A 144,179-nucleotide genomic window follows, 5' to 3' on the forward strand; every position below is an offset into this window, starting at 1 on the left:
TTTCAAATAGATAGTTATTACCAGTTTAGATAATGTTCTTAATAATTATGATTAGTCTTTCTCACAATGAGTTGCAAGAATCCTTCCTATCACCAAGTTCACTGGGAAATCTAATCAGGTAAAGCTCTATTCCTAATAGTATATTTATGAAAACTAAAAATGAATCAATCTATTCACTGAAGGATCACACTTTTGAAAGTCTGTAACAAAGATGTAACCACACTCAACTAAACATGGTAAAATTATATAACTAGGAACCTTGAGACTGCCTTCAACACCAGGCTTCTCCAACAGATAATCAGACTGAAGATAGAAGGGGGGGGGAGGAATCAGAACAAATCTCTGCTATCCTTCAAAAATGTCCATTTATTTAAATCTAAATATGTTTCATAAGAAATGGGAAAGTTAGATTAGCATCAAATATTTAGTTTAGCTGAGGAAACTGCTGTTACAGTTATTTCCAATAAAAATGGCTTTAGATTATTCAGTTATTCTCATTTTTCTACTTTTTCCAGATTATAATAAACAGAAGGAAAAAAATCTATCAACACTTTCTCACATTACATTTGAACAAACTTTTATTCATATTACTAAAAAGAATTCATTAAATCAAGCAACCTGGGGAAAGAAAAATATTGGTGTGCTCATTCTAAATTCTAGGTCTTTTAAACATGCTGGCAATATGTATGAAATCAAAATGTAAATGATACATTCTTCGTAGGCATCATAGTTCTTATAAGATTGAGGTTTTGCCAAGGCAACCAGGAATCTGTCCTCTCTTTTTGCATGACAATAACAAAATCAATAGTAATGGTCTGGAACAAGTCTAATCAGTTGAGACTCAATGTAAAGAGAGTATTTTATGGATGGTTCTTTTTTCCAATTCATTTTACCTGTTGTATTCATTTTTCCCCAGAAAAGACGTATTCTCTCTATAGGGTCAAGTTCACTTTTCAAATTTGTTTTTCATTATACTCCTGGATTTAATATCTCAACTGTCCAGTTGTCACTAACTGATTATCTATCTAAACAGATACATATTTTGAAGTGATTTATGCTCTAGAAGTCTACTTGGATTACTGAAGTCCCTTTGGTAGGAAAATGAATTTGAAATATCCATGGCAGAATTTTTTAACATTCACTTACAATGTCCATCAAACAATGCTTTCTCTAGTATCCTAATAAATCTTAATGAACTCTTAACTGTACCCTTCATATCTTGAGAGCATATAGAGAATGCATTATACTAAGAATCAAGAATCTACAACCAAACTGAAAAACTACCAAATAATAGTCTATGTATGTTAAAAGTAATAATTAATTTCCCAACCTTCCCTGTCCCTTTGAATGCCATTAACATTGGTTACTTTTGCTTCTTATTTAAGGTCCTTTCATGATTCATTAAAGGAGAATACATTTAATAAACTGAGGCTGAGAAAAAAGTTACATAGTTATGTTTTGCAATTTCATTAAATATTATTGAACTCTTTGTCCAGAGTGATTTGACTTTTTATTTTATTTTGTTAACCACACATTGAATAGATTATAGTTCCCTTTCTCTCAGATACAGAAGGTGTGGAGACTTCTGAAATAGATAATTAATCTCTTTTGCTATCTATAGTTTCATAGTTAACACTGTCTTGGTTGAAGTGTAAAAACACATTCGCACTTTAAAAAACGGTTGATTAGTTAATCAAATGACAATATGAATGGTAGACAAATACAAAAATGACTGCAAGGTGGAGCTATTTATGAGCAGCCACATTTTGTCCATGGGAAATGTATTCATTGTTATTTATAAATTTCAATTTCTTGTACTTTGGTGGCTTTATATTCAATATGATTCAGCTTCATCATTATGGTCCTGCACCAGTTTAATCTAGCAATCTCTTTCTTCCTTTGGCCATGTTCACTGAAACAGTGAACTGTAATGACTAGGGCAGGGGTAGGCAACCTTGGCTCAGGAATTCTGGGAGTTGAAGCCCAGGAATCATAAAAGAGTCAAGGTTGCCTACTCCTGGACTAGGGCAAGGATTTCTGTAACGTGTCATATTTTTTCTGGAACCTATATTTAAATTTATAAGTAAATTAAAACATATTTTGGAATTATCTGGTGAGAATTAAATGTTTATATTTTGCCTAAAAAGCCATATTTTGACTTTTTAAGTGTTATGTCATATTTTTGCTTAATTTGGTAACAAATGTCATATTTTGATCATATTTTTGTCCTTGGCAACCCTTCTGTAAGCCAGCAAGTTTAAGCAGCAAAGAAAGTTGAGAATTTGCCTCTTAGTTTCCCAACTCAGAGAGCAGTGTGTGTGTGTGTGTGTGTGTGTGTGTGTGTGTGTGTGTGTGTCTGTGTGTGTGTGTGTGAGTGAGAGAGAGAGAGAGAGAGAGAGAGAGAGAGAGAGAGAGAGAGAGAGAGAGAGAGAGAGAGAAAACAAAGGTTTCTCATCTGAACAGGCTTGGAAAAAAGTAGAGAAATTTGCTTGTTTTACTTTTTTATTTGTTCCACAACTCAGGTGTGTGTATGTTTGAGATGGTGGTCACATGAAAGTTGCCATCTGATTTCACCATGCCTAAAAATAGATATTCAGCCAGTGTAAAATTACAGCGTCTTATTTAAGAATTTGGGGAGATTTTCAGTAGTGATGGTGATGTTTTGTTTTGTAAATTGTGTGAAGTTAAGGTATTGGCTCATAATAATTTTACTATTCAACATTGTGAAACCACAAAATACAAGAGTTGTTTAATGAAATTTACTTTCACTGAAAATAGGCAACGCCTATTTTTTTGAGAGCTTTTTCTACAACTGCAGGTTGATCAAATACCCTGTTAGAATTTTGTACAATGTACAAGGATCTCTGTACAATGATGGTTCTTCAAATATCTTTTTAGGAAATTGGGAAATTTTGAGAAGTATACTAGCCACTTGATTCCAAATGAATCAGCTCCAAGGAAAAATTACATCTCTGCCTGCTATGACTATGTATTAGGAAAAATAAGATCTGCTGATGACAACAATAAAATATGGGTTTCAATAGATGAAATATGTAAGTAGAATGATATGTAGCCAGTGTTATTATTGGCACTCTGAAATGTGATAAGTCCTGGTGAAGTATTTTGTCTAACATGTGAATTTCTACAAAAAATAAACAATTCCACTAATGCTATCCTCTTTGATGATTTTATGAAACTGCTGCTCTTTGATGATTTTATGAAACTGGTGTAAAAAGGCGAAATATCCTTCTCTTTGTAACAGATGCTGCTCCAAAAATGACTAAAATAGCCAAGGGACTTAAACGTCTCTATTTTGAAATGGGGAAAAAAGTTTATTAACAAGTATTTTATGCAGATATGCCTTCTATCCATCATACTTCCTTTTACCATTGCCTTCTGTCCTCCCACACAGAACAATGGGTTATATGTGTACATATATATGTGTATGTATGTACACATGTATGAATGGGTATGTATATATACACACACATATATACATACACACCCACATGCACACCCATCCTGAATATGTTTGTAGATTGTATATTGTTCTTACCTGGTGGGATGCAGGCAACAGTATGTTAGTTTTTGCCCAGCCTTCAAAGGTAAACAGGGTCAACAAACAGGAGTTGCTAAGAAATATTGGAATTTACTTTAGGGCTATATTCATACCTGATTAGAGTATATAATAGACTTTTGTCCCGTTATAACCCCTCTCTACTTCTACATAAACCTAATACAAGACATGTTGCCACACATTAAATAGAAATAGATGCCTTTTTGGAACTTCTCTGCTGTTTCCATCATTCATTAGATGATAGATAATACTATCTTAAATGCCCTACCATTTCTGAATCCAGTTTGCACATCTGGGCTTCCTCATTCCATGTATTGTTTATTCATAGTTACAAAGACCTGAGTGTTATCTTAACTGGTGAGGTAAGCGCAACTCTTTGATTCTCTGAGCATTTTTTATACTATCTTTTTTGATATTACAATACAACATGGAAAACTTGAATGTAACTTGAAAAAAAGTTTTTTTTCCTAATCCCTCATCTATGATTGTTTTTTTCTAATGCATATTTACAAACTATATGAAGCACATTAATTACATTACTTCATAAGATTTTAAACAGTTACTTATATTTTATCAACTTCTAAAGCCCTATTGTTAGTAATGTTTTCTAGGGGACATGTATCTTCATTCCACAATATGAGGCTTTTTGTTGATTAAATAAAGTTCCTCTAAGTTTTCATTCAAAGTATGTAGTCTATTTGATTTCCATGGAGATCTGAGTCATCTAGGCCATGGTTGTTCAATAGTGCTTTTTCAAAACTCAACTTGATTTTTTTTTTCTTTGAAGACATTTTGCTTCTCATCCAAGAAGCTTCTTCACTCAGAAAAAAACATCTTTGGGACTTCCATTTGGTTTCATAGATATCCATGTGATGATCTCTTTATGTAAAGTTATTTTTTAGGTTATCAGAAGTATTTTCAAGAGAAATCTCATTACTATATCTTGGCAGAACATTGCTAGTCTATCACATACTTTGTTTCATATACAAAATCACTATTTTTCTGTTATTCCAGATGATTATTTACTACCAATTTTAGCATTACATGTAATTAACATTAAGCTTTTTTGTACTGTACTGATATTATGTTGCAAATTAGCATAGAATTATTTAGTATTGGCTTCCTTAATATTTGTGGTTAGAACATAGATTGGGATTAACATCATATTGGCAAATATGCCTTGAATTGAGAATAATTCTTTAAAACAAGAATGTGTGACATCCCCTGGCTGCTTAATGTATCTGCAGATAAATGCAAAACAAATGTTGTGGTGCCTGTGAAAGTGTGTAGATGGTATGAATATATGTGTACTTTTTAGGCAGAAGGTACTGTGCTGTTGACTGAGACCTGATATTTACAGGGATGCAGTAAGATACAAAAAAAATTAATGCTGCAAAGATACTGTATTGCATAAGGAATATTGTACTAAAATTAATCTTTCAAAGATGCAATAGTTGTGTTTCACAGAAAGGAAATAGTGCAGAATATACAGGAATGGCAAAAAACAAGAGCAAGTAAATTATTTTCTGTATTATGTTGTCTCTTGTAAGGAAACTAAGAAAGGTAAGAATTAAGAATAAATAGGTATTGAATGAATATGTACTGAACAGAAAAGTGACTGTCAATGCTAAATAGATTCATCTGGTTTGGCAATACAGAGAATTAAGTCTGAATTGCAAAACAAATATATGAAATGAATTGAACAGAAGAGATAACAAAGAAATTCATTTGTTGAACCCTTCAATTTGCTGAAATTGATAATCCTGAAAAATTATATATATATTTTTCGTAGACTATGAAAACTGATCTCAAAAAAAAACTAAGCAAAGTCAGGCTATAAAGTGCCACCACGAACTCTTAGTCTTGTAAGTTAAGTTGGGAAGTCAATAAACTATCCAGAAGACAATGACAACTCTTTGCATAAGAAACTGCATGGATTTGTCCTTGAACTATTCCCTCGAAAGTTGTTAATGCCAATTTCTCTCAGTCTTTCAATTGACACAGACACCCGGGAATTTTTCCTGAAAAGGGAGAAGATACCACATTGATTCTTGAAACTCTTCTTGTTCTCTCTCTCTCTCTCTCTCTCTCTCTCTCTCTCTCTCTCTCTCTCTTTCTTTCTTTTTTTTTAGAAACACAACGAAAGAGCCCGGAGAGGCTCCAGTTACAGCGCTGGCTCTCTCAGGTCAATACCCTCCGATGCTTAGGGGCCGCTGCTTCGCACTTTCTGTGGGACCGCTCCTTCTGTAGTCGCCGCAGAAACTCTTTGACGCAGGCGCCGTACGACCTCAGGAGGATGTTTTTGTCTGGTGACGTAGAGGACGAACGCTGTAGAGGTCGCGCGGCGTTTACACCGGGCGTTTCCGGGGCTGTGAAATTGCGTATGGGTTGTTTCCTGCTTCGAGTAGTAACTGCTCCTTATGGCAAACAAGCTGCCGATGGAGTCTGTCTGTAGTACTGCAGGTAGGGGCAGTTGTTTCCCCTGCTATTTTATGCACATGAATCACAACGTTGTGGAGGGCTTCTACAATCAGCAGCACCTGTCCTTTCCCTCTCATATATTGTAATTCTGCTTTTATTTTTCTCTGTCTTTACACTGGGGTTTTCCAGATAGGCTGGGGTTACGGTTCCCAGCTAGCAAGGAATAAAGACCACGCTGGGTGGAAATTCTGAGGGGCATAATCGTCTCACTGCACCTGGAGATGACTTTTAGAGGGAGAGAATACTGAGATTATCAAAGCAATGCTTTAACGTTCGATGCTTTTCCTAGTAAGCAGATTTCCAGATTCATTGTACCATTCTTGAAACTATGGATTATTGTTATTAAAGATTGAAGTTATATTAAAGAAGCAGTGTTGCTTTTTGACTCTAGATTTGTGAGTGGTTTTAGTGCCCCCACATATTTCACTTTCTAATGGACAAAAATGGTGCCGAAGAATGTTGATCAAGGAATCTTATTCTCATTTAAATAAAATCAAAATGCAGTAGTTTTAAACTGCTCCCAAATAATCAGATACTTACATGTATTACTTAATTGTTCTCTTTAAACAATGTAGCAACTTAACATAAAAATATGAAAGGAACTGTCCTAACCTTAGTGGGAAGAGAAATAATCTAAAACTATGTTAAAACATCATTTTTATTAGGAGTCTCCAGATTTATAGAATACTGTGCAACTTTTGAATTTCTAAGGGAATGATCGTCATCAGGTTAGGGTTGGCTGTGGGTAATGGAGTGCATTGTGACTGAAAGTAATGGTTACTCAGAGATAATAGATTTCTAAGGGAGAGAATGATAGATACATGTCTTAAACAAATAACTTTCCGATTTGTATGATAGCTTCTATGCTACAAATGCCTCTCAATATTTATAAATTGTATGATGCTGTGATAACATTGAACATGTTACATAGTTGGCGACTGCTTTTGCTCTCCCCCCCCCCCAAGTTGTTGCTAAGGTTTTATTTATATGTTTTACTTGACTTCCATGGTGTTTTGTTTTTTTTTCTCCAATCTAGAATGCCATTGCTAAAGGAAATCCTGTGCAAAGCGAGCTTGGCAATCAGACAAATATATATAAGTAGTGCTATAACCTGTGCATACTTACACATTGTTCTAAGTTAATGTTTTCCAAACTTGGCAACTTTAAGAGTTCTACTCCTAACTGCATTTTACACATGTTAAAGTTGCCACATTTGAAAAACATTGTTTTAAGCATAATTTGTTTATGTTGACTACTGTACATTGTATTACAGTATAGTGCAATGTGTGAATAATGTAGTTCTCCATTTAATCTAATCTTCTTTGTTCTAACAGTGGCTTGTTGGGTTGTCAGCCAGAAGTCTTAGCTCCCTATTACTTGATCTTTTAACCAAACATACATAAAATGAACCAGGGATATTTTGCATTCAGAATGATTACAAATCTGTTGTCCTATCTAGGTTCACAGTGGTTCTATTTGAAATGGTAACATAGTTAGACCATTTTAATTCAAAATATAATAATCTTAAGCCTTATAATAATGGCTTTTTTGAGCGCTTTATTTTTCTGCTTCAGATGTGTTGAGATAACTGCTGTATATATTTGGAAGCTGCTTTCCCATTCCATAGTAACAGAAACTTTTGGAGGATGGACAAGGCCATATATGCAGTCCTCATTCAGTGACCACAAATGTGACTGGTGACTCAGGCATTAAGCAAAACAATCACTAAGTTCTTCTTCTTCCATATCTAGATCAAAGTTTAAACTGCCAGAATGAAGCCACCTTCTTGGCTTTGTCATTGACCAAAAATAAGTTATTATCAGTGCATGTTTCTAGTAGTAGCAACATACCAGCAGATGTGTTGGTCTCTGTCTCTCCGCATTCACATAGCATGTTGTTATTTGCTAAGAGCCTCCAGTTGAGCACATTGGCTTTACATTTAGGCACTCCAACTCTCAACCTATTCAGGACCCTCCAAGTAGTATAAGGGAAGTCAGATCCTTCAGCCAAATCCTTTAATGTGATTCCTTGTTTGGTGATCTTCCTCCGTCTTTTAATTTGATTTTATTCTTGTGTATCCTCAAGAATGCTTGTTCTTGCCATAAAGCTGTCCCTAGATCTCAGTTGACAGGCTTGGGCATATGTCCATTCAGAGGATATCATTCTCTTGCTTAGTTCTCTCAGCATCTGCTGCTACCTTTCTCCTGATCTTAGGTGGCACAATGCCAGTGAGATAATGTAGGTTTGAGACAACCTGCCACTAAGTGTACTGCTTCATTGACACTAATATCAAATTGTTTCACGTGTGCAGATGTGCCCCACATTGGAGCAGATACTGTATTGCAGAGATGCTCAAGGCCAAACTTCTGTGCACAATGTATATGATTAAACTCCCCATTTGTAGTTTATCAGTTTCTGCATCTAATATAGTCTTTGCTCAGTGACTGCTTTGGAAAGTGATGAAAAAGTAACTTTACAATCAATGACCACATTTGTGACCTTTGCAGCATCTCTTAATCAAGTGTTTGCCTGTCAGTTAATTTTGCCTGTCCTGTGCAAAATCATAGGCATACTTGCGGTCGTGTGATTTTTTTTCATTTAGTGATTGAGGATAGAAAGAAAGCTAATTATTAGAGTGGCTTCTATCGGTCTAACTGCAGCATATGACACTGTTAACCATATTACTACACAATTTTCTTCACCTTTCAAAGCAGTCACTTTCCAAAGCAGTCACTGAGCAAAGACTATATTAGATGCATTTGAGATTATCAGAGGGCAACATAAAATACAAAGTAAACCGAGCCATGTTAAATGGATAGGTGGAGAATGGATTTTCATTCCCCCTCTCAATTCATGATTATAAATATCAAAATGTTATGCTTGGTTCATGCTACTTTAGGATTGTGGAACTGGTTGTGGAATTGCTTGGCTTTTGACAATTATGGTTGCAGGGAGTGCCAAGTGTTGAAAGAAAAGTGGCAGGAGGTTTAGGCCATAGGAGCTGTCAAAACAGAAGGGGGGGTTGACCTACACCAGGGGTGTCAAATTCAACTTTACTGAGGGCAGCATCAGCATTGCGGTTGCCCTGGGGGGGGCCGGGTGTGTGTGGCCAGAATGGGTGCAGCCTACTGGGTGGGCGTGGCCAGTTCTACATCATTCACGTCAACGGTGCCTATGGGGGGTCTGGGCAGGAGTGAGGCAGATCTGAGGGTCTCTGGCAGAAGGGGATGGGACCAGGGAAAGTGCCAAGGCATGGTCCACTGAGGCAAGTACCAAGATGGCCACCACAAAATTGTACATTGGCTCCTGGCTGGCCTGGGCCAAGGCAGCGGGGCCATTCCCTCACTGTTTCCAGGATAGCTTCGCGGGCCACATGAAACTACTTTGCAGGCTGCATCCGGCCCCCGGGCCTTGTGTTTGACATGTCTGGCATACACCTATCCAGGAGTTAACTCCCCCCCCCTTACCTGGCCTTTTATACACATAAACCAACCTTTTGTTAGTATATGTATGTATAAGATTCTGAATTGGCTTGAATTTTTGTATGTAGCACGAAGCATTGAATATTAGCTATATGATGCATATTCCACATTCCACATTAACAATTGTTAGTCAAACAAAAGATGACACAAATATGTTCTTCTGGAGCAAACCTGAAAATAGTTGAATTAAAAATACAAATACATTCTTTTGGAACAAAGTGAAAAAAATTGTTGAACTGAAAATCAAATTTACTGATACTTTTTGGGCTGCATTTACACCTACCGTATATGTTTCGCTTGTAAATTATTTTATTTGTATTTATATACATCCTGTAACAAGTTGTAAGGGATGGAGATGGGTTTAAATCTTTGCTTAAAATATTCTCCCAGGTTTTTATGGCTGGTTTAGACATTCTTCCACTTACATAACATAAAACAAATTATCTTATAGTTTCATAAATGCTAATGCCGATTTTACATTGTGTATCAGTGCTTATTAAAAGAGAAAATTGGAACAAAGTTCCAAAGCTTATCAAATAGCTTTAGTTCACATTAACGAATTTAATATTAACCAAATAAAAGCAATTAGCATACTTTTTTTTTAAAAAAATGTAAAGATGTGGGATGAAAAAAAGTTTAATTATGTTCTTATGTAAAAAGTCTCCTGGAAGTAGCTATTTATGTAGCAAGGAAAGATTCCATTATTATTAGTAGAAATATGCTGTGCTATGCGAACAGCAGCTTCACAAGTTGATTTCTATCAGGGTCATATGGAAAAGATATTTTTTCTTGTCTCATTGTAACTTTGGTTGCTGTTTAAATACTAAAAAGTACTGCACATTAATTGAATGCATGCAGTTCACAAGTCTGGCTTATTAAGCAGTAGGATACAAGAAAGATCTGTATGGGAAAAACATGGATTTACTACAGTTATATTTTTAAAATACTCCATTTTAGGTCTCCAATACTACCTTGATAGATACCTCATCCTTCCCAGTTATTTTGGGAACCAACGTCTTCCTACTTCTATACTTTTTCCCATTTTGTTCTGAGTCCAATTTACAGAAGCAAAAAAACATTTATATTTATCCTGTCTAAAATAAAAATAATTCAACCTAAACTTGGCTTGAATGATGAAAAACAGATGAAAAGCAAACTGATTAGCATTAAATTTAGAGGAAATCCATACTAGTTCTAAACTGACTTGAACCATACATCCCTAACTGTTGAACTTGTTGATTTCATCTCTCTTTTTCCCATGCTGATTCCAGAAGCATGTTTCATTAACTCACATGTTTATGTTGATTTTCCCTACTGCAACAGTGGCAGATATAAAGGTTCTGTCTCATATTTTCACTTCCATTTTTGTGGAGTTCTTGATACCAAGTTCTGTTGAGGAGCATTCTCACTTGTGGGGCACTCTTTTATATGTGCCTCTTACATATAGAAATTTTTTTTGGGAAAATGTTAGCGAATTCAGCAATCTGAGCATTTCCTGTAATTTGCTTACTCATCTGAATAAAAGCCTCAAAAGTTGAGGGTATTCAGCTTCTCCCCCTCCCCATGTTTCTTTGCTACTTCAGGAACTTATGATTTCCTTAAATAGTATTTTTTTCAATTTTGCTTGATTAGCATGTTATATTACTTCTCAACTGGTCTGTATAGTTAATACTATAGAAGTGTACAAAACATGGTCAAAACATTTCATGGTCAAAACATTTCATGGCTACCAGAAGTGGTCTGACTTTGGAATGACTATTTTGATCTTGAAATAAAGTGTGGTAGCTGTTTTGAAATTGAACCACTTCTGGAACAAGCAGAATAGTCAATTCAGAGCTCAGATTAGGACAGTGAGGGCGAACCTTTTTGAGACCGAGTGCCCAAAAACTGGCCCTGCCCCCTCCATCCCCTGCCCCCACTCTGAGTGCCACCTCTGGCACATGTGCCATAGGTTTGCCACCACTGGATTAGGACATTGCAATCCTTTGACTACAAAATATTTTATATACATGCTGCATTAATTGTAATTATATATTATACTGAATTCTTCAATTGACTCGTAGGAAAATAGTTTTGTAAAATTTAATAATGAGAAATATAATTATAGATAACTTATTACTAATACTAATTTTGCTTCTAAGTCTCTCTACCCCCCCCCCACTTTATTTTTGTAGAGCTAAAATAGTGGAAAGATGTTCTTTGGAAGTTCCTCTTCTGATGGTACATATTAAAACAGCTATGAAGTCCAGGTCCCTCTTTTCTAACTTGGAACCTTCTAGTTTTGTTAAGTTAAACAACTATTCCCAGTGAATAAGATTATGACAGATATAATCCAGCATCTTTTAAAGATAACTGCCTTGGGGAATCACCTATATCCTAATAGTGTGTTTGTTCTGTAATTGTGGAATTTTGCATTTCTATAATTAGATTCATGTATATGCTCAGAGATGCATACATTACCTTGGGAATGGCTAAGGATTATGATAAGAGGTACCATATTTGATGTTTGTATAGCATTTTGGAAAGTTGAGAAAGGGGAATGAAGTAATATAGTTATGTATAAGGCATATTTGAGAAGCTCAAGTTCTGAACAAAAGTATTTTAATCTGAAACATAAGTATGGTTGTTATTAAACTAAATTAAGCTTATTTAAATCCTAGAGATTTTGATAGATTTAGTTTAAATTCAGATGCACTAAGTGATATTTTCCTACACAGGAATAATATGCAGAAAATTAACTTATCACCTCTGTGATTGGAAGCCAGTTGACCTATTACTTTACATGGAGTGTATGTAATGCTTTTTAACTAATACTGAACACAAGGAGAATTTACCTCAAAGTTGCAGCATGCAAGGAAGTTTAATTCTTTCCTTGCTAGCTGTGATCCCCAAAATTTCACTTGTGTCCCTGCATTCTAGTTATTGTAGTTTCCTTTAGTTTCAAAGGTTTGACTGATCTCTCATTTCTTGTTGAAAGTACTGTATTGGCCAAAGTAAGAATTAATGGTTGATGTATTTATTTTTATTTTGATCTTATTCACTTTTATATTTGTGTTATTGAACCCGTGCCACTGATTTGCTTGTATAGTTGCTCTCAATCTCTATACGTATTTTATATTTATTTCACCAATTGTCATAGAATTATTTGAGAATCTGATTTTCTACCTTCAAGAATATAAGCATTGTGACTTTTTTTTTTTAGCAAACATGCTTGTCAGAATTCTCATAATCCAGTACCGCTATATTGCAAGAACACATGAGCCCCAAAGCAAAATGTAAGATAACAGATTCAGCCAGTGAAAAAGGTGAAAATTGACTTCAAGGTGATGATAGCATAGTGAGAAGTTAAAGCTTTGAATTTTTTTCTTCTGGTAGTGTCATCCTTACTCCCTCTCTTAATTTAAATTGATGCAAATGTAAAGTAATAAAATCTCAAAATTTAAAAGTTAAGGATAATAGAAATATATGCAATTTTCTGAAGAATTTTAAGCTATAAAATGAAATAAACTTGTGTTCTGTTATCTTCTTGCATTTGGAAATCTTACCTAATTTAGTAAACTCACTCCCAAGCAATTTTGAATATGGTACTATAGAAACTTCAATAGCCTGTTTATAGTAAGGTGTAATACCCAATTAAAAGAAAATGTTAGTGGAAAAGAAAGGGGAATTATCATTAATTTCATATAAGTATATGCGCTTCTTGAGCAGCAGGTTGGACTAGAAGAACTTCCAATTCTATTATTCTGTTATATTATCTCACTTTATTATTCATTTAGTATATGATGACAACAAGATAAAGATTAATAAGCATATATATACAATCCACATAATTGTATACAAAACTTCTACAGAGGTACAGCAGTGGCAGTCCAGTTCAGCTATCCAGGCAATCGCCTCTGGTGTTGCTTCATGCAGATCTTCTAAGGAACCAGAAAACGTACATTGTGGGCAGTCTTGCACAATATATTTAATAGTTTGCATGTTATCCCTACAGTTGCAACAGGGGAATCATTCCAGCTCCATTGATACAGGGCAGAGGCACTTCTTCCAGTGTCACATCTAATTCTGTTGGGTTTCATCCAGACAGAGCGAGGAAGATTTAAAATCCGGTAGTTTGGTAGAGAGAAATCACTACTAGTCAGACCACAAGAGGCAGTCTGACCATTTCTCTCTCTAGGCCAGGGTAGGCAACCTTGGCTCTTTTATGACTCATGGACTTCAACTCCCAGAATTCCTGAGCTCAGGAATTCTGGGAGTTGAAGTCCACGAGTCATAAAAGAGCCAGGTTGTCTACCCCTGCTCTAGGCATTCTCAGGGTTAACCTGGGTAGATGTGAACAGCTGTTTTCCATTGATGGCCTACTTTTATCTCACTGTGATAACTTTTCCATCTTTTTAAAATGTTCCAAAGCAAGTGAAGACTTCTTTTCAATTTTCAGAAGTGAGTCAAAATTCCTACTTTATTCAAATGCAGCTGATATAATCTAAATGAAAAATGCATTGGGCTGAAAGAGGAGGAAACAAAGTATTATCATACAACAGATTTTTTTTTCTAAAAAGTACTATAATATATATTTCTTATAAAATAGTTTAAAATGAGTCTGACTTGAAATTCTGTAGGCACTGATCCAAAATTATCACTTCCCGCCTCATTCTTATATGATCAGTTGATTTTTTTAAAATAAAGATATAGAAATAATGTTTTACATAGTTTATCTTTTCATTTCTCCCAGTGAATCATAAACTGTGATTTGCATTATATTGTGTTTGTTTGAAAGAGGCAGTCATCAGCTCTAAAGCTGAGGAAATGTTTACATGTTGGAGATAGCTTTAAAGTCTTCCTGTTGCTGTGGTCTTCAATTAAAGAAACATAGCAGGTAATGTGATAGATTTCTCTCTGGAAAATTACTCTAAGTCAGGAATAATCTGTCTTTCATAATTCAATGCTCAACTGATGTTGACATTTTGATCTGATATGAGAGAGCCTTTAAGACTGCTTTCATCAAGTGATGTCTTCCATATAGTAAGGAACTTCAGTTCCTAGATTTTGAAGCAGCCAAAGATAAACTAGTGGTTGTCAAAAGAAGTTTTTCTGATCTCCTGCACTATAGGTTTGGAAACTAAAAGAGAGTTGTGGCTGCTGTTGCGCTCCTTATTTCATTTTTTCCATCCTTCCCTTCAGTAATAGCTTCAGATGTTATAAGACATTTTTCTGCCTGTATCATATTAGCTAAAATAATGGAAACAGCCTGAGTAATGCTTTGCTTTGTACTTAAATATATTAAAATAGTTATTTTTATATCATCATTTTACCATAACGTTTATTCAGCTATTGTTCTGAAAACCCTATTGTATGTTAATAGTCATGAATTTAAGTGATATACTGATTAATGTATTGTAGTAGAATTTCACTGGCAAGATCAGAGTTCAGATATTGCTTGCTGGTTAGATATAGTGAAACCAGGAATTGTGTGAAGATAAAATGGGATTATTCTAGCCAGTAGCCTTCTTGGATATATTATTTAAAAATATAGTGAGTAGTAAAAACTCAGTGAAACTTCTGAATTGCTGAATCAAAGTCATGATAAATTAAAACTAGTTTAAAATAGAAATTATATTTATTCCTTGTTCAGAATTTTGGACTTCACATGTTGCATCTTATTTTTTTAATCCAGCTGTGACTTTTATTTAAGGTTGGAAATATTATGTATATTTTTTTCTTGCAGGGGAGCCAAAGCTCAGACATGTAGAAAAGGATATTTTGATTCCAAAAATAATGAAAGACAAAGCCAAGGAGCTGTGTTCTGAACAAGTGAAAGGTGAGAGTGAAATTCAACTATATATCAAATCAAAGAATTTATGTGACCTGAATTTTAATTTTCTAAGGTTTTCTTTTCTGGCCAGATTGCCACGGTAGCAAGCAATCTATTATATTCCAAATTCATTATTATGTAGGATGATTATAAATTTATATAATTTGTCAAAATAATTTGCTTAGTTGTAACTAAGATTAGTGAATTCTTCAAAGTTTTAATTTTCTAACCAAAACTGCATACTGGAATTTCTATTTGAGGATCAACTGTCTAATTAAAAAATGCACCTATATTTTTATGCATGTTTCTATTGCATTACATGTACACAATGTATTTTATTTAGGAGATGGATTGTTAGTGTATGTGCTTATAATATATGTATGGGTATCTAGGTATGGATTGGGAGTTATGAACAGCGTTCTATGAAATGCATATTTCAGCATCTGTTCCAGTTGATATATTGGTCTGACCATGGAACACATTTCTTCATGGGGATGTTAATTGGGATGTCACATTGAAGAATGAAGTCTGGTAGACATTATGGGAAAAGATAATACAGGATCCATTTGCCTTCATTCATGCAAGTAATACAAAATAATAATTGTGATATTTAGTAGATTAAAGAAACTATCTTTATGTTTATGACTTTGTAAATTGCAGCTAAAACTAGAGATTCATATTGTAACAAGAACTTATGACAAAATAAACTTCTGTTGGTTCCCTTTATTATCAGAATGCAGCCATAATCTTAATCTTTTACCAATTCTTCCAGCCTCCAGTAAGTTAAGGAAAAGAAAAAACTTGAAACCTTCTCAAGTTGTGGGGTAAAGTATTGTAAGGTAGAGGAAGAAAATAGCTGCTTTCTCTCCCCCATTTTAGGTGCTGTGAATAACTAGATGAGAGTGGTACTAGAAGTCAGATTTCTTTTCTATATAATCAAATCGTGCCTTGCCTGGCAGTATTTCTTTAAAGCCTAATTACCATCTTAGATGGGCCTATCCATTATTCTCTATTCATTCTTCCTCTTTTGAAACCTAGCCCCTTTTTTTAAGCCATACACTTGTTTTCTTTGGAATTATTAAGATATCCTAATTATTATTTTAAGCTCACAACTGTAGTTGTAATATTTGTGTTGAGGGATTGTAAACTAATCATTGCCTCCAAAGCCTTAAGCCTCTCTCCAGATTTATTGTCGGATCTTGATGCAAGGTACATTTTTATTTCTCCATCAGTGAAAGGGAGAAAACATTTTTCTTCTTTTGGTCTTGTTTTTGAACCATCATTGGTGGGAAGAAAATCAGATGTTGGCAGCAGATACACCTCTTCCTGATTGGATGGGGCAAATTCAAATGACAAAATGTCCTGTACTTACACTGGACAGTTATACTCAGTTATATATTGTCACTGGGAATCTGTGGGGGCAGTCTTCTTTACTTGTTAGATGATGATTTTTGGAAGTTGGGAAATGCAGTCATTGGTTTAGAATAACGAACCTAAAATACAGTGATCCCTGTTCTGACATACATTAATGGACAAATGCGGTAGAAAAAGAATAAAAAATAGCATTAGTTTCAGTTTAGGTGAAATGATTCTGGAAATAGTATTGCGTTCTACATTAAAACAGGACACAGATGGACATAGTGTAGGACTGTGAAAATTAGTCTTGCATGCTTTAATAATTAGAGAAGGATAAAATTTCTATTGCAGCTACAACATATGCTTCCTTGCAGAAGGCAAAGGAAAAATCTGCTTTAGGTCAGATGTTTTATTTGTTTTTATTTATTTTGTAAGGTACAGAGTATGCTAATGGCTTATAAAATACCACTATTAGAATTCTAAATTGAATTCTCCTTTATTGCCTTGAATTAGTAGTGTAGGTTTGTCTTCTTTTTAGTCTTCCATATACTTAATATTGTACAATGGTTACTGAATAAAAATAAATTAAAAATTATTAAATAATTATCTATAACAGCTGAGGGAATGAGAGCACTTTAAAAATGGCACAAGACTCCCATTTCTGTCTTTTGCTAAACTCTCATTATGTAGAGCAACTCCCCATATGTTTTGGAGTTTAGTGTAAAGGAAGTATGATGTTGTGAAAATTACAAATTTACCTAAGTCGCGTGAACAGGAGAGAAGTAGAAAAGCTGAAAGCATTCACTCAAGGAAAGAAGCTCCAGTTGCTGAAGTAATTCCTTAATTGAAAGGTTGTCTTAAGATTAGCTTAGATGTGCAGATCAGTATAACAGTACAATTAGTGCTTTATATACAATAAAATATATATTATTTAAATGTTAGACAATTCATAATGTAAGTATATAGCTGTAGAATTGTAAAAGTGCAAAAAAATCATAGTGCTTTAATATGTGATCTGACAGAAAATATCCATGTTCATGAACATAGCCATGGAACACAGTAATAGGAAGAAAAAGGCAGTGATAACATTTTAGAGTAGGGTATTCTTTATAATAGAAAGCAAAAGCAAATTGTATTATCTATTAGAAATATAGATTTAGGACCACGTTGTACTTCTTTGGCCTGTTTTATAACTACTGTATTGTTAACTACAGTAGTGGTTCTTTTCCTGTCACAATAAATATTGCCAGTGTAAGAAGAAGAGGCTAATCTACTTCTAATAGGTGCTTCACAGATGATTTGGCAGACCTCTATTCATGCAAACAAATTTAACAAGAAGGAGTTTTATCTCCAAAAAACTTAAATACTACAAAACTCCCTCTATAATGAAAGGTTGCTTTAGTCACTACTTGAAATAGTCTGTGGATATATCTTAGCAAAGTTATGATCTAAGACAGACATGTCAAACACAAGGCCCGGGGGCTGGATGCAACCTACGAAGCGGTTTCATGTGGCCCGTGAAGCCATCCTGAAAACAGCGAGAGAATGGCCCCTGATGCCTTGGCCCTGGCCCAGGCCGGCCGGGAGCCAATGTACAATTTTGTGGTGGCCATCTATGCTGAAACACATTCAGTCTTAGCTCCACAAGGCCGTTTAGAAACAGTGAGGAACCAGCCCCTGCTGTGTCGGCCCCGCCCCCTGGGTGCATGCTGGGGAGGTGTCACCCTTTGTGAGGAATGAAGAAATGGACCATACCTTGGCACTTGCCCCGGTCCCACCACCTTCTTCCAGAGACCCTCAGATCTATCCCACTCCTGCCCAGACCCCCATAGGCACCCTTGACACGAACGATATAGAGCTGACCATGCCCACCCAGTAGGCCACACCTACTCCATTCACACCCACCCAGTAGGCCGCACCCACCCTGGCCATACCTACCCAGCCCCTCGACGGCAACCGCAATGCTGATGCGGCCCTCAGTGAAATTGAGTTTGACACCCCTGATCTAAGACAAATTCTAGAAAGGCTCATGAAAAATTGGGGTATAATTAGTAACAAAATGATTAAAATATTTAAATATCCACAGTTAAGAGCACACAAAGTTTTAGTTCAGAAGGTTTAGAATACAATCATGATATACGCTATATTATTATAGTAGAAGAAATGTTAGGCCTTAGCGAGCTTTTTCAATTAACACAAATGCTTTTGCTTACTTATAAAAATTATGCATCACTTCTGAAAGGACTTTGATTGAATTGTTAATCAGTGGCACAACTGTGCATGGTATAAATATTTCAATTTAATTGCAAATACTATAAAATTATCTTTAAGCAATTGATTTTCCTAGTTTTCCCAGCATAGAGTACCACCTTGATAATTTCTAAAATCTCTTTCTGAAAATTAAAGGGAAACACCCAGAGGATGATATGGGACAGCTTTATTTCATGTGGCCAGAATTGCCCTCATACATACAGCTTTTTGTCTCTTATACTGGTTTTATCCTTATATTAAAAAGTTGCATTCCCAGCTGCACTGAAATCTGTTACGAAAGCTATGGAATATTGAATACAGGTGTTCCCATAATTGTGATACATTGTAAAAGCCACAGTATTCAAGTTTACACTTTCACATATGTATTGTGATCATGTTGTTTAGGTGTGAATAAAACACAAACAAAGAGAATTCTCTTTCCATACATTTCTATTAATCTGATTGCTTTGATACAGAGTTTTTATTTTCTCCGCAACATCAGAGAGAATTTTCAATACTGACACATATATCTGAATGCATATTGTCATCATTATCATTGGTGTGTGTGTGTGTGTGTGTGTGTAATCCATATGGCTTACATGATTGTACTTATTTTTTTTAAAAAATGCTGTTCTTTATTTATAAGCATTAGCATTCTACTGAGATTTATCCTATATAGCATATTAATAAATTATTACACATTTCATCTTACAGTGAGCCATGTTTATATTCACTAACATGACATTTAATTTAACATATTTTTGTTGAATCAGAACCATCAATTTTCAATCCTCCTGTGGCAACCACCTTTCTTGGACTTCAACTTCCAAATTCAACCATCCAACATTATTTTTCAGAATTCAGTGAATTAAACGCAGCATTCTGAAAAATACTTGTATTGACTATGGGTATTTTATAGCATGGAGATCAGACAACTGAAATGTAGCTTGTAATGAGGTTGTCATTAAAAAACTTTAAAAAAATAAAAAAATGAAAAGAAAAAACAGAAGAGAAAAGAAAAAAATAGGAAAAAATAAAAACCATGAAAAAATAAGAATATAGTAATACACATACGTACACTGTGTACACAATTATTAAGCAAGTTGTATTTTGAAGGATTAATTTTCTTATTGAACAACCACAGTGTTCTTGGTCAGTCCAAAACATTAATAAACCTCAAACCCAAATATTTAAGAAAGTAAAAGTGAGGTTTTGGCTTTCTTAGGAGAATATATATGCACGATAATTGGGCAGAATTATTGTACAACTAAATGAAAAATGAAAATTTGCCAATTTCATTTATTTGCATGTATTAAAGTGGGAATAATAAACAAACAACTCAAAATGTACAAATAAACATTTCAACAAAAAAAAATCAGTGACCAATATAGCTACCCTTCTTTTCAATAAGAGTCATAAGCCTTCCATTAATGGAATTTTTCTTGATGTATTAACAATAAATGTTTTGTGCAGCAGCAACCACAGCCTCCCAGACACTGTTGAGAGGGGTATACTATTTTCCTTCACCGTAAATCTCCCATTTAAGACGTTCTCAATAAGGTTTAGGTCAGTTGAGGGAGGGGGTCATGTCATTATTCATTCATCGTTGAGGCCTTTACTGGCTAGCCATGCAGTGGAGTACTTCGATGCATACGATTGAGCATTGTCCTGCATAGAAATCATGGTCTTCTTGAAAGATCAGACTTTTTCCTATACCATGGCTTGAAGAAAGTGTCTTCTAAAAACTGGCAGTAGGCTTGGGAGTTGATTTTGAGTCCATCTTCAACCCGAAAACTCCAACATGCTCATCTTTAATAGTACCAGCCCATACCAGTACCTCACCTCCACCTTGCTGTTGTCTGACTCAAAGTGAAGCTCTGTGCCCGTTACTGATCCATGTTCCTCTTCCATAACTTCTTTTAAGCACAGGCTGTCTATAGAGGTAGATACACTTAAAATTAATTCTGGGTCGAATGTTCAAAAATATCCTTCAGCATATCTAGTAGTAAAATATTTTGTTTCATTCTGTATTTGTAAGTCAAAATTATATCTTCTTCTCCTTTAATTGTAATTTTTAGTTCTTGATTATTCCATCTAGTGTCCAATCTTCAAAGTCCCACACTGCTTTCTTGAAAAGATTTCAAAATAAAAGATTTTTCCATGCGAAGATATTTATATTTAATTTAAAAATCTTATTTCAAATCCATCTAAACATTTAATCCATTTGTAACTTTCCAGAATCAAAGTTCTAATTACCCTTTTGCTCTTTATTCTCCCTCCACCCAAAGTTATGTTTTTAAAATCCTTAAATTTGCATTTAAAATTTCTTTCACTAAAGATTGAAGGAAGCTTACCTGGGGTTTTCATCTTTATTGATCCAAAGATTCTCGATGTCTGAAAAGTAGTTAACAAACAATTTTTGAAAGTAATTATAAAGTGTCTCTATGTCCTTTTAAAGTCACCAGTGTTTGAGCATTGTGTTTATTCACTCATCTCCTGGAGATGTAAACCTGCCAGAGACCTCTGTCTTGTGTCTTTGAATAGTAGCATTCTTAGTAGTGCTTTTTTTTTGTTCCCAGTTTTTTCTCTGAAGATTTGTGTGATCTTTGAACTGGACATATATTTATTTGAAAAAGGGAGTATTGGTATGAATTGTGTTTTTTCCCATATTAATATTTTTGAAAAAAGAGAATGGAGTTTATCAGATGTTGAAAGCTTAAGAATTCCTCTTGATTATACTTAAGTCAGATAAAATAGTGTGGGAAACCTAAGCTTTAATATACAGACGCTTTCTCTAAGATTAATTTGTTATACTTTGGTTTTTGAATTTGGAAAGAAATTATTAAAAATAACAGAAGAAAAAGATCAAGTTAGGTAGATAACTTTATTCAATGTCTCTGCATTCCCCTCCCCTTCCCCAAAAGATGGGTATGTTTTTAAGTTGTGATATTTTGATTTTTCTTAATGAAGTTTTAAATAGTGAATATCATAAATATTTTTATAGATTGAAAAGCTATCTGACTCCAGATAGGAAAACAGTAAACAAGAACTGTGTTTCCAGACATAGTACTACTGTAATCATGCAGGAAGCCAAAAACACTTTCCTGCAAGTCCTTGTAGAAAGCTAGGTTTTTAATAATTTGCATATCATTTAAAATTGTGCTAATGTTTTCAGTTAAGGAGTGCTGAAAGAAATATTTTCAAATGCATCACAAATAAATAGCTTTTCTTTGAATTATTAAAACATCAATTTTTTTGCCAAGCTCCTGCAGCTGCTTTAGAAATTGCTACAGCATTCTCTGTATACATGTTACATGTAGAAGCTCAGCCATTTTGTTTTGAAGGATTTAGTTACTAAATACAGTAGATAAAAAACATTTACACACCCCTGTTAAAATACCAAGCTTTTGAGATGTAAACAAATCAGACCAAGATAAATCACCTCAGAATGTTTCCACCTTTAATAAAGCACATTAACTGAACAATTCAATTGAAAAACTGATTTTTTTTGAGGGGGGGGGAAATAACAAAGAACTAAAATAATATGGCTGTATAAGTGTGCACATCTCTTATAAGAAGGTATGTGGCTGGGTTCAGAATTAACCAGTTATGTTCAAGCCAATGTTAAATAGTCAATTCACACCTGTCATCAATTAAAGTAATTCTAATCAAGCCCATATAAAGTTCTGCTGTTCTAGTAGGATTTTTTTGACATTTACTCAGTTATTACTTATAGGAAAAATCATGGTTCACAAAGAGCTTAGAAAGCCTCAAAGGGATCTCATTGTTGGAAGTTATCAGTGAGGAGAAGGAAGAGAAGGAAGAAGAAAATTTCCAGGCATTGGATATATTATGGAATACAATGAAGTCAGTCATCAACAAATAGTAAAAATATGGCACAACAGTGACATTAACAAAGAATTGGATGTCCCTTCAAAACTGCTGAAAAAATAAGAAAACCACTAGAAGCCACCAAGAGGCCTATCGAAACATTAAAGGAGCAGCACGAATTTCTGGCAAGTTTTGGTTGTGTACTGCATGTGACAACAATCTCCTGTATTCTTCATATGTCTGGTCTATGGGGCAAGGTGGCAAAACAGAAGCCTTTTCTTACAAAGAAAAACCTCCAAGCCTGGCTATATTTTGCAAAACCGGCACCAAGTCTCACAAAAGCATGTGAGAAAATGTGTTATAATCTGATGAGACTAACTTTTTGGCTACAATTCCAAAATTGTAGTTGTAGTATATCACCAAAAGGATACCATACCCATAGTGAAGCATGGAAGTGGTAGCATTATGTTTTGGAGGTCTTTTTATTTAGCTGAAACTGGGCTTTAGTCAAGGAATTATGAACAGTTCCAAATAAGTCAGTTTTGGCCCCAAACCTTCAAACTTGTGCTAAAATGCTGAAGATGGAGTGGTATTTCACCCTTCAATATGGTATTAAAATGGTTTCAGTAGAAGAAGATCAAAGTTTTGGAATGTCCCAGCCAGAACCTGGACCTGACTCCATTTGAAAATCTGTGAAAGTAAGTCAGTGCACAGGAGATGCCCTTGCAATCTTGACAGATTTGAGTGCTTTTGTAAGGAAGGTTGGTCAAAGATTGTAAAGGTAAGATATGCCATGATGATAGCCTCCCACCCTAAAAGACTGAATGCTGTCAATGAAATCAAAAGGTGTTTCAACGAAGTATTAGTTTTAAGAGTGTGCACACTTATGCAACCACATTATTGTACATGTTTTCTTGCTACTTTTTCAGTTTGTTTTTAAACTGAATTGTACAGCTTGTATATTATATTAAATATGGGAAAAAATTCTGAAGTGATTCATCTTGGACTGATTTTTTTTTTTACATCTTAAAACCTGGCATTTTAATGGTTGTATAAACTTTTTATATCCACCATATCCAAATAGATATATTTGCCACCTTGAAATTGTTTATAAAAATAATAAAGATGGGATATAAATTAAATATGTAAATAATTTTCTGCTTTCACTTGATTGACTTCTAAAGTAGATAGTTTTATCATTGTGGGTAATAGTTGTTTAAATGAAGAATCAATGATAGAATTTTATTCAGGTATAGTACAGTACCTTTAATGAAGAACATAATTATTACGAATTGGTATTTATGTTTGATTAATCCCATGTAATTCTAAATATTTGGTGAACTATGCAGATAGAATTGAAAGTGTTGTGACAAAGATCTTTTCCAAATACCATCCTTCTTTCTCTCCCCAGGGACTACATTGATACTTACTAAACATGATAGAATGAAACACCACTTCAGGCTTCTTTAGTAAAATAAGGCCAATGTCAACCATAGTTTAAATATTATCTAGTTAATCAACAGTCCTATAGCTGGGATCATATGTGTCGCTCTAGGGGCTACCTGCACTAGAGTATGACCCTTGCACCTGACATATCAAGTTCCGAAGAAAAAAAAAGCAGTTTCAAAGCTTGAACAAATGTTGACACTCTTTATTTAAGTACCCAAAGGCATCTTAAGTAAGACTTTATAAATGTTTTAAGTTCTTTCATCAGAAATGTAGATTAAGAGGAAGTGTGAAATACTTAAGAGTCTCATGCTATGATTTATGGCCATCTTTTGTGCTTTCATACAGTACAAGAGTCTATTAACTGACTATAGTGTATTCCACAATCTTATGACAAAGCCAATGTCTTAGCATAAGAAATTAGAGTAGTAAATGATTGGGCATAAGGACTTGCAGTTCTAAGAGCCTGAGATATTAAGCATGTTAGCTAGCAGTATTTTTTAAAACATACATTTTCATAATTAAAATGATATTCGTTGCTCCTGTTTAAGAGAAAAGTATAAAGCTATGTCATTCTTAGCCAGCCAATTTTTCAGATTCTGTATTTGATTTATATTGCAAGGCTGGGCTTTAATTTGGATCATACATGACAGAATTACCATTTTTCAATTTCATGTAGTTACAAATTTTTGTTTAAGAATGGGAGAAAGAGTGATTTTAACTGAAAAGATCTCCCAAATGGAATAAATGTAATAAAATGGGCTTTATGAAGACCATCACATCACGAGACTATATTTATTAATTAAAAAACTGGTATTTGAATGAAGAAGAAGCAGTCATTGTTATTCTATTTTTTGCTTCATTTCCCTTTGTGCATGTAGAAATGTGGTATTTTAGAAGAGTATAAAGCCATTAACAACTGAATCCACATAGTGTGAAGAACCATGTATGCTGTATAATTATGTTTTTGTTAATCATGATCAGTCTTGGGTCTTAAAAAAAAATACATATAGTTTACTCTTGTGCCATAACACAGGAATTAAAAAAATGGCTAAATCTTGCTTTAATCCATTTCAAGCAATAACTAAAATAGTTTAAAACTGTTTAATTGAAATAATCTTAATTACTGTTACCACAATGACTAAATGAAGTTTCTTGATTTCTTCAAAACAAGCTGCAAATATGTGGAAGCAAATTTTTCCAAGCTCTGAGTCCTGTCCTTGAAATACGTGAATGGGGATAGAATGGAATTGCTAGTTTTGTTCCAATCACAGTAAACTATAGTCTAAGTGTAATCATATTTCTAGTAAACTATGTTCTAAATGTAGCCACTATTCCTGTCATAGTAAACTATGGTGTAAATGTAAACATTGTAATCATACAGGATTATCTATAATTGTCTAGTTTATTGAGTTACAGAAAAATACTAATTTTTTTAAAAAGGCACATAGTGTATTTGTTTATTGTTTGGAGACTGGATTTGATTAACATTTCCATATTGTGGATATGGACATTCAAAATGCTAAAATTGTTTTGATTGCTTGAATGTATGCCCTTATGTGATATTGTATAAGAATCCATGTTTCTATTTCATTTATTTATTTGTTTAAAAAATTACTGTCCTAACTTCTTGCAAGACTTATACATTAGATGTAGATATATGTATGTTAAAAATAGTATCTTGTATGTTGGAAGATTTGGATCATTCATAAAACACGTGTTGTGTAGGACTGTTAGTACATCTTTTAATTGATTAAAAACGTAGCCTAGTTCCTATTTTATTATGAATAAACATAGCAATAGCACTTGGACTTATATAACACTTTATAGTGCTTTGCAGCCCTCTGGGTTACAGAGTCAGCATATTGCCCCCAACAATCTGAATCCTCATTTTACCAACCTCAAAAGGATGGAAGGCTGAGCCAGTCAGGATCAAATGGCTGGCAGGGAGCTGAGTTAGACTGCAACGCTGCATTCTAACCACTGCACCACCACAGCTCTTGGTAAATCATTCATTTTTCATTCTACCTAATGAACTGTAAAACTTGAATCTGTTTAAGTCTGAAATTTCTTCATTTATTACAGCATGAATGGACAATCATGGATAACACGCAGCATCCATGGCCTTATTTTTCTGTTACCACAGATACTCGTCCCTTCTTTCCCATGACAGCCATACTTATAGAACAGCTGACATCCATTTATGGAATACAGGTAGTCCTCAACTTACAATTACAATTGGGATTCAAATTTTTATTATAAACAAGGCAGTTGTTGAGTTGGCCCTAATTTTATGACCTTTTTTGGCCACAGTTGTTAAGTAAATTACTTCACATAACCGTGTTATGTGAATCACATGGTTGTTAAGCAAGTCCAGATTCCTGCACTGACATTACTTGTTGGAAGCAAAGAGTTGGTAAGGTTGCAAATGGCAATTATGTAACCCTGGGATGGTACAATCATCACAAATACATGCTGGCTGCCAAGCGCCCAAATTTTGATCATGTGACCATGGGGTTGTTATAATGGTATGGATCAGTTGTAAGTCACTTTTTTCAATGCCATAGTAACTTCGAAGAATCACTAAACAAATAGTAAGTTAAGGACTACCTATAACGGGAAGTATTTTTACAACACTAGAGTCAGTAATAGAGGGCTTTCAAACAGACTATGCTGTTCCAACTTCAACTCATAGGACTCTCTTAGAACACATGCTAGCCAGGTAGCTAATAGTGGCAGTGAGAATAGATAAGGCGAAAAGAGAGATTGTTGTTTCATCGTTGCTGCTAATAGAAAATTGCAAACATAAATACTACTATTGATAATTAATACTTCTCTGATGTTCTTTTAATTCATACGTGTGGATCGGAGTGTAGTCCTAGAATCAAATAATTATCTACAATAATTATTAAGCTACAATAAACTATATGAGAAATACACAAAATGTGTTACATGCATCTAGATCATATAACTAGCTATATGAGTTCAACATCATTGTTGAATTCAGAGAGCATGCATTGTAGTATATGCCTAATGGAAGAAACAAATATTGTTGCGTACGTCACTGGGTATGCAAGAATCTATGCTGAAGCTTCAGTATCTTTTAGTCTCTTACCATGTGTGAGGAATCTCCATTTTTTACATTAAAATTGTGTTTCAGAGATAAAGGTTTTTTATACAGTTGCTTCCTTTTCCTGTGGATATTGCCGTCCATAATAACTAAACAGTTAGATTCCGCAACAATTCATTTAAATATTCAGTGATGAAAAAAACTTGATATTCAAAAGCCAGCATCAGGGCTTCAAACAAGGAAACTTGTTTGAAACATAATATGAGTATGAAGAGACTTATCCTTCTTGTTTTTTTCCATGTCATTTCATTCCAGCTGATCACAAGAAATGGGTCAGGCAGCTAACATCCTTATTGAAACTACTTAAAAAAAAAAAAGGAATGGAACAGCTTTTGTGAGGACAAAGAGAAATGAAATCACTTTCAGTGAAAGAAAGAGACCTCATTATAGCCACCAACAGCAGTTATTGACAGCTACACTTCCTATTAACAAGGAGCATTTAAGAGTTTGGCTGTTGGATCTTTGGACTTGATCTAATTTGCTAGCATTAATTAGTTTCTTTTGAGCACAGACACTTGGTGCTCACAGCTATAGATTTAGATGACTAATTAGGACAGAAAATTGAACAGAATAGGGTAAAAGCATTAACCTTCAACCGTTACCAGCTGGGGCTCTTATAAAGACTACCAAGTCCAAATGGTTCCTATTCATACAAGGAATACCCTAATGAATATCAATTTAAGCCAGGTTGCTCTATTACAATTAGTTCTACCTTAAATTTTATATTACCTTTAATAGCGTTTGTAACTGCATCTTTCCTATTCTCCAGTGTCGTGCCTAAAAGTGGCATACATAATGAAGATTTACTTACATTTTTCAACTTTCATTTTAATTCTTTGAACAATTGACTTTAGTCTTGAGCTTTAGCTAAGATTCAGCATTTTGTATAATTTGAGGTCAGTATGTCATTATTATTTTAATAACTGTAATATAGGTAGTTAAGCCATTGAGTTAAAGCTGCCATTAACTGAGAGGTGTTTAATCCTGATGTGTACCCTGAATATATTTGCATTAATATATAAATGAAGAACTCTCATACAGCCAATTCCTGAGGCTTAAACAGTAGCTTGTTAATTAAGCACATCTTTATCATTAAATATTCTGATGATATGCGAGCAATGTGGTGATGTGTTAACATGGGTATCTAGGTTCAGAGCAGAATATTCTTGAGGGCTATAAAATTATGAAGCTTGATCACATGTTTCTTGGAAAGCAACCTATTGTTTTCAGTGGGATGTTATTGCTGGCTGAATATTTATAACACTAAGCTTTAATAAAACAAGAATTTATCCAAAAAAGGACAACTGTATGTTCCAAAAGTATTAATCAGTTGTTTAATTTTCATAATTCTTCCCATTGATGAGAAGTAGAGTATTAACAGTAGCATTGATTTTAGCTCACATTTCTAGAATGAAAAGCTTTAGAAAATGTTAGCATTCTTATTTTAAACTATTGTTAATTCATGTCTTTTCTGAACTGATGACATGTTCCCTCTGGAGAATTCAACAGAAGATCTGAAGTTCCCTGGAAAACTATTTGTTTTTAATAATGCTGAGCTTGTTCAGGAGAATTCTGTCTCTGGGGAGACAGACGTCTTCCATCATGTCTTTTGGGGAAGGGGAGAATGGAGATTCTATCTCTGATCCCGGGGGGGGGGATGTGTCCTCTCTTGATTGTAAGGATGTCAATATCAAAAAGATTGTGTCTAGAAATTCAGGTTTAAAGAGATAAAAGCAAAATTTCTTTGTGGAAAGGCATTCTGCAAAAACCTCAGTGATGGCTCGCAGTTGAATTTTGGTGAGGTTTTGCTGCTGTTATTGTTCTAGAATTTGCGTACTTTTATCTTTGGAATTTTATCCTTAGGGCTATGCTGCTGATAATTGTTATACCACTGATATCATTCTGGATTCTTGTGCTGTTGTTGCCTGTTGGAGATTAGGTTTGCAATATTCAAGCAGTTAGTTATAATGAAAACATCACAATTTTATCCTACCCAATATTATTTTGTTATTATGGCCCAGATTGTTCCAGCAATAGAGAAGCAATAATATTTTAGATCAGAGAACATTAGCTTCATTTAATTACAGGTAATCCTCAAGGTACGACCGAAATGGAGTCTATCCATTTCAGTTGTGGGATTCAGCCAGTTTGCACCACTTTGGCAGAACCAGTAGCTAATTTTTTGTTGCACAGGCCCAAAATGGACTTCCGGAAGCGGCATCCACACAGAGAACCAGTTATTGCATAGTTGAATCCCACCACTGGCCATAACATTAACTGAATAATATTAAATGAACAAGCCCCATCCCTCCTCTCCCAATGCATTTGTTAATCGAATGTGTGGATTGTTAAGTGCACACGGGGTTCCTCAGGAATGGCAAGACCATGGGATACCTAGTGCAGGAACAAGATCACTTGCATCCAGCCACCCAAAGCCTGAACCTTTGTCTTAGGTCTACAATTTTGTTAATACAGCTGCACTAGAATAGAATAGAATAGAATAGAATAGAATAGAATAGAATAGAATAGAATAGAATAGAATAGAATAGAATAGAATAGAATATCTTTATTGTCATTGTGTAACTCACAATGAAATTAAGCACTGTTACAGTGCACACTACATATAAGTAAAAACCACAAATAAGAACAGACATTATATACACATCCTTCACATTCTATTCACCATTGTGCTGCCCCTAATATTGCACTTCAATGTTGCACTATACAGTGGTATTTAATATGATTACAGCTCTGGGATAAAAACTACTTTTCAGCCTATCTGTCTTTGTTTTTATTATCTTATACCATCTGCCAGATGGTAATAGTTTCAAAAAAAGAATGTTGGGGATAACCTCGAACCAGACATCCTAGAATGTGAAGTGAAATGGGCCTTAGAAAATCTGAGCAACAACAAAGCTAGTGGAGGTGACAGTATTCTAGCTGAGCTATTCAAAATCTTAAAAGATGATGTAGTAAAAGTGCTACACTCAATTTGCCAGCAAATTTGGAAAACTCAACAGTGGCCACAGGATTGGAAAAGGTCAGTTTACATTCCAATTCTAAAGAAAGGCAATGCCAAAGAATGTTCAAACTATCGCACCATTGCTCTCATTTCACATGCTAGTAAAGTTATGCTTAAAATCCTACAAGCTAGACTCTAGCAGTATGTGGATCGAGAACTACCAGAAGTACAGGCAGGATTTCGAAGAGGCAGAGGAACTAGAGATCAAATTGTCAACATATGCTGGATCATGGAGAAAGCTAGGGAGTTCCAGAAAAACTTCTACTTCTGCTTCATTGACTATGCAAAAGCCTTTGATTGTGTGGATCACAACAAATTGTGGCAAGTTTTTAAAGAGATGGCAGTACCAGACCATCTCATTTGTCTCTTGAGAAACCTATATGCGGGTCAAGAAGCAACAGTGAGAACTGGACACGGAACCACTGATTGGTTCAAAATTGGAAAAGGAGTCTGGCAAGGCTGTATACTGTCGCCCTGCCTATTTAACTTATATACACATCATGAGAAAGGCAGGGCTAGATGAATCAAAAGTTGGAATTAAGATTGCCGGGAGAAATATCAACAACCTAAGATATGCAGATGATATCACTCTAATGGCAGAAAGTGAAGAGGAACTAAAGAGCCTCTTGATGCGGATGAAGAAGGAGAGTGCAAAAGTTGGCTTGAAACTCAACATTAAGAAAACCAAAATCATGGCATACGGCCCTCTCAATTCCTGGCAAATAGAGGGGGAAGAAATGGAGGTAGTGACAGATTTTATTTTTCTGGGCTCCAAGATCACCTCAGATGGGGACTGCAGCCAAGAAATTAAAAGACGCTTGCTCCTGGGGAGGAAAGCTATGGCAAATCTAGACAGCATTCTAAAAAGCAGAGACATCACCCTGCCAACAAAAGTGAGTATAGTCCAGGCCATGGTTTTCCCAGTTGCAATGTATGGCTGTGAAAGTTGGACCATAAGAAAGGCTGAGCGCAAAAGAATTGAGGCCTTTGAACTATGATGCTGGAGAAGACTCCTGCGAGTCCCCTGGACTGCAAGGCGTTCAAACCGGTCAGTCCTAGAAGAGATCAACCCCGACTGCTCCTTAGAAGGCCAGATCCTGAAGTTGAAACTCAAATACTTTGGCCACCTAATGAGAAGGAAGGACTCACTGGAGAAGGGCCTAATGCTGAGAAAGATTGAGGGCAATAGAAGAAGGGGACGACAGAGAATGAGATGGCTGGATGGAGTCACTGAAGCAGTAGGTGTGAACTTAAATGGACTCCAGAAGATGCTAGAGGACAGGAAGACCTGGAGGAACGTTTTCCATGGGGTCGCAATAGGTTGGACACGACTTCGCAATTAACAACAACAAAAAGACAACGGGAATTGTACAGTTCATTCGGGGGGGGGGAGAGGGCAGCCAATAAGCCTCTGGGCGATGGTAATGACCCTCTGGAGCGCTTTCCTATCTGCTACTGTGCAGCAAGCAAACTACACACAAATGCAATAGGTTAGAATGCTCTCTATGGAGCAGTGGTAGAAGGTCACCGGCAGTTTTTCATTCAGTTGTTGTTTCCTGAGAAGTCTCAAGAAATATAATCTCTGCTGGATTTTCTTAACCAATGCTATAACATGAGCACTCCAGGTCAGGTCCTCCTTTATGGTAACACCCAGAAACCTAAAGCTGGCCACCCTCTCCACACAGTCTCCGCTGATGATCAGGGGCTGAATGTCTGATCTATTCCTCCTGTAATCTACTATAAGCTCCTTGGTCTTAGTTGTGTTGTGTTAAAAGTTTCCCTTGCTGTCATGACTACTCAAGGGGGCAGTATTCATTTCTGATTCTCAATTGTGGGAATCTGCACTGTCTGACAAACATTTCCATCATAATGTGACCAGCATAAAAATGCAGAAAGTAACTTTTCCCACTGAAGCAGTACCTATCTGTCTATTTGCATTTGCATGCTTTTGAACTTCTAAGTTGGCAGGAGCGAGGGCAAATAACAGAAGCTCATCCCATCACATGGTGTTTGGGTCTTGAACCCAAGCTGTCGGCTTTCCAGCTAATAAGCTCAGTGTCTTAATCACTGAGTCAGAGCACTGCGTCACAGTTTATAATACTTATTATTAAATTTTCAAGAAAAAAGGAACTGAGTGAAGTGACTGATATTTGATATTTGTAATGGTGATGATGGCTCTATTACAACTATGGACTGTGTTCAAATGTATCAAAGAGATGGCAGCACTAAATCTAAGATAGCCATGTTTTCATGTATCACCTAGTCATCATGTCTGAACGGGGGACAAATATTGAGAGAGTTTTAGCTTACCATGTTGAAAAATATTTCTGTTGTATGAAAATATATTATGTCAATGTTCTCAAGTCTTACCCTATCCAAATTATGAAAATCCTGGCTTTGGTAATTACCAAGCTCACAATTATTAGAATACGTCAGCTGTTCTTAGTTCTACTCTCTGTAGCATTACATGGTTTTAAGAAAATGTTACTGCTGCTGCACATTTAAAATTTTGCCTCCTCATTAACAGTGTTGATTTTTCCTGTTGTTAGTCTTTATATTTTCCCTTAGCTGTCATAACCATAAGAAAAGGTATAAAACCTGGAATATTGTATATATCAAGCAAGTTCTTTATCATTGAATTGCAGTCATTTTTCATTGCAAGCAAAATGTCAATGAGTTTTTGTAATAACCCTAAATTTGTCCATAAAGAATTTGGTTTTTTAGAGATGATATTTATTGATTTTTGTACTTCTCCCCATCCCTACATAGTATTTGTTTACTTGTTTACACTGTCTGTTTTTGTTGCTTGTTTGAGGACCTGGTTTTGTCTGTGAGCAATTAATATTGTACATGTAACTGAGAATAGAAATATAGGCAAATGCTGTGGTATATGCCACTTCACTATTCTAAAAATTACATAGCAGGAATATGTTGTCATAATAGTGGCAGTAAGTAAACATATCAATAATTTTTTGCAAAGAAATAAAAATCAGAAAATGAGGGCATTTGCTATAAATCAGCTACTATGAAAACAATTATTAGTGCTTTACTGTATTCTAAATCATTAGGCTCCTCTTTTCATGTTATAAACCAAGGTTAATTTGGTTAATATTTGGATAATATATTTTACTAAAATATCTAAGTATATAGATGATGTAGTGATGTATATAGAATATTTATATGGAATGTACATTGTTAAACAAGGTTATTTTTGCAGTAGGAATAAATTATTTTTTATTACAGTTGTCTCCTTATATCTTTCCTGGAAATTGTTTATTTGAGAGATGAAGAATAGCTTCTTTAGTAATTCAAAAGAGATGTCTGCTTAAGTAAGACTGACTACACATTTTAAAAGTACTGTATCAACTATCAGTCAATTTGTTTCTGAATCACACTCTTAACTGCACAAAAGCTCAAAATGATATACAATAGATAGAATACCATAAAAAAGAATAACATGTATATTTTGCAGAGAGAAAATAATTCAATCAGCCTTGATCAAAACTTGGTTAAATAGTATAATTTTTCAACAGTCATCTAAAAGTACATAAAAAGGCAATCAAACTAAATTCTAATAATTCTGAAAAGGGAATTCCTCAATCAGGTCACAGAGAGGGATTTGTTTCAAGTCTCCAAATTCACGTTCCCAAGAAATGGAATAATAACAAAATATTTCTTTGGTAGCTTTCAAACAAAAGTTAGTACATCTCATGAAGCAGTGTTTTTTCAGTAGCCACAGTAATATTCCTGTTTTAATTTTTATAAGTGAAATGAAGATACATAGTGTATTTATCAATTTCTGATTCCTTATTGTCACTTGTATTATGCTGTTTTTGAAATTACTTCTATATTCCTTATTTACTTGCTCACCAAGAACAGGGATAGTAGAATTAGGTGTAACATGCCAATTACTTAGGTCTATCTCTGCTCAAGCACCATATTTTAAAATAGAACACATAGAATTCTGTTGTATGGAATATTCATGTATTAATACAAAAATAATATGTTTATAATAAATACTAAAGTACAACATGATTAAGTTATTTTTAATTTATCAGATATATAAACCCAGTAATAGTATTATGTATAATCTGGCAACAATAAATTGTTCAGCAAACCATCATACATTTCTATATATATTTGTACATAACCAGTTTAGTTGTATATGAAGCAAGCAATTTAACAATATAAACTCCTGAGCAAATTTTATATAGTCCAAAAGAAAAGAATAATTCTCCCTTGAGTCAAGCTCAGTGCCAGGTGAGTGCATGGCATGGACTTTTGCCTTTCTTGCCAACAATATGGAAGCGGATTGTCTTTTTCTTTTTCTAGGATGCTTTTCTATCCTTCCACCAATAGTCCTAAGATTTTCTGAAGTCTTATTATCCAAAAGTGATAAGTAGAAATTAGCCAAAGAGTCCGTCCCCCCTGTCCCAAATATATGTGCATAATGCCAGCTTCTATACATTGTCCTTTGATTAATAACTCTAATTGAAAACAAACCTGAAGATTGTTTTCAAATAAATGTGTGTATGTGATACACTTATATATTTGTACATAATTGCCTAGAAATTGCACTCCAGGAAAACAATAGGTAAAGTGAAGAATCCAGTGGCAATTGAATTAGTAGCTATTGGTTAAAATGACTTCTCAGAAAATGAAGCACCATTTATAGACTTAATTCATCTCCTTTCTGCATTTGCTGCACAAGTAACTGTCAGACCTCATTTCCTCAGAGATACAAAACCACACACACACACACACACACACACACAAACACACTAGATTTAACAAAAGAAAAGAATGAGCAGGATAGCAAGAGGGAAAGGAGAAGAGATAAGTGCTGGAAAGGAAGGGGACAGAAATGGAGGAACAAAAGTGAAGATGAGTAGAAAAGATAATTAGAGGAGAAAAGGAGAAAAGAAAGTATTTGCCTTCCATATGTAAATGAGAAGGGTCTGCATTGAGCCAGGAGATGGGCAAAGCCAGTTGCCATTTCTTTTGCCTTCTTTCAAAGAACTCCAGAAAAATGAGGTCTATTTGGATTAAAAGAAGCTCACTATACAAATTACATCTGCATTCTTCTGATTTACTGACAGTGAAGCAAAACCAGTTTCTTTCATAAGGTATACTGTGGATGCAGCCAGAATATAGGAATAGTTGCTGCTATAGTATTTATTTTGCAAGTCTTCCTGCTTATAAAACCTTGAGCTCTCTCCTTTATAAATAAGGAGCTGTTCAGCCCTCGCTGTAATGATTAGGAAGGAAAAGAGTGGCAGGCAAAGTGGTTCTTTAATCATTCTTCATTGGCATTGTGAGAAGAAAACAAGGCTGAACTTGTTTGAAAGCAGAATGGTAACCAACAGGTAGTTGTTATCTTCTTCAGTGAATAGCCAACAAACCCTTATCTTTTCCATTACAATATGCTACATCTCATCTTGCTGCCTAATTACTTGGAATAGTCTATTGAAGCATGAAATCCCCCCCCCCCTCGAGATTTAAGATGCTCTCAATATGAACTTCACATACACACTCAAATAGGGATTGCTACATAGCCCTAATAAAGACCATCAAAAAGTTATTTTAGTGCCCTAGCTTCCAATTTATCTGGTCCTGGGATTTAATTAATTCAAAGTAAATAGGCATTTCATAAGCAGGTTTCTATTAATCTGACAGTTTAATCCTGCAGTTTAATCCTGCTCCTCATGATTTTCTGGCAGGACATGTACTGTATTCTTAGGCAATATGCTTGACCATATTCTACAGATAAAGGATTTTCAATATTTAAATAACTAGTCATTTGTATTAAATAGGATATCCTTTAGGTATGTTGAATTTCTATGATCTTCTAAAATATATTTGTGAAAGTTAATTCTCATATAGCCAAAAGTAAACATCCAATATTGAGCCATTACTTGGACAAAAAACAGGTGAAAATTATATCTCTCTTACACACACCAAATTATTTGTTATGCAAAGTAAGCAGGAGAAAATGATGTAATAAATTTTAACATTGTAATTTTTAATAGTGTTTAAAATTTACTACTTATTCAATACTTATTGAACTACTAAAGTGCTAATCTAGATATCAGAAATTCCTTAATTCTTGTTTACTTCATTCTTTTAGGTCCAGCCTGATACAAAAAATATGACAGCACATGTGTTAAACTAAATAGGTTCCCAAAACTTATTTCTGCCTAGAATGAAAAACTGAGTGATGTGGGGAATGCAGATGCAGGTAAACATAATGATTAAACCTGAATAATTTTCTCTGCTGTTTTTACAGTTAGAGGAAACCAGATAGAAGTTTAATGAGAATAACTTTCGTTATGGATTTTCTTTTTGTAGTTTAAACCAAAAAAACATGCACAATTCTTCCCAAAATATAGATACTCTCTTCACAAAGAGTGCTCATGGTAAAACTGAACTAATGTATTCCCACTGTGTTGATGAAATTCTGCCATTATCAGTCCAATTTCAATTAGTTGTGAGTTCCCACAGTTGCTTGAGATGGGCAGCCATATAAAACTTTTAAATCAATAAATTTTGGAAAGGCTGTTTTGTTATTTATGCTTAAAAGCTAAGAAATTAAATTATAATATTTCTGATAGAATATGGTCATGGATCTTGACTCCACATCACATAATCTCTAAAGACTTTCTTCAACTTCATGTGCTGAACAAAGCATTTAGATGTGTTGCTCTTTCAAGTCAATCTTGGTTTGGGGGATGTGTCGTGGATAGACATTGAAAAAGTATATTATCTCACTTCTCCAACACTGGAAGTTTTTAAAAAGAGACTGGACAACCATTTGTCTGAAATGGTATAGGGTTTCCTGCCGGAGCAGGGGTTGGATTAGAAGACCTCCAAGGTCCCTTCCAACTATTATTATTGATCATCGCACAGTCAGCCAGATGTTCAGACTGGATTTGGCATTTTGTCTACCTATCAAGTCCTTACCCAGGACCTGGGATAGGCAGATGTGGATGTTTGATGGTATTACAGATATCATTGCAGGATGGAAGCAGTTCTTAGTAAGGCCGCCTTTTGCAATTAACTAATCGCGAATTTCTCAATGCCAATTGTGTTCAAGTGGTGCTCCAGTTGTTTTGGGATTGCACCCAAGGAGCATTACCAGGTGGTCCACTGTTTCTTCAGTTTCTTTGCATAGGCGGCACTTACTGTCTGTTGCTGTCTTCTCAATTTTGACTTTATATGCATTTGTCCTTAAGGCTTGGTCTTGTGTAGCCAGAATTAGTCCCTCGGTCTATTATTATTATTATTATTATTTTGGATCATCGCACAGTCAGCCAGATGTTCAGACTGGATTTGGTATTTTGTCTACCTATCGAGTCCTTACCCAGGACCTGGGATAGGCAGATGTGGATGTTTGATGGTATTACAGATATCGTCGCAGGATGGAAGCAGTTAGTAAGGCCGCCTTTTGAAATTGACTAATAGTGAATTTGTCAATGCCAATGGTGTTCAAGGCTTGGTCTTGTGCAGCCAGAATTAGTCCCTCGGTCTCTTTCTTCAATTTTCCTGCTCTTAGCCATTGCCAGGTTTTATTATTATCTGCTTTCCCAGCTATTTTTTTCATGTATTGGCCATGTAGTGCTTTGTCTTCCCATGCCTCTATTCTGTTCTTCATTTGGTCTTTCTTGTAGGCTAGTTTGGTCTCTCCAGTAGTTAGTAAGGCTTCCTGATATACTAATTTCAGTGCATCTTCATCATTGTTCTTCAGATATTCTTCCAAAGCCATTTCTTCTTCTTCAACCATCTGATGTACTTGTAGCATTCCACGTCCACCTATTTGCCTTGGTAGATAAAGTCTATCAATGTCACTGTGTGGATGAAGGGCATGATTCATTGTCATTATTTTTCTGGTCTGCCTATCCATTGCTTTTAGTTCTGCTTGAGTCCAGTCCACTATTCCAGCTGTGTACCTAATGACTGGAATTGCCCAGGTGTTGATTGCCTTTATAGTATTTCCTCCATTGAGTTTGGACTTTAAGATCTTCTTCACTCTCTTGATGTATTCACCTCTAATCTTTTTTCTTGACTTCAGTGTGCTTGATGTTGTCAGCTTGAAGGATACCCAAGTATTTGTAGTACTCTTCCTCATCCAGACTCTTAATGTTATTTTCGTGGGGCATCTTGATTCCTTCAGTTTTCATTATTTTTCCTTGTTTGATAGTAAGTGTGGCACATTTGTCCAAGCCAAACTCCATTACATATCTTGGCTATATATACGGACAGTGTTGAGCAGCGATTCTATTTCAGATGATGTTTTTCCATACAGCTTCAGATCATCCATGTAAAGGATATGGGATAGTCTGGTAGATGTTTTTGATGTTTGATAGCCATGTCCTGAGTTATTCAGTATTGTTGACAGAGGAAATAGTGCAATAACAAATAGTAATGGTGATAATGAATCTCCTTGAAATATTCCTCTCTTGATATTAACCTCTCCCAGTCTCTCACCCTTGATCTGCAACTGTGTCTTCCATTGTGCCATCGATCTTTGCACAAATTTTCTGAGGTTTCTACTGACTCCTGTTATTTCTAGGCACTTTATTATCCAATCATGTGGCAGAGAGTCAAATGCCTTTTTGTAGTCAATCCATGCCACATTCAGGTTGGTCTTCCTTCTCTTGCAGTTTTCCAAGATCATTTTGTCTATTCGGAGTTGATCTTTTGTTCCTCTGCTATTGGGGCGGTTTCCTTTCTGCTCAGGTGGAAAGAGATTGTTTTCAACTAAATGCTGTTGTACTGCATCAGCTACCACACCAGTTAATAATTTGAAAGTTGTTGGTAAGTAGGTAATTGGCCTGTAGTTGCCTGGTGTTGCCCCTTTTGCTGGATTTTTCATTATTTGGTAGGTTTTCCCAGTTGTTAGCCACTTTTCAATTTCTCCTCCTTGTAGTATATTGTTGAACTGCTTGGCAATGAGTGGGTGTATAACAGTTAGATGTTTCAACCAAACCCATGCAGTTCATCTTCACCTGGTGCTGACCAATTTTTGATTTTCTTTGCTCTTTTTTCTACCATTTTTGTTGTTATTACTAGTTCTTTCATTTCAACTTCTGTTTTATTTGCATCCACCTCTTTTAACCAAGCCGCATCCTTGTTGTATTTCTTTGGGTTATCCCATATCTGCTTCCAGAACTGCACTGTTTCTTCCTTGTCAGGTACTGACTGATTCCTTGCAGTTTCTCCATTGATGGATTGGTAGAAACGTTTCTGATTGGATTGAAATTGGAGGTTCTGCCTATAGTTTGCAATTCGAGCTTCATATCTACTGATTTTCCTGGCTATAGCTGTTATTTGTTGCTTTATTATTTCCAGTGCTTCCTTGAACTGATCTAGTTTGCTTGCATGTGATCTTAACCTGCTGATCTTATTTTCTAGTCTTACCTTCCATTTTTCTGGTGCACTGTTTGTTTATTTTTCTTCTTTGTTGATTTTGCATCCCAGGTATTCGGTTATAACTGCAGCTGTGCTGTACATTAGTTGGTTTGTTTCTTGCAGTGAATTGGTGCTTATACTTGATATTGCAGTATTTACATCTTTTAATGCTTGTGCTAGCTGTTTCTTTGGAACAAGCTTCAATGCAGGCAGCCTTATTCTGTTGTTTTTCGTGCTGTTCTAGATGCTCAGTTATTCTTTGTTTCAATTTTTTTATTTCTTTAGTTAGAGGGTTTTGTTTTTCTTGAGGAAGTGGTGCCTGGTTTCCAAATGAGAACAGTTGTATACCTCTGCTGGATTCCTTCACTGCCAACTCCCCCTGGTTTTCCTCTACATTCTGAATTACTTCTGGTAAGGCTTTGATTTCTTTGCCCTGGGTAAACCTTTGCAGTTCGTCCAATTCTGTTTCTGTGAATACTTTATTTCGTGTTATAAATCGGCGTTGATCTGCTAGTCTCTGTTCTGTTATTTCTGATTCTGGATGTTGTTCTTTCCAGAACTGGTGCATTCGTTTTAGATATCCTCTTCTTGTTGGACTTGATCTGTAGTAACAGATCATTATTTCTTTGTTTTCAATCACTGTGTATCTGCGACGGGTAAACACCTTTTCTTCCAGTAGTTCTGCAGCTGCTGGCCCTGGTTGCTCAGCCAACAGTCCTGAGTCCTGTAACCCATTTTTCACCAGATATCTAGGAACTCCAATATCTAGCGCGGACCTTGTTAACCCGGGCGACATCCGAGCCGGTATGGCATTCTGTAATTTACGTCTCACCATATTTTTTATGGGAGAGACACTCTTTGTCTGACTCCTCTGATGAGACCTGTCCAGTATGGTTGAACCTCTGGCATAGCTCTCATCTTCCTCAGAGTACACAAGCCCCACAACCACGTCAATGCAGTGCCTCACTGGGAGTTGTTGTTGTTGTTGTTGTTATTATTATTTAGAATTGGCCTGATGGAATTATATCTAATCTATGTGTACATAAGCACAGTTTTTCCATAATCTGATCTATTACAATAGCACGATTAAATATCTAGCATGTCCTCAATCCATCCACAGTCCTTTCCTACAGATAAGACTTAACTTGGATATCCATATCAATCTTATGAGATTGAACAAACTACAGATTATATGACGTAGAGTAAGACATCTTAGTGACTACCATTTCCCAGATTTCCTGAAGCATGAGTAAATATTGGAATAATTTATATGTTTTATATTAAATGTATGGACACTCTGGAGGATTTATATGTACAGTCAATCATACTTTCATACTTTATTTATGAATTTAAATTACATGCTTGCCTTTTGGGTGATTCCTGATCCAGTTCAAAAACTTGCGAAAGTTTTTTTTTAAAAAAAAATCACAGAAGGCCTATTAGGCATAGGCCTGCTGTCTATTTCAGCTAAGTGAGAAGATGAATGGAATGCCTTTCATCTTTTTATTTGAGCAGAAAATATGTGTTCATGGAAAAAAGATGAGAATTAATGAAATGTAGAGTTCTTTGCTCGGTCCAAAATGATAGTTTGGGCAGAACTTTGAAGCAAAAAAAATCTTAAAAGCAGATGCAACAACAAAGTTTAATCTCCTTTATCCCCATCTTGTGGTGAAAAGAAGTAAATTTGTCACCAAATATACATTTTTTAAAACCTGATATACCAACACTTAAATTTTCTGAAGACTGGATTTTATTTTATTCTGTTAGCATGGGCAATTCCTGTATCCTACTGCAATGAACTGTCTGTATTTTAGTCTCTGTATCATGTCTGTCATTGTCTAGTTACTTTTTTCTAAGGGGAATTGTTTATCTTAAAGGATATGAGAAAAATATCTGTATCATTGTGCTGGAATTTGACATAGGTTAATGCAGGGGTAGGCAACCTTGGCTCTTTTATGACTCGTGGACTTCAACTCCCCGAATTCCTGAGCCAGCCTGGCTCAGGAATTCTGGGAGTTGAAGTCCATGTGTCATAAAAGAGCCAAGATTGCCTACCCCTGGGTTAATGTAACAATAAGGTGCTGAGTTGTTCTTTTCAAAAAAGCAAGACTGAATGTAACTAAAAGGTCTAGATTTGTCACATAACTTAAATTTGTTCCATGACAAAGTCTTTTTTGTTACAGGTGATGGGATCTGAGGAAATAGAGTCTGTAAGATGATGTATTTGAGAACAATATCTCCAGTAGGTCTGGTTAGCCTAAAAAGAAAGATATGAAGGGAAGGTATACATTGTGTATCCTCTGGAAATTGTCAGAAAAGCAAGTGAAGTAAGCTACAGTAGGAACATTTCCAAGACAAGTTTTGGTAAGTTTTCAGTTGACTGAATTTTCAGCTCAAAAAGAAATGAGATTCTTGGAATTATACATCACCCAGTATTTTATATCATACTTGCCACCTTGTGGTGGAGAACAGAGGTGCCAAACCCCTTATATATTTAAGATTTAGCTGGGTATAATTTGTGAGAGTTTTTTTTTTTTTTTTTTGAAAAAAAATGGCAAAATTGCAAAAAGTGCAATTATTTGAACTCTCAGAAAAATCTTCGAAGTTTTCTTTAATAAAACTAAAATAAGATCTGGCCAAAGGAAATCAAGAAAATCAGTTATGCATGTTCATAGTGCAATAGTGCTGTTAGGACCAGACTTAGACTCTCATCTTTTGTCATAGAAGCCTATGAAAAAATGCCAGTACTTGCAAGTAATCTTGTAAGATTTTGTATATATACAAAAGATGTACATAAGAACCTACTAAATTTTTCTTGTTGTGTTATTTGAATAGACAAAAGATTTGTACATATCAGATTTTAATTAATTCTGGAATCCTGTAGATGGTCTATGACAGTGGTTCTCAACTTTTTTAATGCCGCGACCCCCAACCGGTCATAAGTCGAGGACTACTCAACCGGTCGTAAGTCGAGGACTACTCAACTGGTGCAGCACCGTTTGCAGAATGGGACTTTTGGCGGGCTCAGCAGGGCAGAGACAGCCTGGACAATTCCTATTGGCTTTTGAAAGCCAATAGAATTAGACTCTATTCAAGAGAGTCTATTCTATTGGCTTTCAAAAGCCAATAGAATAAAAGGGAGTAGCACAGCTAAGGAAAAGGGGGAAAAAATGGCGGACTGCATTGTTTGGCAACCCCCGTGAAATGGTCGTTCAACCCCAAATGGGGTCCCGACCCACAGGTTGAGAACCACTGGTCTATGAGGTGTATAGTTGTTATTATTGCAGACTTAGATATTGTGTGTTCTGTTATATCCTGTTATCACTTCTTGTTGTTTTTACCATTCAATCATGTCCAACACTTTGCAACTTTATAGGCAAGTGTCATCCATGCCACTTTGTCAAGCACAGTTTCTTTCAGTTATTGATGTTCGTATCAGATTTGATATCAAGCCAGTATGTTCTTTGCTTGCAAACCCTTCTTCTTGTTCTACTAGCATTCTTGCCTTCTGCAATGAATTTGCAATTGCTATAATGACCTAACTGAATATTTGAGACATTAAAGTTTTTATCTTGCATAAAAAGTGACCTACAACAAATTTTATTTTATTTATTTATTTAATTTTATTTATATGCCGCCCAATCCCAAAGGACTCAGGGCGGCATACAAAATTAAACAATCATCTAACAATAAAACAATAAAATAATACAATCATACTGCAAGTCCGATCATATACCAGCCCCACCCGGAGACATCAGCCCCAGGCCTGTTGGAACAGGAGAGTTTTAACGGCTTTCTTAAAGGCCGGCAGGGTGGGAGTTGTTCGAACCTCGGGGGGAAGTTGATTCCACCAGATCGGAGCCACCACAGAAAAGGCCTTTCCCCGAGGGCCCGCCAGCCGACATTGTCTGGCCGACGGGACCTGAAGGAGGCCCAATCTATGGGACCTCACCGGTCTCTGGGAACTGTGCGGCAGTATGCTGGTCCTGTAAGTAACCTGGCCCTATGCCATGAAGGGCTTTAAAGGTGATAACCAACACCTTGAATTGCGTCCGGAGACCCACAGGAAGCCAGTGCAGCTCGCGGAGGATAGGTGACACGTGGGCGTACCTTGGCGCGCCCACAATCGCTCTCGCAGCTGCATTCTGAACCAACTGCAGCCTCCGAACGCTCTTCAAGGGTAGCCCCATGTAGAGCGCATTACAGTAATCCAGTCTTGAGGTGACAAGGGCATGAATGACCGTGAGTAAAGCCTCTCGGTCCAAATAAGGCCACAACTGGTGCACCAGGCGAACCTGGGCAAAGGTCCCCCTGGCCACAGCCGATAGATGTTGTTCCAAATTTAGCTGTGAGTCCAGGAGGACACCCAAGTTGCATGCCTGCAGTGAGGGAGGTAAATTTGCCTCCCCCAGGACTAATGATGGACCATCCAGTTGACCTTTGGGAGGCAAGACCCAGAGCCACTCGATCTTGTCAGGGTTGAGTCTAAGCCTGTTCACCCCCATCCAGACCCTCACATCTTCCAGGCACCGGCACATCACGTCGACTGCTTCATTGAAAGGACACGGGGTGGAGATATATAATTGGGTATCATCTGCGTACTGATGATACCTCACCCCGTGTCGCCGAATGATCTCACCCAGCGGTTTCATGTAGATGTTAAAAAGGAGTGGGGACAGGACCGAGCCCTGAGACACCCCATGATCGAGGCGCCTAGGGGTCGATTTCTGTCCGCCCGCCAACACCGACTGCGACCTGTCAGAGAGGTAGGAGGAGAACCACCGCAATACGGTACCGCCCACCCCCACCTCTCCGAGACGACGCAGAAGGATACCATGGTCGATGGTATTGAAAGCTGCTGAGAGCTTGGGCTCGCCAGAGGTCATCGGTCAGTGTGACCAAAGCAGTCTCAGTGCTGTAGCCGGGCCTGAAACCAGATTGAAAAGGGTCCAGATAATTAGTTTCATCCAAGGATCGCAAGAGTTGGGACGCCACCACCTTCTCTACAACCTTCCCCACAAAGGGGAGGTTGGAGACAGGATGAAAGTTCTTCAAAACAGCTGGGTCCAGGGAAGGCTTCTTGAGGGGCCTGACCATCGCTTCTTTTAAAGGTTGCGGGAAAGACCCCTCCATCAAGGAGGCATTGATTATTGCCTGGAGCCAGCCTCGTGTCACCTCCCTACTGGCAGAAACCAGCCAGGAGGGGCACGGGTCCAATAAACAGGTGGCGGCATTCATTGCCCTCACGGCCTTGTCCATTTCATCAGGGGTCACAGGCTCAAACTCGCTCCAGATAATATGACTAAGACCAGCCCCCGGCAACTCGGCTGGCACTGCCCAGTGTGAGTCCAGGTCTCTCTGAATCTGAGCGATTTTGTCCGAAAGAAACTGAACAAACTCCTCAGCTCTCCCCTGCAAGGGTTCCTCTGCCTCCTCCACTTTAAGAAGGGAGCGGGTCACCCTAAACAAGGCGGCCGGGCGAGATTCTGTGGACGCAATAAGTGCGGAAAAGTGAACACGCTTTGCCGCCCTTATCGCCACTAAATAAGTCCTAAGATAGGCTCTTAATAGTGATCGGTCAGATTCAGAGTTACTGGCCCTCCAACGTCGCTCTAGATGTCTCTTGTGGCACTTCATCTCCCGGAGCTCCTCAGTAAACCAAGGCGCCCTCCGGGGACCACCACCACAGAGAGGTCGCAAAGGCGCAATTCGATCCAGGGCCCCGGACGCCGCCTCATTCCAGGCCGCAACCAGGGACCCGGACAAGTTGTGGACAAGGGAGTCAGGTATTTCCCCAAGCTCCTCCTGGAACCGATCTGGGTCCATTAGGCGCCTGGGGCGGAACCACCTAGTCAGCTCCCTCTCCCTGCGATGGGGGAGTGATGCTCTGAAGTCCAGCTTCAATAGGAAATGATCTGTCCATGACAAGAGCGAGATCTCTATTCCCCTTAATTCCAGATCATGTCTCCATTGCCCTGAGAGAAACACAAGGTCGAGTGTGTGACCACCCCTATGAGTCAGATCCTGGATTACCTGGGTCAGGTCCATGGTTGCCATGGAAGCCATGAACTCCTGCGCCGCCTCTGAGCGCTCGCCGAGTGATGGTAGGTTAAAGTCCCCCAGTACCATAAGTCTGGGGAACTCCGCCGCCAACCCGGCTACTGACTCCAGCAACGCAGGCAGGGCTGTTGCAACGCAGCTGGGAGGTAGGTACGTCAGCAGCAAGCCCAACTGAATCTTGTCTCTTAACAACTGTTACAGCATTCTCACAGTTGTGTGATCAGAATTCTGGTGCTTGGCAACAGGCATGTAATTATGAGAATTGCAGTATCTCAGGATCCTATAATCGCCATTTGAAACCTTCCTGGCTGGCTTCCAACCAACAAAGTCAATGGGGGAAGCTGGATTTACTTAATAGCCACATGGTTCACTTAACAACTGCAAAGATCCACCTAACAACTGTGGCAAAAATGTTGTAAAATCAGATGGGACTCTTTTAGAAACCACCTTGCTTAGTAATGAGAATTGTGCTCATAAGTTGAGGACTGCCTAAAATTGCAAGTCACTTGGTGTTTCAAAGATGCAACTTTTGACATCCTGTATTTTAAAGGCAGCCTGGGATTTCTCAGACTACTTTAGTTCCGGTGAGATAACTGAATTATATGTCCTGAGAAAGGATAACCTGCAACCTACTCAATTTTCTCATTGTGTTGTTTGAATGGTGAACTCTCTTTTATATGATGCTGTAGTACAGGGGTCCCCAACCTGTGGACCGTGGCCCACTACTGGGCTGTGGTCTGCTGGCCAGCAAGCTGCGGAACAGGCTGGCCAGTGCGCACACGTGTGTGCGCACACTCACCCCTACTCGCACTAGTACCAAGTGGCAAAAACTTTGAATGAGTATGTTAAAATAAATGTATTCAATTTGCTACAGAGATCTTATGAAGAAATGTTCATTTTGTAGTACACAATTATTAGCACAAAATGGGAGATATGATTGTGAATGCAAATATATGATCAGATATATGAAAAATTAAGTATATTTTTAGAGTATAAGACTTTATGCTATATCAGTCTTTTGCTGGCCTCATAATTACTTCTTTCTACTTTGCCATATTTAGATTGATTTTGCTTTACTATATGTTCCTGCTCAAATTAGAATAATTCTTTAATCAGCTCTGTTATGCATGCCATTGTGGGCCAGGCTAGGAAAGCCATTCCTGGCACACTGATGATGTGTATATTTTATTTGTTGCTATAATTTAAAAGTAAAATAAGAAATATTGATTTCTACTTGACTGGAGACCTGATTTAGTTTGAATATCAGTCTGATCCTAATCAGGTGAGAATTAATTGAGTTGGAGGTATTAGATATTCAGTGATGTTAACTGAACCATGATCAATCTACAGAGAAGCCGCCTTTTGTACTGTGTCAGAAATATCAAATAGCTTATGCACTAAAATGTGGAACAATCTTTTCATGTTTGCTGTACTTTCAATTTGTATCATTAAGTATATCCATAAATATATTACTTCTAAATATATAGTACTCAAACAACCTAATAGTTACAATGTATTAAAATATCTTTTTAAAAAGAGCATGTTTATTTTTTTTAAAATTTCAGTATCTTCTAGATGTCTTCCCAATCAGATGATTCAAATAACCAACATATTGTGCAATTCCTAATTATTTTTCAATGCCTGTGACTCTATTGAATAGTAGCATTAAAAAAAATCTTCAAGAATATATGTACATATGCGTTCGTATGTGACAGAGAAAAAAAGAGATATACTGTAATAGTTAAGCTACTTGGCTAGAAATAGGGAGATCTGGTACTCTTAAGCACAGAAACTGGCTAGGCGAATTTGGTCAGCCCTAGCTTTTCAGCCCTAGAATGGGAAGTCGAGAAGTATTAATCTGCCAGATGATATTGGATCAGTGTGGTAGATTACAGTCCATAACTTTCAGTGATGAGAATTTCATCCTGCAATGGATTGATTCAGGCTGGTAATAATATTATTTACACACACACACACACACACACACACACACACACACACACACACCATGTCACAGTGGGAGAATATAACTTTAAGCTTGTTCTGGTTCATGGTAGATGTTTTCCTATTTTAAGAGTGTGATAGCAATATCATAAGTGTTGAAGAAAATATAAATGGTGAGATAACACCTTCATAGGACCAGTTCTTAAGTAGTAAAATTGTAAACCCTTTATATAAACTGCAGAGCACATTCTAAGATTATTATCAGTGATGCTTTGATTATAAATAATGATTGGATTTTATTGAATGTATAAGAATACATACATACAATGATATTTTGGAGTGTCACATGTTCAACATTTTAGTTTAATGTACGGCTTATTTTGATGTTTGACAAGCTAGAAGTGTAAATATAGATATTGGAAAATTAATCCATTCATGGCATTAATTTTGACTGAATTGATTGTTGAATGATAAATTGTAAAATATAGTTAAAACTATAATGTCTATTTGTGTCATGCCATAGATTGATTAATTCTCAGAATGCACATGTTTACAAATTGAACAACGGAAAACCTGTTTTTGTGGTTTCAATTTTAAAAATATTTTTATGTCATTTTAAAAATGTAAGGATAGACAAAGAACTGTGCTTTGGAAGAGGGGAAGTGACCTTGATTTGCAGAAGGTGGAGGTAGTGACATGATGATGTTGGCAAATGAAAAGAATTTGGTTTCTATGTTGTTCTTTTCTTAAAGTCTACTTGATGGCTTTCACATACATACTATTGTTTATGTCTTCAGGTTTTTCTCACTCCAGTTTAACATATACCCAAGATAGATACCCATCTGCATTTGAGTACTCACAGATCTATTTGGACACCAAGAAATGTGCCAGTGATGTCTGTTTATTTTTGATCTAAAGTTTGAGAATAGCTATCATCCAATCAGTTTTTGTCTGGCCAGTAAGTAAATACAAAGCACTGTCGGCCAACTAGTACTCATATGCTATAGATTCAACGTTGTCAGTAGCTCCATTCAGCTAACTTCTGATTCTTGAATCTGTTTCCCTTTACAAAATAAAATAATTTACTAGCATTTTCCTTTTCCCGTGCTATATGATACCAGATTATTGTAGATATGATGGCATAATAGTAGCAAATTATTCTGAAATAGTTTGTCTGCTAAGCACAGTATAAATGCTTTCTACTAAGCAATCTATAGTTAATATTAGATTCCCTCTTTTAAAATAGCTCCTTTCCACATAAGCTAATTTTTATAAGGCATAAATTGGACAAATTAATGTATGAAGAAACAGTGATGTGTGTTGGATCTTATGGAAACATTCTTCCTATTCTAACATGGTCCTCTGCCAAATATGTCAAAACAAGGAGAGTTCTTTTAAGTTGAATCTGTAGATACTGTGTTCCTGGATGAATGTTGAACTCACATATGCATATTCTTCTCATTTTGTTCAGTCCTCGAATGAATGAAAAGGAGAGTTGGGCAATAGGTTGATATCTGGAAGGAAAAGTTTTAAATAATCTAAAAGTACTGTCATAATCTAATCCAGAAAAAGTAAGGCTGGATATGATTGTGTGAGCTTATTTGAATTATATATATAGATAGTCCTCAGTTTACATCCATTTGTTCAGTGAACATTCAAAGTTGCTGGAGGTTTTGACTATTGCAGCACCCCCTTGATCGCATGGTTGTGATCTAAATCAGGGGTCTCCAACCTTTCTGGTTTGGCGGCCCAGTGGGAGAGGGAGGGGCAGGTGCCTTATGCATGCATGCACAAACCTGAATGTGGCCACACATGTGCGCATGCACACAAACAGGCTGCGAGCATGCACAACAAGCAAACGGCTGCAAGCATGCGCTCAAGGCTCTCAGCAATGCCGGCGCTTTGTGAGGCTTGTAGCTCCACCGCCGCTAGGCTCACAGCAATGCTACCACCAGTGCGGGGATCATGCCGTTCCCCCACAAGACTTGCACCACAGCCTGTAATGATAACGTCAACGGCACGAGGATCACGCTGCTGCCTCTGCATGAGGCTCGTGTCATGGCCTGCCTGCTCCTTGCAGTGTTGCCACTGCCCGCACAAAGTTTGTGGCAATGCCGCTACCTGTGTGTAGCATGCTGCCACCCACCTGTCACTCGCTATGCTACCGCCACCCATGCAAAGTTCATTGCAACACCACCACCCACATATTAATGGTCCTGCTGCTGGCCGCAACGGTGGAACAAGGGCAGGTGAGCATGCATGCGTGCACTGCCCAACTACTCACATGGCCTGATGGCCAAGAGGCATAGCCATAGTCCCCATAGGTTGGGGACCTCTGATCTAGATGCTTGAGGACCTGGATCACAATTATGACACAGTAATGGTGGACATGTGATCACCACGTGTCTTTCCCTACCAGCTTCCTGCAGAGTCAAAGGAGAACTGCCAGGGAAGGTTGCAAGTCACTCCAGAAAGTTGATCCCATCACCTTTTTCTCTTGAGTCCAGGAATCTCATACTCCATAATACTTACTTTCAGCAGCTTCCCACCCTTATGCAGCCTTGGCTTCCTCATATGCAACCTCTGCCTGCTCTCCCCAGATCTCTAACAAGCCATGTGCAGCACCCATCAACATACCTATGCTCTGTAGCTTCTGCCCTTGGCTCTTTGCCTGGGATTCCTACCTCTTCCCATGTAATGGCACACACAGTCCTGAGTTTACAGCAGCATCGTGGACCAGGATTTCCATCACTATGATTTGGGCATGTGATAACACATTTTACGACTACATTGTTTAGCAACAGTCCCGGTCTCAATAGCCTTTGTGACTCAAGGACTATCTTATTAAAAACTGGGGCAGCATAAAGCAACTAAGTTTTTTTTGCTAAAGATTATATTGAGTGAATGTTGAAATATGTCATGCAGACTTTATTATAAACTAATCTTGGCATAAGAGAAAAACTGTAGTTTGAAAATACAAGAAATTTAATGTTTTATATTCAAGATGTGCAATGGCTAGTTGAGAAGCTTTTTAGTTTGTTGAATATTTGAAAAGTATTTTTTAAAATATATGGCCAGCATCTGGATGGATTGATGCTATCTGTCTGTTTGTAATACATTAAATAGATGCAGGTAATCCCTCTTTCGCGACTGACTCATTTAGAAATTGTTCACAGTTGCAACAATGATGAAAAAGTAACTTTGTGCCCAGCCCTCGCATTTACAACATTTGCATGTCAGAAAGGCAAAAGAAAGGTGAAAGTAACATTGTAAGCACAGTCATAGTTTCACTGAGCAACCACTTTGTTTAATGTCTGGGTTGTCACTAAATGAGGACTACTCAGTTTCACTAAATGAAGAAACTGTTAATGCAGTTCCCAGAACTACAAGTTAAAGCCAATATGTTGCTGGCTGATCCAATATGAAAGAAATATATTAATTAAAAGAATGCAATTTGTTTTGTTCTCCAGCATTTAAGAATGGAGAATTCACGAATGGGTTAAATGTGTCCTCCAGCCCTAATTAAACCAAATCAATCAAGTTGCCATGCCCCCGCTGGGCTGGATCCTGCCCCAGTTTCGATTTGTCTCAGCCTAGACGGACGGGCAACCTGGCTCCCAGATCAAAACTTTTGAAAGCAGGTTGTACACACTTTTACTCCTTTCATGGATTGTTCCATTCCCCAGCCATCTGGTCAGCGCTGGGATCAGTGCTACTCCAAATTGGCTAATACGATCCCAAAATAGCAGTCTGCGAAAGCTCTGAGCTATTTCAGCAATCCCAGGCTCAGCTGATTGTCGCGGCTGCCGTTTTGAGCACTGCGCAGCGATCGGCTTTGTCCCAATTCAGCCATTTCTCTCTGACCGGGAGGCGAAGGAGGCTTCCCCTTGTGAGATTGCCAGCCCTCGTTCCCAGGATCAATCTGCGGCTGCCGCGGCCATCATTTTGGAGCGCCATACGGCCAACGGTTGCATCAAGGGCCTTAGAAGCATCCGCACTTGCAATCTTTTTTCCTTTGCGATCTCTACCGGAGGCTTCAGGAAGAGCAGATAGGTTCTTCTCAAGCCTCATTGCGAGGAACTGTGTCCCTTTAGACACAGTCCATGTGCCTCGGTCGTTGAGATATCTTTTCAAAGTGGCCGCCATTTTAGACCGTGTCATAGCTAGCCAAGGCTCCCGACAGAGTACCAGGCCAGATAATCCCTTTCCATTTCTCCAAGCAAGAGTAAGGACACTGCTTGCCACATCCTGCGCATATTTAGGCAGGGCCTCGAATCCATTAGAATTACCAAAATACATTACCTTCTCAATCGATACTTATTGCTCATTGGGCCTCTCCTAATATAGCCTGTTTGCCACAGTCTGCATCTAGTGGAACGGCTGATACTGTTGGAGCCACCACTAAGTGAGGCACATAGGATCCTATCCATAGATGATATTTGCAGGGTGGCGACGTGGTCCTCGCCTTCCCCTTTTGTGCAGCATTACAAGCTTGATAAGTTTGCTTCTGCGGAGGCATCTTTTGGCCGCCGAGTGTTACAGCAGATTGTGCCTGCAATGGCGGCTCTGGACCAGTCTGTTTCCCACCCACAGGGACTAGGGGGCTTTGGTAAGTCCCATTCGTGGATTCTCTATTCTTACATGCTGGAGAAGGGGTGTTGTCTTACCTGAATGCCTTTTCTCAGCATGAAGAATGGAGAATCCACCCCTATCCCTTAAATACGGAGTCAGGTCCAATGTCAGGGATCTGGGAGCCGACACGTCATACAATCATTAGCTTCGCCCTATTCGAAACTGGAGCAGGATCAGCCCAGCGGGGGCATGGCAACTTGATTGATTTGGTCTAATTAGGGCTGGAGGACACACTTAACCCATTCGTGGATTCTCCTTTCTTCATGCTGAGAAAAGGCGTTCAGATAAGACAACGCCCCTTCTGAACGTCTTGGAATTTTCATTTGTGTTTTTTTTATTTCTTCCCATCGCTGTTACTATCATTACTAGTACTATACATTTGAATGTAATTTGTTGCTATAAAAGTGAGAAATGTAATTACATTTAAAAGAAAAATGGCCCCAGACTTTTGAATGGTGACTTAAAACTATAGAAATATAGCCTCACAGACATTTTTCTCATTTGCATTACAGTAATTATTTAACCATAGTAAATTGGTTTTATTATTTTTTGCTACAAGTCAAGTAATTATTTTTTTAAAGCAGGCTCAAATTAATTAACAATGGATTCTTATATGGTTTGTTTTTCCTTTCTTTGAGTGTGAGACTGGATTTGAAGGCCAACAGTTCCTCGCTTAACATTTTGATTATTCAGCCTGATTGTTAGATGTGTTGTGCCTTGCAATTATTATTTGAATTTTTGCATTATAAATAACACTGTGAAAACATTAAACACATTGTTTATCTTTAGGCTATCTTCCTGAAGCTTGCTTTTATTAGTACAGCTAGTTTTTGACCATGCTCAATATAGAAATAAGTACAAAAGAAACCAGAGGGAAGAAAGAGTCTATTCTCTTCAAGTTAGGTTTTGTGGAATTGAGTCTTTTTTAATAAGGTTGGGCAGAGATCCAGATTCAAATGATGACATGTGATATTACTTGTTGGGAACACCTTGAAGCAGCTATATCTTTTTCTGGGCTTGCACATCTGCCACAAGTATTGGGAAAGGAAGTGCTTGGCTTTAGGGTTCTTCACAGGTGTTACATGCACACCCAAGTATGTGTCAACTCCCATTTTGCTCTTCAATTCCATATGTCAGTATTTCCCTTTTTAAAAATTAACCGAGAAGCTGTTCTGGGGGCAGATATCCAGGATGGGGGAAGACGATTTCTTGAATGATCAAAACTGTTTAATAAAAATGAGCACTACTGTGTTTTTCATATTCCTTGACAGCTTCTAGTAAACATTTGAAAATGGTCTGAATTAGAGTCTGTTCTAGCAGAGAGAGAGAAAGATGCAAAGATTGAGGTTACAGAAGCTCATAGTAATTATATAGTGTTACATATGTCCCTTGGTGGGATTCTAATATTCTTGAGCCTGCTCCTTTCCTCTTCCTTTTTCATTTTTATTTAGCATTAAAAACATAAAGCTTTGTATCTGGAAGCATTTTTTATCACATTGTGATAATTCTTCCTGTGGCCCATCCACTGCAGTGTGCAGTGGGTCTTTTGGGGTTATGCTCCCTCTGTAGTCAGTTAAGTCTTTGTTCACTAGGCTATCACACCTTTAATCAGCTGAAGTTGGTAACTTAACAAGTGAGAGAGACCTCCCATTGTCTCAGGCTTTTATTTTATTTTGCTTGGGTGTGCACACATGTGTTTTTGCTTCACAGCTTTCAGGATGAATGATTACAAAAGAAAGAAAAACTGTATCAAGGCTATTGCGCTACTTAAACAATCACCAATGGGAAGCAGAAATCCAATTGCTCTCTGGACCAAATGTTAAGCTTAAGAATGCCAACAACATTTTTCTGCTAATTATAGCCAGCATGTTCATTTGAAATGATGAAAACATCTGTGTTTGTGATCCACCAAAACTCTATATGTTTTTGCCGAGAATGCTTGGATAGTTCCAAGCTAGTTGGGCTGTATATTTTTAAGAGGTTATAGAAGATGGGATATGCCTGACTTTAAACTATTAGATACCATGTGTCTAAGGTATATCTCCTCAAAATAGATTTTAAATTTAAATTTGTAGTTCTGTCTTTTGTACATAAAATAGGATTGCTGATGGAGAATATTAATCATTAATATTTGATTTGTTTTATTAATGAATTTGCATATATTTATAGAGATTAAAGGAGCCATATCTGTTTAAACCACATGCTTTGGGAGAAGTGAATATGTCTGTGTATATATAAGTGAAGTCCCTGAGCTTGGCTGTTTATATTTCAGCAGTTTGGCCTGTCATTGTTGATGGGACTGTTCTTGTATTATGTTTTATCCCCACAACAACAACCCCACAAGATAATTTGGGTTACAAGATTGTATTCATATTGTGGTACCCAGTGGGTCTCCATGGCTAAGGGTAGATTAAAACCTGGGTCTTCCTGATATAATTTCAGCCTTGCTGAATTCTAGGTCCCATCAGTTTCACCAACTGTAAGCAAGGAAGGCAGATCTAGTAATATTATGAGGTATTTTTGTGGTTATGATTATGTAAAATAATAAAGAGGGTTGTCCCTTAAAATGTCTGCAGTGTGTAGTCTATTGCTGTTAGCCTTGAGTCTATGAAATAAGCACTTCTGTTAATTGACCTAAATTAATTAATCTAGCCAATTAAATATACTACCCATAATTATACAGTGATTCTTTTTTTAGTATGAATACAATTGTCATAGGAGGTTGGCATATGCAATTTATTCTTTAAGAAATTTAAGAATAAAAGAAGAATATAACCTAATGTATAATGAGATGCTTCTAGCATACATCAGCATAACAGCAACTCTGGTGTGTCTGCTATATGAGAGCCATTCATTTTCAGGATTTTGTCAAAGAGTATTTATATGTGTGACAAGATATATGTTGTATTTGCTGCACAGTGTGAAGTTTCACTGGCTTTCTGACTGCAGAAGAAATAGACTGCATGATTCTGGGCATCAGAAACAGCAATGCAGAATACTATGCAAAGGCCAATAGTGTTATCACACGGAGTGTGAGTTGTTGAAAGCAGTATGAAAAGGAGAAAGTTTTCACTCTTGAATTTGTTAGAAAGGAATACAGTTTCATAAATAGTTCGATAATATTGAAAAGAAAGTCAACTATGAGCTGTGTTAATTTGTTACATAGTGTGATAAGAAAATCCTAATTAAAACCCTGTTGTTAAACAAGCGAGAAAGACCTTACAAAAGCTTGAGGCAGCAGGCCAGGAGAGGCTAAGCTTGCAGATCAGACTGCATCATTAAATGAGAAAATGAAATACTTCCTCCACTAGGAGTCATTTTCTGGGTCTATGCAAATGAGCTCCACTATGACTCAAATTGGAAATTCAGAATTGAACAGAATATAATTCAGTCTGGATCCATGATTTTGGAACTTTGAGATTTTTTAAAAAAAACTGTGGTAAGCAATTGTAGGAAAGCATTAAAATACCTGCACTGTTTGTGGTTGTTGTTGTTGGCAAAATATGTTGAAATAGCAAGATGGTTGACATTTTAAAAAACTTTAATTCCTTTTGGAATTTTCATAATTTGTTCAAATCAAATGTAATATTCTCCTCATACCAAAGATATGAAAATATTCCAGATCTCTTCTGCTAGGGATGGAAGGGGTGAGTAGATAAGTCATTATTCTTTCCTTCAAGATGACTAAGTTAAGAGCCGAGGTGGCGCAGCAGTTAGAGTGCAGTACTGCAGGCCACTTTAGCTGACTGTGTTCAGCAGGTCAGCGGTTCAAATCTCACCGGCTCAAGGTTGACTCAGCCTTCCATCCTTCTGAAGTGGGTAAAATGAGGACCCAGATTGTTGGGGGCAATGTAAATATATATATACATTGCTTACTGGTGTACACCGCTTAGAGAGTGCTTGCACTTAAAGCGGTATATAAGTCTCATAAATAAATAAATAAATAAAATAAAGATGCTTAATTCAGGAAATTTGAGAACATTGTAAGAATTAAATACTATGTCTTCAGGTTTTAAAATGCTATCAGTAGCTTTTGTAAAGAATGGTTTTGCTATTGTTGTACTTCTCAACAGAAAACAGCACAAAAACATTAAGGTTTACTTACATTTGGTTTGTGATTTGTATTTTTCTATAGTAATTCTGTTTTTACATTAAGCCTTTTATTCATAAAAGAGAAGTTGGTTCCTTTTTATGAAATAAACTGCATAGGCAGATTTATATTCTTGGATAAATAATATTTTTAATTGGTAGGAAGAAAGTTGGTCTGTGGGAAATTCCATAACTTCATTACTGAAATTAATGAAGCTATGGATTTTTTGTTTGAGTATCTTTTTAGTAGACCTTGGTCAATTCAGGCTGATGCAAAAAATATAGCTTAAAATAATTTTGTTTTAATGTTTCTGTGTGGTTATGCATGCTTCACTAAGAAGCTGTTGTAAACATTTTATGCTATAGTAATAACAACAACAACAACAACAACCCAAATGAAGAACAGAATAGAGGCATGGGAAGACAAAGCACTACATGGCCAATACGTGAAAAAAATAGCTGGGAAAGCAGATAATAATAAGACCTGGCAGGAAAATTGAAGAAAGAGACTAATTCTGGTTGCACAAGACCAAGCCTTGTGCAACCAGAGGTGAGATGGCGCAGCAGTTAGAGTGCAGTACTGCAGGCCACTTTAGCTGACTGGGTTCAGCAGGACAGCGGTTCAAATCTCACCGGCTCAAGGTTGACTCAGCCTTCCATCCTTCTGGGGTAGGTAAAATGAGGACCCAGATTGTTGGGGGCAATGTAAATATATATATACATTGCTTACTGGTGTACACCGCTTAGAGAGTGCTTGCACTTAAAGCGGTATATAAATCTCATAAATAAATAAATAAAGCCTTAAGGACAAATGCATACAAAGTCAAAATTGAGAAGACAGCAACAGTAAGTGCCGCCTATGCAAAGAAGCTGAAAAAATAGTGGACCACTTGGTAAGCTGTTGCAAGAAGATTGCACAGACTGACTACAAGCAGCGGCATGACAAAGTAGCAACAATGGTGCATTGGAAGATCAGCAAAAAATATCATTTGCCTGTAAGCAAAAACTGGTGGGATCATAAAATAGAGAAAGTCATGGAAAATGATAAAATTAAACTGCTCTGGGACTTCAGAATTTAAACTGACAAGCAAGCACCTGCAACATAACACCCCAGACTTAACAATAGTCGATAAGAAAGACAAAAAAGTCTGGATAGTGGACGTGGCAGTGCCTGGAGACAGCAGAATAGACGAGAAAGAACTGGAGAAGATAACAAAATACAAAGACCTACAAATAGAAATAGAAAGACTGTGGCAAAAGCAAGCAAGGGTAGTACCAACAGTAATAGGCTCCTTGGGTGCAATCCTAGAACAACTGGAGCACCACTTGAACACAATTGGCATTGACAAATTCGCGATTAGTCAATTGCAAAAGGCGGCATTACTAGGAAATGCTTCCATCCTGCGACGATATCTGTAATACCATCAAACATCCACATCTGCCTACCCCAGGTCCTGGGTAAGGACTCGATAGGTAGACAAAATGCCAAATCCAGTCTGAACATCTGGCTGACTGTGCGATGATCCAAAATAATAATAATAATAATAACAGTTCAACAATATACTACAAGGAGGAGAAATTGAAAAGTGGCTAATAACTGGGAAAACATACCTAAAAATGAAAAATCCAGCAAAAGGGGCAACACCAGGCAATTACAGGCCAATTACCTGCTTACCAACAACTTTCAAATTACTAACTGGTGTGGTAGCTGATGCAGTACAACAGCATCTAGTTGAAAATAATCTCTTTCCACCTGAGCACAAAGGAAACCGCCCCAATAGCAGAGGAACAAAAGATCAACTCCTAATAGACAAAATGATCTTGGAAAACTGCAAGAAAAGGAAGACCAACCTGAATGTGGCATGGATTGACTACAAAAAGGCATTTGACTATCTGCCACATGACTGGATAATCAAGTGCCTAGAAATAACAGGAGTCAGTAGAAACATCAGAAAATTTGTGCAAAGATCAATGGCACAATGGAAGACACAGTTGCTGATCAATGGTGAGAGACTGGGAGAGGTTAATATCAAGAGAGGAATATTTCAAGGAGATTCATTATCACCATTACTATTTGTTATTGCACTATTTCCTTTGTCAACAATACTGAATAACTCAGGACATGGCTATCAAACATCAAAAACATCTACCAGACTATCCCATATCCTTTACATGGATGATCTGAAGCTGTATGGAAAAACATCATCTGAAATAGAATCGCTGCTCAACATTGTCCGTATATAGAGCCAAGATATTGTAATGGAGTTTGGCTTGGACAAATGTGCCACACTTACTATCAAATAAGGAAAAATAGTGAAAACTGAAGGAATCAAGATGCCCCATGAAAATAACATTAAGAGCCTGGATGGGGAAGATTACTACAAATACTTGGGTATCCTTCAAGCTGACAACATCAAGCACACTGAAGTCAAGAAAAAGATTAGAGGTGAATACATCAAGAGAGTGAAGAAGATCTTAAAGTCCAAAGTCAATGGAGGAAATACCATAAAGGCAATCAACACCTGGGCAATCCCAGTCATTACATACACAGCTGGAATAGTGGACTGGACTCAAGCAGAACTAAAAGCAATGGATAGGCAGACCAGAAAAATAATGACAATGAATCATGCCCTTCATCCATGCAGTGACATTGACAGACTTATCTACCAAGGCAAATAGGTGGGCGTGGAATGCTACAAGTACATCAGATGGTTGAAGAAGAAAAAATGGCTTTGGAAGAATATCTGAAGAACAATGATGAAGATGCACTGAAATTAGGATATCAGGAAGGCTTACTGACTACTGGAGAGACCAAACTGGCCTACAAGAAAGACCAAATGAAGAACAGAATAGAGGCCTGGGAAGACAAAGCACTACATGGCCAATACATGAAAAAAATAGCTGGGAAAGCAGATAATAATAAAACCTGGCAATGGCTAAGAGCAGGAAAATTGAAGAAAGAGACCGAGGGACTAATTCTGGCTGCACAAGACAAAGCATTAAGGACAAATGCATACAAAGTCAAAATTGAGAAGACAGCAACAGACAGTAAGTGCCGCCTATGCAAAGAAGCTGAAGAAACAGTGGACCACTTGGTAAGCTGTTGCAAGAAGATTGCAAAGACTGACTACAAGCAGCGGCATGACAAAGTAGCAACAATGGTGCATTGGAAGATCTGCAAAAAATATCATTTGCCTGTAAGCAAAAACTGGTGGGATCACAAAATAGAGACAGTCATAGAAAATGATAAAATTAAACTGCTCTGGGACTTCAGAATTCAAACAGACAAGCACCTGCAACATAACACCCCAGACTTAACAATAGTCGATAAGAAAGACAAAAAAGTCTGGATAGTGGACGTGGCAGTGCCTGGAGACAGCAGAATAGACGAGAAAGAACTGGAGAAGATAACAAAATACAAAGACCTACAAATAGAAAGAGAAAGACTGTGGCAAAAGCAAACAAGGGTAGTACCAATAGTAATAGGCTCCTTGGGTGCAATCCCAGAACAACTGGAGCACCATTTGAATACCATTGGCATTGACAAATTCGCTATTAGTCAATTGCAAAAGGTGGCCTTACTAGAAACTGCTTCCATCCTGCAACGATATCTGTAATACCATCAAACATCCACATCTGCCTATCCCAGGTCCTGGGTAAGGACTCAATAGGTAGACAAAATGCCAAATCCAGTCTGAACATCCGGCTGACTGTGCGATAATCCATAATAATAATAATAATTCCATCACTTCTGAAGGCCAGTAGATTTGGGAAGATTTGCCTAACTAGTAAATAATATAGCAGGGCCATGCAAATTTTGGATTTAGTATCCCCCAAATACTATAGCGTGCATTGATTTGCGACTCTCTAAAATAAAGCAGCCCCAATGGTGACATTTGTATGGAAACACAAGTCTGCTTTAAAGAGTTGCAGACACTTGTTGTGTTGCTGTAAACTATTCAGAGTTGTACTCTAAAATGGGTAGCTATACAAATCTTTTAAATAAATAAATATCCACCTTCCTGTATATTTCTAAGGCTTTCAGAATTTAATCCAAAGCATTGTGCACTCTGGTATGCCATGTGTCATACTTTATACCTTCAGGAATAACTCAAGAGCATTCTTCCTTGTCTACCCAGATTGATTGAGGGAAAAAAAGTCTGTTCTATAACCTTTTGCATCTTACAAAGATGAATATAGCGACGAGATAGTCCATCCTCTCAAGCTTACAATCTAAAAGATAGGACCCCAAAAGGAATAGGATAGAAGACCGGGAACAGATAATAGTTCTTAGATTCAAGATGACCCTGCTGCTTTTTTAAAAAAATATTATTTGTTCTCCTAAAGCACCAAATTTAAAAACAAACGAACATGGATATCAGTTGTAAAAGACAAGCAAGTGATTGTAGTTCAAAGAAAATTAGAATTACATCATATACATTCAGTAATGGGTTCTCTCTTTTGCATGAAGTATTTTTATTTATCATATTTATATAGCCTCCTATTTCACATGGTGACTCTGGGCAGCATACATAACAAAACAATCCAAATATATAAAAACATTAAAATTCAACCCAAAATGGTAAAAATAGGATGGTGAAAAAATATGCAAGAAAGTGTACTTCTATTAATTATCTTACAACCATCTAGCAGGGTCCATTCAATGATGGGGTCCCCAATTCAGTGGATGAAACCTCATTTTATCTTTAGGCCTGCCATTTCACCATATTCACCCAGTACTTCCATTAGCCTTATCCCTGATTGTAGTGGCTCTTCGATTATAAAAACAAAATAGTCAGCAAAGGCTTGCAATTTGAAAATTTCTCTCTTGATCTCTAAACCTTTAATCTGCTTATCTTTCTGAATTATTCTGTTTAGTACCTCCAGGGATAATATAAACAATAATGGCGATAACGGACCACTTTGCCTTGTACCTTTTTGGATTTGAAAGCTTTTAGTAGTTTCTCCATTAATTATCACTTTAGTTACCTGTTTGGAATAAATTGCTTTGAACATGTTTATGAAGTTCTCCCAAAAATCTATTCCAATTGGTTAAACATAAAATCCCATTTCACATTGTCAATGCTTTTTGTGCATCAAAAAGATTAGTCCCATCTGTTTTTCATTGTGAGCCTCATAATATTCTAATACGTCCAATATGATCCTGACATTATTTCTTTTGGATAGAAAACCATTTTGATCCGTATGTATGAATTTTACTAAGAATCTTTCAAGATGTTTAACCATTATGGCCATGAAAATTTTATAGTCCGAATTTAATAATGAAATGGGTCTATAGTTTTTAATGAACGCCAAATCTGAATTATCCTTGGGAATCAAAGTGATAGTCGCTTCTTCCCATGAGGTCGGAATTTTCGCATTCTTCAGAACCTTGTTGAATAGATTTATTAATATTGGACTAGAAGTTCTTGCATAATTTTGTATATTTCTATTGGTAAACCGTCCGGACCTGGGGCTTTATTGTTTTTTTGGATGAAACCTCATTTTAAGGGTTTCTAGAAGGTCAACAGAGCCAGCCTCACCTTGGGGGGACTTATATTTCACAGGTTGGGGCCATTGGTCCCACATACAGCAAAATTCCCTGGCTGATATGGCATGTCTGTCCTGGTAGGATGGGTAGATGTAACCAGGAACATATAGTCCCTCAAATAATTTTGCAGCTAGGATTTTAAAACTCATAACTAGCACTTTGAATTAGATCCCAAAAGAAGATGGCAAAGTTAAGCAAAATTCTCTGGCTGATGAGACATGGCATATCTGTCCTGGTAGGATGGGTAGATGTAACCAGGAACATGCAGTCCCTCAAATAACTTTGCAGCTAGATTTTAAAACTCATAACCAGCACCTTGAATTAGATCCCAAAAGAAGATGGCAAAGTGCAGTTTGCAAAGCAGAGATGTAATGGGTGCAGTCCTTGGAGCACACATAAATACCTGTGCTGCTGCATTTTGCACTGGTTGAAGCTTCTGGATATTCTTCAGAGGAAACTATATAGAGCACATTACAGTAATCCATTTGGGAGGTGACTAGAACATGAAGTTGAGCTTCCTGACCCAGCAATGGGTATAATTGGTGCACAACACAAAGCTGTGCCAAGGTCATCCTGGCCACATCTGCCACTTGCTCTGTGAGCAGGAATCATGAGTAGAGAAGAACTTCCAGTTGCAGCTATGTTTGGTGTACTACAACCTCATCCAGCACCAAAGATGGTAAATGCAGAGATACAGGAAATCCCAAAAACCAAAGTGACTCAATCTTGCCAGGCTTTAGCTGAACCTAAGTGTTCTCTCTCCAGATCCTCACTGCTTCCAGGCACCAAGAAAGGATATCAACAACAGCACTTACCTGATGCTGAGGAAGAAATATATAACTGACACCAATACAAGAGAGTATTTGTAGTTCAGAGTTGAAATGAGGTACTCTCTGAGCTTGCTTATTTTCTTGCAGATGTTTCATTACCCAACTAAGTAACATCATCAGGGCTAGCAGAGAGCACCAAGGATGCACTATTCCAATTCTGCTCTTTCAGAAGTCATCCAAAAGCACAACCCATACCATTTTTCCATCCCGTTTCATGGCCTGAATTCTGACTGAAAGGGAGCAACATAATCTATTTTATCCAACTACTTTCTTTACAATGTTCCCTAAAATGGAAAAGTTGAACATTAAAGGAACATTGACCAGTATGGTGATATCCAGCAGTGGCTTTTTGAGGAGAGAGCTGAACCAAGGCTTCTTTACAACATTAGACTCCAATTTCTTAATTGATAAAAGCTCTAGAATCAGTTTTTGATTTACCTTTTGGCTCTGCTCAAACATTACTCTAAGCCAGCACAAACAACAGATAAATTCATGCATAATGTTAAACCAGGGTTTTTCAACCACCAGTGGTACGCGAACACCTGGCTGGTACTACGCATAGGACAGGTTGAAAAAAAATGTAAAAAATGTAAAAAAAATGTAAAAAGGTGTAAAAGTGGATGAGGTGAAGTGGCAGCAGCACCGCACAGGCTTATGGCAAAGTCAGCTGGAATTGCACGCTGCCTGGGTTCTATTGAGAACCCAGGATCAAAGGGCGCAGTTCCAGTTGAGTGGCGGCGGCCTTGGGGATAGCAGGCAGCCTCAAGCAGTCTACAGTGGAGATTCCGCTGGAGCTGCGCGATGCATTGCCTGGGTACCCCCCGCCCCCACCAGATGCCCTCACCTCCCCCAAGCATTTTTTTACTCACCTGCTTTCAGCAGCATTCCCTTTCTCCTGTCCTTCTCAACCTTCGTGTGTTTGTGAGACAAACACGAGAAGTTAGAAAGTCTCATGGAACTTTTTTTTCTTTTTTACCCACAAACACGTGGTGAAGGCAGAGAAGCAAAAGGAGAAAGGGAGTGCAGTTGAAAGATGAGTAAAAATGCTTGGGGAAGGCGAGGGCATCTGGGCGGGGTGCCAACCTTACCCTGCATGGTGGCGGGAGGGTTAATAGCAGGTGCGGGGACCCAGAAGGAACTGCACCAAGCAGGTAGAGGGGAGGCCGGGCAGATTGTGGGCGCCGGCAACAAGCGAGATGGGCAGGGGTGCAAATCGGCGTGTGCTCAGAAACGCCAATTTCGTGCTCCTGCTCATCTCACTAGCTTGCAGAAATCTGTAAAGTTTACAGCACCGCCTTTTGGGAGGGGGAAATAAGAATGGGCAAACTGAGCAGGGCAGAATTGGCAGCTGCGCGTTGTCGCTCTGACCACCGTTAGAGGGCGTGGGGTGGCCCTCCCCGTCAAGGCTCTGCCTGCTCTTCCCGCCGCTCTCATGGCTGCCCTCTGGTCACTGGCTCAGCTCTCATCTGAAGAGCAAGGTCCCTTTTTGCCCACAGGTCAGTGCAGCGATAGGGCTGGAACCCGAAAAGTGCCTCTTTGCATCCAGGGAAGGGGCTGGAGCTACTGCATTTCGGCTCGGCACTGAGGAGCTTCCCAGGGTCCAGCCTGGTGCTGAGGCTCCACTATGCCCATAAAAGAAATGCCCGGGGCTGTCCAGGCTGTGGGTGCAGCAATGAATGAGCTGCTTCCTCGCTCGCTGCTTTTCTCCGGCTGTGGCCACGCGCAATGCACCAGAGGGAGCCCAGCACCTGCGGCTCTTTCCCCATCCCCGTGTGATCCTCTGCTGCTTGCGCTCTCCTCCCCCTGCAGAACAGCGGCTGTGTTGGATTCCTGGCTGCACTGTGCGCGACCGTCACTTCTTTTCAGAGGAAGCAGCCAAGGAGAAGCAGCAGGCAGGAACCGCAGCAACCACCATCGCGCAGCTGTCTGACTGAGCAACAGTGGCGGTAGTGGTGGCCAAACTCCAATTGCCTTCTCCAGGCTCTTTTATGCTCTCCCCATTCCTGTAGTGCTGGACAATGGGAGGGAGGGAAGGAAAGGATAAAGAGAGGAAGAAGGAAAGGAAGGGAGGGAGGGACAATGGAAGGGAAGGAGGAAGGAACAAAGAGGGAGGGAAGGAAGAAAGGAAGGAAAGAAGGAAGAAAGGGACAATGGGAGGGAGAGAGGGAGGAAAGGAAGATGCCCATGCCTGTCCCATCCCCCTCCACCAGAGACTCACAGATCCCCCCACATCCTTGCCCGCACCCCCCCAAAGGCACCCCACAACTTGAGTGATGAGCTGGCCACAGCCCCTAGCCATTGACTTCGCTTGTCAAAAAGTTGCAAAAGGTGATCACATGACCCTGGGACACTGTGACCGTCATAAGTATAAATCAGTTGCCAAGCATCCAAAAGTAAATCACATGACCCTGAGGATGCTGCAACAGCATTAAGTGTGAAAAAATTGTTTTTTTCAGTGCCATAGTAACTTTGAACAGTCACTAAGTGAATTGTTGTAAGTCAAGGACTACCTGTACTTTATCATTTTTTTCCTCTCTTTTTTTTGGTCAAGTTTTTGACACCTTGCTGGGCGACTGGCCTTATCCTAAAAGTGGTACAATGAGTGAAAATGTTGAAAAGCCCTGCGTTAAACCAGATGCTTTCTATTTAGTAAAAGGAAATGCTTTCTATTTAGTAAAAGGAAATAAGTTTATGATCAGTGTAAAGTATGCACCCAGCCTATGTTATTTCCAGGGTCAGAAATAATATGCCTACCATCAGTTTCCAGTAGTGGGAGGAGCAGATTGCAGAAAGTTGGAGTTTTAATCAGATCTAATCTTCTATGTGAATCATTGAATTGTACATTTTCTACTTTGTTTATATGACTGACCAAAGGGGAAACTGGCAGGCTTCAGTTACTGGTGGGTGATAGGATAAAGGAAGCCCATGTTTGCTTTTTATGATTGTAGATGAAAGATGCTAATAGTGCCAATATTAAGGGTTTTTTTAGCCCAATAGTTTCTTTAACAATAACCACTAAAGTACCATGAAAACAGGGCTGACAACTGTTTTGTAGCCATGATTTACTTGTCTCTTCTTTCTTTCCTTCCATGTAAGTAATTTTAGTGCCCAGTGCCAGAAAAGGATTGAACTACGTATCATGACATCATATCAATGGGCAGGGATAATTCCAATAAAACAGGTTGCATTGGAGGACTCTGAACTCTGGTTTAGTTTAAAAAAACCCAACATACCTAATTATTTTACTGCTAGAACGTGGCAGAAACTTCCAATTATACCTTGTTTGCCTTTAGCTTCAGCATTTAAGAGATTCTATGCAAATATAAAACTTTACTATAATACTTTTTTAAAATGAGTAACATTTTTATAGTTAAACTTTTTGGAAACCAAATTGCCTACTCTGAATGAATACTTTTTTCTAATAACTTTTATTAATAGATTTTATATAGATAATAAAATACATTCAAAGAATTAAAAAAGATTTATTTATTTATTAAATTTCTATGCCACTCATCTTGCCAAGGCAATTCTAGGCAGTTTACAGTCATATATAAAATGTGCTATACAGTCATGTAAAATACACAGAAAAAGTGTGAAAAAGAAAAGAAAAAAATGGAAAAAGTAAAACAAAAAACAAAGTCAGAAAGCTTGAAAAAGTTTGTACACACACACATACACATACATACATACACACACACATACATACATACATATTCCAATATCACAGCAATTATGCATATAACTAGTGGTAGAATTCAAATACTTGAACAACCGGTTCTCTTATTCGATGCAGGCCTGGGCTTCAAGGCCTAGAACATACTTCCAGAAGTGGTATCCACTCACTTCTAGCAGGCTGTTCTAGGCCTGGGAGGCTGGACTGGACTTCTGGAAGACAGCCAGTTCTCCAAATGCAGCAAAATGTAGCTACCAGTTCTACTGAATCAATGCGAACTGGCTGAATCCCATCACTGCATACAACACTAGTCAAACCACTTTTTCTAATTACATCATAACCCTCCTCTTTTTATAACTTACTCTTTCTAATTATCAAAACTGTAAATCACAAAATTCTTATCTTTCTCACACAAAAGACCCATACATAATTTTCAGTTAGTGATGAATGTTAGCAATGACCCTTTTCTCTCAAAGAAGTCCATTTGTCCATATCGCAAATTTCACCAAGCATTCCTCCACAATCAGTAATGCCAAACATTTCCATCTTAGTGCATATAGTAATCTCATCACAGTAATTATAAATTGAAATAATCTTATAAGCCTTTTTTCTGTTTACCCATCAATACTAAAAGAAAAAGTTCCAGCTTCAATTAATTATTCATTTAAAACTCTCTGTATCAATACATATAGTTGAATCCATTTTTTAAAGCTTTTTTTACATGTCTACCAAACATAATGGACCTTGTTCACATTTTGAGCATACATTTGAAATGCCTTTCTACTTTCTGGATAATTTCTTTGATGTCATGTACCAACAATTCATCATTTTATAAGAATTCATTTTAATATAACATAATATAAATTTAAATCTCCTAATAACATATTTTCCATTGATTCATCTATATAGTATAACAAAAATTCTTAGCCCACTTTATTATACATCCTTTAACCTGTTCTTCTGTGAATGAATAATTTAAGCACCAGTCAAAAGTAAAGTTCATCTTCATGAGGATATATGAACCTGTTCCTTTGTTGAAGCTTAACCACTTTGCATCTATTTGTTTTTTGTTTTTTTTTCAGACTTTACCAAATGTTGCAAAGACACAGGTTTTCTTATGGTGGTAAAGTGCCAAAAGGAAAATAAACTCCTGAAAGAATGTCTCACTGGCTAGTAAGTATAAAGGCACTGAATGGGAAGCCCTCACCTTTCAAAGCATCCATTGCTGTTTTATTTTGAAAAATGGCATGATACAGATCTTGTTTTAATTCTTTGATATCAGCAGTGTATTGGCCATCAGTTTGACTGACTGATTAATCTGAGAAGGCACTAAATTGGGAAAATCTATAATATCAGAACACTGAGATAACTTGCACTGGTTTTTATTTATTTGTTCCTTGTCAGTTGACTTTTCCTCCTTTTGTTCTTTTGTTGTCATCAGTGTAGCAGATTCTTCATAAAAGAATACAACTCTTCATGGTGGACATTTTGAGGAGGAATATCTATACCCAGCCATTCTCCAGTTATGTTAAACTATAACTCTCAGTATTTCCAGCCAACTGGGCTATGGTGGTCTATGATAATGGGAGCTGTTGGCCAAACACACTGGGGAGACAAAGTGTTGTGTTGTACTTCATTATCTAAGATCAGAATCACTTATGTATTGCCATATATTTGAAAGCTGTAGAATTGCTAGAGTTATTCAGAAAGTTCATGATATATGAAAGATACTTATATGTAGTCTCTCTATTTTTAAAATGATTTGATTTGTAGCAACAATACTGAGCATTAAGGGAATGTTAAACAAAACCAAACAGATAACTTAAAACAAACCCAAAAATAAAAAATCCTATGTTGTAAGGAAAATTTAAAAAATACATAAATAAGATTTAGTCTTGGGGAAAAATACTATTTTGGATAGGAATTCTTCCATTTATTTTTTTAAAAAATTCCAAAGTTAAAAAACTTTCAAAATGTTTTTTTTTAATTACATTAAGATAGCCAATATGGAGGGATCTGAAATGTTCTGTACTACTATGGAGTATTAAGTTAGGTGTCACAGCAAAAAAGGAAAAGGTGGGGCTAGGACAAAATGTAAATTTAATTACATGTATCAGGTTCTGTAGTTCGAAACTTCAGAATACTGTTTACCAGAAATGTCAGAGAATAGTTACAGGCAAGTATCTGGTTAAATAAATAAGAATTCTATTTAGAATACAGGTAGTCTTCGCTTAATAGTGGTAATTAGGACCAACAACTAAGGGTTAATGAATGTAAAGCAACAACTTTTGACAGTGGTTGTGATCCTTCCAATTGCCATCATTAAGTGGATTTTGCATGGCTACATCCTGTGGGTATGTGATGACTATTTGCAATCTCCTGCCAGCTTTCCCCATTGATTTTGCCAGCAATAAAAGTCACAAATGGCTGTGACGTAACTATAGGATCACTGCAGCTATCATAATTATGAATCAGTTGCCAACATTCTAATCACAATGAAATCACTGTGGAGATGCTGTGATGGCTATAACTATGGGGACCTGTCATAGGTTCCCTTTCATAACTTTGGTCACTGAAATAGTTGGTAAGTAAGTGAAGACTACCTGTATTCTTTCTCTTCCCTGTGGGGAAGTTTATTCTTCTATTACTGAAATTGCACCTGCTGGGTTATATGCTTTTGTTTTCATAGACAAAAATTGTTTACTTGTGCCTATGAATTCTCCATATTACGGCTTTTCAAAGCATTTCACAAGGTCCAACATTAATCCCCCTTCCATGGTTTATTGTGACATCTACATCCTCCAGAAGGTTCAATGTAACAGTAGCTGCTTTGAGAGTTTCCCCAGGGGCTTTCCCATTCATGTTTGTGTACAAGGACTTGGTTTCCAGTCCAAAGGAAAATGTTTGTGCATGCAAAGAATACCTGTAAAGTATCCAGGACTGCCTAATAGAGCCTTCAATAGGACATGGGTGCAGGGTTACATCATACATTTTTATAATTCCATGTATTGTTTTTCCTAAGTATTTTTCATTTCATATACACCTCATATTTATGTGTTTAAGTAGACAATGAAGACACAGAATTCTGAAAATTAATGTCCCTCATAGAGAATTATTTTTGAGGTATTTTGCCATAGCAGATAGGTTCTCATTTAAACATTTAAGGCTGAAGTGATTTGCATTTCTATAAAATACCGTGTTTCCCGAAAATAAGACCAAATCTTATATTAATTTTTGCTCCAAAAGACACTTTAGGGCTTATTTTCCGGTTATGTCTTATTTTGGGGGAAATACGGAACAAAATGCGGACGATCTTAATTGGGGCTTATTTTGGGGGTAGAGTTTATATTACGAGCATCCTGAAAAATCATGCAAAGGTTTATTTTCCGGTTAGGTCTTATTTTCAGGGAAACAGGGTATATACTTTAATTGGTATTAGAGGGTTCCCAGCACTATTCTTCTTGCTCTATACATTTTCTATGTAATTGAGTGAAGAAATTAATGCACATATTTTGCCTATTTTTTTAGCTATAGTGATCCAGCATTTTATGAAGAATGCAAGGCTGAGTATTTGAAAGCCAGGGAAGAATACAGGGCAGCACAAGATGTTCCTCATCAGAAACATTCTACTAGCACCTAGGCAAGTTGTATGGCTGACATTTTAAACCTGAACTTATATAAGCAGTCTAAATCTCTCAAAATAAAATGAAACTAAAATACAAAAATCCTAAAGAAGCTAATCAACTCTGGGTATTCAGTTTGGTACATCAGTAGTAATTCCTCAGTTCATTTAAACATGCAGCTCTGCCACAACACTGTTAAATCACTGTTTATACCTATTTTTCAGGACACCTCAAAATAAATCTCCATCTTTTATTCTTATTTATTTGGACAATACAAATTTAACAATATTTAAAATATGATAGAACGTAGTTCTTTGGGAAGGAAAGTGTGTGCTGATTTCCAGTGGTTATTTTTTAATGTTAATGGCATTCCACTTTTGTCTACAACAAGTGAACTATTTGATTGCACAATTAATATCTGCAAGTAACAAAGGAGAGGCTCTTTGCAAGATTTCTTCCCTCTCAAACCCTCATAGGGTTTGGTTTGCCAAGTGAATGTCCTCCAGAGGATGATATATCTGAACTGAATGCCGATCTTTCAGATCCTCACTTTAGGAGAAATTCCACACAAAATTTTTAAAATAGAATTGCTTAAGAAAAGTTCCTATAGATTGCCACCTGATGGATGTTAGATATATGAAGAATATAATCCTCATTTTGAAATCCCAACCCATCTAATAATCACTGAATTTGAGAAGGCTGCTGTAAAGCTTTTAGGAAGGGAAATGAATGGTTCAAAAAAAAGTGAATACAGGTAGTCCCTGATGTAACAAGTTAGTTTAGTGACCGTTAAAAATCGTAACAGCACTAAAAAGTGACTTATGAATGTTTTTCATACTTACTACCATTGCAGCATCTCCATGGTTACATAATCAAAATTCATATCCTTGGCAACTGACTCCTATTTATGACAATTGTGGTGTCCCAGTGTCATGTGATCACCTTTTGCAAACTTCTGACAAGTAGTAAATGGGGAAGTCAAATTCATTTAACAACCATGTTACTAACTTAACAACTATAGTGATTCACTTAACAACTGTGACAAGAAAGGTAGTAAAATAGAGCAAAACTCACTTAAAAACTGTCTCACTTAGCAACATAACGTTTGGGCTCAATTGTTGCCATACATTGAGGACTACGATACAAATTGTTAAAGATGAAAAATAAGCCGTTCTGCTAATCTTTCTGTTATATGTATCAGTAAATTATATCTCTTAAGAAGAAAACATGTACTATTGTACAGGAATAATACAATTCAGTCTGTATCCTTACTGTGATTGTAAGTGTATAGTGCCTTTGACTGATTAGTGTAAGTTACACATGGAATAATGGGCTGTTGAATACCAAACTGTGTTTTGCTTTTAAGGCTGTACTGCTTTTATTATTGAGACATTTTTGTACATGGAAAACAGATTTCTCATTGACTTTTGCAGTGGGGATTGTTACTTTATCTTCTAATCCCTGGTTGGTTAAACCGTAACAAGAAACCTGGGCTTGTATTTTTGTTACTTTGCATAAAGATTCTAAAATATTATTCCAAGCAACACTCCTGTTTCAAAAAAGTAGAGGTAGAACCCTAGACTACAGTCTTCCTTATATTCAGAATTTCAGTACATTCTGAATAAGGACTTTTTTTCCAGACTGCTCTATCATTAGATACTTTTCAGTAGTTTTATTCCCATGGTTTTTTTTTTCATTTCAATCAGAACAAGTGCTCATTTTCAAAAGAAAAAAATAATTGTGGAAGAATCCTATGACACTCCAGGTATTGTTAGACTATAACTTCCGTTATTCCTGACCACTATGCTAGGGAAAATAATTTCCTTAGAGAAATGATGTAAAAATAAATAATAAAAGAAAATAGAGAGCTAAAAATCCACTATTTCTGGTTATAAATGCTGGAAATTTCAGAAGATGTAATGTTATCTTTGCATTTAATCAAACAATTACTAAGAATTCATATATTAGTCATATATTATAATTTATTGTTTGTGCAATATTTCCCATTGTTGTTTTTGTGGTACAGTTATATTTAGGGAAATAAATTTTGGTCCATTTGCAGAGCGTGGATTTGTGAGAAGATTTAAAATCCGACATTTGAAGAGTGAAGACAGTGTCAACATCATTTTACATCTGATATTCATCAATTCTACCTTCAAATTGTACAGTATTATGGTGTTAGGATATTATTTTTTTGAGATGCAAAGAAATAGAACTGAATATCCTGTCAAAGAATAGATAAAGATTATAAAATAGGTGATGTGGAAAGCTGAGACAAAAGCGGGTAACAGAATTATGCTCACAGGTTGAGCTTTATAATGTGGGGCTATTCTAATGGCATCAAATAAAAAAAAAATGTTTCTCTATTTAACTGCGTATGCAACTCGTTTCAAATACATGGTTAAAATGATTCTCAGGGAATTTACTCTCATCCAATATATATGAAAATAAAGCTTCATGAATTTTAGCATTTTGCTTTTCCCCCCTAACGTGAAGAACATATCACAAAATATATTGTATCACTTATGTCATATTAAATAAGTGGTATGTAATGACTCATCTCAAAATTAACTGAAATTTAACTGATTTTTCATTTTTTGTATTTTTTCCTCATTTCATTTGCAGAGAAATATATTGCACACTACAGAATATTTCCAGCTTTCACATTATTTTATAATGATCAGCTGATTGAGTTTCTATATATAAAATAGATGGTCCCTTTTTTTTCATGATATCTGAAATAAAGAGCTAGGGCAGCAAATGATTAATCAGTAAAGAATATTGAGGTGTAAAATGTTATGATTTTGGAACGTGCTCTCTTAACTACTCTTTGAGTTTGGTGTCCATGAAAAACAAAACACAATCCCATTCTGAGTCCTACAGTTAGGCTTTTATGACTTCTGATTTGGCTGCTTTTTTCACTTTTCTAACCAGTGCAACAGAGGTAAGTCAAGTCCCTGTTGCTATCAGTTTTAGCCAGGATGAATATGGCAGTGAAGTGTTGAAAGAATATTTACCGTAAACAACATGGTCAGACAAAAGTCTGCCTGGAAAATTGCCTTTCTCTGAATTTTGCTATGGGAAAGTCCATGATTGGGTAGATTCCATGAATATTGTACTGCAGTTTACTTTGCAAGCAGTTTTGGGTGTGTATACACACGCATGTGCATTTGCTGAAGATATAAAGAGTGCTAATCTTTGATTGACCTGCTGAACATTTTGATGTGCATGTGCAGTCTGTTAGTTCCAGAGTTCTGCTATAATTTCATGCAATTAAGCATCAGCAGGTTATAAGTAAAAAAAATTAGACAGCTTACAGAAATTGAGCCACAGGGCTTTAAAAACAAGGAAAAAATTCTGGTCTCCTTTTAATGCTAATGCAGTCATTTAGATCAGGAGTCTCCATCCTTGGGCCGCATTCCACTATCAGGCTGTGTTGTGATCAAACCAGGCTATGCAAGTGGGTGAGCGAGCACACACACAGCTCCACTTGCACAAGTGGTGGGTGCTCATGCTCATGCATGAAGCTCCATTTGTGTGAGCAGTGGGTGTTTGTGCTTGTGAATGAAGCTCACCCTTGTAAGTGCAAATGGAGTTGCACATGCTCATGTGTGCACTTGCTGCTCACATGGAACTATCACCTCTCCCCCATCCATCAGTCCAAGCCGGAAAGGTTGGGACCGCTGTTTTAAATCATATCATATGGTGTTCTAAGTAGATTTTTAGTAGAAGACCTAAAAGAACTATCCTGTTGTTTCATACAACAATTTTTAACAATTTTTAAAATAAGTGTTCTGCAGTTTGGGTTGTAACATTTAACACAGTGTATCCCCAACCTACCTTTGTAGCTACGGAATAAAAAATAAGGGAATAACTGATCTTTAATTCCAATTATTACTTATGGCAGAAACACTAGAAACTCTCATTCCAAGAGCATATTGGCAGCTCAAAATAGTTTTTAAATGGTGCTATTTGCATGAAGCTTGAAAGAAAACGTATTATTTTCATTAGCACGAGTAAGAATAATAGATTTAAGAAGCAAACTCTGATTAAATCTACCTATAAGCACTTCAGATTCACAATTTCATGAATGCTTCATTATATACACCCTTCATGACTTTGAACTCAGTTTTTAACGATGGTAGCAAGAATCAAAAAGTGACTATTTCTCAGATCAAAAACATGTTTATTTTCTATGAATTAGCCATCTAGAATTAGCCATCATTTAAGAAAATACATTAATATAGGCTTTCAAGGGTTCTGCTTCAAGGAGTTTAAGAGATTAAAACATTATTTCAGTGTATCAGAGCAGCTCATAAAACACAACAGCCCTGATTAGAAATGGTTCACCCAGTCTCTGATATTTAATACTGAAGTTATATTTGCTTTTTTTCCACTTCCTTTTCTAATGTATTCTACTTTGATCTCTTTAAAAATATAAATTTTAAGTAAGATTATATTATTTTAAATATATAAATCAAATAATCAAATATTAGCGTCAACTTAAAGCCTTTCTACCCCAAGAATATCTTGATTTGAAAGGGAAAGAGAATGCTATATTCCTAAACTGAAGGAAGTTTATACATTTCTAATTATAACAATGAAACCTACTCCAGGATTTGTTTTCTACTCATTTACAGAATTTGGCCAGAATCAGAATTTGCTCTAATTTAGGATTCTAATTAGTATAGGTGAATATACAGCTCAGAGCATTCAATTTTTTTTAAAAAAAAGTTTCTACCAATTTGCACACAATTGTTTCAAACAAAAATAACTTATTTAAAAACATGGCTGTATCCTCAATGCATTGTTAAAAACATGAAGCAGCTTGGCATGTTGAATAATGGTAACTTATTCAAGGATCTGTAATCCAAAAAAGCAGTCCTGAAAACATCAGAGCTATGCAGCCACATGAGAAATGGTTGCTGCTACTTTGTTATTACACAGGTAGTTGGTTCTATCAGCTGAGATCAGTGGGTTAGATTTATTATATGCATATTGGGGCTTGTTCTATTACTCTACAAGAGGATTGTACTCCCTTGAGTCAGTTATGTTCATTGGTCAAAATAAATTCCTGCATCTGACACCATTTCTATTAATCACAGACAAGGTAGGATATGTGAACAAGACGAGACTTTAAAAAAATCTCATGAACATTATTTAGGTATGCCATTCATTAATGCAGGAAAAAAACTCCACACTTTCATTTCCCTCCACAGATTATATTCTCTTTAGTAATGACAAGGAAGAAAGCATCAGTACTGAATTATACAAAATGCAATGCAAAGAAAGGGAAGGGAAGGGAAGATAACGCTGATATGGTTGTGCTGCTCATCTGCACAACCACATGGGAAGTTTTTATCTTTCAGAAACATACAATTATTTCTTCCACTATAGATTTTACTTTTCTCTATTCATGTTTCAAATACACATTCAGAAACAAATGGGAACTGGCAGTATACATGAATTTGTACATGTGGAAATGACCAGATGAGATTTGAGCAATGAAGTAAACAAAACTTGCAGCTGGTCCATCATTATATTGTTAGATCCTTCCCCCCCCCCCTGCATCTTAAATACCAGATACATAAAACTACTGTTGGAGATCTAACCAATGATATGCTAATAAAAACATCTCTACTGATTTGAGGGTTTAAGAGTTCAACTGAGATTTACTGCTAATAAAATGAGATAGAAAGGATGTAAAATTATTTCAATACATCTTCTTCAGTATAGAATATCAAAAATGTAGAATCACAGAAAGATTACATTATTTGGAATGTTACAGTTCTTCCTGGCTGTATTAAGAAGCCTGGATATTTCACCTCAAAACAATTATTGCATTTTGGACAGGAAATCCTCAATACAGGAAGCAATAAGTATATGATATTATTTGTGAAGTGATGAAATATTTTACTGCAGCATTTAGAAACTTCCATTTTACACTATTTCAATTTTTTTCACTATAGGGTAACGATAAGTTGATAAATTGAAAAAAGGAATGAAAATAATTTCTACACAATTCATTTGCTCCTTTTCCGCATATCATCCATTAATAAAAAACCAGAGACTGCTTCAGAATTGAATATATTAATTACCTGAGCTTAAATCAGAACTTATCCAAAAACTAAGTCCTTCTCATATCTGTCAAAATGTTTGAATGTAACGTACTTTGGAGCAATATTATTCATACCACGTTGCTTCTGTTTTATTTCACAATTTAATACTTTAGAAATCTGCCAATGTGCAATCAGAATATTGAGGATATAACAGATCATTCACCATATTCTTTTGAATTCATTGTTTTTCAAGTTTAGATAACAGGGAAAATCTCATCCAACTTGAAAGTTCATTTTACACCTCCCCATTACTTATTTTCTATTAACAAATACAAGACGATATTCAGGACTACTTTCAAGTTCCTCCTACTGTTCTTAGCTCTTATGCAAGCAGTTTTGGTTATACTGATCCAAGTTGTTTCCTGGAAAGTTTAAGTGAGTCACTCTGTTTTTCATTTCCCAAAATACTGTTTCACTAGGTTTTGGAGGGCTTGGAAATACCCAAGAATTATCTTCCAGAGAATTTTTTCCATATGAGTTATGTTCCAGAAATGGAGAGTCACATACAGAGCTAAATTTCTCATTAGTACATGGTGAGGAAGATGCAAGATTACTGAAAACATCATCACTTGTTTGAAGTAATCTATTTTTGCATATTGCTCCAGAAGCATCTAAGTGGAGGTTGTTAGTGTCCCTTTCAAGATCTTCAACACACTGAACAGAGGTATAGGATGGCACTGTGGAAAGAATCAAGTTTGTGAATCATTTACACTTAATACAGTTCACATGCTATTAACAGTATCTACTAAATATCTGTTCCTCTAATTGCAGATTTATCTCTTGCTGCTATGAGACTGTAGGAAGCTTGTTCTTCCTTTGATTAGCTCTCATATTTATTCTTACTCAACCTGTACTATATGGGCTAATCCAGCAGGGATGGCCTTTTTAACTTTTAACACACCAGGGGAGTAACATGAGCTAACTCTTTCCCCAAACTTTTAACACTAAGCCCTGTGCTTCCTTAAAACAAGCAATCAGAGAGAATCTTTCAACAAAGTATATGAGATAATACAGGCAGCAGACTGGTTTTGGCCCTGTACATTTCCTTAAATTCATTTTTAAGTGCAACTTTCATTTTCACCTTATGACCACATCAGCGTGGACCAATTAAACATACATATTTGATTTGGCTTCCATTCACGCAAAAACAGATGACAATTTGTATTCAAGTGCTTTTCAATGTTGGAAAAAAGATTGTGACTTAAGGATTTTGAGGATACAAAAAATTTCCTGAGCAGTCAAGTATTTTCCATTTAAAAACAAGCTTGGAATCACACTTTCTCTGTAGAAATATTGTCTATAAAATGAAGCTTAAGATTAACAAATTACCATAGTAAAAATGCAATACATAATAGATTTTTCTTTTTATATTCTTAAAAAGTTAGTATTTGTGTAAAAGTACATTTGAAAACTGAAGAGTTTAAAAATATAAAATAGTTGCAATAAAAGGTCAAATATAACTCACACCTCAGCCTTGTACAATTAACATCTTATTGAGGGGGGGAAAGTGACAAGAGAATACAGCATAAAAGGAAAGGCTCATCAGCAATACATTTATATGTGAAGTTAACCAGTTAGAGAAAGAAAGTAGATTGGAATTACAATAAAAAATTAGGCTTATCAGCCTAAATTGATGCAATTGAGTTAAGATGTAGTAAGAAGCTGCATTTTAAAATGATGTAGTATTGTTCTACATTTTCTTTTCAGATTTTTGATTGTGCAAACCTAAACTTGCCTTTCTTAGTTGTAGATGGAATCAGTTTCTTTAGCATCTCAGCTTGCACTTCAGTCACCAGATGCAAATTAGACATCTCCCTCTTCAGTTCCCTGTATACCTGCTGAACACGTTCACTAAAACACATTTTAAAAGTTTAAAACAGATAAACTTTCACAACAAAAGTAATGATTCAAAGAACAAAAGGAAAGCTGCAATAGAGCTTGCTATAAAAGACTAAGTTCTAACTCCTGAATTTATACAAAATATACTTTTGATTAATTGGTTCAACAAAAATACTGCTGTGAGGCAAGAGATGAAGAGAAAATTACAGCTGATTGAATCAGACAGCTTCAGCATATGAATGCAAAAAAAATGTTCATGTAATTCTTAGTTTATAAATATTTATTCAGTGACCATTCAATATTGCAACAGTGCTGAACAAATCATACTTAAGACTTGTCCTCAAGAGTTCCAGTCATTGCAGCATCCCCATGGTTGCATGACTGCAATTCAGGTATCCAGCTCACAATTACAACATTGTAGCAAGCCATGGTCACATGGTCACAATTTCCAACCAGCTTTGCACAAATAAAGTCAATGGAGAAGCTAGCAGAAATTCAAAAGTCACATGAGGTCCTTACTTAGCAGCAGCAATCAGGCCTACTGGAATTACTAAACAATAGCAACTTGGGTGCAATTGCCACTGTAAGCCAAAGACTATCTATATTAATAATGGCTCCCTACCAGTGCTTATCCGCATCTTTTTAATGTATTTTAATTCTGTCTTTGGCGCTGATAGCCTTCGCTCAACAATCTCATTTTAAGATACATATGCACACTTATTTGCTCATCCTGAACCAACCCAAATGGCTTCATTGGGCAATCTCTAGTTCTAAATTTATAGAAAAAAATAATAATTTGCTACTTACCACCCTCTATCACTGATCTCTTATATCCTGAGAATGACCTATAAAATATAAGACTTTTTCCTCTCTTTTTTTTTACTGACTCAGATCTGACTTCTGGTGACTAAATAAATAAGTCTATGCAGTTTTCTAGGCCCCGTTTATAGAAGTGGTTTGCCACTGCATTGTTGCAAGGACTGAAGGGAATGACTGGCCCCAAGTCACCCACTTGACTTCCAAACATAAGCAGGTCACATGTCCATGTTCCTAGTCCAGTGGTGGCAAACCTATGGCACGCATGTCAAAGGCAGCACTCAGAGCCCTTTCCGTGGGCACGCGCGCTGTTGCCCCAGCAGAGTTCGCCAGAGTAGTGAGCATGTGGCATTTGGAAGCGACAGGGCAGGAAGTGAGCGAGCAAGCAATGTTGGCCCCCCAGGAGTGCCCCAGAGATGGTGAAGGACTGGCCCCCACTACCCTGGCCCCAGCCACGCTCACTCAGTCTGCCATGACCACTGCAGCCACGTCCACCCAGTGAGTCACACCCTCCGCCCCCCCCCCCCAAAGGCACCACCATCCTGATGCAGCTCTGGCACTTTGCGATAAACAAGTGGGTTTTGGGTTGCAGTTTGGGCACTCAGTCTCTAAAAGGTTCTCCATCACTGTCCTAGTCCAATACTTAACCTCTAGAAAAAAAATATACAAATGTATTTCTAATTACTCTCATCTCAACTAAGCATCAGGATTCTTAAATATTTTTTTAGTCTTTCCCTAATAACTGTGGCTTAGCCAAAATTGACTAGCTTTAAGCATCATACAGTCCTTCCTCAAAATTGTGACCTAGCATGTGTAGATAGCTAGTAAAAGAATTAAAAAATGTGGCTAGCTGAAAAGAGTATTGGAGTTTATAGCAATGGTCATGGAGAAAAAACAGACTATGAGTTTAAATTCTAAATTGCAGTTATGGAAGGATGATTCAATCTCCATAAATGCCTATTTCTTGCTATGCAACCACACATGCTTAACTTTTATGTTCCTAGCCTTGTAAGGCAGTAATTCCAGTATCTTCATAGATAATAAAAAACATTAGAGGGCTCTCATTCCAAGCTGATTGAATCCCTGAACAGGAATAATTTCTCTTAAAGCATGGAAATACACCTGAAAATGCCATAATGTTACTTTGAGTGAAAAAAAATGTTTTTATCTCATCTTTACTATTTTTATAAATAACTCAAAGTGGTGAACATACTCCTTCCTCCCATTTTTCTACAATAACAATTAGTTGGTCTTAGAGAAAGTGACTGGCTGAAAATTATCCAACAAGCTTTCATGCCTAAAATGAGATAAGAACTCAATCTTCTGGTTTCTAATCTGTTGCTTTAACCACTAACTTATCCAGAAATTAAGGAATACTAATTCTTGTATTTCTAATGGGAATGATTGTATCTGCCTATCATATCTGAAGAGTCTCTGCATCTCAGAAAACATCTGGTCAACTCATCACTGGGAACTACTTTTGGCAAACATGCTCCTATTCTGTTGCTGTGAAGGATTACACAGATTAAGCAAGCAGTTTGTAGACAAAGAGCAAGTACTGTATACTTTTCATTTAAAAAAAAATTCCTACTAGAGTAGCATTTAGTGCACTGAACTAGTAGTTTTTATAACTTTAAAGATCTACCTTTTTTAAATTAAAGGAATAGACAATGTTTTGCCAAAAGCTGTAGACAGATTTAAGAGCAGAGTTTGGGTAATATAACAAAATACGTGCCACTGCAATCACAAAACAGCCATTTATCAAAACCTAACATCTGTATGAAAGGTAAAAAGCCTTTATTGTTTTTAACAACACCTCTTACTATACACAAAAGCAATGTCACATACTTCGTTAATCACATCAAAATTAATTATTTTGAACCACACAATGTATATGTATCTACTACACAAACATGTATAAAAATGTTAAAATTAAACATTCATAGTTGATCACATACTTTCCTATTACTGAGAAGTGACAAAGATTTTACAAGAATATTAGCAGTTAAATATTGACATCCATATTAAATCAAAGGATACTTGCTGAAACAAACATTTCAAACAAGTTCCTTTAGGTGTGAAAAAAGCTGTAGACTTGTTTTCACAGGTGATATGAATTACAGCTGGTTTTACAATACAAAATGTGTACATCTAATTTGCATAAAAGATTAATACAGAAAAGATGTTTTAAAAAGAAAACTCTAATAATGGATTGATAGCATCACATATCAAATACCTGTTTGGTAAAGAGAAGAGAAAAGCAAAAACATTGGCTAACTAGTTAAATAGCCAAGATTAAGGGACAAACTGAGATAGCAATAGAATGGAAACCAAATATATTTTTACACATCCACTTCCATTTTTTCTGACGCAAGTCACAAATAAAATAACTTCTTGTAATCAAGTCCTATTCCTCCCTCAAGTGGAAAACAAGGAAAATGCATTTGTGAGAACTGAAAATATTAATTCATTGGTTACATTTCTGATGTCTTTTTTTTTATATTTATAGCACTAACTTCTAAAAAAACTGTATAAACAATGTTTTGAAGAAAGGACTAGCAACTGAATTCCAACCTGCAATAACTACCCCCATAATGTTCCTTATTTAGAAAAATATACTAGCACTAGAACAGGTTTACTTTGTCACCATGCCAATTTTTTGTTGTGGATTCATTCATAGTCTTGCAATGAATATTACACAAGCAGCTACTAATGCTAAGAAGTAACTACTGTCAAGAAACAATTTCCTACAGCTTTCTGAAAAAGGCAGTGGTTGAATAAAATGCAACATTAGGCTGTATCTGCATCAAAATGCATTATTTTTTCAAATTTTGGAGCATCTTATATCTTCAACTGCCAGAAACAAAAACAGTACTATAATTGCTAAATAGAGAATGAGTAATGTTGGCTTTATACATATGCGTAAGATATATTTTACTAATTTTAATGGGTGTTTTTTAACACATTTATTATTAAATTTGTATGCTACGCAATTCCGATTTTGGACAACTCATAATAAAAACATTTTTTTAAAAAAATATTCTATCAGAAACAAAAATAAGAATAAAATAATTCCACGCCCCACTCTAATTCCAATATTAAAATCTTATATAGGTAGCTTAGTCATTCAGCAGAGGTAATATCTATGAGAACAATTGTTCATATTATTCATATGGAATACCATCTTAAATAGGATTCTGTTAGGTCAGAAAAAGAGGAAAAGAAAGCACATTTCTTTAGCCTTTCCCTAAAAGCCATTCATCACACTATAGGAGAATTTGCCCTCTATCTCCAGCTAACACGATTACCAGTGTCAGCAGCAAACTCTCATGATATCAAAATGACATATGTACAGTGATGTCATCACACAAATACATAAGTTGTGACATTTTCATGACACTGCCTCATGATTTATTATTCACTATGTTTCTAACAGGGCTGCAACATCCACCTGCAGTAATGATGTTAAGAAGATGTATAATTGCCAACTATGATAAGATCTATATAAAAGTTGAGTGTTATTTTTTTAAGTGACGTCTCAGCAGTAAAGCCAAAAGTAGCGATTATCTTTTTTTAATCACCTGAGAATCACTTTCTAACTAAAACATAAACGATAAGCATTTTAAATACAGTAAATACATTCCTTCAATATGTCTCAAGTAGACACAATTACTATTTGCTATCTGAATTATGGGCTTTTTAAAAAGCTGGCTCTAAAAGCTAGATCACAGGAAAAGATTGGCTTAGATGAAGGGTGTCAAAATTCACAAAACGTCACGTGACGTATCATGACTATTGCGATTTTTTCCATTGCTAGCAATGGGGTAGGTGCAGTTTTGTCAAGACGCATCCGGCCCATGGGCCGGCAGTTTGACACCCCTGGCTTAGATGAAGAAGATGCTAATTGATAACAACTTTCTAAAATATACTTTTCTTCAGCTTGAAATTCTGTATTTTCATCCCAGGATATAACTACCTACATATACTTACATCTTTTTATCTATTCAAAAATACTTCTACTTCAGTTTTTCATTTACAGAACCAAAGCACTGTGTCAGATGCAAGTTTGGTCATATTTAGAATTAACAAGTGAAATCAAGAAGTGGTGCAATTAAATTCTAAATGTAAGTCTAGATCAATCTATTCCAATATTCCAAAATAGCACCCATGGCACCAGTGAATAAAGAGCCAAGTAACTTACGGAAGCCTAACAGTTAAGACATTAGAAATTATTTTGCTTTGCTAGCAAAGAATTTTGCATATTATTTAGATAAATATTTCTCAAGCTATTTACATGTAATATTGGACTGCAATTATCAAAATTCCCAACCACTGTAGCCAAGGAAATGTGCCCAACATACCATATTTCCCCCCAAATAACACCCAGTCTTATATTTTTTTTTGCCTCTAAGAGGCACCAGTTCTTATTTTGGGGGGATGTCTTAAGCACTTACCTTAGAACTGCTGCAGTCAGGCCTCCCACGCTCTGATACCTGTTGAACCACTGCCTGAGTTCTTCTGCGAATGCTTGTGGATGCATGTCTGCTGGCACATCACACTGGTGCCATCACTTGTGGCAGGAGGCGCATGCCTCATCACGCTGATTGCACCAGTGTTGCTGCTCACAGCAGGAGGCCGCATGGCGCATAGTGCCGGTGCCATTGCTCTTGGCAAGAAGCCATGTGGCGTGCAGTGCCAATTGCACTGGTGCCGCTTATCACAGCAGGAGGCTGCATGGTGCATTGTGCATGCAAATGGTGCATGTGAGTGGCGGTACCAGTGCAATAAACCATGCAGCCTGCTGCAAGCAGCAGCATTGCCGCGATCAGTGCAACAAACCATGCGGCCTTCTGCTGGAGCGGCAGCACTGTTGCAATGCACCATGTAGTGTGTGGCTGCAAATGGCCACAGAAGAACTTGGGCAGCAGCGTGACAGATCTCGGGGTGTGGGAGGCCTGGCTGCAGCAGTCCTAATGTAAGTGTATACAGGCGCATGGGGCAGCTCCACCCCCTCACCTTGCCCTAGTTTTATTTTAACACTTGAGCCTCACCGCAAAACTAGGGCTTATATTGGGGCTAAGGCTTATATTAGCCGCATGCGTAAAAATCAAGATTGGGCTTATTTAAGGATCTTATTTTCGGGGAAACACGGTATTAGAAAACCAAAGTTGAGAAAAGCTAATTTTAAAAATGGAGTAAAAAATACCTTCAGAAGAAAGATCTGTCCTATCCTTCATAATAATTTACCAAAATTTCTGAGAGAAGAAAAAGTTACTTATTACAAGATCACTAATAACTGGCCAATTTGAACAGATGGATTGATGATAAGACAATATTTAAAATTGCTCTGTTCCATACAGAAATCAAAATCAACACCTGAAAACCAAAAATGACTGAGTATCAGAGTACAGTGTCTTATATAGCCTGCTCTGCATTTTTGACCAATTATCAAAGACAGCAATGTGTTATGTAAATGTGAGATGCATTACTTGAGTGACATAATTCTTATCCAAAATAATTAATTTTCTTGGACTTCAATAAGCTAGTCAAAGGGGCTTAACTGAAATGCATTAAAAATAAATAAAAGCATACCTATGGATATTTTGCTGTTGGATAAACTCTCCATTTATTAAACTTCCTTGGGATTCAACCTGGAAGGAAGCCAAAACAAAGAGATCCTATTGGCTTTTTAAAGATGTGCCTCACTTGTACAAAGAAAAAAAATAAACCTTTTCCAGACATACCCAAAATGCTTAGTTAATAAAATGTTTTGATTTTTTTTTAATTTGCAGTTGCATTTAACTTCCCTTTCAGAATACAAATCCTATAAAAGTGTCTTATAAATACTATAAACAATTATAAATGCAATAGAATTTTTAAAAAAGAGTAAGCGTGCAAATCCAACCCACATAATAGGAACAGACTTCTGGGCTTTGGATATTCTCAATGAATTGGGATTTAATTTATTAATTTATCATATTTGATTCTTCCATTTGACATATTGAGCTCACAATGCCAAATTAATTATATATTACATATTGTATAAGCATCCAATGCCTAAGAATAGTAGATACGTTGTTTGGATAAGGAAAAGAAAACAGGAAACCACAATTAAAATTGCAATGTTATATTCAGTGATTCGAAAGTAACTTCTAGAAACAAACATTTGAACACTCATGAACTCTAGTGTACTGAAAATTTTTTAAGTTAGATAGAAAAATACTTAATATGTTTTAAATAATTGTTTTTACTGGAATATTGATAAATATTTTGAGACATAATAACTGAATAATGTTTTCTTATCCTATGTAAGTATTAATGAATTATCTGAAAGCATACCATTTTAAATATGCTTTTGTATTTCAGATCCACATGAGGGATATTTGCCTGACCACATTATTCATTATGCATTTTTTAAAAACAGTTCTTCCTGCAGAAAAACAATATTTTAAGAAAATAAATCTTTCCATTTTTTTCTATAGCACAAGTTAATATCTCTAATTCTAATTCAAATGGTCCCAAGTACATTTCCCTAAAACCATATTATTTTGATCATATTAAAACATGCCAGTTCAGACTATGGCTAAATTCACATTTCACGTTAGCCTAGGATTTTTTAACAATCGTTTCTTGAACAAGAAAACAGTTTTGTAGTTCATTCATACTGTTAAGTCAAATTGGATAGAATCACACATTATGTTAAGCCAACCCTCCCCCCTAAATCACAGTATGATTTAGTGAAATTATTTCATTTCTAATCTTTCCAATAACTGGAATCCTCTGGCTTACTTAAATCAATTTTAAAACATGTATGTGGAACCTTGGCTTTAAATATCAAAGTATTTAGAAAAAATACTACTTACTACTAAATTATTACTCCTTCCATTAGCAACTTAAATAAACATCATTGTACAATCAAGATTGCTTATGATACAAGTTAAGATTTAAATTTTAGTTTGATATAATCATTGGGATTCTATGTATGTCATACTCTAGTTCTTCAGTCACAGATAATTTTAGAACTAAGAGTTTATTGAAAAGGATGAGCATGATAAAAATCCGCACTAAAAATGAAACTTAGATTTTCTGAGAAACAACTGGAATAAAAGTTGAAATGAATAGTCCTACTGTAATTAATAGATTCACAAATAAGTGTCATTAATTACATAGTTCAGCAAATTTTAGGCAACAGATTGGAAAATATTTTCTTCCTAAGAGAATTATTAAGCTACTTTTGGCATCTTGCTTTTATCACCATCTAGTGGAGTTCTCAAAATATGCAGTCTAATTTCACCTGGGCAAGAGTAAATTAAAGTACATTTTTAGACCTATCAAAATAATAGTAATTCTAATCATCTTATTACCTAATGCACTAAAATGAACTAAAGATATAAAGAGACAAAGCCTGTTTTTGAGATTATTTAGAAATGTTACCAAAAGTCACATTTTGAAAAACAAAAAATTAGAAGTCTCAAAAAGCATTCATGTACAGTAGTTTACCAAAACCTAGCCATGTAGATTCTATTAAACTCAAAGGCAGAAATTGTACATATCAACATTTAATGTTACCCCTTTATGTACCCTCCTCATAACAGAAATCATAATTCAGAAGTATTTTCCTTACAGATTTTTGCAATTCCTTCCTAAGATGGTTGCATTCTTCTCTCTCTTTTTCCAAATCCAGTTCCAAATTCTGCATTTTCAGCTCACTGTTCAGTCTGTCTATTTCCCAGTTAGATGGGTTAGAATTGAAACTCTTCATCACTGAAAGAAAACAAGACCTTTATTTTGTCAGAATAATCAAATTAGATAATAAAATGGAGCTAAAACTCATTTCTCATATATCTTTCTGTGAGTAGTGATAAATTTGAATCCAATCTTACTTTTTAAGTGTAAAGTTTTTGACCAATCAAGTGAATGTGTTAATAACCTTTAGCAAAGGAATATTCATAGAAATATACTGTAATTGTATATGTTCTCTGATATTAATCTCTAAATAGACACAAAATCTTCAAGTTTGCCCATATATTACCAGTTCAATTTTTTTTAAAAAAAAACTGAATATATTACTTAATAACAAAGTGCATATATTTTACAATATAAAAATCATTGAATCCTCAATAACAATCTCAATCAGTGAATTTTTAATTGGGACTTTGAAAAAGAACAGACTGACATAGCAAATCTACGGAATTATCTAAGGCAGTGGTTCTCAACCTTTCTAATGCCGCGACCCCATAATACAGTTTCCCATGTTGTGGTGACCCCCAACCACTTATACATCACCGGGTGCCAGGGGCGTGACCAAAGAAAAGGGGGAAAAAATGGCGGACAGCCTTGTTTGGCGACCCCTGTGAAATGGTCTTTCGACCCCAAATGGGGTCCCGACCCACAGGTTGAGAACCACTGATCTAAGAGAACAGTTATTTAGTATTAATGAAGGGGTTTTATTTGTTGAGGCTTGAAACTAACATATCAACTGGATAATGATAAGAATTTATTTTATTTATTTTAATCATTTATTTTTACAGGGTGTATAGGCTGTTCTAATAAGCTGACTGATTCTGGGTGACATGCAACTCCCCAATATATATTTGGGATTAAACAAGTGAATCAAAACAACATATTGTAATAGCATAAAACTGAAAGAAATACAAAATCAGTTCAGATTTAGGAGTAATAATTAGAGCAAACCACCCCCATGGCTTGGTAAAACAGGCAAATCTGAATGTCAGGGAGATATTATTCCATGGAAAGGAAGTTAACAACTAAGTATCTGTGGTTCCATGGTCCATGAAGACTGCCATCTCTAACCGATGAAACATATAAACAGCCTGCCATACTAGATCTTATCAAACAGGCAAATATTGCTGGGATAAGAATGAAGCTTTTCAGCATACTTTTAATGTATCACTCCTCCTTATTTATTTTTGGATGTTCTGGGTATTTGAATACTACAGTCTCTTTTTTCTCTTTTCTAATTAATGATTGCAATAATGTTATTTGAATTTCAAATACTGCTGGGAGAAGAGTCCTGTAGATACTAGGCTCGTACCACATTCATCCAGGTATTCAACAACTTCACTTAGTCAGGAGTCAAGATGTAAAGTTGGGTATTATCAGCATACTATTATATGCGTGTTTATTATTATATCAGCAGTAAGATTTTTCAGCTAAGTCTAGAAAAAAATATAGTTCCTTGAAGGGGACTAACCTCATCTACCTTAAGAGAAAAAAATATAATTATTACTGAAAAAGTGTTTTTTCCCCCCACAAAACTTTTCATCAGCCAGATTTGGTTTCTAAGGCATAGTGTTTGAATTAGTAGTTTCTTCTAAAACTTCAAATACTATAGTATAAACAAGAATTAAGCAATATTTAGGTCTGACACTGGCTCTGTTCTAATCAAGAAAACAAGGTATGATTTCCAGAAGTGTTAGTAGCTTTTGGAAGTGGGATAGTCTTCAGCATAGGATCTCTAGCTTGGGTACTGGAGATGTGCTTAGCTAATTAAATTATTATTTTGACAGCCAAGTTCAGAAAAGGTGCTGGGTAAACAGTGACTTCATTGCCTGAAATCACTTTAATTTGTCTTCTTCTGAGTTTCTGATGTCAACATATTTTTGGATGAAGCTATCAAAACGTCTGGGGTGAGGCATCATAAAGTAGAGAAGCGCAAAATGTTTCAAGATCAAAACAACATTGTTTAGACATTGGAGTAGTCTACAACAAAATCAGAATAGAATATATTGGGTGAAATATTTCATAATTTTATCAGCTATATATGGGTATCACCTAATTGTATATTTCCATGATACATGTAAAGTTATGGTAGCATTAAGTGATGCAGAGATGCAACAATGGAATTTTCCTGGTGAATAAGCAGAATCTCAATCCAAGAAACAAAGGCTAGAATAAATGGTTCTTTTGATCAAATTAACAGAGTCATACTGTGCTTGAGAAGACTATACTCCCCCACACAAATCTCAATAAGAAGTCTGCAATATTAGGATGTCACTGATCCAAGCCAAGGCTGTCATAAAAAAAAATTAAGCTGTCTCTGAAGCATGAATAGATGTCCTAGCCTCAGTTCATCTGATGAGAAAGAACGAGTTCAGTGAGCCACACTGAGATTATTACTGAATTATATTGCTCCTAATTTTGAATCTGCCTTTATAGATGATTCAGCAACTACAATTAGATCAAAATATAACCATAAGATTGCAGAACTGGGATATATCATCATTAACATCTTGCTTGCTTGTTGCCAACTGTAAAATTAACCCAATTTATTTCCAGGCTCAACTCAAAAGTCCTTGTTTTGATTAATAAAACAAAGTGGCTTAGAGATGTAGTATCTCAAGTTTCCTTATCTTTACATAGGTACAGAAAGAATAAGTCCAATTCTTTATGTATAGATGGCCTACTTAGAATTGGTTCTTGTTTACAGAATTCTCTCTCCAGTGAGATGGGCACATACCAGCTAGGATGTTACTCTTGGACTAACTCTAAGACTTGTTTCTAAGTTTTTATAACAAAAGAAATGTTTTGCACTAAATTCTTACATGTTCTGAAATTGCTCCAAGATGCATACTTTGTTATTATTTGTTGGATTTATATCCTGTGAGTTTTCATTGCTGATGTTTGAAGTTGGGTCTCTTAAGTCTTAATCAATATCTTTCAATATCTTAATCACTACTGAACATTATACTACACCAGAAATAACAATGCCTTAGTTACATAAAAAAATATATTAATTAAAAAAAAAGATTTCAGGTCACAGCACTTGGCATATATGGATACTGTTATATACTCAGACAAAGTGCACCTTGTTGAGTTTCCACTTCGGTTCTTAGCTGTAAGAGTTCTACTTCTTTAGACTGCAACTGCTCATTCAAGATTTTCACATATTCTGTATTCTCTTTCATCTAATTTGAGAAATATAGAAATTGTCAGGACTTTATCATTATTCTAGTTGAAGTCTGAGTCTAAAGATCAGTTGGTACTTCATAAAAATCTGGCCAAATTACTGCGCTACTTTTACTGTTTCAAAAGCCCTACCAATTGAAAGAAATAGCATGTGAGTACTTTTTATGCACCCTGAAAATATTGTTTTGCTTTTAGAGAGCAGAAGAAAAATCTTGTTAATTGCTAATTAATAATCAATTAATTAAATAATACATCAAACTCAACTTAGCTAGCTGGCATGGTTTCCAAACTGATCACCAGCTTTTCATTCAATCTATTTTTCATCCTACAAAGTTTCTGCACTCCACTTAATTTTTAAAAAACATATATAAAGTAGTCCTCAACTTACCACCACAATTTCTGTTACTAGATGAGATATTTGTGAGTTTTGCCCCATTTTATGACCTTTCTTGCTATAGTTGTTAAGTGAATCACTGCAGTTGTTAGTAACATGATTGTTAAGTGAATCTGGCTTCCCCATTGACTTTACTTGTTAGAAGGTGACAAGAGGTGATCACCTGACCCCAGGACATTGCAATTGTCAGAAATATGAGTCAGATGCCAAGCATCTAAATTTTGATCACGTGACCATGGGGATGCTGCAATAGTTGTCATAAATCACTTTTGTCAGTGCCATTGAAACTTCAAACGGTCACTAATTGAACTGTTGTAAATCGAGGACTACCTATAGTCATTTGTACTGAATCACTGGAGCTTTGACAACTATGCTTTTATGTGAATTTCACTTTCATTCATTCAAACAGCAAATTCAGACATTTAATAACAGAACAAGGAAACAAATGGGATCACTGAAAAAAAGAGAAAATATCAATAAAACTGGATGCAGAAATTCAATATTTTTAAAAATCCAGCAATGATTTAAGCCACACATTAGTATTCCTTAATTGTTCTTTTGATATTAAAAAAGGATATACACTCATTTTAAACCCATACATAGAGATGAAGTTAGTGCGTATCTTTCCTAAATCATATTCAATGTCTTCAGTAATCCAAACTTAATTTTCTCCATAATGTTAAAATATTTTTTTACATGAGGTTCATGCAACATTCTTATTTTCTTTTATGCTACTCCAAAACATACCGTTTTATCCAGCTGACTTTTTAGATTATCTCGTTCAATACAAGATTCCCGATATGCTTGATAAGCCTTGTTAACTTGTTCACGACCCACAGAACTTGTTGCTTCTTCCAAATGGGATTCAAGAAGCTAAAAGATTACAAGATGTGCCTTAATTATTATTTAAACACTTTCAAATATTTGTTTAATGTTAAACCAAGTGAATTACCTTAGACTCAGCCATAAGTATTGGGTAATGACTGCCAAGTACTGAATGAATCTGTTTCACATGTGCTTAATTACTTTACACATTACTTAAAATAAAAGCTAGTTTTTTAAAAAAAAAACATAAGTTACTAATGTTAATAATGTTGAAAGATATAATCTTGAAAGAAAGCATATATTGCTAAAAATACTTGCCTTTTCTTCTAACAATCTTACTCTTTTCTTTAAGAAAGAATTTTCTCTTTCTGTCTCTTTCAGACGCTTTTTAATATCTTCATAAGCAGTGACAAGGGCAAAATGTGAAGCAACTGATTCTTCTCCTGAAAACACTGGAATAGGAAATTGTCCATCTTGTCTGTAATGAGTGTCTGCTTTTTCATGGTTCAAGATATCAATGTCATCCTCAGCTAGTTCTTCCATGATAGCTAAATAAAAATAATCATAACATTGTTAACCATCCAATATGCACATATATACATACGTACATGGCATTTGTTGGATTTTTGCAATTCTGACAAAATATTGGGCTATATCCAGTCATGTTTGAATTGTTTTCCATAGAACAACACAAATTCCTCTTAATCTTCTATCCTTCCTGCTACTCACACTTCTACCATCTGTTTTTGCAGGCCTTCCAACATACTGGAGAAGAATTAGAAAGGGCTGAGGTTCATCTGTTCTTTGCTTCCATGCCATTCTTTTAAAGTACAGATGTAGCTGAACCTAAGCAACTTTCCAAAAAGGTGCTTTTTCCTAAAATTTCTTCTTAAAGATGGCTATTTTGGAAAGAAAGAGCACACCTTGGGATGTCAATGTTCTGTTGAATTTTCATTTTAAGATAATATGTTTATTTATCATCTCATTTTACATTTCAGTATTGCAAAGTATTTGCAAAGTATATAACCAGAACAAGTGAAGTAAAATATCTATTCAACAAAAAAAATCCACTTAAAAGCTAGCCCCACTAAAAAGTATCATTACAAAAGTAACCAAAATAGAGCTGTTTCAGTCAGCTTTAGCTGGAGTATTGGATAAAGGCATTTCATCCAAAAGTTTCAAGCAGAGATTTACAGAAGTTGCTGACATTTTCCCCTTTGAATAAGTTATATCAATTTTAGTTTAGCATCAGTTCTTGTCTTAAATTTTAGATATATTGTTTGCTTTCAGATATTAATTGAGATAGCTGGTGAGGACTCAGACTTTGTGAAGAGCATTTATAAAAAGGAATATTATAGGTACCTAAAAGTGGTCCTTTCAGACAAAAGATACAAATCAAAGAGTTATATTTGAAAATACATTTTTAGGAAGAGGATTCTACATAATGAAACATTTAAACTTGCATTGTAACAGGAAGGGCAAGTACCAGACAGGTAGGTGGGAGAAGAACCGGTATCTTCAAATTTTTATAGAAAAATATAAACTTGTTAGAAGATAATTTGTCTTTATGTAATCCCAGAGTGTAAATCAAATCTTGAATATATTCATCTATTTCTAATTGTTTAACTTTCAAATAAGTTTTTCCATTTCTCCAGCCTCAAATCTTTTTCAACAAATATAATACATTAATTATTTTTAAAGTTGTTCTTCTCATTATTTCAATGAAAAGGGGTTTCCAGTTTGCCATCGGCGCCTGCGGATGCATGGAGGTGAACTCAGTCTTAAGCGTCCGATTTCATCCCACTGAGGGACCCTGGAAAGGATTGAAAGTCACCCTGTAGAGTGACGAGTGAGGAGGGGATCCCCGCTTGATTGCGGAAGGGCAGCAGGCCTTCCACTTGATCCAGAGCAGCTCTCCAAACTGACAGGGGAAAGACCGGCCATAGTAATATGGCTCATCATTAAGCTGTTGACAGCCGAAATCAAAATTACTACCAAGCACCTTTAAAATAATGCGGATGAAACTGGGTGAGATCTGATCTTCTCTTTAAGACTCTAAATTTCTTTCCTGCAAAAGCTGCCCTAAGTACAGTATTTGTCCCCATAAAGAGAGAGGGAAGGGAATTCCTGCCTCACCCTCTAACAGCAGCGGCGACAGACTACCCAGGGGAAACAAAGCAATTATAAAAACAACTTTAATCTAATTGGATGCATATACTTTTGAAATTTGGGGATTTAAAAGTTTTCTTATTCCTATTTCTACTGGATATGCTGATTTTTATCTAAAAACAAAAGAAATAAACTTTGAAAAACTAATATAAAAATGGGGACTTAAAACGTTTTAAATGGATCGGTGACATCTTGTGGCGAAGTATGGTATTATAACTTGTTATTGACTAAAAGAGACTTGGTTTGAAGCCTAGAATTTAGAAAAAACTCTTTGACCTTGTCATATACCACCTGTGAAAAACTCAGCTGCAAAGAAGGAACTGCAGGGTGGCATATCTGGGCTGTTTGAACTATGAAGATAAACCTTTACTGATTTTCAGAGCTGTATGTGGGAAATTGTTTTCCTATTTCCTTACATGAAAAGCATCTGTTATTATACAAGATGATGGAATACTTTGGACTATAAATTCTTACTTGGCAAACAATTTCCACTATAAAGACTACCTACAACACATTCCGTACCTAGATATAATAAACAAAAAACTATTTTTAACGTTTGATTTTAAAATTTTCAACTTAATACAACATCAAGAGAATATGGATGAAGATCAGGAAAAAGTCCTTTTTATGCTGAAATCAATACACGAAACCATTCTTTCAGCGTGTAACAAAATAAGAGGCAACATAAAGAAACAAGATGGCAGCTTAGATATACAAACCCAGATCTTGACTACAACCAAAGAACTAACAATGCAGCAAGTAAGAGGATAAGTAGAACAACTAAATACTAAGATAGAAGATCCAACTGACCAACAGATCCAGCCAACGGGAAAATTAGAAAAGAGAGTGACAACACTGAAAATGGAAAAGACTTTTTATATAAATCAGAAGAAATTTGAGGAAAAGGAAGAAGAAAAGATTGAATTGAAGATAAATTTACCAGGACAATTATGGGAAACTGGAGTAATAGGGAGGAGATTAAATGAATATAATTGGGCTAGTCCTTCCAAAAAAACTGTAATTAAATGGTCTTTCTTATTTCAAATAATACATATAATAATAGAGAGAGAACTGTTTGAGGATTCAGAAGTACTGACATGGAAAGTTAGTTGGCAAAAGAAAAAAGCCAGAGTAAGGCTGAAAGAAACTAGGGCAGTGATGGCGAACCTATGGCAAGGGTGCCAGAGGCGGCACTCAGAGCCCTCTCTGTGGGCACGCGCGCCATCGTCCCAGTCCTAGGCCTTCAGCTGGGTTTTATAAAACCTTTTCGCTTTAGGCCTCCATCGCCGTGTGCAAAAAAAAAAAAAAGGTTCAATCAATCAGTCAATTTAAACTTCTCGCGGGGAAAAAAAGATCTTGCAAAGTTGGAATTGATTGAACATTTTAGTCCCACCCAGTCTGCCATTACCACCGCAGCCACGCCCACCCACCAGGCAACACCCACCCAATGGACCACACCCACCCAGCACCCGACGATGCATAAGTGGGTTTTGGGTTGCAGTTTGGGCACTCGGTCTCTAAAAGGTTCGCCATCACTGAACTAGGGTTTTGATCTAGTAGAGGGGATTTTATATTATTGATTAGTGGATTGAATATGGTGGAAAATAGATAATTTTTAGAAAATGAAGTAACATTATAATTGAATAGGTAAGATGTGTAATAAAATTAATAGACTTTTGGTTTAATATGGTGAAAAATAGATAACTTTTAGAAAATAGAATAAGATTATATGCAAATAGACAAGATGTGTATTTAGAATTTTAGATTTTGTTATAAAAAGGGAAAAATGTAGAATTGAGAAGGGAAACTCTGGTCGCCTAAAGCTTGGAAATTATAATATACCAAATGTTAATTTGAATATTGAGGGGAAATTAAAGCTGAGAAAAAACAGTAACAGGACTTTAATAGTATATAAGGATTGAATGCAAACACAATTAAGATATGTATAAGCTAAAAACTATTGATAAATGTAACAAAAGTGGTTTTACTTAGTTGATAACAGTAAGAACTATATTAGCTCAATATGAGATAGTAGATATTAAGGGGAAAAGTGAGGAAATATTTGATGTTGTAATATTTGATTTGTGCTAAAGATTTATGTATGATATTGAATTATTAACTACCCAGCCACCATGTTGTTTTTTAAATATTTAATTGTAAAATTAGAAAACTAATATTATATAAAAAAGAAACCCAAGGAGGCATAGAAGAGCATATGGAATATACAAACTAAAAAAGCATCTTAGTAACTCCTGAGTCTTCCTATGTAACAGTGGAACTTAAAAGAACTAGGGTGGATAATAATCGATTATTTTTTTATTTTAAAAAATCAGAATTTTTTATTTAAATCAGATATTTTTTATTTTTATCAAATTTATTTTAATAAAATACTTTTGGATTAAAATCTATCTAAATATAGTTTTTTTTATTTAGGATATATTAATAATTTAGTTTATTCAGCATGGAGCTTAGTTATGTAGCATGGAGCTTAGCTATGTAGCATGAGGCTGTATAGTCCGCAATATTTATATTTTTGATAAATTTATTCAATCAATCCAAGCTCTGCAAGCTGAGATAACATGCACTGCATTAATGCATTCACACAATTTCACAATAACCATGAGATAAATCATAAAATAAAGTTCAGGAATATTCCTTTATCCCATTGTTTTGCAAATCTATGTAAAATACAAACTCTATGATTGTTTGAAGAGAAAGCATCTGTACCAGACTCTAAGTGTTTTAATTAAATAAAAGTTCTGATATCACTGTTTTACTAACCTGACAGCTTATTATTCTAAATAGGAAACCTTTATTTTGTTTGCAAATAGTTAATATTAAAGATTCTAACTACCAGCAAGAATGAGTCCTTACATTTAAAGAGCATCTGTCATTTCAGATCCATCATGGCAGTGCCTGTTAACGGGCATCCACTCACCTGCTGCCCGTTATGTCACTCATCTTGTTGTGTCACTGCCTTATCACCAGCCATCCCATTAAAGTGAGTGGGATGTCACCTGTGGGTCAGAGGAAAATCCGCTGTGGGACAGATGACAGTTGCTCTTTAAAAATTATGATTTAAATCAAGTTAATTTAAATTAAGCCTTTTTACTAGTGATTTAAATCAAATCCATCCTGAAAAGAACCAAAGTTAGATTTAAAATATTTAAAAAATAATTAGGGCAGGAGTCAATTAAATTGTCTTAACTCATTAAAAGATCAAATTTCAGAACAACACATATGTTGAAGCATTTAGATCAGCGGTTCTCAACCTGTGGGTTGCGACCCCATTTGGGGTCGAACGACCATTTCACGGGGGTCGCCAAACAACGCAGTCCGCCATTTTTTCCCCTTTTCCTTAGCTGTGCTACAACCTTTTATTCTATTGGCTTTTGAAAGCCAATAGAATAGACTCTCTGAATAGAGTCTAATTGTATTGGCTTTCAAAAGCCAATAGGAATTGTCCAGGGTGTCTCTGCCTTGCTGAGCCCAAAAGTCCCATTCTGCAAACGGTGCTGCAAGTTGTCTGCAGCGAAGGCGAGCTGTCTGAAAGTTTCCAGCCCTCCCTGCTGAGCAACTACTAAAAATGTAAGTAAAAGAGGCCAAGGGTGGGAGGTGGAAGGCCGGCGGACGCAGGGAGGGTTGCTGGCGTGCATGGGGCCCGGTGGGTGCCTTACCTCCCTTGGACTGGGCCAGCTGGTGGCCCAGCCGGTGGTCGGCCTGCTCCGTCTCTGCTGCTTGCCAGCTATGCCTCGGCCGGCGCAGGGGGCGGCACCACGCATGCATGGCACTCCCGGGCAGGGAAAGTCCTTGACCTACGACTGGTTGGGTAGTCCTCAACTTACAACCGGTTGGGGTCACAGCATTAAAAAGGTTGAGAACCACTGATTTAGATGTAGTACTTACAATAAGGCAGCAACTCTTTAAAGCAACTCTTTAAAATTAAGCTTTAGATGTTCACACATCTCTAGCTTTCAATTCCACTCTTAGTTACCATATATTCTCACTTATTCTAACTTCCTTCATATCAAAGGTGAAAGGGCAGAAAGCCTTTGCCCAATTCTTTTGTCAAATACAGGTAGTTTTTGACTACAATTGGGCCGGGCAGCTCAATTGCTAAGCAAAGCAGTCGCAAGTGAAATCACAACTGTGTTTAAGACCTTACTTCACCTTTCATTTGCTTTACAGACTTGCGAAGGTCATAAATGTGAGGATTGGTTGCAAAGTTAATTTTTCATCACCATTGTAACTGCAAACAGTCACTAAACAAGACCATTACTAAGTGAGGTATATCTGTATTCAAAAATGAGTCTTATCCCAACCTACAATTTATTCTGCAAAGCTTAACTATGCCCATTCATAAGCAACACTGACAGTTTCTTGCAACTTTCATTTGAAATGTACATCACTATTGGCCATGTTTTAGAAATCAAACAAAATAACATGTTATCTGGTCTGATTATCCCTGATAATTTCCATAAATGAAGAGCATCCTTCCTTTCTGAAATGCTGTCAGATATTTTTCATTCTATATTTCTCCTTATTCTTTTATTAACAATCAAATTCAAGTAACAAAGGTTCAGTTCTAAGCATATACAATGAAAGGATTCTGGTGACCTCTGCACACCATTTCAAAACTGAAAGTTCTAGACATTCACAGAGGTGTTTCAAGGAAAAGTTTATAAATCACATTTATAGATTCCTCAACTCATAACAATCTTAGGTAGCTATAAATGTGATTTATAAATAAAAGTTTTGGAGAACTTGAATTCTCATAAATAGAAGGAAAAAGAATATATGCTTGGTCTTTAGTATTTTGTGTATCAGAGTAACAGTCCACAAACCAATTCTCTCATTTCTGGAAAAAAGTTATTTGATAGTCAAGCAATTATTTTCCACAAAAAGAAAAACTGCAATCCTATGCACGCATATAATGCAACAAAACTTGTTAAACACAGTAGGACTCAGTTCTTGTAATATTTTTAATTAGATGAAAACCCCACAGAGGAATTTGCACAAAATGCCAAGGTTGGTTATGTCGACCTTGCTGTATCTTATTCGCATATATAGATCTCATGGTCAGTTTGTGGTTCAATAAATTCTACAAAACTAATCAATGGGTTAATTCAGTAACCAGTACTGGAAACAAAGCACTGGCCAGTGCTGAGCTACCCCATCCCAAGTTGGGGCCCCTATTTTGCGTGTGAGGAACAGGCCACGAGACCCTGGGGTTTTGCTTGAAAACTTGATTGACACCCCTAGATTGGCGGGCCAGGGAAGAGACGCCAACAAGAGTTACCTGCAACCAGCAAGCTCGCGGAAGAAGTGGGCGGGACCCTTTCGTGTTCGTTCGCACCAGTTAACAGGACAGGGTCGCTGCGGGGAGAACAAGAAGGGGAGGCCACTTTAGCTTGGACTTCTCATCTTTTCCTCGCAGCCTAGGAGCAGCTATAACTTCAGACAGAGTCCCCGGCAGCCGCACGATGCCTTTCTTTCTCTTTCTTCCTTTCACTCCCTCAGACTCACCAGGAATCTCTTGACTTCCATCATCTCACATGATAGTAACGTGTACAGGCAATACCCTTCCATTTCAGTGGGGGAAATGGGTGTCAGCAGCGAGGCATGCCGGGATTCGTAGTCTCCACACTGATTTTGCGAGGCTGTAGAACCAAACCCGCCCTGGCAATTCTCTTCTCGGGCAGTTCTGTTCCCGGCATGCAATTGGAGGGGGAGGGGATTTGAGAGAAGGGAATTGTAGTCCGTCCCTACCGGCAGATTTGTCGGAATGGTACGGATCTACCTCACGTACTGAGGTATGGCCTTTATTTCTCCTCAGAAGAGAAAAAGCTGGCCATCTATTACGTTTTCTCATTGTGAAATGAGATGATCTGCTGATCTATTTATTTGTTCATTTCATATGCATGAATTGTACAGAACTGTAATAACAGTGTTGTCGGTGCAATGAACAAAAGAAAATGAAACCAATCGGATGAAGCACCAGCATGGACACGTGAAAAAGTCCCTCCACAACTGCAATCTAGTGATTGATCTAAAAAACAATGCAACTGAATTGACTTGAAAAGGCCAAAATAATAAAAAAAAAATTCTGAGGCAATATTATTATTAAAAATTATATATTTTGTATGTATTTTTAAGACTGATAACATTTGGACATTTGAGAGATTGCAATTGACCATCTAGCCCAGGGGTTCTCAACCTTGTCAGGCTGAGGAATTCTGGGAGTTGAAGTCCACAAGTCTTAAAATTGCCAAGGTTGAGAACCCCTGATCTAGCCTATAAGGTTTTGGCTTAAGACTGATCATCAGTACAACTTTTAGATTAGAGGAATTGTATATGGTTGGAATTAAAATGTTACAAAGATAAACTTTTACATGTTTGGGGAAACATTTCATAATTGAAGCAGTGTCAAACACTTTCCAATTGAGAAGGCAATTGGAGAAGAGAAGTATCTGTTGAAGATGTTAAATTATAAAAAAAAACTGCATATGGACAAACAATTTATTTAATTTAATCTGTAGGCTTCATTTTAGAATTAAATGTTCCCAGATCAATTTAAAACATATAAAACAATATGCATCAACATTTTGTACATATATTACACATGGAAATATATTTCAGAAGAATAGAATAGAATAGAATAGAATAGAATAGAATAGAATAGAATAGAATAGAATAGAATAGAATAGAATAGAATAATAGAGCTGGAAGGGACCTTGGAGGTCTTCTAGTCCAGCCCCTGCTCAAGAAGGAGAACCTATACCATTAAAGACAAGTGATTGTTTAGTCTCTTCTTTAAAACCTCCAGTGATGGAGCACCCACGACTACTGAAGGTTAGCTGTTCCATAGATTAATGTCTTCACTGTTAAGAAGTTTCTCCTTAATTCCAGGTTGCTTCTCTCTTTGGTCAGTTTCCAATCACTGTTTCTTGTCTTGCCTCTGCTGCTTTGGAGAATAGTTTGATGTCCTCTTCTTTGTGGCAACCCCTCAAATACTGGAATACTACTACAATGTCACCCCGTTTCTTCTTTTCTTTAGAGTAGCCAAACCCAAGTCCTGCAGCCGTTCTTCATATGTTTTAGTCTCCAGGCTTTTGATCATTTAGTTGCTCTTCTCTGAGCTTTTCCCAAAGTTTCAATATCTTTTTTGTAGTATGGTGATCAAAACTGGTTGCAATATTCCAGGTGTGGTCTTACTAGGGCAGTGATGGCGAATCTTTTTAGAGACCAAGTGCCCAAACTGCACCTCAAAACCCACGGATCTATTGCTGGGTGCCAGGTGGGCGTGACCCACTGCGTGGACATGGCTGCAATATTTGAGTACCACCAGTCGTCTAGCAAGGTGTCAAAAACTTGACCCCCCAAAAAAGGGAAAAAAGTGATAAAGGACAGGTAGTCCTCGACTTACAACAATTCACTTAGTGACTGTTCAAAGTTACAAAAGCACTGAAAAAAGTGATCATTTTTCACACTTATGACTGTTGCAGCATCCCCAGGGTCATGTGATTTACATTTGGATGCCTGGCAACTGATTCATACTTATGACTGTCAGTGTCCCAGGGTCATGTGATCACCTTTTGCAACTTTTTAACAAGTGAAGTCAATGGGCAGGGGAGGGGCAGGGCCAGCTCAACGTCATTCAGGTTGTGGGGTGCCTCTGGGGGTGAGGGCGGGTTTGTGGGGAGGTTCCTTGGGTCTCTGGTGGGGATTGGACTGCGGTAGGTGCCTTCCCTCCCTCACATTGTCCCTCCCTCCCTCCCTCCCTTCCTTCCTTCCCTCTCATTGTCCCTTCCTTCTCTCCCTCCCTCTTTGTCCCTTCCTTCCCTCCCTCCCTTTGTTCAAGTTTGTCAAGATCTATTTGGATCCTGAGTTTGTCTTCTGGGATGTTGGCTATTCCTGCCAGTTTAGTGTTATCTGTAAATTTGATGAGTTCCCCTTCTATTCCCTCATTTAAGTCATTTATGAAGATATTAAAGAGTACTGGGCTTAAGAGGAAGCTTTGTGATATCTCACTGCTTACTTCTCTCCATGTGGATGTAATACCATTGAGGATTGCTCACTGAGTACGGTTTGTCAGACAAGTACAGATCCATTTGGTGATGATGTTGTCTATCCCACCTTTTTCTAGCTTACTAAGCAGTAGATTGTGGTCTACTTTGTCAAATAGTGTAATGTAACCTAATGTATATGACATTCTGAGATATGTCATGTAAGAATGACATAATACACATACTTACATGCATTCATACATGTATCCATATATAAATGCCATTCTTTTATCACTGAGCCTTCAGAGGCTGATACTAATTGCAATAAGAAACCTAAGGTCAAAATAATTATAGAGGAATTTTGTACATTGTTCATTTCAGTGGGACATGTTTAAAGCTCTCATTAAAATAATTAAGGGACGTGTATGTGATTTTGTCAGAAAGCAACTGAATTATTACTAATATAGTAAAATGCCATGTTATATCCACTTCCACCTTTATAATTAATTTGAGGCAATTTTACCTACAGAAATGACCTATCTTGACCATACCCCTAAAATAAAATTTGTATTTATTAAATGCTAGTGACAAGCTCAAGAATCACAATACTTCTTTATTTTCCTCCTCTTTTGTGTAACTCACTCTAATTTACATGTGATTTAGTAGTTCTCTCATATTTTAGTTTTGTTTATTTCCTGATGCATTATAACAGGGGTCCCCAACCTATGGTCCACAGCCTGGGACTGGGCCGTGGGCTCTTGGCCAGTGGGCCGTAGAAAAGACTGGCTGGTGTGCGCACACGTGGGCGCACATTTCCCCCCCACCCTCGCACTAGCACCTGCGGCCCTGTTTGCGCCTGTGCGTGTGCATGAACAGGAATGTTAGCACGAGATGGGAGTCCGCAGCCCGTTTGCACATGCACTGCTAGCCCGGGTGGTTTGCACAGCCCATTTTCTTGTACAGAAGGTTAGTCTATTAAACTCCAATAATCTAAGTTTTCAAGTTCCCATTTATTTTGTTCTCTTGTGTGAAGATTGTTCTCATTATAGGACTTGAAACAGCTCAGGATAATATAGTGAACTTCATTTATTCTTTTTTTATGATTAAGACTATAATGGATCATTAAATTGTTCTTGAGAAATTCAGTTAATAATGAAGCCATGGTAATATGGAAATGCCCTTAAATCTAGGTTGAAAAGCAAAAACTATTTGGGTTCAATGTTATCTTTAAAGAGCTGTTGAAATGCTGCATTAAATACTGAAGTGATGATAACCCTTATTGTTTCAGACTCTTTAAATCTGACTTTATAAGCTACTCTGTGTGAGGTAGGATATTTGCTGTTTTACAAGTATGCCAAACATCTCATATCAGCTATCTTTTTGGAAAACTATTTTTGCTTGTTTTAAGCCACATATCAAGGATCTGTTAATAGGGCTAAATGAGCTTCACAATTAATTAGCAAGAAAAATTCATGGAAGCATAATCACAGAAGCAGTTTGCTTTTCATAAAAGTAGTCACTTGACCTGATTTCAATCACCATATACATTACCCTGCACAGTCATGTGATCGCATTTTGGGAACTTGGCAATCAGCTCATCTTTAGAGCCATTTGCAGCACAGTCAAGTGACTATGCTTTTGACAGTTTTTGATGGCTTCCACTGTTTGCCTCTGGTTTCTAGTGAAAACCAGACATTGGATAAAATAGATTTGCTTAATGATAATAGCATATGCCATAGGAAAGAGGGTAAAATTAACTGCAGTCACAAGGTGACCAGCTTAATGATTGCAACAACTTACAACCATAATTTTGGGTTGTAAGTTATGGTTGAGAATTACTTACAGTATATGAGAACTACCTGTACTACCTATAGCTCAGTTATAATTGAGAACTACCTGTACACGTTTTCATAAGTTAAGTACAGTGGTGGGATTCTAATACCTGAACAACTGGTTCTCATATTAGATGCAGGCCTGGGCCTCCAATGCCTAGAACAGACTTCCGGAAGTGGCATCCACACACTTCCGGTGGGCTGTTCTAGGCCGGGGAGGCGTCCTCCAGGCCTCCAATGCCTCCTCCAGGCCTCTGAGGCCTAAAACAGACTTCTGGAAGTGGTATCCATGCACTTCCGATGGACAGTTCTAGGCCTTGGAGGTCGCCTTGGAGACCTCCAAGGCCTAGACTGGACTTCTGGAAGTCAGCCAGTTTTCCGAATTCAGGTAAATTTAGCTACCTGTTCTCCTGAACCGGTGCGAACCGACTGAATCCCACCACTGGTTAACTATAATTTCTACCCACATAGCCACTGTATTTTCTCAAGCTGCAGAAGTTAATTATCACTTACTTTTGAGAGTAATTAGAGTTTTATTATTAACAGAGTTTTCAGGGAAATACAATTTTCATGGGAATGATTTATGTTTAATATTGTTCTTTATGTTTCAGAGGGAACAAATATTCTACAGACTATAAGAGTGAAGACCTGTTATATGGATTCTGTAAAAGAAAATAATTTTTACATAGGTAAAGGATGGATACAATGTGAGAACAGGGACTGTTTAAAATGGAGACTGTTACAGCAAGATGATATAGAAAATATTGATTCTAATACACCATGGTACTGCTATATGAATATTGATCCAAAGTTTAATAAATGTTCTGTTGCTGAAGAATATTTTCCCAAGGAATCTCAATTTCAAAAACATGGATTAAAATATATTTATTCAAAGTTTCCATTAGGAAGCTTGGTTCTGGCAAAAATGAAAACATGGCCAAGGTAAGGTTTTAAGAAATTAAGCATTAATTAGGGATAATTTAGGTTAATTGCAACATTAAAAAACAATGTTGTAATAAAGATTATATATGTTCTTAAACCTTAAGGGACATAATGATTTTCTATTTAGCTTCCATTATAGTTCTCCAACAATTCCCAAGTATAAACTATGGTGGCACAGTGATTAGATTGCAGACTAACTCATTGCTCACTGCTAGGAGTTTGATTCTGACTGGTTCAACGTTGACTCAGCCTTCCATCCTTCCAAGGTCGATAAAATGAGGACCCAAATTGTTGGGGGCAATATGCTGACTCTATAAACCGCTTAGAGAGGGCTGTAAAGCACTATGAAGTGGTTATATAAGTCTGCTATTGCTATAAATATGTCAGAACAATATATTTATGAAGAATTGTGATTAATATAAGAAAATATATTTTTTAAATTTGTGGAAGAAACATGGGAAATAGAGGAAATATTTATAGCATTTTGGGATTTATGTCAAGAGGTCAAATTAACAGGACAGTCTTAATATGCAAATTCATAGGGTGGATGTAATTCAGAGAGTCCATCACAGAAGTCCTTGAGAAACCCATGAAAGTGGAGCACAAGATACAAGAAGTGCCATTCTTTAGCAAGGTTTTAAAATACAGGCTGGTCTATCTTTCATTTCCTATACCTTCTAACTGCTTATTTCCTCTCCCTTACAATTGCTCTACTGGTTATTTAATAAGTCTGTTGCTGATATATCTCCAAACATGTTTCTTTCTAGATATAGCATAAACCTATGCATTTAATTTTTCTCTGAACTTATTTTTGAAAACATTTTGTTTTAAGATGGCCTGGCATTCTTTCTCCTGATCCTGTTGATGGACAGTATGTGAAATATGATTTTAATGGAGATGTTGAAAGTCATCATGTAGAGTTTCTGGGGAATCCCCATTCCAGGAGTTGGACTGCCATAAAATACATTGATCTTTATCCCAATTCATTTAAGGTAGGATTATTTTTTTTAAAACAAAACTCTAGTTAAACATTAAATTAAATTATTTAAATTCATAGGGCCATACGCTGTCACTTATCTGCAGATAAAATGCAGATTTTTTTTTTAAGCCACACTATTGATGTACCAGCAAGCTATGAAACATCAGTTTGGTTTTGTGTGTATGTGTGTGTCATTTACTAAAAATTGATAATAAATTAATGTTAGTAGTTTGAGTCCCAAGGAATCTTGACTGACCAATAAATTAAAGCTATTCTTCATGTGCTAGATGAATAATAATGCAGATTAGAATCCTACATGAAAGAGTTGTGTCATATATTCAGGCTGGTTTTAGAAAAGGGCCAAATAGCATTATTGCTGATACATGCTGGATAATTAAGAAATGATACTAAAAAGATTAAAAAAGGCCTTCAATTATACTATCAAGTAGTGTGATGTGCTTAGGAAAAATAGGAAACTCAGAACATCTCATTGTCCTTATGAAAAATCTATACACAAGATATGAAACCACAGGTTGGAAGGAAAATGATGAAATAGATTGCCTCCAGGTTGGGAAAAGAATGAGACAAAATTATATACTCTTTCCTTATTCAATTTATATAATATATATATATATATATATATATATATATATATATATATATATATATGTGTGTGTGTGTGTGTGTGTGTGTGTGTGTGTGTGTGTGTGTGTGTTTTCTGAGGTTTTCGCAGGTGTTTGTATGTAGGTCTTTGGTTGTTCGGGTTTTCTCCCACGTAAAATTGGAAGTGTCTTGGCGACGTTTCGACAAAGTCCCATTCGTCATCTTCAGGCTGGTGTTTTCAGTTTCGTGCTACGAAGCTGAAAACACCAGCCTGAAGATGACGAATGGGACTTCGTCGAAACGTCGCCAAGACACTTCCAATTTTACGTGGGAGAAAACCCGAACAACCAAAGACCTATATATATATATATATATATATATATATATATATATATATATATATATATATATATATATATATTGAGTAGGAAGCTCTATTGGAAATTATGATGGTGGTCTGATTATGACAAGGAAATTACTAGGCCCAAGAATCATAAAAGACACATGGGATTACTTCTGAAAAATTTCCTTTATTGTTCTTCATTTGTAGAAAGAAATTTTGCCAAAGTAAAGCCACTATTTGCATCATTGTAGGTATAATCTGGGAACTGCTACAGAAGATCCTTCTTAACTCTCCTTCTCCCAACCAAACTATTTAAGCTTTGCTGCCCTTTTGCCCTCTGGATTTCAGCCCCTTCCTCCTGGGAATCCAGACTACAATCCGTCATAGGAATGATGTTAACTTTCTCCCAAATCTGGACAAAAACCAGATTTAGTGAGTAATTTCCATTGCAGGTTGGAGCTTTAATAAATTAGGTCAGATCAACAATTGTCATGGTGCCCATGAATTTCAAGCCACCTCTGAGCCCAGGTTCAATGAAACCAGTTTGAAGTCTCTCAGGACCATAAGCCTGGGGAACTCCATCAACAAATTTATTTATTTATCTATCTATCACATTTTTAAACAGCCCATCTCCCTCACAGATGGATTCTTGGTAGTGTTCAATTGTCACACTGACCACAGATTCAAGGTACTCTGGCAGGGATGGCTGTATGCTATAGAAAGGAAGGTAAACAAATAGTAGAGTATGGCCCAATGATGGCGAACCTTTTAGAGACCGAATGCCCAAAGTGCAACCCAAAACCCACTTATTTATTGCTGGGTGCCAGGTGGGCATGGCCTACTGGATGGGCATGGCTGTGGTGGTCATGGCAGATTGGGTGGGTGTGGTCAAGGTGGGCGTGATCACCTCAATGTTGCTCGTGGGGAGGGATGTGGGGGCCGGGCAGGATTGGGGGAGATCCAGGAGGTCTCTGGCAGGTGGGATGGTGGGCAGGAGGCTCGTCCTGGGGGGGGTGAGATGAGGCAAGGCAAGGCAGGGTGGGGGTGTCATTGTCAAAGGCAAAGCAAGACAGGGGCCAGGGCGGGGGCTGCCTGACACCATCAGCCCCTTCACACATAGGCCAGCGAGCGCATGGGTGCTGGGATGCATCCAGCCCTGTGGGACCTTGGTGAGTTAAATGGGCGGCTGGTTGAAGAGGGATGGTTGCCATCTACGGGGCATGGCGCGCATGTCCACAGAAGAGGCTCTGAGTGCCGCTTCTGGCACGTGTGCCATAGATTCGTCACCACTGCTATGGCCTATGGCCAATCTCACAAAGGGAATTTTACATCCATTTATGAATTACAGTATGTCTTGCACAATGTCCCTAAAGGCCACCAGAGACTCATTGTAATTACATGTAGGAATTACAAGGGAAATTACAAGATTAAACAACAGTCAGACAAACAGCAGTGAGAATGTGGGATAAAAACATCTGAAAAGAGACCCTCCCTAGTTTCTTGGACTGTAAAGGTGAAGAGTATTTTCTGACATGCAATATTCTGTTAATGTCAACTTACAATAAATTTAGAGCAAGTATTTCTGGATGTGCTTCTTGTCTGGACCTTCCACAGTTGAAATTTATGGATAACAACAGCCATATTTTTGCCCTAAAGTCATGACTGGTACCATATCTAAAAATCAGAGTGGTACTTTTCAGAAATGGAGACCCCCCCATTCTGTGCCCAACCAGCTTTTGATAATGGAAAAGAGGTCAGCCTTCTCATCCAAATATGAGATGGAAAACCATATAAATTGAAGTAAATAAATAAAGTATTTAAAATAAATATTTGAATAAAAGTGCTAATTTGGTAATATTTGACTAGATCAATTATAACTTGTTCTTTGGAGATTGTTTCTTACATAAATGGAATGTCAAAGTCGATATGGTTCTGAAGAATATGGTTTTTTGAATTTAAACCTTCATAATCCTAATTTATATAGGTAGTTGCATGACCTCTGAGAACATTTTGACTAGAGCTTCTCTCCAATATCTTTTGAGAAAGCAGAGTATTGGTATGAAGTTAGTTGCATGCTACTTATGTTGAGTAGTTGAACTGTAATGCTCTTTCATCTCTTTAATATTCAGCATTCAGAAGCAGTTTTTAAAGAGTGAATGTCAAGTTCCATAACCTTTTCTAAGTTATCAAAATTGAGTGTTAGTTTTGGTGGCATAGAAAAGCTGCTTAAATCTTTAATGCTTTTTCCCCTTTAGTTCAGTAAAGGTTTTTCCTTTTATTGGATTATCTTTTCTATAGCAAAAATTCCTGCCAATCACTTAGTCATTTGATAAAGTGTCCTTAAATCTCCTCTTATTTCTGCCATTTCTACTTCAAATGTCTGCCTATCAATACATGGTTTTCTGTTCTCTCTGATCTTTTGAAAATGTCATCTTTTATTCTTTCTTTCCTTTTTTTCTTAGTCTTATTTTCTTGTTATATAACATTGCATTTACCAAATTCAAGGCCAATAGTTATAGGTTACAGCAGTGATGGCGAACCTTTTAGAGACCGAATGCCCAAACTGCAACCCAAAACCCACTTATTGTTGAGTGCCAGGTGGGCGTGGCCACTGGGTGGTCATGACTGCAGTATTTGAGTACCACCAGTCACCTAGCAAGGTGTCAAAAACCTGATCCCAAAAAAAAGGAAAAAAGTGATAAAGTACAGGTAGTCCTCGATTTACAACAATTCACTTAGTGACTGTTCGAAGTTACAACAGCACTGAAAAAGTGACTTATGATCATTTTTCACACTTATGACCGTTACAGCATCCCCAGGGTCATGTGATTTACATTCGGATGCTTGGCAATTGATTCATACTTATGACGGTCAGTGTCCCAGGGTCATGTGATCACTTTTTGCAACTTTTTGACAAGCAAAGTCAATGGCCGGGGAGGACATGGCCAGCTCAACATCACTCAAGTTGCGGGGTGCCTCTGGGAGGTGCGGGTGGGCTGTGGGAGGGATCCGTGGGTCTCTGGTAGAGGGGGTGGGACTGTGGTGGGCAGTCCCTCCCTCCCATTGTCCCTGCCTTCCTCCCTTCTTTCCTTCCTTCCTTTCCTTCCTTCCCTCTCATTGTCCCTTCCCTCCCATTCTCTGTTCCTTCCTTCCTTCTTTCCTTTCCTTCCTTCCCTCTCACTGTCCCTTCCTTCCTTCTCTCCCTCCTTCCCATTGTCCTTTTCTTCCTTCCTTCCTTCCTTCTTTCCTTCCTTCCTTCCTTCCTCCCTCCCTTCCTCCCTCCCTCCCTCCCTCCCTGCCCAGGAAGGGACAAGGGAGGGTACAGGCTGCCAGCACAGCTGGTGGCCGTGCTGCCAGTGGCGATGGCTTGAAAGGCCACTGTAAATTGCTGGACAACAGCCGCACACCCATGAGAACAGAGTGGCAGGAAGATATTTGTAATGAGGAAGGGAGAAAAACAGGCATCCCCTGAAGGAAATCAGCAAATGGTTCTCACCCACTTCTCACACCTGTGGACTCTGGGGGAGGGGATGCCGCGAGCAGCATGAGAGTCCATGTTACCTGCGCTATGCTGCCCAGACCCCAGCAGGCAGCGGTGCATTCTCCTCACTGCATGGAGCGGCTGGGCTGGGTGAAGTGAACCGGCGACATGCCAAACCTGCCTGGGCGGTGGTAACAGTGAGCGAATGCACCTGGCGCCTGGCGTCCTAGGTGAAATGGAAGCACTCAGAATGCGGTCAGCCTGTGTGGCAAAACAATCACCTGGGACGCCAGGTGCCAGGTGCATGTGCTTGCCACCGCCTCTGTGCATGCCCAGGCAGGTTCAGCATGTCGCCGGTTCGCCTTGCCCAGCCCAGCCACTCCATGCAGTGAGGAGAACGCACCATTGCCTGCTGAAACCTGGCTCGGGTCTGGGCAGTGTAGCACAGTTAATGTGGACTCTTATGCCACTCGTGGCATCCCCTCCCCCAGAGTCCACGGGTGTGTAAAGGGCCATTTGTGGATCTCCTTTCTCCAAATGCTTTCTGCTTCGCTTATTCACCCTTCTCTCGCATTTTCTCTAAATGCTTTCTGCTTTGCTCATTCACACTTCTCTCACTATTTCTCCAAAGTCCAAACTCCCGCTGCTTCCCTTGCTCACCCTGCTCACTTTCCCAAAGTCCAAACTCACTTGTGATACTTCCCTCACTCGGCCTGGTTGCCTTCCCAAAGTCCAAACTCCCGCTGCTTTCCTTGCTTGCCTTCCCAAAGTCCAAACATGTGCATACTACTTTCCTTGCTTGCCCTGCTTGCCCTTTCTCCAAAGTCCAAACTCACATTGCTTCACTAGCTCGCTCACCCTTTCTCCAAACTCACGCTACTCGCTCACTATTCCAACTGCACCATCGCTTTCAAAGGCCAAGTGCTCTCTCTCTCCCTCCCCCCCTCTCTCTCCCCTGCCAATACCTGCTCCTTTTATAGGTTCTCCTCTCCCCGCCCAGCTCTCACAGCTGCTTCCAGACTTCCGGTGCAGAGAGAGAAAGAGACCAAGAGTGCTGCTGGATTTGGTTTCCCTGCCCTCTCCAGCTCCCACTAGTCAGGCGCTCATGAAGAGGGGGAGGGGAACAGCCCCACCCCGCATCCCTCTGGGGTGATGGCGTGCATGTCCACAGAAAGGGCTCTGTGTGCCATCTGTGGCACGCATGCCATAGGTTTGCCACATGGGGTTACAGAATTGATTTCTCAGCCACTTTCCATTTTATTAATGGAAATACAGAAAAATATTCAAATTGATTTACGAAATATACTTTTTTATTTATTGTTGTCTCTTCCACATACTAGAATCTTGTTCAATTTTCAGAATGTATGGGAAAAAAATGATTTAGCTCAGTGATGGCAAACCTTTTAGAGACTGAGTGCCCAAACTGCAACCCAAAACCCACTTATTTATCGCCGGGTGCCAGGTGGGCATGGCCTACTGGATGGGCATGGCTGTGGTGGTCATGGCAGATTGGGTGGGTGTGGTCAATGTTGCTCGTGGGGAGGGATGCCTGTGGGGGCCGGGCAGGATTGGGGGAGATCCAAGGGGTCTCTGGCAGGTGGGATAGTGGGCAGGAGGCTCGTCTTGTGGGGTGAGGCAAGGCAAGGCAAGGCAGGATGGGGGTGTCATTGTCACAGGGCAAGGCAAGGCAAGGGCCAGGGCGGCAGCTGCCTGACACCAGTGGCCCCTGCACACATAGGCCAGCGACCGCATGGGTGCTGGGATGCATCTAGCCATGTGGGACCTCGGCGAGTTAGCGGGCGGCTAGTTGAAGAGGGATGGTTGCCATCTTTGGGGCATGGCGTGCATGCCCACAGAGAAGGCTCTGAGTGCCGCCTCTGGCACATGTGCCATAGGTTCGCCATCACTGATTTAGCTTCACAGTACCAGCTTAATTGAACTCCACAGGTCGCCAGTCATGAATATAATAAATATGTGACTTTTTCAGGAGAAACTTTAAAATAGAAATAGCCAACTTCTAAAGCTTCAGGTTCAGATATAGTTGAAAAAGGTCTTCCTATCTTATTGTTATAGCAGCTAGATACCATAGTGTTTATAAAGCTGCATTTGATGTGGGAGACTGGGGTTCAAATTCCAGCTGATACTTACCTTATCAGTAGGAGTCTTTGGGCAAAGACCCTCAAGTGCTTTATCTGCCTACCGCAAAATATGAGACATGAATTAGAAGAGTCATGATGGCTCAGATATCACCCAGATTAATAAGGTCTGTGTTAATGTTGAGGAACCAGAACAATCTGATGATAAGTGGGCCACTGGAACAAACCATACATAGACGAGACAAGAAAATCTAAAACTGATAGAATGCTACTATAATAGCAAACCTAATGAGAGGGGATATAAGAAGCATATGAGGTCATAAGCGGAAGCAGATTCAGAAACGTAGAGAACTTGAAGATGAAATCAAATCAAAAGAAAGGGCCTTGATTCTAAATCCTTCTGATGAAAGTATCAAAGAATCTGTAAAGTTACTAAGGTCACAATTTAATATGTTGATAGCAGATCAAGCGGCAACCAATTTATTGTTTATGAAACAAAATACATTTTGTAATGCTAATAAGCCTGGGAGATGGTTGGCTTATCAATTAAGAAAGAAACAGAGACAGAGAATAATTGAGAAAATAAATTACAAGGGTAAATTAGTTTCTCAGAAGGAATTGATTAAAAAATCTTTTTTGGATTATTATCAAAAGTTATACAAATCTACTAATGTGCAACTGCTAGATATAAATAAATATCTAGCTGAGGCAAGTTTTCCTAAATTGACTGAGGATCAGAAACATGAAATTAATGGCTTAATTACTAAGGAGGAAATTGCCTCAGCAATTCAACAATTGAAACTAGGGAAAGCACCGGGTACGGATGGGTTAACAGCTGTTTATTATAAAGCTTTAATGGAGGAGATGATCCAACCATTAAATGATCTTTTTAATGGTATCTTACAGGGTTTAGAGATTCCTCCTTCATGGCATAGTGCTTTTATATCATTGATTCCAAAGGAGGATCAAGATCTTACTTTACCAAAAAATTATAGGCCTATATCTCTTTTAAATGTGGATTATAAGATATTTGTAAAAATCTTGGTAAATAGGCTTATGAGGGTGGCGCATCATCTTGTGCATAAAGATCAATCAGGGTTTATAACAGGAAGGTATATGAAAAATAATGTTAGACAAATTATTAATCTATTAGAATATTTAGACAAGAACAACCAAGTTCCTGCAGGGCTCATATTTTTAGATGCTGAAAAAGCATTTGATCAATTGAATTGGCATTTTATGCTAAGAGTAATGGAAGAAATGAATTTTGGCGAAAAGATATTACAAGCTCTTACGGTAATATATCAAAAACAAATGGCACAACTTATTGTTAATGGAGGTTTGTCGGAGGTTTTTACAATAGAGAAAGGTACTAGACAGGGGTGTCCTTTATCGCCATTGTTGTTTGTTTTAACACTGGAAATATTATTGATCAAAATTCGAGAGTCTCAGGAAATTAAAGGAATAGAAGTTAACAAAAAAGAATATAAGTTGAGAGCTTTTGCGGATGACTTGGTTGTTACTTTGTCGCAACCTGATTATTCTGCAGTAAACTTATTACAGTTGATTCATCATTATGGTTTGGTTTCGGGTTTCAAGATTAATGTAAATAAGACTAAAATCTTACCTAAAAATATGTCTAGTCAGGAGAAGCAGATTTTGGCTAACTTGACGGGTTTTGAGATTGTTAATAAGGTAAAATATTTGGGGGTGATGTTGTCTGTTTCTAATGTAAAATTATTTAAAAATAATTATGAAAGGTTGTGGGTCAGGGTACAGAAGGACTTGAAGAATTGGGAGAAGTTGCAATTATCCCTCATGGGAAGAATTGCAGTGATAAAAATGAATATTCTACCCAAGTTTCTTTTTTTGTTTCAAATGTTACCGATTTTGAAAAATGAGATTAATTTAAGTGAGTGGCAGAAGGGTCTTAATAAATTTATTTGGGCAGGGAAAAAGCCAAGGGTTAAGTTTAAAATTATGCAAGACTTCCGTGAGAGGGGTGGACTTAAGGTACCAAATTTGAAATTATATTACGATGCGGTGGTCTTAACACTAATCAGTGATTGGGTAAATTTGACAAATCCTGAGATACTTCATTTAGAGGGATGGGATTTACTTTATGGGTGGCATGCCTATTTAATATTTAATAAAAAAATGGACTGGGTCTTTAAATCTCATATTTTAAGAATTTCTTTATTTAGGATTTGGAGAAAATATTATAAAAGTGATTTTAAAGTTCCATTATGGGCTATACCTTGGCATGCGATAGAAGGAATAAAAAGAGGAGTAAAAATGGACATGGTGTCTTATAGTCAGTTACTTAGATGGGATGGGCAAAACTGGCAGTTAAGATTACGGGAAGATTTAGCGCAAGAAAATATTATTTATTCTTGGTTTCAATATAGGCAACTAGTAGATAAATGGAAGGTGGATTGTAAATTGGGTTTTCTTAGAGAAGATGGAAATCTTATTAAGCAAGTCAAGGATCAAAGACAAACCCATATCAAGAGAATTTATGGGGTATTAGTTGAAATGGACTCAGAAACGGAATTAATTAAAGATTGTATGATTAGATGGGCGCAGAATTTTGGTGTCCCAGTCTCATTGGACATTTGGGAAACCATTTGGGTGAGAAATGTCAAATTTACACAAGCACAGAACCTTAGGGAGAATTTTTATAAAATGTTTTATAGATGGCACCTTGATCCACAAAAAATGTCTCTTATGTACCCTGACGTGCAACCCAAATGTTGGAGATGTGGTTATAAGGATGCTTCCTATTATCATATTTGGTGGTCATGCAGAGAGATAAAAGCATTTTGGATCAAAATATGGTGGAATATCCAGAGAATTTTTAGAAGGAGGGTAAAATTTACTCCGCAATTATTTTTGTTAGGCATTGTTACAGATTGTGATACAAAGGAGGTTGTATTGATGTTAAATTTGATTACAGCCGCTAGGCTGTTAGTAGGACAATATTGGAAGAAGGAATCTTTGCCTACATTGCAGGAATGGTTTCTTAAAGTAGCTTATCTGGCGGAAATGGCAAAGATTTCGGCTTTCTTAAAGCAACAAACGCAAGAGAAGTTCCTTGCTGTTTGGGACAAATGGATAAAATTTATACAATTTAGATTGGGTATACAAAAATATCACATAGCTTTTTTATAAGTTTTATTTTTATATATATATATATATATATATTTTTTATATACATACATAAATATAGATTTTTTAATTTAATTTTTTATTTTTATTTCTTAATTTTTAATTAAGCCTATATTCTGCTCTGGGAAGCTCAGGGGGGGGAAGGGAGGGTTTTTGTGAGGGGTGGGGGATGGGGGTTTTTTTTTATATATATATATGTAATGTTTAGTTTCTTTTTTGTATATGTTGTCTTTTGTTTTGTATTGTTTTTGTCTTTTTGTAAAATTTATAAAACTTTCAATAAAAAAAAAAAAAGAAGCATATGAGGGAACTGTGGATGGACGGAAGACCTGTATCCACACTAACTGAGATGCTGAGTCCTATCAGCCATTATAGCTACAGGACCATATGGCAAGTATATGAGCATGGCTCAGAAGAGCTTTGGGAACAAAATCTGAGTCTCAAACACCAATTGGACATACATAAAGCAGTTAACCAAGATTCAAGGTCCAGACAAACCAAACTGAGCACAACCCAGATTGACCACAGGAAATGACTCAATGCAATACACAAAGATCTGTGAATGCCTGAACCATACAAAGTCAACAAGACATTGAGAACCTTCCTCAAGAACTCAATGAAATTGTGGAAAACAACACTAAATGTTAACTCAAAGACAGCACATTCAGGTGGCCATCAAGTGTAGCATATACCAAGGTGATCCTTTGTCCCTGCTGCTATTTTGCATAGGCTTGAATCCCAGATGATCACAAAGACAGATAATCACAAAGACTGGATATGGATACAAGTTCAGGAGTGGAACTAACATCAGCCACTTCCTCTGCATGGATGACATCAATTCTATGCAAAGAATGAATGAGACATAGACTTGCTGATCCACCTGTCACAGATCTACTGTGAGGACATCAGGATGTCTTTCAGAAGTGTAGCTGGATGGTAGTCAAGAAAGGGTAAGTAGTTAAGACTTATGAAGTGGAACTACCCGTGGGTCACATAGTAGACATATAGACTAGTTATAAGGACTTTGGTGTTTCACAGTCATATGAGAACCACAATGAGGAGGCAAGGAAGACAGCAACATTCAAATACCACCAAAGAATCAGTCAGTCCTGAAGAACCAACTCAATGGGAAGAACAAGAACCATGCCATCAACATGTATGTCAGTCACCAGATACCCTGCCAGTACAATGAGCTGTTCAAAGAAGGACATGGAAGATGCCAGTGTGAAGACCCAGAAGCTCCTCATGATGTATGGAGATTTCTATCCAAACTCCAATACCCAGAAACTGTACATCAGAAAAAAGATGGTTGAGGTGTGATGAATGTCAGAACCACTATCATGGATGAAATCCAGGGCATTCAGGTATACATCAATAAAATGGCATCCAAAAATGAGCTGTTTAGAGTGTGCCTGAGGCAGCAACAGATATGGGAGAAACATTAAGCAGAAAAGTACCATCAGATAGTATGCTAGAATATGCCAATAGAACCCTCACAACAATCCCTACTATCACTATAATTCAAACCAATGAACTGGTACACACTACAGCCACTGTAATCCTGGATGTGCTTGCCCTACAGAATTAAAAAAAAAAAAAATAGCAGTATAAATCTGCCCTGAAAAATGATATTAGTGGGTAAGATTAAGGCAACTCAGATAGAGGTGAGTCAAGCGGTGGAATTACAGAAAGGTGTGAGAATTAGAGATAAAATTTGGCTACTGAAAAAATGCAAGAGCCTGAAGCCCTCAAAATCGCAAAACAAAGGCTCACAGCATTGGCTACCAGCCTAAGGACACACACTAGAGAATAACAAAATAACAGAGTTGGAAGGGACCTTGTGTCCAATCTCCCTCTCAGGCAGGAGACCCTGTATCATTCCAGATAAGTGGCTGTCCAGATTCTTCTTAAAAGCCTCCAGTGATAGAGTACTGACAACCTCTGAAGGCAAGCCATTCCATTGGTTAATTGATCTCAGTTAGGAAATTTCTCCTTAGTTCTAGGTTGCTTTTCCCTTTGATTAGTTTCCACCCATTGTTTAGAAATGCAGAGACCAAGAAGATGAATGCCCTGTTCTCCAAAGAACCATTCAAGATATACTCCCAACTGCAGTGCAGTAACAGTAGAGCCAGAAATTGAACAGTACTGGAAGAACAACAGAAACTGAATGAACAGTACTAGAAGAACATATGGGAGAAAGAGAAAACACATGATATCAGTGCAAAGTGGCTGCAGGACCTGACAGCAGACCACAGCAATCTATCAGAGCAGGAACCAATCATCATCACAGTAGTAGACATCTACAGCAAGTGAAGAACATAAAGAGCTGACTTTTTAAGGATACATGTATATGAATTTTTTGAATTTTTAAGTAGATGAGATATAAGCTACAATTAATTAAACATTCTTATTAAAGCAACAAAAAATTAAATTGGGCTAAAATTAGTAACTGCAAATTTATGTATGTCTGTTCAAAGATAAATCTCATAGAACTGAAAGGTACCTGCTTCTAATGAAGTCTGTATAAGCTTGAAGCCCATGCTTGAATTCAATCCAAGTTTACTAAACACTATTAAAACATTAGTTTCAATTTGAATCATCTATATATTTATATCATTAATAACATCAATAAAATGTACATGCAATAACAGAAATTTAGGAAATGTAGATTAATACAGATTCAGTTTTTTATAAATACATATAACATTCTTATGATGCTAGTTGTATTTCAGACCTTTGCAGGATTTTAAAATCATTTTCACAAATATAGAAGTGGCTAATGATCTCCAAATACATTTGGATTTATATGGATGTTAATAATAATTTTCATTCAATTATTTTTAAGTGACTAGTGGAGTAGGAATTACATAATTGATATTGATCAATATATTAATAGAATTGACCTGAATAGTGAGTAATCCATTGTAGTGATGCATCTTCAATTTAAATTCAAAATAACACTAAAAAAAATACCCAAGAAATTAGGCAAAATGCAATAGAAGATAACTCATGTTTAATTTAACTGAAATTAACAGATATTTATGGAAGGTGCATCTTATAGTAAGTGAAAATTTTGATGGCACAAAATGTTTTTCAACAGCTCTATATTTCCACTATTAATCTATTTTAACTAAAAAACTTATATTTTATTCTGTTCTAGTCATATTATTTTAGAATAACATAAAGGGGTCCTTGGTGGTCTCTGAGCTTGGTTGTTTTCTTGCAGACATTTCATTAGCCAAACTAGTATAACATCATCAGAATAATGAAGAGTTCCACCACAAGATGGCACACATCGATTAATAAATTGAATTTCTATTTAGCTAGCTTCCATATTCTTTCTCAGTTTATTAGAAATTTACTGTATGCTAGTATTATATTGAAAATTATTTCGTCTTTGCAAAAATGTAACACTGTGTCATAAGTTTAAAATATGCATCACTTACAGAGTTATTGTGAAGTCATTCAAGCAGTAATGTCTCCTCAAAGGCTTTAGTTACATCCCATACAAAATTGTAAGAACTTTGAAGAAAGCAAAAAGGAATATAATGTGCACTAGAGCTCTCTTTGCAAAGCAATTTTTTCCCCACTAGACCAAGATTCTCAAGCCAGCTGCTACTTGGCATAGTTCATTCCACCCATATTGACAAAAATCAATATGAACACATTTTTACAAAATCACTAGAAAAAAAGAATAATTGTCATCTCTGATTTTTCTTTGGCCAGCACATCTTCCCAATGATTCAAAATAGTAGTTTGCCTCCCTCGTTATGTTAGCATAGCACTAACTAATGCTGATATGTTTTTTTTTCCAAAACAATTTTTATTTGTTTTCCATTTTACACCAGCACTGCTTAAGAACCCACGTGGAAACATGGTGATCAATTTTTTTTATCAACAATAACATAATAAATATATACACATTACTTCTTAAAATTTTCCCTCTTTATCTATATAGAATATTATACTCAAATTAATACATTTTCAAATGAATTCATTCATTACTATGTCTAACCATCAACTGCATTAATTAATAAAAAAAATTTAATCTATAAAAATCTATATTTCTTCACATATTTAAACTTAAGCTTAATAAACTCTCCATTTATTTAAAAACATTATAATCAAGTCAATATCTTTCTAAAACCAATTCATTCCCTAATATGACATTTTATCCAAGTTATATAATTAAAAATAAATTAACATTCTCTGTCTATTTATATTGTTATAGGCTCATTAAAACATTTCTAAAACAAATTTTCATTAAATATATCACTCTATGTAAGTTTCATTAATCAATAAAAGTTTACAAACTCATTATCCATCCCAAAGATCCTGTATCATGCTTTCTTAATTTTGTAAATATTTAAACTTAAACTAACATATCCATTTACTGTTCAGGTGCCCCAAGTGTTTTTTTATTTAAACATTATTAACTTCAAAAATAAATTCTTCTCTTTCTGACCAATATTCTATTGTTTTTCACTGTTTCTCCAAATCTCCAATAATTAATTCCACCATTTCCCATATTTCAGTTCTTTTCTCATTATACCATCTCTAATATTAAAAAATATTAAATCAATTTTAAATCAATCCAGATTGCTATAAAACCTTTACCACATTACTACAATCAGATTTAATATTTATATCGTATTCTGGGTTTCTTTCTAATCCAAACAGGTTTCCATAAACGGGCCTCCGCCTACCACACTATACACTCCAAAAAAGAAGCTCCCATTGTGCATTTTGTTAAATTAGTATAAAAGTTATAGTTAATCTGAATGACTCGTAGCAGAACATCATTTCCCCTTTCTTTTAACATTGAATAAATTTCAATTAAAGTCCTTTCTTTTATATTGTCCTCTTTGCTCACGTTTTTCTCTTCTTCCCATGTTTTTTTTCTCTATCTCAAAATCAAATGGTGTCTGCAGGCAACTTGTCCTTCTGAAGCAAGATCGTCCAGTTCCTTATCATAAGTCCTTTGTCCATTGATATCAAGTCTTTTTTCCAAAATCAATTGATTGTCCAACTATAAGTTTACTTCTTCCACCTCAGTAAGCGGAGCACAAGCCTCTTGTGTGTAAACTGATGTTTCACTTAGTCCTTGTCTTTTGCCTTGTGGATACACAGAAATCTCTGAGCAAGCAATTATCTTCTCCATATTTTCCAAAATTTTGTCCAAAATATACTTATAAATAAGATCTACACCAATTTCCTCCATCTTTATTATATTTCAAATCCTTATCCTTTTGAAGGAGACTATATTTAAAAAACAATCACAATATCCATCTCCTCCCAGTTTCCTCATCTTTTTCCTTTGTACAAAATGAAAGACTTTCCAGCGAAGCAAAGATAGCAAATACAATGAATAAATTTGTCAAAGAGTGTCCCCCAGAAAATAATCAGATATTCAATCCTTCCGGCCACCATAAAAATAAAATCAAACAATATTCTCCAAATATTATAAAAAACTTTCTTGAGGCTCCCAATATCCAAAAATAAAATCAACCATTAAAACAAAAGTAGATTTAATCCTTTGTGCTTCTCTTTCCCCATTTAAAAAGCCGCTTCACCAGAAAAGGAAATAATTCCAAGAAAAAAAAAACCTTTTCACAGGCGTAAAGAAAATAGAGGCGAAAGTAAAGTCTCACCGGGTTCTCCACAGTGGGTCCGTTTGTTTAGCTGATCTTGTGGCTTGCAGTTGATGCAGCTAGATGATCAGCCATTTTATTGGCCAATCTTTACCCTGTCGGCCCAAAGGAGATACTTGGTGCACAGAGGACGCGGCCGCCCCTCTGCAACTATCAGAGAAGCCTCCTCAACAGAAGACGCTCCTCCAGAGTGTCTTTTCGACCTTCTAAGGCAGTGTTTCTCAACCTTGGAAACTTTACAATGTATGGACTTCAACTCCCAAAATTCTCCAGCTAGCATTGCTAGCTGGAGAATTTTGGGAGTTGAAGCCCACCATCGTAAAGTTGCCAAGGTTGAGAAATACTGCTCTAAGGGGTCTACCAGCAGAGGAAACTCGATCGGCAAAGGGACGACTCCCTTTGCTCGACCACACAACCATGAACCGGAACCGGAAGCCACCAATGCTGATATGTTTTAAGTGAATTATTATTTATTCATTCCTTAATAATTGGGATAATGTAAATGACATCTTCCCTGATAATTAGGTATTATTTGCCTGAGAAAACTTTGTATTAAAACCATATATTTGATAGGAATCCCTTTTTTCAAATATCACCAACACATGAAATGCTAATACTTGAGAATTCTGAAAAATATTGATCTGTACTTTTATTACTTAACAGTAGATAATATGCTATAAAAAGTATAATTATAAAATAAACAGGTATTATGTAAAGTCACACATCTTGGAATTTCTGTGCAAGTTTTTTTTAAACATTATTCACAGAAGCAATGCTGCAGCACACACTTAAAATTAGGCATAAAATCTGACAACTCATCCTAATTATCAAAATTATTTGTACAGCACACTTGGCTATAGCTAAGTGAATCATTTCATCTTCCAATCTTTTTCATTTGTGTACACAGTGAATCATATATTAAGTCTTTTGGATGAATGCATATAACACACAAGTTTATAGTTTAATATGTTATTTCCTTAAAGTTGTTGATGGAGAAAAATGATGCCAACTTAAAAGAGATTTAAAGTTAAATAGATTAAGGTTAAGACAACAAACTGGGGAGTATGTCAGATGCCAGAATAGTGAGGCAGATATTGTTGTAATGAGGAGAAAAGTGTACAATATAACTTCTACAAAGTAAAAACATTTAAATATATGTATATAAATATCTTTTTATAATCTTACCTTGCTTTATTAGATAACTTTAATGTGACAAAATATATATGATTTCTAAGCTTCTTCATCGAGCAAGGTGTTACAATATCAGATATTGTGAAGAACAAAGAAAGGCTGTTGATATAATACTTCATTTGCAAGAATTCAAAGGGTAAATGTGTTTCCATTGGACATATTTATTTCAAAAATCAAGGGAATTAAAGCGATATATTTGTTTTAAAATTATTCAGAAAACAAGACACATTTGTGTAAATAGAATCAAGTACAGAAATCTAACAAAACATTCCAATTTATTATAATTTTACTTGATTTTATTTTAGTTGAAAGATTACAAACATGATTTTTTCTGTTCTTGTCGTTTTACATTTAGTTTGATTTATTGCATAGTAAATATGCTAGCTAGTTTCCTCTATTTTTTTAAAAAAATATCTGGAATATTTAGGAGTTTATGAGTTAAACAATGCTAGTAATTAACTTGTGAAGATTTCACTGAGAAGAATAAATGAGTGACAAGACAACAGCATTCATCTGACTATGGCTTGTCAGAAAAATAAAATAATTTGTATTAGAAATATTTGATGACACAATAAGTATTGAACTTAAATAAGTTCAATTATTGGACTTATTTAAGTATTGAACTTATTTAATTCATATGTACTTTTGACTCAGATAACCAATAATTGGGTGGGTAGTAATTAAAGAATGTAAGTGTATAATTAGTTCAAAACTGAAACGTCAAAACATATATAATGCTAAACTGACCTTCTGTTTTCTGTATTTCTCAGAATAAATATTAAAAACTGTGGATGCTGTTTTTTTTCCATATAGGCTGATATGTCCCATATCTTTTCATAGGGAAAATATCTAACTGAAACTCCTATACTTTAGTCCAGAGTCTGTTGATAACAGGATGGTAAAAATAGAAAGTATTAATATCTTCTAACCCACTAACTTTAGTATTATAATTTGTAGTTTCTGCAAAGTAGCAGTTCAATACTGAGTTCAGTTGTTAATGCCTAGCAACAAGCTAAAGACATTTCTGTTAGATTTATTTAATACCAAAGCATAAAGGTAATGCTCTGATCTTAAATAGCTTTGTAGTATATGTTATGAACCTGATGATTTACAGTCAGTTTAAGGACATACATTTGATTTCAAATGTACTACATGTTGCAGTCGACCTCATTTATAATATTTCTTCCCCAAAGTTTCAATAGGACAATAGAAAATTGTAAGAAAGGTAGAATAATAACTAAAACAAATTATATAGCAGAAACAGCTATGTTATAAGACCATGTACAAAGTCATATTGTTTCCCTAGTCCTGCTTCAAGAGATCTAGGGTTACTTTCAAGGTCCTGCAAGAAAGACTGTAAGTTTTATGTTTGAGCCAAAAAAAGCAAATATCTTTTCCTTTATTTTAAAAGGAAAACAGGGCTTTTCTTTAATAGCACCTAAAATTTGCTACACAAACTCTCTTTCTCTGTGTCTGTCTCTGCTTCTGCTTTCCTCCTCTTCCTCCACAATTTCCCAATATAAAATAATGCCTTTTTCTAAAATTAAAATAATTTCAAGTTTGATTTAAGTTGCATGTTCATTGTTTCTGCAGCTATTTATATAATGCACGTAATTAACTAAATGCATTGTAAAAAAATTTTTACATTTTATACTGAGAATTTTAGAAAAATAACACTGTACCTAATATCAATTAGTAACATAGCTTTATATGTGTATTCCTTAGGCAGATGTATGTAAGAAGAAAAAAGCCTGGTATGACAGTGCATTGGAAGAGGCAAACAAATTGCTTGCATATTCTACTCAGCAAAGGCTCGACATATGCTATCTATCAAAAAAGGGTACAGTTATCTGGCCTTTAGTTGTTATTATACACAAACACTTTAATTTTTATGTGTGCAAATATTTTTCCCAGTAATTGTGGCATGAACTAATGATAGTATCTGTACTGAATACTAATACTGCTAGATACTAATGATTCCTGCATCAAATCAATAGAAGTTTCATAAATAAAAGAATAAATAAACACCCAGCTCAAAATAATCTGTGTTATTCAGTTAGGAACCTGTACATTTTACGTGATGGATATAACCTTTAATCAAATACTAGTTCCTGCAGCTGCATCTCTGTTATGATCAATATACTCTATAAAATATTTTTGGATACTTACTGCAGGTATTAATTTATCATGTAAGATTAACCAGGTTCTGAATTGGACCGTGTTCCTCCAGCAAACATCGTACCACAGCCCACCATGTGTTAGTCTTGAGTAGTTTTCTTGTAGATTCCTATTTCCATAATATTGTAATATTTATAACATAAGAACTGAGCACAGATCAAAAACAATCATATAAAATCTTATATTTGTTAGTCATTATGATTCAATTGTTTCTTAATTATTTTCATAATGATTTTTAGATACAGTAAATGACAAAGAAACCAAAAGAAAAACTGATAAAATAGAATGTAGAAAAATGGTAAGATTTAAATATAAATTCTTACAATTTTAATTGATTATTGGACAACTTTGCTTTGCAATATTTGCTTTCAGCTGTTCTTTCTAAATAGCAATACTATTTCCTATCACAATGTTTATTGATATGAAATGTCTTTGTTTTTGCAACTTGAATAAATTAGTAACTTACTAATTTTATAAGCATTTTATATTAGAATGAAAATGGATATAATTAATTCATTTTATTGTGTGCTTCACAATAATTTAAATAAAACATGTTTGATTTGGGGTGAGGAATAAATACCTGAAGAAAAATACTATAGTTAATATAGTAACTATATTAATATACTAACTATACTAATTATACTTTGAACATAATTTCCAATATTGTTTGTGTGATATTGATAATAGCAATAGCACTTTAGACTTATATACTGCTTCGTAGTGCTTTACAGCCTTCTCTAAGCAGTTTACAGAGTCAGTATATTGCTGGGTCCTCATTTTACTGACCATGGAAAGATGGAAGGCTGAGTCAACCTTGAGCTGGTGAGAATCGAACTGTCGAACTGTAGCAGCCGGCAGCCAGCAGAATTAGCCTGCAGTACTGCATTCTAACCACTGCACCACTACTCTAAAATGCCAGAAGCTTCAGGCTCATTTAATCTCATATTCAGATAGATAATTGGATGGTCACATAGCAAGAACTGATGGGAGGTAGATCAAGGCAGTCATAGAATGAATCCCACATGATAAAAAGGGTCCATGAAAGAGGTGTAAAACAAGATGGATTGACGACATCAGCAAGTATTGTGGGCCCAATTAACAAAAGAAAGGCTCACAACTGTATTGGTTGGAAACATGCAGAAGAGGCCTCTATCCTGCAGTGGATAGACAATAGCTAAAATGATGATTTTGATGATGATGATGATGATGATGATGATGATGATGATGATGATGATGATGGAGGAGGAGGAGCAGGAGGAGCAGGAGGACAAGGAGGAAGATAGATAGATAGATAGATAGATAGATAGATAGATAGATAGATAGATAGATAGATAGATAGATAACCAAGAGAGTCTCAGAAACTTCTATTGCATAATTTATCATTTTATCATTCTTGTGAAGTGATAAATTATAATTATTTTTTAATGAATTTAACATGCCAATTCAGTTATGACTTAATCAGATGTTAACTATAATTAACCAAAGTTGTGGTTTGGATATACAAGAAATTGTGATAATCTAACCATGAGAAAACAAAAAATTCTTCCAACATCCTATTCTATAATACAGATAAAGGAAAAATACAAGGCTGAAATCTATTGTAACAAATATATAATTTAATAAAATGGGTGAACCTACCCATTAAATCTTATTTACAAGTGATCAAAAATAACATCTATGAGGGAAGAGCTGTTGAAATTAAAAAGGTAACCATATACTTTTGAAACAGCTGTTGACTGCCATTAAATATACTGTGTATTCAAAAATAATCCATCTTTTTCTCAGATTAAAAGTTGTACAAAAAAATGTGGGAAGAAAATTAGTTACAGAAATGGAAGGAAGTAAGTCTGGTTATCTTCTGATGGTCTTAAAATATTGTGATTTTCACTAGACAAGGAAAAATAAAAGAATATGGATAGCAAATTCATGTATCTTAATTTTTCCAGGATATAAGAAGTATATGTCTTTTATTTATTTGTACTTAGCCTGCCTTAACAACAGAAGTGATTAAATAGATAAATCAGCAGTATGTTTCAGTATCAGCAAATCAGATCAGCCACCAAAAACTGTTAAAACTCATAAGAACCCTATTTTAATATGGCTCCTAATATATATTAAATTCATAGTCAATAGCTAAAAACCCCTATCTCTAGATTTCATCCACTTTATTTTAAAAGTACAATAAGCATGATAAAATATTTACATCCAGCATATATCATACTGTTCCATCCTGTATCACATTCCATCTTTCAAATGGATTTTGCAGGATGCCAGGAACTTATCTTCAAGTCTAAGTTCTATAACTTTCAAACATTTCTTTGGCTTACTATATTGCTGGGCAATGATTGTGCCTGCTATTCATGTCATGTGGATGTATTAACGAATCACCTCCTGGCAAACATTTAGTTAAAAACTGCTGTACAGAAGATAATACAATTAAGAATGTTAGTATAATTGACACCACACTCTGGTCTTTGCAGTTGAACAGTTAATTTTAACAAAGAAGTATACTATATTAATACTTAATAAGACTAGTGCAGCAGTCCCCAACCTTTGTGGCTTGCTTGCCTGGCTGGGGGAGAAGGGGAACCAGGCCACTCAAGTGGCAGGCTGGCTCTTGCGTGCAGCTTTTCTTGCATGAGCAACAGTTCGGTGTGCATGCATGTGCAGCTTGACTTGCGCAAGTTGAGCTGCATGCATGTGTGTGTGCATGAGTGCATGCTGGCCTGGTGCTTGAACAAGTCAAGCTGCGTGCATGCATGCACACCAGCTCACAATCGCATGGCCCAGTTCCAAATAGGCCACAGTAATGGGGGTTAGGGACCCCTAGACTAGTGCATTCTGTCTTGGGAAAGGACAGCTTAAGCTTGGGAAAGCTCTGCACAAGGTCTTCATTGGATAAAGTAGTGCCACTGAAAATTCTTAGCAGAATAATCTTGCTTGATAAAGCCTAAAACCCATGCCCAATTAGTGACAGGAGAGAAGTGAGGGATGAAGTGCATATCTTCCTTCCTTCTTCCCTTTTCTGAGTTCTCTCTTACTATAATCAGTGTAAGGGAAACAATCCACTAAAACTCCTAATTAGGATAAGGGTTATTTTGGGGCTATCTTAGCTGGCAATGACTTTTAATGTAGCAGATCCTTCTCTAGCTTCCTCCTCCCATTTTGTTCTTGGCATGATTTCACATATTAGAAAATATTAATTTCCAAGCCTGCTTGGGAGGAAAAAAAGATTTTTTTGAGTTTGATTCTTACTCCATAGTTGCCACTCTTGTCTACTGTAGGATTGTGCTCTAAATTAGTAATAGAGTTCAGTGGATTTATTATTTATGTTACTAAATCTGTATTCATCACATTATGCTAATCAACTTAAAAGTTTTATTACCAATTTCAGAAACGTTTGAGTGTAAGGCAGAACAGAAATATTCTAATAAATAAATAATGTACATTCTGATGCAATCTGTATTTTGTTTCCAAAATGATGAACTGTGTCTTAAGGCTTAAAATGAAAGACTTTATTTGAAAGAAACCTTTAACTTAAAGCTGAAGATATTTATATCTAAAATATGCATAGTCTGAGGTCAGTTCATATATTCATAGCAGATTACCTTTCACAATTATATAAAATTGATAATTTTCAAGTTGACTTTCAACAGTTCATTATGCTACCTTAAGTCATTTTAAACATTTATATACAATGTAAACTCTTCAGCTTGATTGGTAGATTGGCAGCTAAATTTCAGGATTTGTAGAAAATGCCAATGACAAAAATGTAATTCAATTTAAATAAACAATATCATTTATAATATTCATTCAATGCATGTATCATTATAAGGTATGCTTTAAAGAACTAATATGAGTTTTAATGAAATGGTACTATTCACAAATAGTTATAAATATTTTTATTATATGAAACATAGGTTGCAATCCAAATTCATTCATAGGTTATACCGTACTGTTTTCAGTAGATCTAGTCCTAATTTAACTAAGTCTGGATCTTAACCATTTATGTTGCTGGCTTATTTCTATCTATTCTTGATTGTTGATTCACAACAAATACTCATAACTTTCTCAATTTTCAGGCAAAGAATGTTAACATATCCTTGCAAAATAGCAAGGTCAGAAGATATCCTATCAAGACAAAGCTTAGGTCAGTATTCATATATACAAGTACAAAACTATGTGCTTTTTTATATATATAGAAAGTAGAACTTGATTCCAAAGAAAACTATTGTGTTTATTATGTTTGTCAGGCTATTCTGAAAAAAAGAAGGTAAGTATAAAATGTCTGCATATCTTACCAAGATTCTAAAATATCTGAGTATTGAGCTTTAACCTAAAACATTACCTATGTGTAAACAGCTCAGAATCTGGTTATATTTGCTTCTGAATAGATATGTATCAGATTGTGCTGTAGATAGAATATTACTATAAAATGAATGAGATCCAAGGAAATGTTTTAGGCTCTAAAGCAATATTTCTTTAAAGCTCTAAAGTAGCCAGCTGGGAAATTGTGGGATTGAAATTTCTATTGTTAAAGTTGCCATTTTGAGAAAACCACTTTAAAGCTTGTATCATAGGTTAAAGAATATATATATGATATTATGTTTATGTATGTATCATCTATATATTCTTTAACCTATGACCACAATTGAGCCCAACATTTGTGTTGTTAAATGAGACATTTGTTACGGGGTTTTGCCCCATTTTACAATTTTTCTTGCCTCAGTTGTTAAGTGAATTATTGTAGATGTTAAGTTAATAATATGGTTGTAAAGTGACTCTGGCTTTCCCACTGACTTTGTCAGAAGATTACAAAAGGGTGATCACTTGACCCCATGAATTTTGATCACATGACCATAGGTGTTGTGTCCTGAGCCTGTTAAAGTATTCAGCAGGCTCAGAAATGATGCAAACGGTCCCGGGCAGACCAAAAGCTGCCCAGGACCAGACTGGCTGTCGCCAGCCTTGTGCGCATGTGCAAGGCGCAAAAGCAGCCAGCTTCTTATTGGCTGACACTATCCGAGTTCAGGACTCTATAAAAGGCCTGCGTGCCTTTTGCTGTTTGCTTGGTTGTAAGGAGAAGATCAATAAAGAGATTACTTGTTCATCATGTGTCTTCCTCTAATGCCTAAGAACCGAATACATAAAATTGGCGATGAAGGTGGGATCTCTGCAAGCAAGAGAAACAAATAGGACTCACCAAGAAAGTCCTGAAGACTGGGAAGACGGCGTCCTGCATTCGCGACTCAGCCTGCCAGTACAGCATCGCTGGAGGTGAGCTCGGCAAAAGAACCCTTTCCCAAATACTAGCTTGCAGAGGAGGCAATTAGTGAAGGCTGTAAAAATTTATGATGTCAAAAATTGGCCGCTTGACGGACTTTGATGTCTCCCACCCAGAGAGATAGAATTCTTACGTAGCAAGGGTGGACAACTACTTTAGAGTGAATCAAATCAGGAAGACAGCCTGAAAGTGGCAACTCTTCTGTGCGCCTGTAGCCAGGAAGAAATCTGGTGGCCCCTGCACTTCTGGAGTCAGTAACGTACGCTGACTTGAAGAAGATGCTGAAGGAACATTTCCAGCCTAAATTGTCTGTCATTGCTTGGAGGCACACGTTCGAGCATAGAGACCAGAGGCCGGGCGAATCTGCTGCGGACTTCATCGCTGCCTTAAGACAAGCGGCCAGGCCTTGTGAGTTCAAGGACCTGGAAGAGAGGCTGCGAGATCATTTCGTGTGTGCCCTACCAAGTAGAGAACTGCAACAGAAGGTCTTCGCGAAAGAAGAAGTATCATTTCAAGATGCCTTAAGAGAGGTTGCAGCTGAAGAAGCAGCAGGCAGCACTGTGAAGGCTTTGCGGCATGCCAGGAACCCTCCAGCCACTGTGACCATCCATCAAGAGGACGCTCGAGAAGATTCAGAAGCAGATCCTGAAGAGGAGGTGGACAGACTTCATCAGCCAGCAGAAAGAAGGCTGAAGGGACATCCAGACAAGGTCCCAGCATCTCCTCAGTGCTTCGGGTGCGGAGGACACCACAACCGAGCTGACTGCAGATTCCACTTCGCCATTAGCCGGGCATATGGCAGGCAAAGCCACATTGCTTCCATCTGTTTGGGTCGCCAGAAGGTCCAACCTCGGGAAGAATTGCTTCAGAAAGGTACCAGGGTCCCCAGCCAACACAGGGTGGGTTTCTGCGCATCGCACAGGAGTATTCTGAGGACAGGGACACACAAGCTCCTTAAGAAAAAACTTTGCATTGATGTGAAGTTGCAAGGGGTTCCCTTATTGATGGAGTTAGACACAGGGTCCGCTCTATCAATCATTTCACTTGACACCTTCAAAAGGATTTGCAGCAGTAGTGGCCTTCGAGTTAAACTCAGGCCATTGAATTTAATCCTCACTGACTTCCAGAATTCCAAAGTCAATGTGAAAAGGGAGGCTATGGTCAAAGTGCAGCGTAAGGCTTTTGAGAGCTTCCTAGATGTGGTGGTAGTTGGGGGTGAACGCACAAGTCTTATTGGACTCGATTGGTTCGAGGCCCTTGGAATCCAAGTGACTGGGATTCACAGCTTGCAAACGTTGGGCCTTGCAGAAGTCTGCAAGGAGTTTGCTGATGTGTTTAGTCAGAGCTTGGCTCCTACAAGGGGCCTCCCATTGCATTAAGTTTAGACCCAACTATCATGCCCATCAGGATCAAGCCTAGAAGGGTACCTTTTGCCCTCAAAAGCAAGATAGATGCAGAGCTGGACAAGCTACTCCAGCAGGGCATCTTAGAACCAGTGAACTCTAGTCCATGGGAAACACCCCCCCCCCATTGTAACGCTTTTAAAGGCTAATGCACAGACTATAAGTGCACACTGAATAAAGCATTGCAACAGCATGCATATCCAGTGCCTGTGATAACCCACATTCTGGCCTCCCTCAAAGGGGGGCGCCTTTTTGCAAAACTTGATTTGGCACAGGCCTATCAACAGCTACCTGTTGATGAGGCAACTGCAGAGGCCCAAACGATTGTAACACATAGAGGGGCCTTTAAGGTTAAAAGACTGCAGTTTGGGGTTAATGTAACCCCTGGCATATTTCAAAGTGTCATGGAACGCACACTTCATGGTATTCCTGGGGTCTGTCCCTACTTCAATGACATCCTCATTGCTGGGGAGTCATCTCAAAATCTATGAGAAAGATTAAGGGCTGTCTTGCTTCGTTTCCGCCAAGCAGGCCTTAAATTGAAGCAAGACAAATGCAAAATAGGAGTCACTTCCACTGACTTCTTAGGCTTCAGGATTGATGCTCAAGGCATTCACCCTGCTGAAACTAAATTGCAAGCGATTCAGCAGGCCCCAAGTCCCAAGTCCAAGAGTGAGCTGCAAGCTTTCTTGGGGCTCTTAAATTTCTATCACACATAAGGCTGCAGTGGCAGAGCCGTTACACTGGCTCTTAGACAAGCAGGCTCCATGGCAGTGGACTAAAGTCCATGAAAGGAGTTTCAATGAGGTTAAGGTTGCTCTCTTCAAATGCTGTATTAGCGCATTTCAACGAGCAACTGCTTGTGTGCATCGCATGTGATGCCTCTCTTTATGGGGTGGGAGCAGTACTTAGCCACCTGAAGGCTGATGGGACACAAGTCCCTGTAGCCTACTATTCAAGGACTCTGTCATCTGCAGAGCGGAATTACACTCAGATTGACAGAGAAGCCTTGGCCATAGTGGCTGGCATAAAGAAATTCCATGATTTCTTATATGGCTGCCACTTCACGGTCTATACAGTCCATAAGCCTCTGCTGGGTTTGTTTACAACTGACAAACAGACATCACACATTATTTCTCCACATATGCTGAGATGGTCAATTTTTCTGTCAGCGTATGATTATATACTCATTCACAAACCTGGAAAAGAGATGGGCCACACAGACGGCCTCAGCAGATTACCTCTGAAACAAATAGAGGCAGATCCTGCTCCTGCTATTAACATTCTTTCCATTCAGGAGTTGCCTGAATCTCCTCTCAATGCTAGGGATGTGGCTGCAGAAACTGCCACTGATCACACGCTCACACACGTGCTGACATGGGTCTTGTCAGGATGGCCTGACACGTGTCCAAATATGGAGTTTCAAAGCTTCTGGCAAAGGAAGCACGAACTTTCTACATTCAAAGGGTGCCTGTTATGGGGTAGTAGGGTAGTCATCCCTAGGTCTTGGATGAGGGACATCCAGGAATAGTAAGCACTTGCGTGCAGCCATCTCAAGTGGCCTGGGCTCAATAAAGACATCGAGACTCACCAAGTGTGCCAACAGTCAAGGCCTGAAATGCCCCAGGCCCCTGTACATAGGTGGGAGGAAACACAAACCTCTTGGTCAAGGGTACATATAGATTATGCTGGTCCCTTTTAGGGGCAATTCTTCCTTCTCACTGACAGCCATTCCAAGTGGCTAGAAGTTGTTCCTGTTTCCTTCTCTACTACTGCCAGGACCATCCAGGTGTTGAGAGGAATTTTCACCTCACATGGACTTCCAGATGTCCTGGTTTCAGATAATGGCCCCCAATTTACCTCTTTTGAGTTCCAGGCTTTTCTTCACACCAACGTGATCTGGCATGTGACGTCTTCTCCCTTCCACCCATCTTCCAACCGCCAAGCAGAGAGGGTGGTGCACACTACCAAAGATGCTCTCAAGAAACTGACTTATGGTAACTGGCATCACAGGTTAACAGATTTCCTTCTTGCACACCACACCACACCTTGCACAGCCACAGGGAAGAGCCCAGCAGAACTCCGCTGGGGTCACCGCCTCATTACCAAACTGGACAGATTGCACCCAGACCGGGTGGCTTCACAGGTGTCACAGCCACGGGCACCTAGAGACTTCAGGTGGGCGATCCGGTCTGGGCAAGAAACTATGGGCCTGGACATCTCTGGGTCACAGCAGTGGTATTCAAGGTCTCTGGGCCACTGTCATATGAAGTAGCCTTGGATGATGGATGTGTCATTCGTAGACACATCAATCAACTGCTCTGGAGGCTTAACAGCCATGCTTCCGCTCCTGGCTCTGTCTGGGGGGGGGGAGGACCATAATCTGCATTCTGGTTCACAGTTTCCCAGTTCTAGCAGTGTCTCACAAATTGCTGAGACTGTCGCTGAGGCTGTTCGGAGGTCATCTCAAGGTTCAACAAGTGCTCTGAACAGGAATTCTCTGGAAGGGGGGGGTCATCCTGCACATTAGTTATTGCTCCAGAAAGGGAGTTGCACCAGGGGTACCCACATAATCCAAATACTTCAGATAGTGCTTCAGACAGGGAGTCGCACCGGGGGTATCCACATAATTCAAACACAGCCCCAGACTGGGAATTTCACCAGGGGCACTCACACAGTTCAGCTATTGCTCCAAAAAGGAAGTCCTTAGAAAGAGGGTTTGCCATGGAAGCGGCTCCTGACTCTGGCACCTTCGGCATGTACATGGGGGCTATGGAGTACTGGGGCACTTCCACCACTCAGGCCACTCCAGCTGCTGGCCTTGAGCTTGAGGGACAGTGCTCCCAAGAGGAGTCCATTGTGGACTTGGGGACTTCCACCCCTCCAAGGAACTCTGGCTTGGACTTAGAGGGTCCAGCCAGTCAGCAGCTGGGTGAGTCACCTGGGTCCTTGGGGCACCAAAGTCCTGGTCTGCCTAGCCTGGTAGGCGAGCAGGTAGACCAGGCACACCCACCGGCCATTAGAAGGTCACAGCGCGCCAAGTGCCCACCCAAACATCTTGGAGACTATGTGAGGTTTCTGTCAAGCAAAAGGGAACCTTGCTGGACTGGAACAGGATGCTGACTAACATTCAGTACAGAGTGTTAGTTACAATATATGATTGTGGGTGTATTTTTGTTTAGTTAAAATAATTCTTGTATACAGGTGCTCAGCCTGTGTGCAGGCCATTGTAACTCCACTACTCCCTGCCCCTTGAACAAATGTACCTGTGTGTACATAATAAATAAAAATCATGATTGCCTCATGACTATCTGCTTAGAAAAAGATTGGTTTGATATACATAGTATAAAACATAAATCTATTTATGTATAGATATGCAAATGAATTAATAAGAATTTGGTAATAGCCTAATTACCAAAGTGAAGGAAACTGTTCTGAGAGACTTGCTTTTTGCCAATGACCATGCCCTAAATGCTGGCTCAGATCCATAAGTCAGTATGAACAAATTCTCCTTGTGGCAACTCTGGGCCCACCATCAATATTCAAAAGACCCTTTTTTAAAAAAAAGATGTAAATTTGGAGGAATGGCAGAAGGGTATCAATAAATTCTTTTGGGCTGGGAAAAAACCAAGGGTTAAGTTTAAGATTTTGCAAGATGCCCGAGAAAGAGGAGGACTTAAAGCATCTAACTTGAAATTATACTATGATGCAGCTGCCTTAAGTTGGATAAGTGATTGGCTTAATTTAACAAATAAGGATATTCTTGTTCTTGAAGGGTGGGATTTAATGTATGGTTGGCATGCATATTTAATTTTTAATAAGAAAATGGACCGGGCTTTCAAATCACATATTTTGAGGAGTGCCTTACTTCGAGTTTGGAAAAAGTATTATTATAGGTTAAACTATAAAATACCTATCTGGGGGATTCCTAGACATGCAATTGAGGGGATTTCTAAGGGGATGAATTTTGATAAAATTTCGTATAAAGAATTATTAACTTGGTCAGGTTCGGATTGGCATTTAAAATCTCTAGATGTGTTAAGGCAAGAAAATATTCTACAGTCATGGTTTCAATATTTACAAATAGTGGACAGGTGGACTGTAGATAAGAAAGAAGGAATAACACTAGAAGATGGAAATCTGGTTATTCAGATTAAAGATCAGAGTCAGGCCCATATAAAAAGAATTTACAATGCTTTAATAGAATTAGACTCTGAAACAGAATTGGTTAAAGACTGTATGATTAAATGGGCTCAGAATATCCAGGATCCGATCCCATTGGACTTATGGGAGACAATTTGGATTAGAAATGTTAGATTTACACAAGCTCAAAATTTGAGGGAAAATTTTTATAAAATGTTTTACAGATGGCATTTAGATCCTAAAAAATTATCTTGTATGTATTCAAATTTACAACCCAAATGTTGGAGATGTGGTAATATGGATGCGACATAGTTTCATGTTTGGTGGAATTGTAAAAAGATAAAGGCTTTTTGGATTATGATTTGGTGGAACATTCAAAAGATTTTTAAAAGGAAGATAAAGTTCACCCCTCAGTTATTCCTATTGGGTATCTTTGTGAATTTAAATGACAAAGAAACTACTTTAATGTTGAATTTATTAACTGCAGCAAGGATATTAGTAGGCTCGTATTGGAAGAAGGATTCATTGCCTACTTTAGAAGAATGGATATTTAAAGTTTCTAACTTTGCAGAAATGGCAAAAATTTCTGCTTATTTGAAGGATCATACACAAGAAAGATATATTATTGTATGGAGAAGATGGATAGATTATATTCAGAAAAAATATGGGACTATAAAGTTTCATTTATTTTATGAATAAATTTTATAGTAACCGTTGTAGAGATTTGTTTATATGACTTAATTTAAGGGGAGTTAAAGGTTAAGTATGATGTTTTTTTTCTTGTTTTTTTTCTTTCTTCTTTTCTTTTTTTTATTATAGTTAACTTTCTTATTAATAACCCTGTACTCTGCTCTGGGAAGAGAGGGGAGGAGGGTTGAGGGTGGGTGGGTGGGTGAGTGGGTGGGTAATGATAATATAGTCATGGTAAATGCTTGGGCATTTCCCCCATGCTGCGTTCATGTGTGTGAAAGGGATGAGAGGGGAGGAAGGAGTAGGGAGGAAATAGGATGGTTAGAGGAGAAGGGGAGGGGAAGAGAGTAGGAGGAGAGGAGAGAAAGAGGAGGGAAGTAGGGAAGGATTAGAGAGGGTGGATGCAGCCTGGGGGGAATGGGCAGGCGGTACCAATGGTTAGGAATTTATTTTATTTTGTATGAATAAATGGAAAATAAAAACTTTTTAATAAAAAAATATTCAAAAGACCCAAGTCATGCATCAGCCTCTCCTCATGCAACATATAATTCTTGACTTACAACCATTCATTAAATGACCGTTCAAGTTAGTATGGTACTGAAAAAGTGACTTATGACCATTTTTCACACTTATAACCATTGCAGCATCCTCATGATCACATGATTAAAATTCCAATTTTTAAAAAAATCTTCAAATACAGTTGCCTTCTAAACATATATAAAGCTAATAATATAACAAGCAATGAAAAAGTTGTTTATAGTGAACACATATTCAGATTAGAGCAGGAGAAATTAAAATTAGTCCCTGAAAGAAAAATAAATAAAAGTATAGTGCATGAAGTTGCTATTCTTATTTCTATATTTAAAAATTGTCATTTAAATGCACAAACATAAAACATATACACCAATAGAAAGAAAATTAGAATAGCATTGGAAAAGTAAGGACTGGACTAGTCACAATGTCTTGTCCAAGAAAATTCTGGAAGGTTGTTATTGTAATAATATTTCAGAAGGGAATTTTATGTTAGTTGTTTTTAATTCTTGTAAAAAGGTACAATGAATAAATAAAATATAAGTAAACTTTTCATGCATATTAGTCATACAAAATTAGATCCCATCTTGTTAATCCTAAATACATTTGAAATCAGTGGGAGAAACAGCAAAACAATGAAGAAGAACAGTGGCATGTTAGACACTTTTGAGTTATGCTGGCTCACTGAATGGTAAACTTTTTCTTCTTCAGGAATCTTCATCTCTTTCCATTTTAAGTCAGTTCCAGGGAATTGAAAGTAAATAAGTTCCCCAATAAGTCTATTTCAAACTGCAAAAGCATCAACAGATATGTGTCCATGTATTGCTTACTATATTTTATTTTATTTATTTATTAATAAAATTTATATGCCGCCCAATCCCTAGGGACTCAGGGCGGCGTACAAAATTAAAACAATAAATATAACAATAAAAATGAGTACATTCACTCATTCATGAGTCCCAATCGTATCCCGGTCCCCCCAGGGACATCAACCCCAGGCCTGCCGGAACAGGAGAGTTTTAATAGCTTTCTTGAAAGCCGGCAAGGTGGGAGTAGTTCGAATCTCAGGGGGAAGTTGATTCCACCATGTCGGAGCCACCACAGAAAAGGCCCTTCCCTGAGCGCCTGCCAGCCGACATTGTCTGGCCGACGGGACCTGAAGGAGGCCCAATCTGTGGGACCTCACCAGTCTCTGGGAACTATGCGGCAGTATGCGGTCCTGTAAGTAACCTGGTCCTAAGCCATGAAGGGCTTTAAAGCTGACAACCAACACCTTGAATTGCGTCCGGAGACCCACAGGAAGCCAGTGCAGCTCGTGGAGGATAGGTGACACATAGATGTACCTTGGTGCACCCACAGTCGCTCTCATGACTGCATTCTGAACCAACTGCAGCCTCCGAACGCTCTTCAAGGGTAGCCCCATGTAGAGTGCATTACAGTAATCCAGTCTTGAGGTGACAAGGGCATGAAGTAACCGTGAGTAGAGCCTCCTGGTCCAAATAAGGCTGCAACTGGTGCACTAGGCGAACCTGGGCAAAGGTCCCCCTGGCCACAGCCGATAGATGTTGTTCCAAATTTAGCTGTGAGTCCAGGAGGACACCCAAGTTGCGTGCCTGCACTGAGGGAGGTAAATTTACCCCTCCCCCAGAATTAATGATGGACCATCAGAATGACTCTTGAGGGGCAAGACCCAGAGCCACTCGGTCTTGTCAGGGTTGAGTCTAAGCCTGTTCACCCCATCCAGACCCTCACATTTTCCAGGCACCGGCACATCACGTCGACTGCTTCACTCTTCCTTAATAATTAAGGGTCTCTAAAAATAGCCATATTTTAAACTTTTTCTGTAAATATGTTATTGACAGAATGTTTGTTCCCACTCAGTTAAACTTGGAAACTATCCCCCAATAAGATTAAGAATTTAGGATTCATTTGAAATTACACAGTATTATTAATAGAATAAATTTTAAAATGCATTTTAAAATGAATTTATTGATAAGTTACATATGAAACATAAACATTGTAATGATTGCTATTTCCAGTTAATGCCTGTAATTGAATTAAATTAAACAATTGAGGTAATATAATTTTTAGTAAAAACATTATTTTATGTTATTAGTTGTAACAGAGACAGAAATTATACTGAAAGATTTGGACCAAATTCTCAGTCAAGTGTTAGTCACCTCCAAGCCTTTCTTGGAGTCATCTGGGAATCGAGAGGACAATAATGAAAGAGAAGAGGTATGAATTATTAATTGGAAGTCCAGAAACTGCTACTAATGGGGGGGGGAGCTAAAATCCTATGCGTGCTTATCTAAGAATAAATTCCATTAAAATCAATGAAACATAGTTTGAATAAGCATATATGGGGCTAGGCTGATTTTAGAATGCATTTGCAAAAAGTGTTCACCTCTAACATTAAAAAGAATAATTTCACTGTTAATCTGAGAAATAATACATATCCTTCAAATAAATATATTTTAGTGACTAAATAAAATATTTATCAGTAGAATAACATTATACTGATAAATGAGCTTCTTTTTATTTTGGCCAAATCAAAAAACAACTGTCATTTTAATCCTATTCTTCCACCCTTTATATGTTTTTAAATGGACAGAAGGAATATGTGACAGTGCAAATCTGGATTTATAAAGAAAGAGAGTGCTATATGAAAATACAATTATGTATTCCCTTATATATTAATTACATCTGCTATACTATTTTCCAACAAATTCTAGTTGGATCACAATCCACAAGACTGTGTCTATAATAGACCAAGTAAACAGCAAAAGAAACAATTAAAAAATGAACTTCGTTGATAAACTTGACAATCTTTCCAGTATATTAAAACTGATGATTTTAGATTAGTCCTATTTATTTCATTTGGATATTTCAATAGATCTGGATCCAATGCAGAATTTCCAGTTGAAAAATCATATTTCCATCAAGAAATAGCTAGATTATTCAGCAAATGAGTAATGTATTGTGGTTTTTGATTTACATTTATATTCTCACAGTACAATTATTTTTAAATAATGCTTTGTTTTCTATGAGATTTAGCTAGATTAAATCTTGTTTCCACACTGCAATGCACTGAATTTTGCAAGGTGTTTAGCAAAAAAATAAGACAAACCACATTATAGGTTAGCAGGAAGTGTGAATCTAATCATTAGCTGTGCAAATATAATGAGTCATCTCTTCTGAATCAAGTGCATGGAATTGCGGCACTAATACATTTTATTAACTTTTATTATCAGTTAAAAATATAGACGAAGCAAAAGTTAGAAAAATAAAAAAGCAAAAAGTATAAAAAGAGAAGAAAAAATTAATGACTTACGATTGTTCTTGGTGCAGTAAACAATGAAAACAATAGATCAATTTGTTGTTTTACATTTCACAACATCTCAAATGATTTCTATAATTACAAAACTAGTCTAATCATTAAAACCTAAAGCAAAAATTTCATTTTCTGTCAGTTTCTAGAAAAAAATTCAGAAGCAGTTTCCAATTAGAAACATAACTAGATAAATTCTTTAATTGAAGCAATTTCACCATCTATGCTAGCTCCATCACCTTTGCCACCAATTCTTCCATTGTGGGAATTAGTGTGTCTTTCCAACTTCATGAAAACAGTTGCAAAGTTACATAATATAGTCACAATATGAATGAAGTCTTATTCTTTTTTTCTTTTTTGGCTTTAGGTGCTTAACTGCTCTTTAGAAGCTAGTGAAGAAAGTAGACCAATGGAAATCAGCACTGAAGAAGATTGTATTATAATTGATGGGAAAGCTTTCATGGCTGGAGAATGCATAGAGAGCATAACAGAACAATTTAAAGAAATAGATTATTTAATGGCTGACTTCCAAGGCAGCTTGTAGCACTAATAAGAGAGAATCTGTTATCCTGTTTATAACTTTAGAGGCATCCTTTTTCACATATAGTGGAAGAATGTTAAAAGCAGTTCAATAATATATAATATATATAATTATGTAATATATGTAATAATATATATTACATGGAGTTAGATTTACTTTAACAAGGGGTCAACAATTTGTTGCTAAAGTTGATATCCAATGTAGTCCATATTATTGTATAAATATATATTATAAGGAAAATTAATAGCAGTGTCATGTGTTTTTAGATATTGTTTTCTATAAAAATCAGATTGAAAATAAAGATTAATCATACTTCAGTCTAGAGAGTTTTTAAGATCTGAAGCTTTCTGACAAATCAGTTTATGTATACTTTTGTAGAAAGTCATTATGAAAATTCAATATTGTAAGAGTTGTAATTGGAAGCCTCAATTTTAAATAATTATATGAATTTCTTTGTTAAGATTCATTGATGGATCACATCATACATCCATAGATATAATTCCAACTGGGATGTTTTCAATTGAGCCATCAATTTGCAGTAAACTCTATTTGTTCCTAGCTAGAGCAGGAACTATTTTCTCATATGACCATAGAGAATAGAAAAACGATATCCCGGTGTGATTTCCTAAGAGCCATGAAATTGATCTCATATGCCTCCCACATACTTCTGATTAGAAAAATGTGTACTTAGAAAGATCATTAAAAAGCAGAAGGTCTGTATATGATTCAGCATTATCACAACTTTTTTGTTCTAATAATTAGGATTACAACTTTAACACTTCATTTAAACAATCTAGAAAAGTTGCCATTCTTGCCTCCATTCAATTCCATTTTTAACATAAAATTAGGGCACAGAATAAAAATATGCTTATTTTAACTATGCCATTTGTAGCACATGTACAATATACATGTGTGTTTCTTCCACAATTAATTATTTTGATTTTTTTTGTTGTAAATAAAATGAGTATATTATTGACTTCAAATCATGTAACATTATATTTTCTTCACTTGTGATATATCTGTATACTGTTAGATGAGTGCATTATACCATTTTATGAATCAGAAGTACATTAAGAATTCTAGTAAGCAAATAGTTATCTACAAGAGTTTTCTTTAAGAAGTATTAGTACGAAATAAATCAGATAATATTATCTGAAGCATCAAAAGCAAACAAGAAAAACACAACTTTTCCTTCATAGGAACACATCTACTTATATGGCCAGATGTATTGATTTAAGTATTATATATCACATGCTGGTTAGGTTGGGGAATTAAAAAAAAATACCTTGAAAAAGGCAATAATGAATAATTTCTTAGTACCGTACTTTCTGGCATATAAGACGACTTTCGCAAGCGTTAAAATCGGAGCCAAAGTCGGGGGTCGTCTTATACGCCGGGTCACCTTATACGCCGGAAATAACGGTACTTCAAAAAGAAACAAATCCTGCAAGGATGCAGTTGCTGGAACCTGAGTTCAACTTGAAGATTTTTCTGTTCCTTTTTATCTCATACATGAACACATTCAGTGTTCTGCAATAACTTATTCATTCATTTATTTAATCAGCCTGGGAAAATGATAGAGTAGAATCACTGGGTGGATCTCCATAGCAGTCTGGCTATGAATTCCAATACGATATAAATTTGGCCTTTCACATGCTTAATAAAATATCTTATATAACAAGTATTGTGAATAGAGAAGGGAGATCAGCTTTCTGCAGTTTGCTGGCAGGGAATTTTGTATTCCTGAGACAGTTGGAAAGTGCACCTTCTGCAGGTTTCAATATGTAAGAAATATTTTTTCATCACTTCATCCATATATGCTAAACTCCTTTCTTATATAACTATAGAGGAAACTATCTAGGAAAAGTGTAACGAGGTGCCTAAGATGTTTGATTTGTGAAAACTACTTCCACAAATTATTACAACCTACTTATTTTTCATTTTATTATTAATTCAAATCTTTAAGACCATTCACAGTAATATACAATCTTATAGTAGCAAAATATAAATAAATTAAATAAATTTCTCTTAGTACTCTCCAAACTATTCTGGTTTTTATTTTGAATGTTGGCTCTGGACATTTTTGATTTGGGTTTTGTGCTTGTGTGAGCAAAGTGTGATTGGAGCTGCCGTCTCTTTATAAATATTGGTGGGGTTGTGTGGAGTGCTGGCTTAGTTGCTGTAGGTGGGTTGATTGGCTGTGTTGGAGTTATTGTTTGCGGATTGTTTGGCTGTTTCATAACATCCTGAGTAGTTGAGGTGCTGGCTGTGTGCCCATTAGTCTTTTGTGTTGTAACAACCTGGGTAATGGGCTGTGTGGTGACATCCTGAGATCTAGTGTGGTGATATCCTGAGTTCTGTGTTGCAACATCCTGGATGGTAGGCTGTGTTGTAACATCCTGAGTGTTAGCGTTGTGACCTCCTGAGTTCTGTGATGTGATGTCCGGAGCAGAAGGCTGTGATGTAACATACCAGGCTTATTTATAGAGAGATGGCAGCTCCGATCACACTTTGCTCGCACAAGCATGAAGTCGAAGACCCCAGCCTGGAGATGACAAGTGGGACCTCGTCAAAACATCACCAAGATACTCTCAATCTTACACGGGAAAAGACCCGAATACGCCAAGACCTGCATATATATATATATATTATAAACAAAATATAAACATAGTGAGCATACAAAACTAAATGTGTATTCCGATTCCCAACCAATAAATTTTGGTAACACTTCTTTTGAACAGGTTTTTAGAAGGGCCCTCATGTGGTAAAGTATGTTTGAACTCCTTATCTTATTTTTGATCCATTTTGTCTGGCTTGCATAACGTCCTGATGAAAGGAAAGAGATTCCTCTGTTCCAAAGGGAACATAATTAGCCCAGGATTTCTTTTCATAGATATTTGCATGCAGAAAAATCTTTATCGAATTTGTAAAAATGTACAGATATGAAAGTATTGTGAGCATCAATGGCAGGGTCAGGATCCATTTGTGTAGCTCCATAACTTTTCCCTCTTAAGGGGACTATTTGAGAAGTGATAAGGCATCACTGTATTTTGAATCCAGCACTGGGAAGAAGAGCTTTTAGAAGGGAATCAGAAATTAGGAAAATTGCTTGTTAATACAAGACTAACCCATTTTCTACAGCTAAATTTTTTATCACAGACATCATTACTCAACATAATGATATCACAATTTAAGGATGTATTGCTGCATATGCTTACCTGCATGCAATGTATATTACATGTACATTGATAACAACATACCCATAATATAAAAGTTTTATGACGTCCCTATGACTATATCCACTAGACTGTGCCTTACCTGAATAATGAAAGGAGCTGCCAACTTGATTTCATAAGAACTGTAAGAAATTATTTATTTTTAAGCACAAACTGACCTGGTCATGTCAGAAATCAATAAAGTGCAAAGCAGTAAGAAATTGCCAGTAATCCCCAATACTTTACTTTAAGAGCAGAGCACTTTTTTCATTGTACTAATACTAGATCTAGCTAGTGCTGGAGCCTGTAGTTAACTCCAAATGCCACTTTTGTATGTGTGTTTTGTTCTTCTCTCTTTCTAGGCAGTTTTCTTACTTTAAGTGAAGTAGTCAAGGCTCCAGATCTAGATATTATACTATGCTTCAATTGTTTTATTAATTTTCACACTTTTTTCTATAACATATTTCCAGTATGTGAGTGAATACTACTGCTATAATGTTTTACTTCCAAGCCTGGGATGTACAATATTGCAATATATTTGTAAGAGTTATATCATTTGTATGAGACAAATAGATTTAAAAAGCATACATTTTATATATAATATTTGGAAAGCTTAAAAGTTGTCTGGTCCAACAACCTATTGTCAACACTGCTAATATTGAATATTCTTGCTTTGACAAAATATGCAGAACTGTCTGGTATTTTTAGAGTTAATTCAGATGACAGAGAAAAGGGAGGAGATAGTAGGAAAGCCCGGGAAAATGAACAGAAGTGAATCTTTGCCCTCCAAGTTAATTGGAAGATGTGCATCATGACCCCAAAATAGGGGAGGGGAAATGCCTGGAATGTTATGTGCAAAGGGAAGGAAAATTCAGATCTTGGCATCCATCATGCCATGCTGACACGTCTCTACACTAATAAAGGTTTTTTTAGGTTAAACCATGCCTGAAGATTCTTTGAAGTATTTCATTAGTCAGACACATGACATCATCCCAAGATCTGAATTTTCCCCTGGGATAAAGAAAACAAAATGAGAGCTCCTCACCCATCAATGGTTCAAAGATAATCAACCCTCCCTAACATGTAGGGATGGCTTGGCTTACAAACGGGGGAAGCTATATTTGCCAGAAGCCCTCTGTCTTAATGCTCTCAAACACAGCCATGATGTAAAACAGGCTGGACACTTTGGATATTTGAAAACTCTACACTTCACCCACCCGCAATTTTGGTGGCCGGGGCTGAAAAAGGATGTGGAAAACTATGTAAAAAGTTGTACTGTATGT

At 36.8% G+C, this 144,179-nt stretch overlaps 3 protein-coding genes across 6 annotated transcripts; 2 read left to right on the forward strand and 1 right to left on the reverse strand.

Moving 5' to 3' along the window:
- Positions 1 to 5,874: 5,874 nt before the first annotated feature.
- CMC1 (C-X9-C motif containing 1) lies at positions 5,875 to 94,182 on the forward strand. Of its 4 annotated transcripts, none has more exons than XM_039343744.1 (5): positions 5,879 to 6,040; positions 15,266 to 15,358; positions 67,657 to 67,747; positions 70,103 to 70,214; positions 92,849 to 94,182. In XM_039343744.1, exons 1-4 carry the CDS (start codon positions 5,998 to 6,000, stop codon positions 70,212 to 70,214), a joined length of 339 nt encoding a protein of 112 aa, XP_039199678.1. In that variant the 5' UTR covers positions 5,879 to 5,997; the 3' UTR covers positions 92,849 to 94,182. The 4 variants fall into 4 exon arrangements, with proteins under 4 accessions (XP_039199679.1, XP_039199678.1, XP_039199677.1 ...); XM_039343743.1 differs by lacking the exon at positions 92,849 to 94,182 and adding an exon at positions 91,501 to 91,631; XM_039343741.1 differs by lacking the exon at positions 92,849 to 94,182 and adding an exon at positions 72,260 to 72,568 and having other exon boundaries at positions 5,883 to 6,040.
- Positions 74,367 to 98,949, reverse strand: AZI2 (5-azacytidine induced 2). The gene is made up of 8 exons (XM_039343740.1): positions 98,588 to 98,949; positions 91,438 to 91,667; positions 91,042 to 91,167; positions 89,800 to 89,899; positions 86,596 to 86,735; positions 84,564 to 84,622; positions 78,052 to 78,167; positions 74,367 to 76,993 (listed from the first exon to the last, which is right to left on the reverse strand). The coding sequence occupies exons 2-8, from the start codon at positions 91,660 to 91,662 to the stop codon at positions 76,632 to 76,634; spliced, it is 1,128 nt and encodes a 375-aa protein (XP_039199674.1). The 5' UTR covers positions 91,663 to 91,667; positions 98,588 to 98,949; the 3' UTR covers positions 74,367 to 76,631.
- Positions 98,950 to 102,926: 3,977 nt separating this feature from the next.
- Positions 102,927 to 140,545, forward strand: ZCWPW2 (zinc finger CW-type and PWWP domain containing 2). Its single transcript, XM_039343766.1, has 8 exons — positions 102,927 to 103,041; positions 103,738 to 104,068; positions 104,901 to 105,060; positions 123,306 to 123,493; positions 125,544 to 125,599; positions 127,792 to 127,908; positions 137,926 to 138,047; positions 139,508 to 140,545. The coding sequence occupies exons 1-8, from the start codon at positions 102,927 to 102,929 to the stop codon at positions 139,682 to 139,684; spliced, it is 1,266 nt and encodes a 421-aa protein (XP_039199700.1). The 3' UTR covers positions 139,685 to 140,545.
- Positions 140,546 to 144,179: the final 3,634 nt, after the last annotated feature.

The sequence above is a fragment of the Crotalus tigris genome, unplaced genomic scaffold (assembly GCF_016545835.1).
Source record: "Crotalus tigris isolate CLP2741 ecotype Arizona unplaced genomic scaffold, ASM1654583v1 scf7180000017871.4482833, whole genome shotgun sequence".
Classification (NCBI taxonomy): Eukaryota; Metazoa; Chordata; class Lepidosauria; order Squamata; family Viperidae; genus Crotalus; species Crotalus tigris.

Excerpts from the sequence above, each read along its gene's own strand:
- CMC1 (XM_039343744.1), top strand. The coding sequence starts at position 5,998 with ATGGCAAACAAGCTGCCGATGGAGTCTGTCTGTAGTACTGCAG. Across the intron at positions 6,041-15,265 it reads GTCTGTCTGTAGTACTGCAG|GGGAGCCAAAGCTCAGACAT; the intron begins GTAGGGGCAGTT and ends TTTTTCTTGCAG. Across the intron at positions 67,748-70,102 it reads AAAGAATGTCTCACTGGCTA|CTATAGTGATCCAGCATTTT; the intron begins GTAAGTATAAAG and ends CTATTTTTTTAG.
- AZI2 (XM_039343740.1), bottom strand. The coding sequence starts at position 91,662 with ATGGAAGAACTAGCTGAGGATGACATTGATATCTTGAACCATGAAAAA. Across the intron at positions 91,168-91,437 it reads TAAGATTGTTAGAAGAAAAG|CTTCTTGAATCCCATTTGGA; the intron begins GCAAGTATTTTT and ends GTAATCTTTTAG. Across the intron at positions 89,900-91,041 it reads AAAGTCAGCTGGATAAAACG|ATGAAAGAGAATACAGAATA; the intron begins GTATGTTTTGGA and ends TTCTCAAATTAG.
- ZCWPW2 (XM_039343766.1), top strand. The coding sequence starts at position 102,927 with ATGCTTTTGACAGTTTTTGATGGCTTCCACTGTTTGCCTCTGGTTTCT. Across the intron at positions 123,494-125,543 it reads GTGTGCAAATATTTTTCCCA|ATTAAAAGTTGTACAAAAAA; the intron begins GTAATTGTGGCA and ends TCTTTTTCTCAG. Across the intron at positions 127,909-137,925 it reads CCTATCAAGACAAAGCTTAG|TTGTAACAGAGACAGAAATT; the intron begins GTCAGTATTCAT and ends TTATGTTATTAG.